Source organism: Strigops habroptila, chromosome 18 (genome assembly GCF_004027225.2).
Source record: "Strigops habroptila isolate Jane chromosome 18, bStrHab1.2.pri, whole genome shotgun sequence".
Taxonomy (NCBI): Eukaryota; Metazoa; Chordata; class Aves; order Psittaciformes; family Psittacidae; genus Strigops; species Strigops habroptila.
Window position 1 is genome coordinate 5,343,908 of NC_044294.2, and position 113,148 is coordinate 5,457,055.

At 58.9% G+C, this 113,148-nt stretch overlaps 5 protein-coding genes across 7 annotated transcripts; 1 reads left to right on the top strand and 4 right to left on the bottom strand.

Moving 5' to 3' along the window:
- Positions 1–29,736: 29,736 nt before the first annotated feature.
- Positions 29,737–43,105, bottom strand: STRIP1 (striatin interacting protein 1). Its single transcript, XM_030473223.1, is given in 22 exon segments — positions 29,737–33,467; positions 33,749–33,953; positions 34,397–34,501; positions 34,744–34,810; positions 35,266–35,366; positions 35,459–35,585; positions 35,785–35,882; positions 36,041–36,115; positions 36,324–36,395; positions 36,708–36,771; positions 36,974–37,039; positions 37,939–38,002; positions 38,005–38,155; positions 38,243–38,425; positions 39,091–39,218; positions 39,471–39,577; positions 39,850–39,918; positions 40,671–40,791; positions 41,131–41,265; positions 41,691–41,765; positions 42,041–42,110; positions 42,965–43,105. Coding segments are annotated over 22 exon segments (2,442 nt in total). The 5' UTR covers positions 43,076–43,105; the 3' UTR covers positions 29,737–33,219.
- A 660-nt stretch (positions 43,106–43,765) lies between these two features.
- AHCYL1 (adenosylhomocysteinase like 1) lies at positions 43,766–69,692 on the bottom strand. 2 transcript variants are annotated; one of them, XM_030473224.1, is made up of 17 exons: positions 69,291–69,692; positions 55,247–55,358; positions 54,657–54,800; positions 53,489–53,589; positions 53,137–53,239; positions 52,785–52,879; positions 51,932–52,038; positions 51,733–51,849; positions 51,474–51,537; positions 50,079–50,167; positions 49,679–49,749; positions 49,152–49,246; positions 48,970–49,068; positions 48,333–48,401; positions 46,218–46,296; positions 45,647–45,767; positions 43,766–45,515 (listed from the first exon to the last, which is right to left on the bottom strand). In XM_030473224.1, the coding sequence occupies exons 1-17, from the start codon at positions 69,396–69,398 to the stop codon at positions 45,509–45,511; spliced, it is 1,581 nt and encodes a 526-aa protein (XP_030329084.1). In that variant the 5' UTR covers positions 69,399–69,692; the 3' UTR covers positions 43,766–45,508. The 2 variants fall into 2 exon arrangements, with proteins under 2 accessions (XP_030329084.1, XP_030329085.1); XM_030473225.1 differs by lacking the exon at positions 69,291–69,692 and adding an exon at positions 68,518–68,633.
- Positions 69,693–73,240: 3,548 nt separating this feature from the next.
- On the bottom strand, positions 73,241–80,492 carry CSF1 (colony stimulating factor 1). 2 transcript variants are annotated; one of them, XM_030473226.1, is made up of 9 exons: positions 80,349–80,492; positions 79,135–79,266; positions 77,721–77,783; positions 77,240–77,419; positions 76,733–76,910; positions 75,033–75,847; positions 74,729–74,784; positions 74,597–74,649; positions 73,241–74,283 (listed from the first exon to the last, which is right to left on the bottom strand). In XM_030473226.1, the coding sequence occupies exons 1-8, from the start codon at positions 80,367–80,369 to the stop codon at positions 74,598–74,600; spliced, it is 1,497 nt and encodes a 498-aa protein (XP_030329086.1). In that variant the 5' UTR covers positions 80,370–80,492; the 3' UTR covers positions 73,241–74,283; position 74,597. The 2 variants fall into 2 exon arrangements, with proteins under 2 accessions (XP_030329086.1, XP_030329088.1); XM_030473228.1 differs by having other exon boundaries at positions 75,033–75,160; positions 80,349–80,369.
- Positions 80,493–100,906: 20,414 nt separating this feature from the next.
- On the top strand, positions 100,907–106,501 carry EPS8L3 (EPS8 like 3). Its single transcript, XM_030473230.1, has 18 exons — positions 100,907–100,928; positions 101,129–101,212; positions 101,342–101,415; positions 101,491–101,555; positions 101,659–101,814; positions 102,501–102,644; positions 102,740–102,816; positions 103,257–103,366; positions 103,468–103,541; positions 103,635–103,761; positions 103,835–103,899; positions 104,056–104,130; positions 104,247–104,395; positions 104,497–104,709; positions 104,788–104,884; positions 104,991–105,265; positions 105,972–106,104; positions 106,189–106,501. The coding sequence occupies exons 2-18, from the start codon at positions 101,172–101,174 to the stop codon at positions 106,204–106,206; spliced, it is 1,893 nt and encodes a 630-aa protein (XP_030329090.1). The 5' UTR covers positions 100,907–100,928; positions 101,129–101,171; the 3' UTR covers positions 106,207–106,501.
- A 450-nt stretch (positions 106,502–106,951) lies between these two features.
- LOC115602272 (glutathione S-transferase Mu 1-like) lies at positions 106,952–109,396 on the bottom strand. The gene is made up of 8 exons (XM_030473229.1): positions 109,288–109,396; positions 108,383–108,458; positions 108,221–108,285; positions 108,054–108,135; positions 107,677–107,777; positions 107,480–107,575; positions 107,291–107,401; positions 106,952–107,166 (listed from the first exon to the last, which is right to left on the bottom strand). Exons 1-8 carry the CDS (start codon positions 109,318–109,320, stop codon positions 107,071–107,073), a joined length of 660 nt encoding a protein of 219 aa, XP_030329089.1. The 5' UTR covers positions 109,321–109,396; the 3' UTR covers positions 106,952–107,070.
- Between the last annotated feature and the right edge of the window lie 3,752 nt (positions 109,397–113,148).

Below are 113,148 nucleotides of genomic sequence, written 5' to 3' on the forward strand. Positions count from 1 at the left end.
TTGCTCCAAGCCCCTGTGTCCAACCTGGCCTTGAACACTGCCAGGGATGGGGCAGCCACAGCTTCTCTGGGCACCCTGTGCCAGCGCCTCAGCACCCTCACAGGGAAGAGCTTCTGCCTAAGAGCTCATCTCAATCTCCCCTCTGGCAGGTTAAAGCCATTTCCCCTTGGCCTGTCCCTACATCCCTTGTCCAAAGCCCCTCTCCAGGTTTCCTGGAGCCCCTTTAGGCACTGGAGCTGCTCTAAGGTCTCCCCTTCAGGAGCCTTCTCTTCTCCAGGCTGCCCCAGCCCAGCTCTCTCAGCCTGGCTCCAGAGCAGAGCTGCTCCAGTCCTCACAGCCCTCCAAGGATAACTTGATATAGAGGAGTCACTTTGTCTCAGACCACACAGGGACAAAGGGAAACAGTCAGGGCCCAAACTCTGCTCCCCATAACTCAAGTGTGGAACCTGCTTTTTGACCACAGTGATGCTTGGGGCTGGCCCCAAACCCAGTGAGACTCAGGGACCCCAGACCCAACACTGGGCTCAGAGGACACCGCATCTCCAGCCACACCAGTTCTTTCTCACACCAAAGCTGAGCCCAGGAGCAGCACAGACCAGAGCAAAGGTGAGCTGGGGGTGTAATCCAGCTTTGGAGGATGAGATATTTGCATTTATGAACCCACCTTTAATGCTGATGGTGAAATTCTGCAGGTAAAAGTGTCCCATTCCCCATCCCAACACAACAGGATATGGTGACACCAAGTCAAAAATACACCTTCTTTCAGCACAAACAGCTCTTCAGAGCAAGCAAAACCCAAATGCAGCTTCTGAGGCTTAATTTATCACTCACTTAGGGTGCTGTGGTGCAGTAGGTGTGGTGTGGCAAACAGAGAGCCAGGCACATCTGTAGAGACCAGCCCTCCCCTTCTAGTCAGTACCAGTGAGAGTCCTGCCCTCCAAAACCATCTCATGGGGTTAATCAGGGAAGCCAAAGGGTTCTTGGTTTTTGTTTACTGGTGGGGAAAGGCAGTTTTCAAGGGAATTCATGATGATTGAAATTATTAAGGTCTTTGGGTCCTGAAAACCAAAATTCAGCCCATTCAAACCCCAGCGGTGCAGCCTGGATACATCCTCCCAGCCAGTGTGTCGCTGGTGCTGGCGATACTGGTACCAGTATCCAGCTCCTAAGCCTGTGAGAAACCCTGATGGGAGGAAAAACACATTGGGAAGAGCCAAACCATGAGAGGATTCAGCCATCCAGCCCCAAACCAGGCTCCTCGATCTCAACATTTATGCACATTTCTGGCCTTCAGAGCTGTTTCCCTTTCCAGCCTATTAAACACAGAATGATCAATCCTCCCGGGTACCTGGGAGCTTGGCCAGCGACTGCTCCGAGATCCAGCACCCGGGTGATGCTTGCAAGTCTCCCTCCTGCCTGCCCGGGAGAAATGAGGCCACACTCCATTAAACCTGCACCTTTGCCCATCTCAGGCAGGGACAAGGCAGCTCAATGCGGCACTTGAAGGGGAAGAGGCTCATCACATCTGTGATTTATTGCCTGCCTTGGCTTGTTGCTGCCATGTCTCTGCACATCTCAATCCAGCCTGGAAGAGATGGGCTGTGGGTTAAAGCCTGCCTGAAGCTCCTCTGTTTGGCGTCGACCTATGTGAGCCCATCAAAGGCTTGATGCTGTCTGAGTTTTAAACACCTTGTTGTGCTCCTTCCCCTCCATGTGCTGGGCTGCACCCCCAGAGCTGTTGGAGAGAGTCCAGAGGAGGCCCCGGAGCTGCTGCGAGGGCTGGAGCAGCTCTGCTCTGGAGCCAGGCTGAGAGAGCTGGGCTGGGGCAGCCTGGAGAAGAGAAGGCTCCTGAAGGGGAGACCTTAGAGCAGCTCCAGTGCCTAAAGGGGCTCCAGGAAACCTGGAGAGGGGCTTTGGACAAGGGCCTGTAGGGACAGGACAAGGGGAATGGCTTTAACCTGCCAGAGGGGAGATTGAGATGAGCTCTTAGGCAGCAGCTCTTCCCTGTGAGGGTGCTGAGGCGCTGGCACAGGGTGCCCAGAGAAGCTGTGGCTGCCCCATCCCTGGCAGTGTTCAAGGCCAGGTTGGACACAGGGGCTTGGAGCAACCTGCTCTAGTGGAAGGTGTCCCTGCCCGTGGCAGGGGTTGGGACTGGAGGGGCTTGAAGGTCCCTTCAATCCAAACCACTCTGGGATTCTATGATTCTGTGATTCCTGCTTTCTGGTTGATAGGAGAAGCAGAAGTGGAGGGCAGGGACGCAATGCCCAGGCTGGGAAGGGAACACAAAACTTGGAGCCATTGGGACATCAATGAGGTCTCCTGCTTTTCCCTTTGGGGACAGGCAATGGCACGTATTAATGAACAGGGAGAGAGAAATGTGCGCTACATCATGTCACCTCCATGGGGACCAAGAGCCCTATATGGGGATGCTCCCTGCTCCGCTCCCGTGTGACTGCCCAGAGATCCGGATGCAGTCAGGGCTCTGGGACAAAGCCGAGGGGAAGAGAGGCCAGGAGACATCACAGGGTGTTGGAGACATTTCTCCATCCATGAAATTCAACCCCAAGCAGGGTTGGTGTGGGACGGACTCTCCTCTGGCTGCGAGGTGAAGCCACCCCTGTGCAGAGCAGCATCAGGCTTGTCACATGCACCGGGAAGAGCCCAGTGACGGGAGAACAGCTCTGATGTCTACAAAAACCTCCCCATTTCCAAAGATAGGGACATTTGTTGCATCCTGGCACTGTCTCCATGAAGAGATGGGTGTGAGCTTGGGAGTGCTGGGGAAGGGGAACTGCAGAGCCCACAGGCTGCAAATGCCAGCAGTGTAAAGCGCTCTGCACACCCAGAGATTAAACAGGAGATCCAGTGACCTTCTTAAGGGGGTCTTAAGCAAAGGGAAATCAAGCAACCTAATTAAGAGGGGCTGAACCAGGCATTCCACATCCCTGCACATATCAGCGGGGAGCAGGGATGAGCCCGCTCGAGGTGGGGTTGGGCACTTCCTGCATCACGGGGGACTCGATGACACCTTGAGGTGTCATAAATCCTCCCCTCTGGATTTAAATACCTCCCTTTGGCTGGTCACCCATCACCAGAGTGCGCTGCTTGGTGGTAAACTGAGGCACAGAGTGATCCCTGGGTGTAGCAGAGCTAAACCAAGACTGGACGAGCCCGGTACTTTTCCAACCCCAGCCAAAGCAGCAGGAACAGCGTGGATTAAGGCAGAGCATGAGTAATGTCTCTCCTGGAAGAGCAGTGCCCCGGAGAGCCAGCGAAGGGCTGGTACCACGCGCAGAGACAGACGCACTTCCAGAGCGCTGGAGCGGCAGCCTATAAATATCCACCTGAATTTCCTGCTGCTCTCATGTGACCCTGATCCCGCACTTCAGCTGCCATCTGTCACCATGGAAATGGCATCCCAGGGCCACCAACCATTCATTCATCCCTAGGACTGGTCCGAGGGAGGGGGCCCGGAGTGGGGGAGGCTTTTAACAGGATGGAAGCTGCTGTTCGGGGAGGGAAAAATCCAGTGGGAAGGTTTCAAGGTGAGGATGGAGCGAGTGAGGATGGAGCGAGTGAGGATGGAGCGGTGCTTCCCAGGAGGAATGCAGCACAGCCTGCGCTTCCAAACGCGCTGCAGCCACACCAGGGCAGAGCTATGGGAAGGGAGGGACAGCCAGACAAGCCTGGATGGATGGAGAACAGGGATGGATGGACATCTGCAGGGAGCACAGGGATGAATGAATCCCTCCCCTGATCAGTCTGGAGCATCATGAGGCTGCTGCCAGCATGGGGAGATGCATTTATCTGTCTCCCCCCCAAACCCCTCCTGGATGCAGGTCTTTGGGAGGAGGTGGCTGCCTCAGTAACTCACCTTAATGCCTCCTCTGCTAGTGAAAAGCCTCCTAAACCTGTTTTTTTCCCCCCAAAGCAGAGTGTGAACAGGGTAGGGATTAACAGGACAGTGAGCGTGGTGCTGTCAGTGCACCCAGAAGATGCTTTTCCACCTAAGCTGTCAAGCTGACCTACATTCAAGTGATAATAAGCAAAGGGGATAATGCCCTCTGGTTTCTAAGCATGTATTTGCCTGCAGAGCCAGGGCCCATCAGATGCTGCTGACAGAGAGGGAAAGCTGCAGAGCCTGGGAAAGAAGATCCCAGCCTGACTCAGAGGAGAGGAATTTCTGGCTCCTACAGAGCATTTTCCACCCAAGGCTCCTAAACTCCTTCTCTCATCCCATGGCACGTGCCCAAGGCTACAGGGAAGGTGGTGGCACAGCCAGGATCCCAACCAGGATTTGTCCTCCCCATCCCAGCAATGCTCAATCCTTGTCATCACAAGGGTTGGTGACTGTTGAGCCACTTCCAAGGGCTCCCAAACCTCCGCGATCACTCCAAGAGCAGGATGACAACCTCACAGGGTACCGTGTCCTCAAATGAGGGGTAAATGCCAGACAGCCCCAGCTGGAAACCTCAAGAATGATGGAGAAAATGACCTTTAGCAGAAACATCTCCCATATATTAGTGACCATAATGCAACCAGCCCCAGTGCCCTCCATGCACTCACCTGGTGGCTGGTTCTCTCCAGGGCTGCAAGGAGCAGGGACCAGCTATTTTTGGCTGGGAGATCATGTCTGGAAAACAAAAGGGTGGTTGGGAGGAGGCAACGAGCTGTGTCTGAGCGCAAGAAGAAAACCACACTGCTCCGTTCAGCCCTGGGGGATGAGCATGCAGGGAAGAAAGGAGACTCTGCACAATAGAAGGGAAAATAACAAAGCCCAGCACAGGCAGAGGAATGAGAACCATGTCACGTCGCCCTGGGCAAGGACTACTTAGCAGCAGGACAACTGGCTTGAAAGAGCTGCTGCTCCTGACTTCTGCTCTTAATTTTCTTCCCATCCCGAGTCTGTGCTGTGCAATGGGGTGGATTCAGCTCGGGCTCCATCTCCAGGTGCCTCTGGTAGCCTGGATGGTTCTTTTTGGAGGGGTTTTGAAGGCTTTCCATGTAGCTTGGCTCATATTGCTTCTTTTCCCCCTCCCCAAGTGCTGCCCCTCACTGCCTGTTTCATCTGAGCCATCTCCACCTCCCCAGAGGGTTTGCAGTGGGAGAGACCCCAAAAGCCCTCCCTGATGGGCACATCCAGCCCACCCTGCCCAGCACAAAGGGCCTGAGTGCGGGATGTGGGACAATCAGAGCCTGGACCTGCTCTGGGAAGCTGCAGAGTCCTTGGACGTTCTGTCCTTTGAAGTGAAAACAAGAAGCCTTCAGAGGGCTCAGCCTCAGATCTCATTGCATGGCCACTGCTGGCTGCACTGCTTATTGCTGCTGGAATACAGAGAGATCTCAGCCTGCCTCTGGGCCAACTTCTTTGAGTGGGGACGTGTCCCCTAGTCTCAAAGGGGGGACCAAGCCAAGCAGGGAGGGAGTTTGCTACAGCCTTGTCTGATGCTGCCCAAACCAGCACATGGCTTATTCCTCCAATGCTCATCCTGGCTGTGAAACCTGCCTGGCACATTCAACAGGGCTCAAAGTGCCAAAACCAGAGGATTTCACCCCAACCCTGGGGAGGAAAAAAGCATGTCCTGGGCTCTTGAGCATCTCTGGACCTGATCAAATGAGTCCAGAGGAGGCCCCGGAGCTGCTGCGAGGGCTGGAGCAGCTCTGCTCTGGAGCCAGGCTGAGAGAGCTGGGCTGGGGCAGCCTGGAGAAGAGAAGGCTCCTGAAGGGGAGACCTTAGAGCAGCTCCAGTGCCTAAAGGGGCTCCAGGAAACCTGGAGAGGGGCTTTGGACAAGGGCCTGTAGGGACAGGACAAGGGGAATGGCTTTAACCTGCCAGAGGGGAGATTGAGATGAGCTCTTTGGCAGAAGCTCTTCCCTGTGAGGGTGCTGAGGCGCTGGCACAGGGTGCCCAGAGAAGCTGTGGCTGCCCCATCCCTGGCAGTGTTCAAGGCCAGGTTGGACACAGGGGCTTGGAGCAACCTGCTCTAGTGGAAGGTGTCCCTGCCCGTGGCAGGGGTTGGAGCTGGAGGGGCTTGAAGGTCCCTTCAACACAAACCATTCCATGAGCTTAGCAGGGTTAGCTCATCATCCTCCCCTGGGGACGTAGCCCCCAGCAACTTGGCACCCGGCATCCTTCTGTAGCTCAGCTAATGAGAAGCAGCCAAACACCATCCAGCCAGTCTCCACCAGTAGCTGCTTTCAACAGAAGTCACCCAGAACCACCCCGGGGCCATGCAGATGGGAGCAGATGGGAACCAGCCAGCACTTCCCACTGTCCCCAGCCTGGCAACGCAGCTCCCGAGTCACAGCGAGGGCCAGGGAGCTGCTGGAATAAGGGAATGGAGAAATCAAAGCTGCCGGCTTCAGCCGGGGGATGCTTCCCACCGGATCCCCAAGGCTCCCTTGGGATTCAGTGCATGGAGCCCGTTGGCTCCTGTTTCACCAGCTGCCATGTGATTTTTGCCCTGGGTATATTTTAAGCACTGCCTTTGACGTCACACCTGCTTCCCCAGGATGCTGCTTTCCACACTTTTCCAGGCAAAACAGTTCCCAAATCTCCCCTTCAGCTTTCCCCCATCAGGCACTGAGCTCCCTTGTCCCCTGCAGTACCACCCCCCTGCAGCCAGGTCACCCTTTAGCAGCTGAACAGAGCTGAGGATGAGAGGGGTGATGTTTGATAATCCCTTTTGGCAGAACAAGGACAAGGTGGGAAAACCGCAGGCTGAGATTCCCGACTCACCCAGCAATTGGACTTGGGGCAGGACTAGTCCATCAGCCCCACAGGGCGGATGCAGGAAGCAAAGCATCAGATGGAGCCACTCAGGGTGGTGGGTTCAGCCTCCCCATGCCCCAACCGACCACCCTGACAAGCCCCATCGAGCATCCAACTGGGAGGCAGACCCCATCCCATCCCCAAATGAACTGCTGCATCCTGCCCCAGAGCAGGAGCGAGCCTCCAAACCCCAAACCTCCCAGGCCTGAGCACCTCCAGGAGCAGGATAGGGCCATCTGAGGAGAAGGATGTGGGCAGGGATGGGATTGCTCCAGCAGCTTTGCAGCACTGCAGCACAGACACGCACTGAGCTCTTCACTCATGTGTCTCAACACAGAAATAGCCACTGTCTGTCCCTTGAAACCTTCACCTGAGCCTCACTTCACCTCCCATCGAGCTGCTTGGGCTGACCCCGGGCTGGTGGAGAGCAACAGAGGGTAAAGACCTGACCCATCTTTTCCCTCCTCCCAGGAATTTTTACCTTCAGCTCGCTCTCAGCACTTCCCACTGGATCCCGGTGCCAGCACAAGCATCTCCATGTCCTTCCTCAGAGGTGCCCAAAGTCAGGCTGTCCATGGGGATGCTGTGGGGATACCCAGTGCCCTGTACACGGCACAAACCCACCCTTCGATGTGCTGTGAGCACTCCTGAAAGGAACCCAAAACATCTGGCTGAAGGTGCCTGTTTCCTTACCCTGGCCTCTGGAACAGCTGGATTTCTCTCTTTAAACCCTCTGGACATCACCCAGATGGGCATTTCCAGGGGCAATCCTGCATCTCACCCGCTGGTGGGATGGCTCCAGCTGTGGTCCAGCTTCCACTGGAGCTTTATCAGTGGAGGGGGAAGCCACAGGAGGTCTTGGGGCTGGGAGAGGCCACCGGCAGGATTAATGCTGATAACAAAAGCCCCATCCCAGCTGGAAATGATCATCATGTGAAGACAAGCGGGTTGGGACAAGCCACCTTCCCCTCCCTTGTGCCCCCAACCCTTGGAGCTCCCCACACGAAGGGGTTTCACTGTGCTCTAAGGACAGAGCAAGCCCTGAGGTATGTGAAACGCTGCTGGAGAGAAGAGCCTGGATGTTATCCCTCACCCTCCCCGCTGAGCTCCCATCCACCCAGCACCCATGGAGCTGCCTCTCCCTGCCTCCCTGTGGAGAAGCAGCTGATGCTCAGCCCCTCTAGAGCCCTTTCCCATCAGGAAGAGCCAGGCTGCCCCACTATAGCTGGCACTAATGAAGGCATCTGCTCCCCATTAGCCCTCTGGGGCTGATTCTTCTTCTCTCCCATCCAACAGCACAGACCCAGCCCAGCTGCAACGGGGCCAGGAGGAGGAAGCTTGGAAGAGGTCAGGATGCTTGGAAGAGCTTTGAGGAGTGTTTCTGCCTGGGTAGGATCTCCTGGGATGAGCTGTGTGGGTCCAACGTGTCCGCACTGCCCCATCCAACTCACACCACGGATGCAGGCACATGCCTTGAGCATCCTGCACTGAGGCAGGATTTGTTGCAGCTTTGCAAGATGTAGGGAAAGGGGATTTCTCAGCCAAGGCACAGATTGATGCAGCTTTGCAAGGAGCTGGGAAAGGGGCATATTCCTCCCCAGATCTCCTTACCTGGAAGGGGAAATATCCCAGCCATACAGCTTGACAGGGGGTACCCCCACACAGAGCAGGGCTGGCTGTGGGTTGGGCTCTGGCTTTGTACCTGTTCAATCCTCCCATGTTCCTGGTTTCTCCTCCTTTTCCCCAGTGCCCAGAGTCTTCTGTGCTGGCTGAGAAATTGGGGTTCCCCCCACTATGCCTCATCCCTTCCCCTGAGGCTCCGGCACTGCCTGGAGCCAAGGGAAGCTGGAAACAGCATTAAGACCAAGCAAGGCTTAATGAATCAGGGAAGGAATTACTGAGGCCTCATCAACCAGGACTTTCCTCCCTGTTCAACAATGCTCAGAGCTTCAGCCCCAGCACAGCATGATCCCAGCTCGAACCATCCCCTCATAAGAACACCTTGGAACCAGCCATTCCGGGACCTCCTGGGGCATCTTCCAGTGGAAACACCCACCCAGCTCAGCCTGTACATGGGAAACCATCCAACTGCCTGCTCATCCCCATCCTGCTCCCCTCCAGCATCCCCATGGCTGTCAGCACACGGAGCCGCTGCCAAGACAGCAACACTCTCCATTGTCCGGGTCAGGCTTCAGCCGCTGCCACCCGAGAGGAGATTTGGACACCCAACAAAACTGGCAAGGCCAAAGAGACCCCGGAGGAGGTGAAGAGACAAACAAGGAGAGAAACCAACTCCCCAAGAACACAATGGGTCTTTCTGAGGCCGGGATAAAGAGCAGGGTCCCCGCTGTAGGGCTCGACCTCTGCTGAGTGACACGGCCACCGCTGCTGAGAAAGGGAGCGTGGAGGAATGCGGCCGCGCAGGGGGTGCTCTGGGAAGGGGGGACACGGGGGGTGATCGTGATTGGGAGAGGAGAATGCAAAGCCCGTGGCCTTTCGAGCCACCCTCCCATCAGAGACCAGTGCTTGTGGCTCCATATCGGCTGCACCAGCTGGAAACTCAAAGCGGGGCAGAGGCGAGGGGGGCTGAGCACAACCTGGGGGCTGCAAAGCAAGGGGAGGGTTGGAGGATGCAGAAAGAGCCTGGATAAAACAAGAACCGTTGAACCAGGCTGATTCTGTGGGTGTTTTAACCTTCCCTTCTCTTTGTTAGCTACAACTTACAGCCCCTTCAAGAAGATAGTCAAAGCTGGAGCCAAAAACACACACCAGCATCCCTGCAGCTGGGGATGGGGAAGGTCAGGTGGAATCAGCAGATACTTGTCCCCATCCTGCCTCAGTTTCCCCATGTATGAAGGTGCCTCCTCACCCAAACATCTGAGCTCAGCAGATGAGGCTTTGGGTTTGCACTGTGCACCTCCATTCAGGGTGGAAATAGCAGTGGGAATAGAGGCTGAAAGTGCAGGGGAAAGGGGGGATCCCACTTTGGGGAAGGGTTGGGAAGTCCTGGGTGGGAGAAGTCAGTAAAAACAAGAATAAGAGGAGCTGGGAGCGAGGATAAGGAAAGGGAAGAGCGAGGAGGCGGCGAGACAGACTGCACCAACCATCTGCTGCCGGTGCTTTTAATTGCTTGGGCTCATTTCAGCTCCACTGCCTCGGCTCTGTTGCAAGAGCTGCCAGTGATGGGAGCTGCTCCCCAGCACCAGGACCACAGGGGACACTCAGGGATAGGGCAGGATGAGCCCCAGCCCCTGAGCAACCCAAGTGTGATGGAGGGGAAGAAATGAGCTGGGTTTTGCAGGGCTGAGCTGGGGAAAGCAGCATCAGTGCCAAGGCTGGGACCAGCCGGGCTCCATCACCAACCACCCGCTGGGGCCAGAAGCCTCTGGCAGAGCCACACTGGAGCAGGGGAAGGAAAAGCAGCCACAGATGCTTTACACAACCAGGCAGATGCCCCAATCCCTCGCAGCTTTTTGAAGCCACCTCAATTGAAGCACTTGAGCTTGAGAAGGTGACGTGCACCTGGGGCTGCTGAGCTCTGCTCCGAGCTATAATTATACCCCCTCTCCCCCAGCAGCTCCTTCTGCACCATCTGCACATCCTGACACCTCCTTCGCTCTTCCCATTGCTGCCATCCTGCTGGTCCCCCCCCAAAACCCCTCATTCTGGGGTCCCCATCCCCACAGCATTGCTTTCCCACACCCCAAAATCACCGATGCCAACTGCCTGGAATGGGCACAAAAATAGCCGGAATTCTGGGCATCCCCTACCCTCCTCAGCATGGGATCTCTCTTGCTGGACCAGGATCCCCTATCAGGGCACCAGCACCACGCTGGTGGCCAAGACCACCGGCCCCTGCCATGGTGGGGGTCCCCCCCGTCACAATGGCTATACCCCACAAGGTCTTTGTCTCAGCCCTACCATAACTCAAAGAACAACAAGGAGCCCCTGTGCTCCCCACAGCCCTTTTATCCCACATTTGGGGGCTCAGGGTGGGAGGGAAAACCCAGCTGTTAATTATTCCTTCATCAGAAATGCAAAACCTCAGCTGCCCATGGGCTACACTGCGCGAATCTGCTCACACAATGGAGCATCCATAATCCCACTGGTTTAGTGGCTGGCACTGATTTACAGGCTGGGCATCGCTTGCCCTTCGGGGGGTCCCCAGGCTCCTGAAAATTCCCAAATCCCTTGCTGATCCAGATCTGACCAACAGCACCATGGATCCCATTAACTGGGACAGCCCAGGGAACTGGAAGATACATCCAAAATGATCACTCACCAAGCAGCTTAAAGCAGTCAGCTTAGAGCACCAAGGAGAAAAAGGTGCATCTAGAGGAAGACAGATCCTTAATCCTGGAGCAAACCCTGCTCTGGGCCCTCCCATCCCTGCCTCATCCATCCTCTTGGGACTTCAACCTCCTTCCAGCACCCCAGAAGGGTTTATCCATGTAAATCACAGAGAACAGGGTCGGTTGGGGACGGGCCAAGCGTTGGGACATTTGCCTGGGAATACAGGAAGGAGAGAGGTGAAGAGAGCCCCTGGAGATGTTCTGACTCTCACAGGGAATGTGGCAGGTAAGGTATGAGTGGGGTTAGGGAGGGAGACTGGTAGGACAAGGGGGAATGGCTTTAACCTGCCAGAGGGGAGATTGAGATGAGCTCTGAGGCAGAAGCTCTTCCCTGTGAGGGTGCTGAGGTGCTGGCACAGGGTGCCCAGAGAAGCTGTGGCTGCCCCATCCCTGGCAGTGTTCAAGGCCAGGTTGGACACAGGGGCTTGGAGCAACCTGCTCTAGTGGAAGGTGTCCCTGCCCGTGGCAGGGGGTTGGAGCTGGAGGAGCTTGAAGGTTCCTTCCAACCCAGACTAGGTTGTGGTCTATGTAAAGGGTGATTAGGAAGAGGTGCCTTCACCTGCTGCATGAGCAGGGTGTGATCAAACACACAGGCCCCCTCTTTTGAGGGGCAGTGATCCTCCTCCTGATCTCCCCCAGGAGCAGCCGTGCTGGGAGCAGGATCCAGCCCCTCTTCCCATGTCATTTCACCAGGTAATTGCCTCTCTCAATTACACAATTACCATAAGCAAAGGTAATTACAGAACGGAGGCGAATAACCCTGCAGTGATTTCAGGTGGCAGCCTGAGGAGCGTGATGTGTTTGGGAAAACAGTGCTGGGAGGGAAACCACCTCCCAAAAGCAGGGAATGGGAATGACACAGCAGCTTCACACACCCCTTTACACACACGTGTACGCTGAGAGCCACTCTGGGCTCATTAACAGCTTGGTGGAAGGATGAATGATGGAGCTAAGCAGCCACTTAGCAATGTGGGATTGAGGTGGGTTGATGATATTAACACAAGCGGCTCCTCTGCCCTGTTTCTTCCTTTGCCTCCAGCACAGGGCTGGAGTTTGCAGTGTTTTCCTGCTTTATAATCACCCGGAGGGAGGCATTAGCAGCCGGGTGGAAGGATAAACTGCAGGGCCAGGCAGTGCTACCAGGTTGGGGTTGCAACGTGATAAAGGCACTAAATAATTTCACTGTATGAATGAGGGAAGGGAAGGAGGAGGCGGCACAGGAATGCTCCAGGAGGCCGTGGCACATCCAAGGCGCTGGAGGGAGTTGGGAATCGAAGGTGCACCTTGTTCCCATCAGCTCCTTTAGCAAAAGGCAGCGCTTATAATACAGCTCCTGGGGACCACCGACCTTCCCTCTCTGGGGTCCCCTTGTCACTAGGTGGCAGTGGAGCATCTCCGTGAGGCTCTGAGGGGGCCCGAGACTCCCCCGAGCCTCTCCATCCCCTCCGGATGCGATGCCCGGAGCCCTCGTTACCCCAGTGCTGGTCCAAAGGGAACGCAGATGGGAGCTTGGCAAACGCGAGGCGTCGGCGCTGCCCTGGATCCAGCCCATGTTCTGGCTGCGACTTTATTTGGGTGGAAAAGAAGGCAGATTTTGGCTGCTTTGCAGGGCTGGATTCACGTGCGCTACCCACGTTTCAAACCCAGGCGCAGGGATGATGCACATCCCAAATTCCCTGCTGCAAATAACCCCCAGAGCAACAGGGACAGGACCAAGCGCAGGGATCCCCTCTTAGACAAGCTACAAGCAGGGGAAGCAAGACAAAGCCGGGAGCTGGCATCCCTGTATCCTGAGCTACCATCTCCCTGGGGTAAAAACAACCTCTTTAACCCAAGCACGATCCCATGGGAAGAACCAGCCCCAAGGAATTAAACTGCCTGACTGGGCTGGCAGCAGAGCAGCCGATTCCAGGCCTCCCAAATGAGGAATCCCACATGAAAATCAGGTTAGTTCAATCGCTGCAGCGTTTGGCACGTGGCTACAACCCAATCTAGAAAGCAGCTCCGATAAATCAGTGTGATCTCTGGGTGTGCATCAGCTCTGGTTTCACAGCCCTTCAAGCAGGATGCTCTATCTACAGCGGAGGGGACTTTTGGGGATGTCTGGGTTTTCTGCCTCGGCATCCAACCTTCCCTTTGCCCTCCAGGACCAGCATCCGGGATGGGGCAGCCCCAGAGCTGGATCAATTCCTGCTTGGGAAAGAGATAGCGGAACCTGGAGATGATCTCTCTCTCCAAGGTGGTCAGGGCTGGGACATGCAGCTCCAGGCAGAGGCATCCAGTCAAAATGCACAGGAATACCTGGAAAGGGAGGACTTCACCCCAAATTCACTAGTTGGGAGGACAAAGCTCCCAGACCCAGCAGAGCAGAGATGACAGCACCAGGGTGCAGGGATGGGGGTGAGGTCAGGGAATGGATCTATCATAAGCTGGGTTGATAAAGATGGGAATAAAGAAGGCAGAATTTCTCAGCTCCTCTGGTCCACACTGTGCTGAGAGCATCGAAGTGCAGGGCTGGTGCGGCAGGAGACATCCCCTCCAAGCCCAGCAAAACCAGTATCCCACCAGGACCTTCCTCTGGCAAAACCCTAAGCACATGAGGGCTCCATGAGCAGTTTGGGAGAGAGATTTTAGGGTTTACTCCCTCCTTTTGGGCATTATCCCCAAATGAGGGGAAGAGGGATGGGAAAACAGATGGAACCTTGTTCTGCAATCCCTGACTCAAACCTTCCCAGGGAGCAGGTGGAATCCACGAGTCTCTGGGACTTCAACAGCCTGAAAGAGAGGGATGGCATTAAATCAGGCTGAACACCCAGCTATGTGCTGGGTGCAGTTGTGGCTGGCGGCTTTAACCACGCTGGACCCTGTGCTGCTGACAGGAGTCAGGGTGATGCAGTCCAGCCGCAACACCAGAGAGCGGCACTAAGACCACATCCATCCTCCACAGGGATTTCTTGCCTTGGCAGCCAGAAGGAGGGAAAGCAGCGAGATCTGCTCATTCTCAGCTGCATTTCCACAGGCCCCCAGGACCTGCGTTCCCTGACACCGGGGCATTGGGTTTCCATGGCTGAGGATCAGCCTCTTATCACCGGGGGCTGCAGGAAATTGGGGCTGATGGGAGGCCCTGGGAGCCAGGATGGGGTTTGATGCCTCCAGAGCGGCTGCTGCTGGGACAGACACGGAGCCCAGGTCCCTTCGGGGGCACCCACCCTATGGTCTGGGTAGAACATATCGGGGTGCATTTGGGATATACCCTGGGGATTGCTCCTCACCTCCTGCCTTCTTGCATCACCAAGCGGGTCCTGGGGTGAACACATGCAATAGGGTAGTGGGAAAACAGGGAGCCCTCCTCCTCCTCCTCTTCTACAGGCTGCTATGGCAGGAGAAGGGAGGAAAGATGTTTGCAGGGAGCCTCCAAGAGAAGAAACCCCAAGGGCCCAACCCCCTGAGCCCCTCCACCAGGATCTTCCCTGCTTTTCCTTCCTCCCAGCCCATCCAGCTCCTCGGAGGAGAGGCACAGCAGAGCCGTCTGCTCCCTATTAAAGCAACAAACAGGGGCTCTGCCTCCAGGTGCCCTCGAACATTCCTGAGGAGCCAGCAGGAGTCTTGGAATAAAATACCATCCCAAAAGCAGCTGCTTGGATGGGGGCTCCCTGTGGGAAGAGGGGTTGTCACAGCAGGTCCCATTGGGGTGGAAGTGTCCCAGCAAAGCGAAGGGGTGTTGGGATGATGGATCTTGCGTGATGCACGAACTCCTGCACCTGACTCCTGCAGAGCAGATGCATTTTACTCCCTATAGCAAATGGTCTTTCTGCCCCGTTCCCAGCCATGGAGCGTATTCCTGCTTCCCTTTCATCCCCTTTTGGGGCTGGATACAACCCCTCGCTCCCTCCTAGGATAAACCTTACTCGCTTCTCACCCAGAAGTGGTTGTGTTCATGGATAAAAGGAGGTGGGGGGAATGAATCCTCCTTGCACAGCCAAGGGGAAGGAGCTGGGCTGGGAGATGGCGCTGCTGGAATCAATGAAGGGATGGATCGCAGCCTGCAAGACGAGGCAGCCTCGATAGCGTCGGCATGTCCCACGCTGCTGGGCTCTGGCCTCCTTTGAATGAAACCAGTTAATGCAATTACTGCAAGTCAGAGGGACACAGAGAAGGCTCTGTGCCTTCCTGCATGGAAAAGCATTCCCACATTCACCAAATCGCCTTCGTGCCAGGGATAGGGGCATCCGTGGGGGATGCGACACAGGGCAGGAGCGAGGGAATGCTGCAAAAGCTCTCCCTGAGCACCCCGCTTCGGACCAACAGGCAGAGAAGATGCTGCTGTGCAGAGAGGGATGAAGAGCAGACCCCCAGGGCTGCAGCAAAACAGGGAACAAAAGATGCTGCAGCAATCTTATAGCTCCCTGCTGCCTTTTAACCTTCCCCGCACAATTCCATCCTCGGCCCAGCCCAGCAAGTCCGAGGTGTGGTTTGAATTGGGTTAAGAGGATGGAGCATCCCCTTCCCGGCTCCCTGGGGAGCAGGGGCACAGAGAGGGCTGTTCTGCCTCTGCTCCGCCCCGGGCTGGGCTAACAGCCGTGACTCCGGGTGCGGCAGGAAAGGGGGGTCAATGCCTGGGAAAGCCTCGTGCCCTGCTGAAGTTATTGGATCTACTTCGCCGCGTGGGGCACGTTGCGCCTGGGAGCCAGGTGGGACCCATTAAACTCCATCCTGGGGACGAGGTGGGTCCCACATGCCCCCAGGAGAAGGGTCAGGACGCTGTTTCCTCTCCCCCAAGCAGTGTCCTCCCAGAAGTGGGGCTGGGAGAAAAGCCCAAGAGCGGGGAAGGATGGAGGGATAGACAGAGATGCTGTTGGGAAGAAAGGAGAGGGGCAAAGGGTACAAGTCAGATCCTGCTCATGGGGTAACTGTATGCTGGGGGTAATGGGGTAATAATGCTGGGATCCGTATTTCCCAAATTAGCAGCTTTAGACCCAAATATGATGGTCACTCAAGCTGCTAACATTTAACCTGTGTGAGCATCTCTGTGCTCCAAGAACTTCTGTCCCGATGAAACCACCTCGTAGGGAGCGCCCCCCCCCAACAGCACAGGGTGCCCCAAGACCCCAGCACCCAGAAATCTGTGTCCCTCCCAAATGCCCAGCACATCCCTGGCTCCCTCTGCCACATGGGTCCCATCTCCAGCTCCTCACTCCAGCTTTTGAGGCTCTGCAGAGCCCAGCTGGGGTGAGGAACCTCTGTCAAAGATGCTCAGAAGAAGCAGCATGAAGAAAGACCATCACAAATCACTGCTTTTCCCCCAGAATGGCCTATTCTGCGCAGGGAATGTGGTGCCCAGAACCCATCATATTTTTTCCCCAACCCAACCCTCTGTAACACTCCCTTTCCCTTAAATTACCTGGATGTGATGACTTTCCTATAAGCTTCACACTCTGTGATCTCATTTCTCCAGGTGATCCCCTTTGGAGCATCCTCTCTACGGCACTGGACCACTGGGTCAGATGCTGAGCCCTTACCCCCTGCTCTAGGAGGCAACTTCCCCCTTTTACCCCCATCTCCATGCAGGAAGGGCTGATCCTCATCGTTTCTTCCTTCCTAACTACTCATGGCACAGAGGATTTAATGGGAAAATGCTGTGGGCTGCTTGGGGAGCAGGAGGAAAACATCTTTTACTCCAGTTTGGCAGAGGTCGCCTCCACTTATTGCGCTGACCTTCCCACCCTGCTGCTCCGAAGGCTTTGAACCTGCTCAGATCCCATTAATGGGGTTAAGCAACAGCAGGGAAAAGGGAGGGTAAATATCAGAGGAAATATAGGGAGCCTGCTGGTGTTTAAGGCCTGATTCTGTGTGATGCTCAGCTCCCCATCACCTGGGACAGCCCCGTGATTCATGCCATGGAGCTGTTCTCATTAACCACCCAATGCAGGGAGAAAACCCAGTGTGGAAAAGCTCAAGTAGGGATGTATCTGGGGCGAGTATCACTGCACACTGCTCCCGTCTCCCCTGTGGGCTCACTCGCAGCCAGATGCAGCCCACATCCACGCTGCAGTGAGGGGAACATGCTCCCAAGAGCCTTAATCCAGTTACCAGGGTCTGAACATCCACCAAGACACAGGAATTCTGCCTGATTCCCCCCCCCCCCCCGATCCCCTTTGCAAAGCAGCCCCGTCTCCCGCTGTTGTGCTTGTGCCAATTAACTTGCTCAAAGCAATTAATGAGCTCCAACACCTCCAGCCATCACCTGCCTGTAATAGCAGTGACCCAGAGGGTGTCAGCACACAGCTGTGGGTTGGGAAAGCAAGCAAGGATGGAGATTTGCTTCCATCGGCACATCCGTTATCCCAGAGGTTAAATCAGCCTTCCCCGTGTCATGCAAACTTGCACCATTACTTCTCTGTCCTGGTCCTCCTGGGGCTGGCAGAGGTAAATCAGGGTCTCTCATTCTAAGAGATGAGGAAACAAGGTACCAAAACCTTTGCACCCCATCAGTGGGTCTCTACTGAACGAGCCAAAAGGGAAGGGGAGAGCAGAAGACCCACGCTCCAAACAACCCAAGACCCCTCTTACACTTGCTGGTCTGGTTCCTCAGCAGGGCTAAAACCACCTGCTGCTTTTTTGGGGGTTTCTAAGGCTTTTGGGGGGCTGAAATTGCTTAAAAGGTCAATGGCACGGTTTTTGTTTCCTATCAAGGGACCTTTGAGAGAGGGAACAGTTCATGGCTCCTCACAGTTGAAAGGTCAAAGCTGTTTCTGGTTCTCCTTATCAGCAATGGCTGAGCAAGGAAACCTTTTGCCTTCTAGGTCGGGTAGGGGAGGTCATGCCGGGGACACAGCACCGGGGCACCGGAGATGAGATGCTGGTGGCAAAAGGTGGGAAGAAACCCAGGAGACGGGAATTATGCCCTATCTCCAGACCTACAGCAAGGCCATGGAGGGGGAGGCTGCCCTTCCCACCACACTGGCAGGCCCCATGGTACCATCTCCTGGAGAACTAAAGGCAGTGGGACATGATGGTTTGGGTTTTACCATTGCCCAAAGTAGATATGGCCACTGCAACAATGGGGCCTGCCCCACCGGTGGCCGCTCAGCTCCCTGGATCTGTTCCATGTCCCTCCCAGCACTGCTGGGTTTGGTTTGGCTCACACTGTTGACATGGATGAGGACCCATGTTGGGTTTGGGTGCTGGGACTCCTCCAGGCTCTGGGACCCCTCCAGAAACACAGTGGCGGCTGGGCACAAAATCCATCCATCCCTCCATCCATCCTTTCTTCCATCCATCCATCCATCCATCCATCCATCCATCCATCCATCCCTCCCTCCCTCCCTCCATCCATCCCAGACCATAACACCATGGTGCCCATCCAACCAGTGCTCCGAGTTGTTGGACATTTTGATCTGCCCTTTCCCTGCTCCTTCCCACTCCCTGCACGAGCTGGTCCTCACACACCCAAAACCAGCCGGACCCAGCCAGGCTGGATTTGCTTCCCAACAAAGTGGTGGGAAGCAAGAAGCCTTGACAGCCCATGCGGTTTTCACACAACTCCCGCTGTCCTCTGGGTGTTGTCACCTTTCATTCCTCCTGACAGGTACAGAGATCACCACCAGCCTGTTATGGAAACACAACAACTCCTGGGAAAGCAAAACGTTCTGCCAAGCTTTTGGCTGGGAAGAGTGGAAAGCACATGGCAAGGAGGGGAAAAAACACCCTCCTGAGATGCATGAAGGTGACTCCTTGGGGTCAAGCTCAGGTCCCCTGTCTTCCTCCAGTTGTAAAGGCAGCCAAAGCATCATCAACCCACCAACAGACCACCCAAGGAAGAGCTTGGGGAGGGATTTGCAACCCTCAGCACCCACGTCAATGCCACGTGCCTCAGTTTCCCCGTCTGACAGAGAAGCACTTCGACCCCTGGTGTTGTCTCCTTAATGGGACCAGGAAGGGAAGGACACATCCAGCACCCACCACCAAACCACAGCCTGAAACACCTATGAGCTGGAGCATCCCATGTACACTCCTGTACCACATCCACTTGGATGGGTGTATGGAGGGACGGAGGGATGTGGTACAAGAGCAACAGCAGTGAGAACACGCAGCTCTCCTCCCCGCAGAGCCCCCGGGCACGGCTCCTTCCCCCTCCTCCAGCCACCAAAAAAATCCCAATTACTTTCAGGTGTCGGCCAGTTCATAAAATAAATCTTTTCCTTAAGGGAAGAGGAGCTTTCAATGGGAAGTGGGTTTTTTTCCCAAAGGCTAAACACAAACCAGAAGGCAATGGGCTCTGGTGCGCGGGCTCCACTGCCCTTTCAGGACACACTTGGCTTTATTTTTTTCCCCTTGTTTCACTCTTCCCACTTCCATAAAAAAAAATCCCTCATTTTTCACTCTTCGTCCTTCCAGAACAAAATATTCCCTAATTTGTAAGGGCTGCTACAAATTTATCCCAGTGAGCACAAGGCGATGCCATCCCGCTGGCTCGGGGAGTTCCTTCCGTCGCTGTTTGTTACGGACTCTCCAGAGAAAACTTTTCCTTTCTCTGCCATAAATTTTCCACTTACTTTTTAAGAGAAGAAAATGTTTTCTGGTGCTTTTTTCTTGGCTCTCTGTCAGGAATGATTACTTCCAGATTTATTGGGACGTGCACAGGAGGCGGCGATACCTGGGATCTCCGGAGCTCGCCGGGATAATGATGCAGGCAGCACTTGTCAAGCCTCACATCTGATTTATGGAGCAAGATTTCATCTGTCCCGGTGCGTATAATTTACTGGGATCGGGAAGTGGCTCGTTAGGGAATGAGATGAATAAATCCATCAATCCCCTGAGGAGGGGAAGAGCTTTGTCCAGCTCCGTGTGCCGCTCGCAAATCCCAATGGAGGGCTTTGGGGTTTTTCTCAGACGGGGAGCAGGGCCCTCACCGGGATAATTCGGGATCGACAAGCCCCGGCTGGAGGGACAAAGGAGCCCCAAGGAGGGGAAAGCACCATGGGGTATCCCGGGGCATGGTGCGGGTTCTGCTCCCCCGTGATGGCTGAGTGGGAATTGGGGGGTGCTGAGACCCCGGTGCAGCTCAGGGACCCACTTCCCCGATCCCAAACAAGCAGGGAAAGCTGGAGCCAAACACGTTTGCTTTTACAAAGCTCATTCCTGGAAGGGCTTGGATCTATTCCTGGAAGCAGAGATCCTTTCTCACTGCAGAGAGAGGAGCTGGGCTTAACCCCCTGCCCAGCACCCCAAAAACATTCCCCACATCCCCTCCTTTTCTCCTTTTTTCCCCCATTTGCACCATTTTCCAGGCATTTTCCATACAAAGCCCAAAGTCAGCCCAAGGTCACGGGGAATAAACCCCCAGGGGAACAGATTCCCCCCGGCGGCAGAGCCGCACATCCCACAGGCAGCATCAATCTGCGTTAGCACCCAGCACCAACTTACTCTGATTTACACCCATTTATCCAGCTGCTGTGTTAATTCAGGGGCCGGATCCTGCTCCTGGTTCCGTACATATTAAATCCAAAGGGAATCCACTTATTTCGTGCAGTTAGATTTATGCCACATAACGGTGTTACTCTAAAAGAAACTCCAATTGACCCGAATCCTATGCTTCCCGACAGAGTGAAGCTGGAATTCCCTTTAATCCCTTGATGTATTCCTGATTTTGCAATTGCTATCAGATTTTTAGGAGTCAAAGACCCATTCAGCTCACAGTTCCATGTAATTTACTGGGATTCATGCCATAAATACACATCCAGCCCGGCATCTCCCCCAAATCCCAGCCACTGCCACTTCCAGGCTTCATTTCATCCCTTCATATATATATATATATATATAAATAAATACATATATTTGGAGAGCCGGAAGGAAAAACAAGCCTGAACTTGGCATCCTGAAGCACTTTCCAAAGCAGCCTGAAAATCCCGCACATGGATTTAGCACAAATCATTCCTTACTGAAGCAGAAAGCCGCTCGGCGGCTCGGCACAGCGTTAGAATCGCTGGGAGAAAGGATCCATCCCTCCATCCCCTCTGCTTCCCATTGGAAAACTCACTTTATAGAGACCAAATGAAGTGGTGGGAGAAATCCACCCCGTGTTCCCAACAGCAAGGATGGAGCTGGATCCTTGTTTAAAGCAGCCTGAGAGAATTAAGCTGATTTATTCCTTATAAACACTTGGGGGATTTATTCAGCAGCTGCAAAATAATATTAGTTTTTATGTTGGGTTGAATCAAGCCCAAATCACTTGGATTTATTGGGAGTTTTCTTTCCCCTTCATCTCGCTCCATGAAATGCAACGGAAAACAAAGCGATGGGCTCAGCTTTAATCCCACACTTTGCGTTCGCGGGTTTTCTTTCCTGCTTGGTCTTGCTACCAGTCCTTTACAGCACGCTCCGACATGGAATGCTGCTCTGGAAAACGGCACTGGGAGAAAAACTGGAACAGAGAGAGTTCAATAAGGCCCAAAATAACCCCCCCAAAAATGGAATTCCAACAAATCCACTCTTTTCCCCAGGAAAATCCCCCTCATTGGCAGCGCTGGGGTGTCCGTGTGCTTTTAGAGCTGACGTGTGTCCCTCCTCTCTACATCCGCAGGGCTCTAACCCAGCCCAGCAGCTCGGGATGTACAGACAACCCCATTGGAATATCGTTTTATACAAATTGAGCTCTTTTAGGCCATTTCCACTCTATCTCGATGCAACGGAGACACAAATCCACAGGAGTTTAGTGTCCACGTGGTAGAAAGAGGAAAGAATGCAGAAACACACCGTGTTTGTGTGCAGAATTACCATGTACCATTGCATGGGCTTGATTTATCAGTGTATCTATAAATGTGCATGAGTATATCCATATGGACGTGTATATAAATGTGCATATAAATGTGCATGTCTATATAGATGTGTATGTGCATATAAATGTGTATGTACATATAAATGTTCGTGTGCATATAAAGTGCATGTGTATATAGATGTGCAGGGCGTTGGAACTAGATGATTTTAAGGTCCTTTCCAACCCTAACTATTCTATGATTCTATGTGCATATAAATGCGTGTATATATATAAATATGCATGTATATATAAAAAGATGCGTGTGTATAGATATAAATATGCATGTATGTGGATATAAATATGCATGCAGGTCTATAAATACATGTGCAAACATGTGAAGCACGTGTGTGCCACAGGCTGTCCCCTGCCTTTGTGCACCATTAAGACACGTGGGGGAATATCTGTGGCTGTGATTTTGTGAGACCATTTTCTACCTCATTAAAGAACAAACCTGACCCTGTTGGGGTTCTGGTTGTGATCAGCAAAGGAGATTTCCCCAAACGGATTAATAAAGTCAGTTTTTCCTGCCATCCACGTGCACATTCCTAAGCGAGATCAAACTGTAGTTGGGCTGAAGCTCTACAGTGAGTCGGATATTAAGAATGGGAGGATTTTCTGGGATGTTTGGGAGGGAGAGAGGGATGTGCAGATGGGAGAGGGTTGGGATTGAACCCGGGATAGCTCTGCAGCAATAAGAAACAACCATAAGCAAGGGCACACGTTCCATTTGCTGCTCAGGGCTGAGATCATTGTCCCTGTGGGATGCAGGGATGTGCCCAAGACAAACTAGACCATGTTGGCACCCAACATGGGCGTAGACCAGACAGGGATGGGTGTCCCCTGGGGCTCAGGAGAAGGTCCTCACCATGGGACACAGAGTCTGGAGGAGGGGACGCAAGCAGGAAAGCAGCCATTGGTGGTCTTCGTCTACCCTATTTGACCTTGTCCTTGGAGAAGGAGAAGCCCATTCCCAGTCCGTGGCATTGCTCCGCACCTCACCAGCATTCCCAAGGCTCTGGATAACGCTGCAAAGCCTGTGCAGGGATGTTCATAGAAACCACAGAGCTATGCAAATCCTCCCGGCCTGCTGCCGAGCTCTTCAGTGACATCTCGTGATCCCAAGGGGGGAGAAGCAGCTTTCTGGGATGGTTGGAGGCAGTCGGGAAAGCCAATGGGATGCAAAGAGGGTGGGGGGAGTTATTTCTCCTTCCAGCAAGCAAGAGAGAAAGCAAACCCAGAAGATACGTGCCCACAGAGCATCCGATTGGAGTCCTCCCGCTGCACTTGGTGGCTCCATTGCCACGGGTTGGTGGCAGATGCAGTTAAAATGAGGCCACAAAAGGCCATTTCAAGCCAAGAGCCAATCCCAGCAGTGCTTCCCCCCACAGGGATGTGGGAGTCGGAGCCGTGACGTTGTGGAAAGTTTCTCCTGGAAGCTTTTCAGCCAAGGAGTTTGTTGGGATCGTCCTGGTCAGTCCCATCCTAGCACCCATCCGTAGTGCCCTAAGGAGAGGTACCCGCCTTGGGTGATCCCAAAGCACCCAACGGGAGGATGAGGCACCCTGGGCTGGCTCTACACGCAGGAAAACCCAGGGCAGAGGCTTGGTGGCAGGTTCAGGATCCCCCAGGAGTCCCCCACCAGTGCTCACAAACCCCATTCCCACCTTCCCAAGCGCTTTTCCACCTGCCCAGGAGGGTCCTGGTGATGGCTCCAGCCTGGAAAACCAGCTCATCCCAAAGCAACCCACCCGTCCCCCTCCACACCACCGGCACACATGGAGAGACTCATCTCTCTGCTATTAAAACCCCTTTAAATGCCAGCAGTAAACCAGGAGAGGGACGTTGAAGCCTTTACAGGAGTTCTGCTGTTTGATAACATTTAACGACCTGCTGCGTGCCACAGGACTCTCAGTCCCTATTTAGCCACAATTTACAGCACACAGCCAGCTGTGAACAGGGAAAAGTCTCGGCAGCTCCAGCTGCTGCCAAGGGAAGGCGTCGGGAATGCTGCGGGATGCAGAGGGAACCATCCATCTCCAGGATGGGCGAGGAGGGGTCACCGCACGCTCAGACCCCCCATTCCAGAGCCAGTCCCTCTCTGCCTGAAGAAGTCTGAGCCCACGAGCTCATCCCAAGCTCTATTCCTCCTGTCAATGCCATTTCCCAGACTAGGAGCTGGAAAATCCGGCTGTGATTTACACCCAACACGCCACAACCCCGGCGCTCCTGCGAGAACCGGGGCTTTCACTGCAACCACAACACATCGACTGCAGCCAAGACACGGGGCTTAGGTTCTACGTTCACCACAAGCTCTTTGGATTCCAGGTTTGTGATTCCAGGTTTGCTCCGTGCCTGGAGTAACGAAACACGGCCAAAACAAGCAGTATCGCGCTGCAAAATGGTGTTTAATGGTCAGTGTTATCCTGTTGTTCCGCTGTTCATCACCCGCCCGTGAGCAGCCGGGTCCTTCTCCGCCTCTTTGTGCTGCTCCCTTGTAGTTCCTCCCCTGCAGCCCTGGAACCTGCAGGTTATTTTTCCCTCTAGGGAAAGGAAGGATGCCCTGGGATGAGTTGGAAGTTACAAGCCATAATCTGTGCTGTGCAATGGGGAAAACGGCAACCAGAGGTGGAAACCGGCTCCCCACAGCCCCCATATCAGCTCCTTGCTCCGTGCCTGTTATTTAATCCCCTCTCTCCTTCACACCAAGCCTTGGAATCATCGAACATGCCACAGCATTTTGCACACAAGTCTGTGTACCCATCAGCCAAATACCCAGTGCCAGGAGCAGCCGAAGTGGCTCCGGGGTGGATGGATGCAGAGGAGCAAAAAGGGAGGCGAGAGGGTGAAGAAATCCAGGCAAGCTCTGATCCCTTCATCCCCATCCCCAGTGCCCACTGCAAAAGCCAAAGCCGGGCTGCTGGAATGGGGGGACCCAGCAGCAGGGACACATAGGGAGCAGGATAGGACCTCCTCGGTGCTGAGAGCAACCAAAACCCAACCAGCAGAGCCCAGCGCCTGCTCCAAGGGCAGACACAGCACCATAGGATCCCAGATCCCATGTCCTAGGGTCATGATCATCCCTGAACTGATCTGCCCAGGCCTCAACCCTGGCCTTGGTGGGAGGAAAAGGCTACAGATGGGTTCGAGAAAACTTGGGAAGGGGAAAAGTAAACCCAGAGGGTGACTAAAACATGGAAGTTTCTCTCCCGGACTGGGATTTTGGGCTGCTCGGAGTGGTTGGGATGAAGCTCTAAACGAAGGAGAGGCCTTGGGCATTTCCTGTAGTTGGGAGACACTGGGAGCGCTGGGAGGGGAGGAGGGGGCTCCCTCCACAGCCCCTGTATAGGGATAGAGGGGGGGGCTGCTGCTCGGCTCGGACCCCCTCGGGGGAAGGGACCTGGGGGCTATTTGGGGGGGTGGAATTTGGGTTTAGAGGGTTAACGAAGAGGCTGTGGTTGGACGCACGTGACTGGCGGGGAAGTGGGCTGGGGGTGGGGGTGTGCATGGGGGGGGGCTCAGCGATCCCTCCCCCCCCCCCACCTCCTCCTCCTCCTCCCCGGTCCCCCGCACAAAATCCGCTCCCCTCCGGCCGCCCCCCCCCGGTCCCTCCAACCTGCGCCATGGAGGCACCGGGCTGCCCGGCCTTCCTCCCGCCTCGCCGGGCCGGGCCCCCCCCGGGGCTGCCCCGGGCTCCCACCGCTTTCCCCCCGGGACCCCCCCGGCGCCCGCCGCCGCTCAGTCCCCGCCTGGCCCGTTGTCCGCCGGAGCGGGCAGAGCCCCGGTACCGGGGGATCTCCAGCCCGGGCCCCCTCGCCATGGCCGTCAATGGGAAGCCATTCTACCCGGCCGGGGCTGCAGGTACCGGGGAGAGAGGCGGGTGGATGGATGGGGGACACCGGGGCCGCCGACCCCCTCCCCGGCCCCTTCTGCTTCTCTTTCCTCCCTCTCTGCCCCTGCCCGCCTGCCCGATCCTGCCGCTGCGCTCTGTGGCTGCCGGGACCCGCAGCCCTGAGCCCTTCCCGAGCGGCCCCGGCTTCACCGATGCGGCCGCTGTCGCGATGTGGCCCCGTCGGATCGCGGATGGCATCCCCCGACGGGAGCGGGGAGCCGGCAAGGGTCGGGCCGGTGCGCTCGTGTGTCGGGCAGCCGGGACCGTGTCACGACAGAGACTCAGGTCTCCGGGGTTGTTCCCACCGCCCAGGACGGAGGGGGAAAGAGGCGGTGGGGGAGACCCCAGTCCCGCTGCCGCGACGGCGGGTCCCGTTACCGGGACCGGAGAACGACCCTGTCCCTTGGAGGAGGCTGGAAAGGCCTCACCGGGCAGGACCGGCTGCAGCAACCGGGACGGGCCCGGGGATCCCGGGTCTCGCAGAGCACGGAGCAACCCGGTGCAGGACTCTGGAGCTCCACTGTTCCCGGTTCCCCGGTGCACAGCCCCGGGGGCTCCCGGTTCTCGGGACTCCACACTCGATTGCGGCAGGACGAGCCGCTTCCCCGGGGCTTTCCCATTGCTTCCACCGGCCGAACAGCTCCCGCCGCTCCCTCGCACTTTCCCTCCCGGCCGGGACCGTCGGGGGCTCCCCCGTTCCGCGGGCCTTTTGCCCCCCCTTTCGCTTTAATATAAGACCAAGGCAGCGCCGCGGGTGTAATGGGAACCGGGTGGGGCCCAGCAAAGCCCCCTTCCGGCTCCTAACCGGGGGGAACAGGTAGAAAACACCCCGGGGAGACCGGGGGCACCGGGCCGGTCCCCTCGGCCGCGCTTACCTGCTCCCGGCACAGCGGCGGGGACGCTGCTGGGTCCAAGGAGGGGCCTTTTGCTGGTTTCTGGAGTGTCTCGCCCGGTTCCAGGGAGCCCTTTCCATGCCCCATCCCGTCGCTAATGATCCCTTTGAGTTCTCCTTTTCCCCGGGAATGGGGCAGCTGTTTTCCAGTTGCGAGATCCCCAGCGCCGCCGAATCTTTTAGGGGGGAAACCAGCACAATCTTCGCTTTTCTCATCCTCTTTGTCCCCCTGCGCCGCCGTGTTTATTTAGCTACGAGCCCGTATCCTGCTCCCTTCCTGCCTTCTCCTTCTTTCGGGCCATTTATTTATCTGTCTCCGATGCCGAAGCCCGCGGGTCGCTCGGGAATTGCCTTGGAAAACAGGGAGAAACCCCAAACCCGACGCCTCGTGCAGCGGGATTTGCTTTATTTCGGTCCGTTTTCCTAAGTTTTTAGTCCTATTTGGGGGTTTTCCCTTCATTTGGCTCCTTTGGGACTTGGTTTGTGTCATTAAACCCCTCGGCCCAGCGCTTCGGAGGACAAAGCGGGCAGGAAACGGCGATTCGGCCTCATCCCTTCGCCGTTACCCACCGCCGGGCACTGGGCAGGTCGGTACCGAGGGGATGGGGAGCAATTCCCGCCCCCCCCCTCAGAATTCCCCCCAAAGAACGTTTTCCCATTAATCCGAAGCAGCTGGAGCCGGGCTCTCGGCTGCTTCCGGAACCCCCAAATTGCCTTCATTAGGAAACAGCCAAAAATCAAAACCAAAAGTCCGGAAAAGGCCTCGGCAGGGGCTGGAGCCTCGGCTGGGTCCATAGGGATGGGGACCCCATTCCCCCGCTCCACTGAGATGTGATGGTTAATGGGCCGGGAAGGAGGATCCATCCCCAAGGAATCGATTTCCCCCTCTCACCCTCCCCAGGCCCAGCCGTGGGCCCGATCCTGCCCCTCCGAGGGGGCCAGGGGGTCTCCCCCTGCCCAAGTCGCTGGAGCTGGCGCTTGGGGGTGAGACCAGGGTAACCCCCAGCTTTGCCAGGTTGTCTCCTTCCCAGGTGACCCCCCTGTGTCCCCTCAGCGCGGGGGGACCCCAAATCATCCCCTCATCTGCTAAGTCCCCCCCTCCTCTGGTTCATCTCCCTGGGGTGCCAGCAGCACCCAGCATGGGCCATGGTATCCGTGTGCATCCAAGTGTCCCCACACGGGGACAAACAACCCTCCCAGGGGACAAAGGTGACCTCCAAAACTTGTGGCAGTGACTTATCTCCATGAACCTCATTTCATTGGGCACCCCTGAGCTGCAGCAGCAGCGAGGGGAAGGGGGGAACCCCCAGATCTCTTGCTCCGGCTCTGCAGGGGGGTGCGAAGGGGAGTTCTCCAGCAAAAGGGGGGGGTCAGGGGGGGTGTTTTTCACTCCTTTCTAGCTGGTTTCCCAACTTTCAGCTATAAGGAAATGCCAGGGGCAAGGAGATGCTCCATGGGACAGATCCCGTGTGGGGGGGGGGGTCTGGACCAGCACCCACACATGCTGGGGGGGGCACTGCCGGAGCCGATGCCTTGCCCCGGGTGGAGGCATCAGGCGGTGCTGGAATGGAGCAGGGTGGGAAGGGTTGAGTAAAGCCCCGTCTGCAAGCCCCTGCCCTCGCCTCCTCTACCCCCCATTCACCCGCAGCTTAAAAGCAGCATCCAAGAGGCTCCCCAAGTCGGCCCCCGAGAACCCGCTGTCCCCCGACCCTGGGACATTGCCTGTCCCCAGCTCCCCCCGTGAGCAGGGATTGTGCCGCCCCCAGTGATGGATTTGACCCGCTGTGTGCCTGTCCTGAGCCCCTTTCCCCTGGGACCATACCCCAACACCCTCCTGGGGTGATGGGGACCGTGCAGGAGGGTTGGGGCTGTCTTGGCTTCATCAGCACCATTAACACCCCCACCCTGTGCCTCTCCCCTGCCAGGCAGCGAGAAGGGATGCAAAGGTGGGTACCAGGCGGTGCCCGCACCCTGCCGGGGCCCCCCCAAAGCGCTGGGGGAACTGGGGTGTCCCATGGGAGCCCCCCTGGGCAGCCTACACCGGGTGCCCGAGTTCCCCGAGCCCCTGGGCAAGAGCAAGAAGCGGAGGAACAGGACGACCTTCAGCACGTTCCAGCTGGAGGAGCTGGAGAAGGTTTTCCAGAAGACGCATTATCCCGACGTCTATGCCCGGGAGCAGTTGGCGCTACAGACGGACCTGACCGAAGCCAGGGTGCAGGTACCGGCTCCCCGAGGGATGGGCATGGATGTTTTCCCTCATAGAAGGTGGTTTTCCCAGCAGGATGATGCTAAATCCCAGCCCAGGCACTGGCTTCACCCGCCGGTGCCGAGCTCTCCCCCCTTGTCCCCTTCTTTGCAGCACCCGGGGGGTGGGAATCTGCCCCTCCCAGCATCCCCTAATGGGATCCCACCCTGCGCATCCATCAATCCCAGCTCCTTTTCCCACCTCAACCCCCAATTCAGCTGCCTCCAGGCCAGGGACGGAGCTGCTCAGCACCTCCCAGGATGCGGGGCAGGATGAGGACCTCCTTCACCCCCCCCGCGCCAGGCCAGCGAGCTCCTTCCAGAGGCATCTCCATGTGGTTTGAGGCTCCCAGTGGGAAGAGGCGGCTGGGGGGTGGCTCCCACCAGGGAGGAAAGGGAAGGCAGGCGGGACACGAAGTGAGCAGGGAGCACCCATCGGGTGCTGGGTGCTGCCCTCCCCATGGGGCAGGGGCTGGGGACAAGGCACCCACTCCGAGCCCTGATTTGGGGTGGATTTAGATGCAATTACCTATAACCCTGGGGTGAGCATCCTGGTCCTGCATCCCCCATCCCATTCCTGCATCCCACATCCCGTTCCTGCACCCAGCACCGATCCCCAGCCCCATCCAGCAGCACAGGGGGGACATGCAGGTGGGTCACAGTGACCACACAGGGCTCCAAGAGCCTCATTCTGCATCAAAACCTGGGGTAAAGAGGGTCCAGAAGGACAAAAAGAAGCGAAAAGGCGCATCCACGGAGCAGGAGCACTGGTTTTCCAAGAGGGATATTTTCCATATATTATACGGATAAAGCCATATATTATATGGCCGGTGAGCTCAAGCAGGGCTGTGCACTTCCTCCATTCACCTCCAGCGTACCAGGATGCTGGGATATGGAATTAGGGCTCTTTTCCTGCCGGGAAGATGAGCATGGACCAGGGCAGGGGCTGCCCATCTCCCCCCCCGGAGGTGCCTGAGCTCAGCCCCCTCCTCCGTCCCCAGGTCTGGTTCCAGAACCGAAGAGCCAAGTGGCGGAAACGGGAACGTTACGGGAAAATCCAGGAGGTGAGAGCCGGCACCAGGGCTGCCCCTTCCCCCCCTGCCCCCCATCACCCATCCCGGGCAGGGATCCCATCCCATCGCTCCCTGTGGGATGAACCCCATCACCCGTGTTTGCCCCTTCTCTCCATGTGGGTCCATCCATCCTTGGCAAAAACACATGGTCCCGGATGGAAAAGGGGGGGTATTCCAGCAGCATCCCATTTTGCCACATTCAGGACGATGCTGCTTTACATCCCCCTCCATTTCTCATGGGAACATGCCCTTTGGGGCAGGTTTTGGGGTGTCCACCCCCCCAAGAAACCCCTTTAGCTGTCCCACATCCACCCATCAGCATTTCCTGCTCCCTTTTCCTGCCAAACTGCCTTTTTTCCCCTCCTTCCAACATCGAAAAGCACAAAAATCATTTAAATCTCAGCTTCAGGCACTCCCCCGATGCCAAAATCTCTGCAGGGGGAAGGGAGGGAAGATTCCAACCGGGATTCAACCCCCCCGAGGCAATTAGAGCAAAGCAAAGGCATCCCTCGCAGTGCGCCCTGTGGATGCAGGCGATCCAAGGGGTGTGGATGGGCTCCCAGAGCGGGTTATGGGGTCCTATGGGGGGAAACGGGGTCCTATGGGGGAAATGGGGTCCTATGGGGGGAAATGGGGTCCCCTCCCTCACCTGCCCCCCCCATCTCACTTTGGGCTTTCATCTCTCTTGGTTTCTGTCCTGTCTTTCAGCTCCAGAGCAACCTATGGCCCAGCTCCGGCGCCAGGAGCCCCCCAGGGCTGCTGCCCCCCGAGAGCCTCCCGGCCCCTGGCTTGTCTCCGTATCCCCACAGCAACATCACCGGCTTCATGGGCACTCCCACCTCTCCCGGCCCCCATCCCGGCATCAACAGCCTCTGCTCCCTGCACGGCCTCCCCCCCCCCGCCCCTGGGCACCCACCCCTTCGAGCCCGCACCCGAACATGACTACAAGTCCCCCGCCTTGGTGCCGCTGAGGGTGAAGAGCAAAGAGGCCACCAGCGGCCTGTTGAACTGGGCTACATGATCCCATGGGATCCCATGGACCAGCTGCCCCCCCCCCAGTGTGTGTTCCCCCCCCCCCCCAGCACCAGGGATTGGGAGCAGGTCACCCTTACCCCCTCCCTGCGCATCCCGATCTCCATGAGCTTTCCCGCATCCCAACCCACTGTTGGATAGCCCTGGCTGATGAGGGGGGCACAAGGGTCACCCCCAAACCCAGACTGCCCCAACAGGGCTGGAACTGGAGCTTGGGACCCCAAAAGTGGCTCCCAAGAACCCTGAGCCCGCCCCTTCCCAAGCACCTTCAGACCATGGGAGTTGATGGAGATACTGGTGGTTCGCAGCAGGGTCCCCCCTGCCCGGCCCTGGGAAGGGGCACCAGGTTGGTTTGGGGGTGCACCCCCCTCCCCAGCCCGGATTTGGCCGCTGCACCCCCCCACTGCAACCAGCACTGGCAGACATTGGGCTCTTCATGTCCCAGAGTGGGGAGACCCACACACAAGATGCTGGTGCTCAGGGGGGTTATTGGGGCTCCTTGTGTTCAAAGAGCCCCCCCAAGTCACCGGCTGCGCTTTATGCCCCCCCTTGGAATGGGGATCAGGTGTGGGACAAGGGACAACCCCCCTGGCACAGCCACCAGCTCTGAGAGCCCCCCGGGATGGGAGATAAACCAGGATGGGGAGGGATGAAGACACCTCCACTGAAGCCCTGTGGGGTCACCCATAGCCCACAGCAGAGGCACCCCACAGGCCTGCTGTGCACCCAGTGGGTGCCCCCCTGGCCCGGGGCACCCCGTGCTCTGGCTCCGGGCCACTGGAGGGGGGTATGTTATCCGTTAGGAACAATAAAGCACAGGTTCAATAAGCTCTTCCCGGCTCCAACAGCTGCGGGCTGGGAATGGTTTGGAGCGAGGTGTGATGCTCACACCTCATCCACAGCATCCCGCGCTGGCTCCCACACCGGGACCAGGTTTTGAGGGCTGGGGGGCACCCAGATGGAAGGAATCCCCCCCCAGTGTGGCTTCTCTGATGGCTATTAAGGGCTGTTTGCTGCCTCCTGCCTTTAGAGCGCATGGGAGCATGGCCAGGATGAGGGGTGAGCATCCCCCCCAGACTGGGCTCACTCCTGGAGGACCATGGGGGGGTCAACTGGGGCTGCTCCAGCCTCCCTCTGCCTGCAAACACCAAGCAGGGAAGCAAAGGGCTTCCTCCTGCCTCTCCCCACTCCAACCAGGGGGGAATATCCCATTGGAGCTGCTGCTCCTCTGCCAGGGAAACTGAGGCACGACAGGTAAGGGTGAGCTATGGCAAAGCCAGGCTTTGGGGTTGGATGTTCAGCCCCTCTGAGAGGGTCAGAAAGCACAGTGACACCACCACACCGGGATCAGAAACCCCAGGACAGAACTGGGAATGTTCAGGGAATGGGATCAGCAAACCCCTGTGTGAGCAGCTCCTGCCCGCTCCCCCCCCGGAGGCCCCCAGCTCCCATTGCAAGCCAGAAATGAAATCTTCCAGCGACAAGTGATCCACCCGCAGTGGGACAGGAGGAGGGAGCAGGGGCAAGGACACAACCATCGCTGGGTGCCCCCGTGGGGCGGGAATTGGGGGGGGGACAGACGGAGCCCACGCTGGGGTCAGACATCGGGACTGGATGTATGTGCACAGCTCACCCGCGCCCCCCAGCGGGGCGAGGGGACACTGCAGCCTCCAGCGCCTTGATCCCCCAGCAGCGCCCCCCCCTGCAGCCCGAACCCCGGCAGGGCCCCCCCGTTCTCCTGCCACACACCAGCCTCTGCTCCCCGTGTCCCCCAGCGGCACCAAAGGGACCCTCACCCCGCTGCCTGCTCCCCCCTTCTCAACCCCGGCTGGTGGGGGGGCAGGAGGAGGGTGCTGGTGGTGCTGTCTCCAGGGGTGCACACAGGTCCCCCCCAGCCCCATAGGGAACAACCTCCACCAAACCTTCACCCTCAGCTCAGGGTTGAGCCGGCACAGCCTGGAAGAAGGCAGAGGGGCAGGATGGTGTCCTGGTGAGGAACCCCACAGCTCCAGCCTCTATCCCAAGCCCACCACAGGGAGGGGTCCAGGCACCCATAGACCCCCCCCCCAAAGCTTCAATCCTCCTGCCCCTCAGCAGCGGCCTTGAGCTCTCCCCAAAGCAAGCCCCTCCTGCCTCCCTGGTGTGTCCATCACTGCAGCAGCTCCTCCCAGGAGATGGGTCGGGAGAAGACCTCCCGCTCCAGCCACAGGTCGTAGTTGACCTGGAAGTCCTCGGGCAGGTCCACGCGCTGGCCCAGCACGCTCTGCAGGCAGTTGTCCACCGGCAGGAAATCGGGGTTGCTGTGGGCCCGGTCGTAGCGGCGCGAGTTGAAACGCTCGATGCTGGCACGAAGGGCACATTCCTCTGCCTGGAAATCCCAGGGCCGGGCATCCAGGTCTGGGAAAAGGGGTGTTAAGAGGGGAATTGGGGCTCAAATCCCTCCGGAAAGGTCTTTGCGGGTCCTTACAAAGAGCAACACGTGGGGCACGGAGGAGGCAGAGACCAACACCAGCCGCTCTTCCGCGTGATGCCACCACCCCAAATCCCTCCCCACAGCCCAGCCTAAGGGCTGCACAAGCCCTAAAGGCAGCAAAGGGACAGCTCTGGGTGCAGACACGTCCCTGCCTGGAGCAGGACAGTGCCTGAGGGGTGCTCTGCAGGCACTGCAGTTCACGTACCGTTGCCATAAGCCCAGTCGTCGTTGAGACGGTGCCGGACCTTCTGGTAGATGGCTGACATGGTCTTCATGTTGCTCTTCCTCCACTGCCGGCCCAGGTACTTGGTCTGCACCTTGAGCAGCTTCAGCACATAGAGCTGCATCATGGCCTGCTTCACCTTCAGCGCCCGCTTCAGGATGGGGGCTGATTTGAACACCACCAGCATCTGCAGGGACAGGGGGGCACAGCGGGTGACATAGAATCATGGAATGGTTTGGGTTGGAAGGGACCTTCAAGCTCCTCCAGCTCCAACCCCCTGCCACGGGCAGGGACACCTTCCACTAGAGCAGGTTGCTCCAAGCCCCTGTGTCCAACCTGGCCTTGAACACTGCCAGGGATGGGGCAGCCACAGCTTCTCTGGGCACCCTGTGCCAGCGCCTCAGCACCCTCACAGGGAAGAGCTTCTGCCTCACAGCTCATCTCATCCATTGCACAAGTGGCACCTCTCACTGGAGTGAGCACCCTCCCTCTCCCCTTCCACCACCCCGTCTCGCCTCCCGCTCCCTGAGGCAGCCCAGGGGCACCCTGAGGTATCCCCAGCCCCACACCCAGTCCAGGCACCCTGGGGAGCCCAGTCTGGCTGGGCCCCGGGGGGCTCCCCCCCCTCACCATGGTGCGGGAGTGCTTCCACTTTGTCAGCTTGTTCAGGATGCGCAGGAGGTTGATGCAGGAGAAGAGGTTCCTCCAGCAGAACTGGTTGTTGTCTCCAGCTTCCTGCGGGAAAGCAGAGGCAGGGGTGAGGCAGGAGCTGGGAACAGGGATGAGGAGAGGCTGTTCTGGTCTGAAGACCCACACTCAAAGGGGTACAGCTCAACATGCCAGCCCCACACCACCCCTAAGCCCCAGGGGGTGAGTGCAGAAATGGGTGCTGGAGCCCTGCTGCCTCCCTGCACCCATGTTCGCCCGCAGGAAGCACCCAAGGGTGCCAGGAGCTAGCAGAGAAGGGAGCGACTCACCAGGCTCTCTGCTGTCAGCTCGGGCAGCTCGTGCACCACACAGTAGGGGTAGTCCAGGACAGAAATGCTGCAGGAAGGAGAGGGGGTGTTGTGCTGCTCCCCCAGATCCTACTTGGCCTGGGGGTAACACAGCCCCACACCTCCCACCCACTGGAGGTCATGGAATGGTTTGGAAGGGACCTTAAAGCTCATCCAGTTCCAACTGCCTGCCACGGGCAGGGACACCTTCCACTAGAGCAGGTTGCTCCAAGCCCCTGTGTCCAACCTGGCCTTGAACACTGCCAGGGATGGGGCAGCCACAGCTTCTCTGGGAAAAGTCTGTGCCAGCGCCTCAGCACCCTCACAGGGAAGAGCTTCTGCCTCAGAGCTCATCTCAGTCTCCCCTCTGTTAGTTTAAAACCATCCCCTCTTGTCCTACAGGCTGTGGTGGGCACTTCCCCAGCCCTACTGCACCCACAGCCAAGGAGGGACCACGAGGGGGCAAAGCAAGCAGGGACACGGGTGAGCAGCTTCCTTCGTTACCTGTTCTTGGCAGTGATGTAGGACATGATGTTCTGGTTGAAGAACTTCAGGATGAGCGGGATGCAGTTGGCAAAGACGAGGTGCTGAGCCATGTACTCAAACTGGGGAGAAAGGTGAGTGAATGGGGACCCGGTTTGGGTGCTGCCTATCCCCAAAGCCCCGGGCAGGGTGGCTGGACCCTGCCCCACCTCACCTGGTAGATGTGGTTCAGCTTGAAGTGCTTGAGCAGGAGGAGCAGCACAGCAGAAATGGCTTTGACAATGATCTCCTTGTGCCGATTGACATCCACCCCCAGCTTCATGCTCTGCAGCACCGTGGTCCTGAGCGACACAGAGGGGCTGGGGCACTGTCTGCAGACAGCCCTGCCATTCCCTACGGCACCCCACTGAGCAGAAGGTGATGAGATCACCCAGGAGGACCTCAAGAGGGCCCCAGCCCAAACGACACCACCCTGCCTGGCTCCTCCTCGTCCCCCCTTCCCTTCCCTTCCCCTCTCCCCAGCACCCCAAGGTCACTCACGGCATCTCCTCTGGCAAGACATCTGCCAGGATGTTGATGGAGTCTGTCTTGGCTTTGGAAGTGGGGGCTGCAGCGAGGAGTATCTTCAGCAGAGCAATCTGGGGAGAAGGGAGAGATGGGGCAATGGGATGGGAGCCCCACTGCAGCAGGGAGTCACAGGGGTGTGTATGGGGGGGAACGTGGGGGCACCCCTGGAAAGGGATGGAGCAGTGGAGGGAAGCCACCTCCACCCAGCCCAGGAACCCCCCCAGCTCACCATGTACTGGGGCAGGCTTGGCAGCAGCCCCTGGTACAGGATCTCTGCAGGGACTTGCTCCACTTCTTCTTCTCCCTGGCGCCACAGAAGACCAGGAGCTGCCACTGGTGCCATGGGCCTGGCTCAGCCCCAGGTCCCTGACCCCCAGGGCAGGATACCCCCAGCTCCCACCCCAAGCCTCCCCACACAACCCACCCTCCCCAGTGCACCAAATCCCCCCTCCCTGACAGGACCAAATGCCCCCAGGCCAGGATCTCCATCCCCTCCTCATCCCCACACTCACTCCAGAGAGCGGGGAGCGCAGGAACTCATCTTCCATGTGCACTTGGACCTCTGCAATGGACGTGTACTTGTGCTGCACACAGAGAGAGCAGGGGGTCACCCCATGGCACCCTCTCGATGTCACCAGCCCCAGCCTGCTCCCATCAGCCTTTTAAGTCCCTCCCTGTTACTCCTGACTGATGCTGATGGGCAGGGTGAGACGATTCCAGTAAGAAAGGGGTGAAACCAGTAAGGAAAGGTGCTCATCCAGTCTGGGAGACCAGGGATCCCACCCCAGGGCTGAGGAAAATGCCCCTCGTGGTGCCAAGCTGTGACTGATGGAGAAGGATGGGGAAGGGGCACCCACCCAACAGCAGGGCCTGGAGGAATTCCTCAATGGACTCACCAGCTTCAGGGTTCGGATGCTCTCATGGATGGGCCTGGGCAAACCCACCACGGTGTTGGTGTCACTAGAGGGAAAGGAAAGAGCCAGGTTGGAGCAAAGCTGGTGGGTCAGAGACCATCACCCAGCACCCCAAGAAGGAGCCACTGAGCTCAGGACCTCCCTGCCGCCAAGCAAAGGGCAATGGGAGCTCCCACATAAGCACATTCCACCACAACCCCACCTCCCAAAATCAGCCCCCCCCCCCGGTTGGCTCTGCAGGAACCCACCTGCCAAGGGTGTAACCGATGAACTTGCTGCGGCTGGACTCCAGGAACATCTCAATGTCCTTCTCTCTGCAGCAAAGGGGAAAGGGGAAGAGTCACGTCTCCCTGTGCCCCTGGGTCCAGCACAGCCCCAGGAGAAGCCTCATGGCCACATAAAGGAATCATGGAACCAACCAGGTTGGAAAAGACCTTTAAGCTCATCAAGTCCAACCCTTCCCCAGCACTGCCAAGGCCACCACTAACCCATGGCACTGAGGCCTCGGCTACACGGTGTGTGAACACTTGCAGGGCCGGTGACTCCAGCACTGCCCTGGGCAGCCTGTTCCAATGCCTGAGCACCCTCTGGGGAAGGAATTGTTCCTCAGCTCCATCTAAACCTCCCCTGGTGCAGCTTGAGGCCGTTTCCTCTTGTCCCATCCCTTGTTCCTTGGGAGCAGAGACCAGCCCCCTCCTGGCTCCATCCTCCTGTCAGGCAGTTGCAGAGAGCAAGAAGGTCCCCCCTGAGCCTTCTCTTCTCCAGACTAAACCCCCCCCAGGTCCCTCAGTCGTTCCTCATCACACTTGTGCTCCAGGCCCTGCACCAGCTCCGGTGCCCTTCTCTGGCCCCGCTCCAGCACCTCAATGTCTCTCTTGCAGTGAGGGGCCCAGAACTGACACAGGATTCGAGGTGCAGCCTCACCAGTGCCCAGCACAGGGGGATGATCCCTGCCCTGGCCCTGCTGCCACACTGGTGCTGGTACAGGCCAGGATGCTGGTGGCCTCTTGGCTGCCTGGGCACAAGCTGCTCATGTTCAGCTCCATCCATCAGCACCCCCATGAAATGGTGCTGAGCCAACTCCCCCAAAAGAACAGCCACCAAAGTGACCACCCCATCCCCAGCACCTTCCCCCCAGCCCTGCTGACACCCTCAGTATCTAACAGGCTCTTTGCGCTCCAGCTCTCCCTGCAGGGCAGCCCCAGGGACTCACCGGACCTTGGGGGCCCAGGGCAGCCCTTTGGGGCAGGTGATGCGGTCGCTGGGGGGGTGCTGGGTGGGGGGGGCATCACTTCATCCCGTTCCAGGGGGAAGGTCTCTCCCTCCAGGCTGTTGTCATCATCGTTCTCCTCCTCTTCCTCACGGGAGTCATCAGCTTTGTAGGGATCCCGCTCATTGAAGGCGTCGAGGTTATCCTGCTTGATGAGGGCCTGGAAAGAGAAGAGGAGGAGGAGGGAGGTGAATAAGTTGCTCCAATGCCCAGAGCACTGTCCCCTCCTTTCTGGCACTGTCCCCACCTTGTGCTCGCGCCGGCCCCGCTTCTGCTGCTGCTCGATGAGGTCGGAGGCGGAGGCAGGGGGGGAGGCAGCTCTCATGTTCCGGATCACCTTGATGCTGTCCTCCGGCAGCGGCGGCAGCCCCAGCAGCTCCCTCTTCTCTGCCTTCATGCTCTGCAGCTCCTCAAAGCCGCCCAGGGTGCACTGCAAGCACCAGGGGCTCCTTAACGCCAGGCTAGCTCCGCCTGCCCTTCCCAAAGCCACTCTCCAGAAGCCCCAAATCCTTCCCCGGGGTGTGAAACTGTCCCTGTGCTGCTCTGGTCGCTGGGAAGGGCACAAGGGACAGGAGGGTGTTCAGGCACCCACAACTCAAGTGTCCGGACCTCTTCCTTCTTAAGGACCTTTCCTTCTTAAGGAAGAAGCTCTTCCCTGTGAGGGTGCTGAGGTGCTGGCACAGGGTGCCCAGAGAAGCTGTGGCTGCCCCATCCCTGGCAGTGTTCAAGGCCAGGTTGAACAGAGCCTTGGGAGACATGGTCTAGTGTGAGGTGACCCTGTCCATGGCAGAGGGTTGGAACTGCATGATCTTAAGGTCCTTTCCAATCCAAACCACCTCTGTCATTGATTCTATGGTTCTCTGCTTCTTTCATGCAGATCCCCCAGCGGGGACTTTGCTTTAGGTCTATCCCTGGTATCCAGCTCCACACACCAATATCCAATGCTCCCCTCCGAGGTGAAACCTGGGGCTGGGTTTAACTACTCGGCTGAAGAGGCTGGAGCAATTGCAGCCACCTCTGAGGGCAGAACTTCCTTCCTCTGGCGACTGGCAAACCACAAGGCATGTACCAGCACATTCCACAGCTGCTCCTTACCAGCACAGTCTTCCAGAGCAGGAGCAGCACCTTCTTCATAGGGAAGTGAGGAGCGTGGCCGCTGCAGAACTTGGTCACCATCCCAAAGAGCATGACGGAGAAAGGCTCGTTGTTGTACAGGGGGGCTCCTGGAACCACAGGGCAGCAATAGGCTCATCCCTGGCCTCATCCCAGCCACCAGCACGCTCCCCATCTTCATTAACCTCATCTCACCCCACACAGCTCTTCCAGACCACTGCCTTCCTCTGCTCACCCCCCCAGCAAGGTTCAGCCCAGCAGAAACCAACCCAGTGCTGCCAGTCCCCAGCACCAGAGGCCTGGAGCCGAACCCCATCTCTCCAGCCCTGGCTCCTGCCCTCCATCACCCCCAAGGCCCTCACCCAGCTCTGCTCGGAAGGTCTGTCTCATGCTCTTCCACTCGGGCTTGTCGCCCTCAGCCTCCTGCCGCACAGTCTCCACGATGAGGTACATGATGTTCAGCAGCACCCTGCAAGCAGCAGCAGGTCAGGATGGAGCCACCACCAGCACCCAGAGCTCGGCGGGGGGGAGACGGCTCAGTGCTCAAGCACTGGGGAAAGGCTCTCACTTCCCCTTGCTTTATTGCTTCCATGCCTCCAACCATGAGGCTGAGCACAGTGATGATGCCCAGGGAGGTGGGACCACCCTGGGACACCCCCTGGTGCCTGCTGGGCTGTCCCAGCGTGCCAAGGAAAGCAGCAGAGAGCAGAGCCCCTCCTCACACCCATCCCTGCCCCATACCTCAGGTCTGTGCTGTCGGCCAGGGAGATGGCTGGTTTCCTGACGGCGCTGCTGCAGGCTGCACTGTTGCTGTGGAGGGAAAACAGCCTCAGAGGGGCCTCTGGACACGTCTGAACTCTGCCCCGAGCAAAACACACACCAGAGGAATAGATCTTACTGGAATGAGCCCCCTGTTCACAGTGCAGACAAGGGAGGGGGAACAGAGTGGTCTCTGCAGCACAGCTCAGAGCATTTCTGGATAAATCAGGTGTAACCCTTCACTATGCATCCACTGGGAGCAACAGGAATCATCCCAGTAGCTGCAGAGAGCAGGTTAGGGATAACCTATGGAGCCAGGCTGGGGCAGCCTGGAGAAGAGAAGGCTCCTGAAGGGGAGACCTTAGAGCAGCTCCAGTGCCTGAAGGGGCTCCAGGAAACCTGGAGAGGGGCTTTGGACAAGGGCCTGTAGGGACAGGCCAAGGGGAATGGCTTTAACCTGCCAGAGGGGAGACTGAGATGAGCTCTGAGGCAGAAGCTCTTCCCTGTGAGGGTGCTGAGGCGCTGGCACAGGGTGCCCAGAGAAGCTGTGGCTGCCCCATCCCTGGCAGTGTTCAAGGCCAGGTTGGACACAGGGGCTTGGAGCAACCTGCTCTAGTGGAAGGTGTCCCTGCCCGTGGCAGGGGGGTGGAACTGGAGGAGCTTTAAGGTCCCTTCAACACAAACCAGTCTGGGATTCTGTGACAGACAGACCAGGAATGGAACTGCAACCGGCTGGAAAAACTCCAGCCAAGGAGTTTTGAACTCCTTGGGCTGGTTCTGAAGCGCTTTCCCCCAGTACTCACTCTATCTCCATGTTCAGCAGCTCCACCAAAGCATTGAACGTCCCCACTTCCAGCAAGAGGAAGATGTTGTACCTCATCCAAGCCTGCACCTCGGCCTCAGAGCCACACTCCCCAAACGTGCCTGCAACAACACCCTCTCTGGATCCCGGCCAGCTCCACAGGGATCCCTCCACCCCACCACAGCACTTTGCAGGGGGAGAGAACACCACAGCCTTAAGGCAAAGAGTCAGATGTAGAGCATGGAGCTGCTCCCTTGGTCTGGCAGAGCCAGGACAGCATGGGGAAGTCAGTCAGACTTTGGACCAAACTCTTCTAAACTGACTTCCATAAGAACCAGTTTCATTCCAAACATCCCAAGCGAAATCAGGAACACAAGGAACAGGAATGACTTGAAATTCCTCATCCCCAGTCCCTGAGCTGGATTTAGCAATGGGGAGAAGGGGCCGAGGCCCAGCATCACCTTGGGCAACATAAAGGATGGCTCGAGCAACCCTGAGCCTCTTCTCCCTGGCAGTGACCTCCAGCCCGTCGAGCAGGCGCATGGCGTGCGTGCGGTGCTGGTTCCTGTCCAGCTCCGTCCACTTCTTGTCCCGCACTGCAAAGGCAAAGCGAGCAGGATGAGGGCACGGGGACACCCCACAGCACAAGAGGCTTCAGCAGGATGGAGCTGGGTGCTCCTGGGAGGAATGCTGGGGAGGGAGCAGAGCGGGGCTGATGCCTCCTGCTTCCCATCGGACACCAGCTGAATCACATCCATCTGAACTGGAGCTGATGGGAAGGAGGTGGATGCTCTTGCTGGTGCCACCCTGGTGCTGATGAAGCACCTCAGACACCAACACCAGAGGCAGCCTGAGCTCTGCGATGAGCCCATGCCCACTAATGATGTCTCCAGTACAAACCACATGAAGATCATCAGTGTGTGGCCTGAGCTGATGCACATTAACATGTCGATCCCTGCCTCTCCTCTGGGAGATCCTTGCTCTCCCCCGAGGGGTCAGAGGTCCAAGAGAAGGGTCTTACTGTGGATCCTGAAGTCCTCCTCGAAGCACTTGCGGTTGAGCAGGAACTCTGGTCCTTCTGTGTAGCTGTACAGCTCTGCAGGAGGAGCACAGGGGAAAACCTCCTGAGCTGGCCGAGAGAGCTGCACCTCAGCCCCCCTAAACACAGCGTTACCCAAGAGGAGAGAAAAGCACAACCCACACCCAGCATAAGGCTAAAGCCACTCACGACAGCCATCAGCTCCCTTTTAACAGGAACAAGGTGTTGAAAGGCACTACCAGAGCGAGGCTGGAGCTGACAGAGCTCCTTAAATCCCTACCAGGAAAGGAAATCATGGCTGATTCATTGAGGCATCAAGATGAGTTCCTCACCCGAGAGCTCTGCTGCCCATTTGTCTGTATCTGCATATTCAAACTCCAGGTCTGGGGACTCCGAGTAGCCCTGGAAGCACAAGAAGTCATCAGTTCAATGACAACAGTACCCAGGAAGCCCCAAATCCCTACAGGACCTCATCCGCCCGCGAATCCCGGCTGGAAGCTTGTGTTTGAGCCCCAAACCTGCACCCGCAGCAGCGTCAATGTCTCCAAGGCAACTCCTACCCTCCTCCTCCTGCACCTCCAGCCGCATTGAGCTGCCCCGGTGCGCAGCCCCCGGTGCTGCAGCCCCTCTGGGCGCTCCCAAAAGGCGCAGGAAATCAAAGCAGGAGGCGGGATGTGCTTAATCCCAGCGTTCTGCAGGACCGGGAGGTGTCCGGGGTGGGATAAACCGGGTTATCCCCCCCCCGTGCTGAGCAGAGGGATGTCAAGAGATGTAGACAGTGAGAACGGAACAACTCCTGAGAGGGCTTTTAGGGTGGAAAAAGATCCAGGAGAAGCCTTGGAGCACAAAATCGCTGCTCCCTTAAAGTCATCGAAGTGGATCCGAATGATTCCTGAATCTCAGGGCACCCACTCGTGGGCAAGGGGCAGATCCAACGCGGCAGCGTGGGAGCCATTCCCCGCATCCAGGGCTCAGGAATCTCCTCACGGAGCATTCCCAACCCCGCCGAGGACACCCATGGACGCGGGCGGATCTGAAGCCACCCCAGCAGGGAAACCGGCTGGAAAAGCCTTGGGATCAATGAGCTTCACCCCTCCACACACATCCCTCCGGTCCCCCCCCCACGACCTCGGTGTCTCCATGGGACCGACCCGTACCGGCACCCCGGCGGGCCCGCACCCGGGAAAGGCCGCTCGTTCCCGCCCCCCCCCGCCCTCAACGGAGTCGGAGCCGGGCCCGGCGGCGGCGGCGCTGACCTCGGAGTCCTTCCGCGGCGGCCGGCCCAGCTCCCGGCCCTTGGCGGGCGGCGCGGCCCCGCCGCGGGCCTTGTTGTTCCCCGGGAGCGGCCCCGCGCCCCCCGGCTCCATGGCGGCCGCCCACACCGCGCCGAGCTCTCGCGAGGACTCACCCCCCCCTCTCGCGGGAGCGGCAGGGAGAGCCGGGGTAGCGCCGCCGCCGCCGCCATGTTGGGAGTGGCACCGGCGGAGCTCCCTCTCCCCGCCGAACGGCTGCGACTTGGCTCCTCCCGCCGGTCTCCCACCGCCCCGCAGCGGCGGCCGCGGCCCCGCCCAGCACCGCCCGCCCGCCCCCCGGCGGACACGGGCGACCGGCCGGCGGAGAGCTCCGCCCCTGCGCCGCCATATTAGGTGTGGCGCAGCGCTGGGCGCGGCCATGTTGGGAGCGGCGCTTCCGCCCTCCCCTGGGGCCGCCATGTTGGGAGTGGCAGGAAGGGGATGGAGGGGTCGGACCCCAAAGAGAAGGGGGTGAAGCCTCAAATGAAGGGGTTTTGGGGGGCTCAGACCCCAAACCAAGGGCTGTAGAACAAGTGAACCCTCAAATGAAGAGGGTTTGGGGTCTCAGACCCCCAAACCAAGGGCTGTAGAACAAGCGAACCCTCAAATGAAGGGGGTTTGGCAGCTTAGACCCCTCAGAGAGGGGTTTAAACCCCAAGTAAAAGGGTGGAGAGGGGGGTCAGACCCCAAAAAGCAGGAGCCTGGAGATGCTCAGAGGGTGCTGAGGGTCCTCTTCCAAATAAACCTCCCATAAGCCAAAAGTGCTTCGTTTTTCCTAATAGTTTAATTAGACTTTAATGATTTATTGCTCATCTGCAAGGATTAATATTGCATTCATTAAAAATCATTCATATACAAAATAAACCTCTCCCGGCCCGACGCTGCCACCGCCAGCCCCAGGCTCCCCCTGTGACATGGCTTATAGAGATGGAGCCCTTACGGAGCCAAGGTTCGACCCTAACGTGGAGGGGGAAACGGGGGGCTGTGCCCCCCCCAGGTGCAGGGATCCCCACACAGGGAAAGGGGGAATGATCCCAGTCCCTCCCTGCAGGAATCCATCCCAGCGGGAAGGCTGCGGGATGGTGGAAGGGACCCTTTGAGGCAAGTGAAGCCCAAGTCCAGGAAGAGAAGAGGGAGGCTGAGAAAGAATAATCAAAGGACAAGGAGGTGGAGAGGAAAAGAAGAGGGTGATCCGAGCCATGAGCATCCCTCCCCTTTTCCTCCCATCCCCACAAAGGAGCGTTGCACCCCAAAACCTGCAAAGCCCCAAGGAGGGACCCAGCACCGGGGTGGCTGGAGGCGAAGGAGCAGCATCTCCATTATCCATGTACCGGGAGATGCCGGCAGCCGGGATCCTCCTTCCCTCCGTGGCTGGGGGGAAACCCACAAAAGAGGATAAAAAAAAGCCAAGAGAAACCTCACCGGGGCTGCAAGGAGCTTCCTCCCCCCTCCCCGGGACAAGCTGCAAGAGATGGAGAAGAGAGAGATGTCACCGGAGAGGATGAGGAAGGGGATGAAGGAGAGCGGGGGAAACGCACTGCGCGAGGGCAGGGGCAGCGATGGGGAGCAGAGGGCTCAGTCTGTGGCCAGCTCAAACCAGAAACACCCCCCAATAAACCCCACCAGCCACCCTTCAACCCCCCCCCATGCTTCTTGGGGCCGCATCCCTGATGCTTTCCCTCCTCCCTCCAAACCATCTCTGTAATAAGGATCCGAAAGGAAAAGCGGAAGAAAAACCAAACCAAACCCTGGGTTTAACTCAATTAAGGTGCAGTTTGGCTAAAAACCACCATGAAAAACCCTAGGAGAGATGAGGGTAATGCTGGCTAAAGCAACCCCCCATCCGAATTCAGATTAGCACCCTGAAACGGTGACCTCCCCCCCTCACCAAAGCCACCTCGGCACAAAGGACAGGCTTTGGAGCCAGGCACCCAGCCTGGAGGTGGCCAGCAGGCGCCACTCTGCTCCCAAGCAGCGCTCGGAGCATTGATCTAGCAGCTAAAACTGGGCTCTTTAAGGCAATTTAGAAGTTGCAGATAATCCACACAAAGAAAGGAACAAAAGGTAACAGGTAAAAGAGCATCTCCGGATCTGCAGGGCCCCCGCTGAGAGTAACACGGGCTGGAAAGGTGACAAATACCCCCCCCCCCCCAAAACTCAGAACCATCGCTGCAGGAATGAGCAGGAAAGGGAAAAACCCTCCCCAGGAGCCACCAAGTGGCTTCAGCCACATGAAAGCAAGAAGCAAATCCCAGGTTATCTGCTAAGATCAGAGATGTGAGCACATAAAAGGGCAAAACTGGTGGAGGGAAGGAGGGAGGGAAGAAAAAGTGACCTTAAAAATCACATTGGTAAATGTAAAACCAGGTTCTTTTGTTGGTTAAAAAAACAAAACCAGAACGAAAAGGGAAGAAAAAAAAAAAGAAAAGTCAACCCAAATAAAAATGATCTTTAAAAATAATCTCTCTAATGTTGCCTTGTGTGGTCTGGTCCTTCATGTATGGTCCGTCAGTATCTAGGAGAGAAGAGAGGCGATGGTGAGGCCACGGGCGCTTGGGGACACGGCTCTTGGGAGCAAGGGGACAGCCCTGATGTGACGCCCATGAGGTGGGGACACAGCAGCTCCCTGCCCTGGCCACCACTGACCTGTAGTAATTGGGTTTGAAAGGCCCATTCTTGTTGAGTCCCAGGTATTTGGCCTGATCGTCCGTCAGCTCTGTGAGGTGGGCATCAAAGGAAGGCAGATGCAAGCTGGCCACGTACTCATCTGGCCGAGGGGGGAAAGAGGGGATCAGGGGGTGCACGTCACCCACTGCACACCGCTGGGGTGAGGGATGCACTGTAGGGACTCACTGCATGGCACCACACTGGGGCTAACTGGGTGGTTTGGGCCACGAGCACCATGGATTCACTTTCATGTAAACCTATGGCAGAGCTGAGCCCAAGCCCTGGTGCTGAGCAGGGCTGGATGTGCACCAAAAGGCAGCAGGGTGGCATGAGAAACCTGGGAGCTGCAGGCTAAGGGGTGCCTGCCATGCTGCAGAACACCGAGGAACACCAACCTGCACCTATCATAAGGCTGCAGCTTCTGATGCCTTCCCCTGAACTCATCCTCCCTCCCGAAGCCTTTCCCAGCCCAAGGTTTGAGTTTCTCCCTCCATCCAATCCTGCCCGCAGCGACCCCGGGGATGGTGCAGCCCCGCTTCCCTTCACTCACCCATCTTCTTGGGCAGCAGGTACACGTCCTGCTTGTAACGGCCCTCGGGAGCGTTGTAGAGCTCAATGAGAGCCAGAGCCTGCAGAGAGCACAGGGGACCGTGAGCGACGGCCACGCTCAGCACCCACAGGGGCACGGAGCTCTTGGCAGCACAGAGAAGGGTTTGGGAGCCTGAGGGAGTCAAAAGCCATTTCCAAAATGCTTTGAGGGAAAGGCTTCCCCCTAAGGGTACATCCCTCTCTGGGTTCTACCGCCAAAGAGGGAGGACAGAGAGATCAGAGTCACAGAACGGTTTGTGTTGAAGGGACCTTCAAGCTCATCCAGCTCCAACCCCTGCCACGGGCAGGGACACCTTCCACTAGAGCAGGTTGCTCCAAGCCCCTGTGTCCAACCTGGCCTTGAACACTGCCAGGGATGGGGCAGCCACAGCTTCTCTGGGCACCCTGTGCCAGCGCCTCAGCACCCTCACAGGGAAGAGCTTCTGCCTCAGAGCTCATCTCAGTCTCCCCTCTGGCAGGTTAAAGCCATTCCCCTTGGCCTGTCCCTACAGGCCCTTGTCCAAAGCCCCTCTCCAGGTTTCCTGGAGCCCCTTCAGGCACTGGAGCTGCTCTAAGGGCTCCCCTTAAGGAGCCTTCTCTTCTCCATGTCCCTCTTGTGCTGCTGCCCCAGAGCTGAACACACTGAACATGGCTCCCACAGCCTGTCTGCAGCATCTGGGCTTAACCCCACGGCTGCCACTGCTGGTTTGAGGCTGGTGGTGGTGCTCCAAACCCCAAGGCCACCCAGCAGCAGAAGCAGAACTGCATCTCCCCGAGTGCAGGTCCACAGCCAAGAGGCAGGTCTGAAACACAGCCCTGCTTCCCAGCAGTTCAGACCCACAAGTGTGAGGATAATGCAATTCCCACCATCAGCATGGGGGTCCTCCCCCACTGCAGTCCCCAGCCATCGCTCCCCTCCCTGTTTCCAGCCATGGGGGCCTCTCCCATCGTCTTCCATTCAACCATCATTTTCCTTGGAAAGGCAGAGTCACACCAGGGCAAGGCACAGGCTGTGCCCACCCAGCCAACCTCCAGAGCCCCAAAATCAGCCGGGAGGGGAAGTTGTGCTGTAGAAATCCAAGAGTCCAAAGACAAAGCAAAGCCCTGCTTTGAGGTAAGCTTAAACCTGGCCTAGGGGAGCTCTCCAGGGGCTTGCAGAGCTCTGCCATGAAGCCTGGCTCTTTCCATAGACTCATAGCATGTTTAGGGTTGGAAGGGAGCTTAAAGATCATCTAGTGATGATCTTCTTTAAAAGCTTGGAAATATATATATATATCTCATCTGTATTTCAGCTCCAGTGTGGCAGCAGGGCCAGGGCAGTGACTGTCCCCCTGTGCTGGGCACTGGTGAGGCTGCACCTTGAATCCTGTGTCGGTTCTGGGCCCCTCACTCCGAGAGAGACATTGAGGTGCTGGAGCGGGGCCAGAGAAGGGCACCGGAGCTGGTGCAGGGCCTGGAGCACAAGTGTGATGAGGAACAGCTGAGGGACCTGGGGGGGGTTTAGTCTGGAGAAGAGAAGGCTCAGGGGGGACCTTATTGCTCTCTGCAACTGCCTGACAGGAGGATGGAGCCAGGAGGGGGCTGGTCTCTGCTCCCAAGGAACAAGGGATGGGACAAGAGGAAACAGCCTCAAGCTGCACCAGGGGAGGTTTAGATGGAGCTGAGGAACAATTCCTTCCCCAGAGGGTGCTCAGGCATTGGAACAGGCTGCCCAGGGCAGTGCTGGAGTCACCGTCCCTGCAAGTGTTCACACCCCGTGTAGCCGAGGCCTCAGTGCCATGGGTTAGTGGTGGCCTTGGCAGTGCTGGGGCAGGGTTGGACTGGATGAGCTTAAAGGTCTTTTCCAACCTGGTTGATTCCATGATTTAAAAGCTCTCTCCCAGCTGTAACCAGAGCAGCAGGTTCACACCATCACTAACCACATCCCAGCCAAGAGGTGGCAGCTATGGTACCTCTGGCACCGGTGCCATCCCAAGGACCCATCCAACTGCATGTTCCCAGCTTCTTCCACCCCAATGCTCATACCAGGCCCTAGAGCACCCTCCGCCCCTCACGCCCCAGCCCTGCAGGTACAGACCTGAGTGGTGGCCGTGATGGAGAGCACAAAGGTGGGAACCGTGGAGCAGCTCAGGTTGAGAAGCCGGCCCTAGGAGACAGCAAGAGGAGTTTGCCAAGAGCTGAACTTGCCCCCAAAAGCCAAACCAACCCGAGTCTCAAGGCAGGATTCACCTTTACCCCCCTCCTGAGCCAGGGGACAACCACAGCCCAGTGATTCCAGGGCCAGCAGCGTGACCAGAGCATTCAAACTGTGCCTCAGTTTCCATCCTAACCCTTAGCTTTAAGGCAGGAGGGACATTCTGTGGTCCTAGAAAGAACCAGTCCCTCCGACTGCCACAAGAGCTCCAGTGGGAAGAGGGAACACCGAGGCAGTTTGCTGCATGGGAAACCCTGCCACAGGCAGGAGCAGATGGCATTTGGCTGCTAGGGATGGCTCCAGGCTTGGAAGAACAGAGCCAGATGGTACCTTGTGGTACATGTGGTACCTCCCATGCCTCAAGAAAAGGAGGCAAAAAGTAGTCAAGAAAGCCTTTGCTGATCTCTGAACCTCCTCCTGGCACCTTTCGCCCCCGGTTAAATCCCTGTTCCAAACTGTGGCGCGCAGGGATCCCCGCCTGGAGAGCCAAAGCAACGTCGTGGCGCAGCTCTCAGCACACCTCAGCCAGCAGCACCACCCGCTTCCCGTCCGGCCAGATGACGTGATCCACTTGGGAACGGACCCGCTCCCAGGTGAGCTCCGGGGTCCGCAGGCTGGTCTGCAAGAGCAGGAGGAGAGGCTGGGGTCAGGGCTGGGGGGGGACACGGGGGTGGCTGCAGGGGAGGTTGGGGGCAGGCTCACCACGTCGATCTCTGTGTTGGAGTGGCCCATGTTGCACACAATGCAACTGTTCTTCATGCGATCCAGGTGCTCCCTGGTCACAACGTTCTTGTTTCCTGCAGGCACAGAGGGCACACGTGAAGCCAAGGCTGGGGAATATCAACCCTTGGATTTCTCCTTCCATGCACTCGAGTCGGAGAAGCTCAGCTCAAGGCAACAGCACATGAACTTCCACCAGGGGGAAAGCCACATGGGCTCAGTGCTGATCTTTGGTCCCATGAATTAACCAGGAGAGCCCAAAATGCCTTTGGGACACACGGCTCTGGTGCTGCTCCTCCCAGGGGCTGAGGAGGACTGTGGCCAAAGAGCAGATTGGGATGGGATGGGATGGGATGGGATGGGATGAGCAGCTCTTGCCAGAGCAGAGCTATTGCTCTAAGCAGCAGATGACAGTGAGCTCCATCCCCACCTCCTGAGACACCCACTTGGGAACGTCTGCTCCTCCTCAGCCTGCTCCAAGGCTCCCCCATCACCTTCCCCATCCCTACCTGTGCAGGTGATGACAACATCCACCTGACGGATCACTTCACTCAGCTTCACCACCCGAAATCCATCCATGCTGGCAAAAAAGGGGGAGAGGGACCACGATGAGGAGGAGAAGCCTGATCCCTCTCTGCTCCCCCAGCAGCCAGGCCACCCTTCCACACCCACACGAATGCATGGAATCACAGAATGGGTTGGAAGGGAGCTTAAAGCCCATGGCAGGGACACCTTCCACTAGAGCAGGTTGCTCCAAGCCTCTGTGTCCAACCTGGCCTTGAACACAAGGTGTCTATTCCCTGAGATGGAGCCACAGATCCTCGTGGCTCTGCCTCGGCCTCCCCCAGGCTGTGAGGGAGGGCAGAGAGCGGCCGAGGAGCTGCTCACCAGCAGCATGTCCCATCTTACCAGGCTTGGAGGGCGCAGATGGGGTCGATCTCCGTGACGTAGACGATGGCTCCCAGGGCTTTCAGAGCAGCACAGCAGCCTTTGCCGACCTGCGAGGCAGAGCTTCCGTGGGGAGCAGAACATGGGCCCAGCCCCACTGCGGCCCAAGCTGGGAAAAGCCCATCCCGACCATGTGCCTGATGCCTCAGCTCCCCCTCCGAGGCCACCAGCCCTGCAGGAGCTTCCCCAAACCGCTGTGCTCAAAGCCTGTGGAGCCCCAGCACCACGGGAGCCCCCCTAAACCCTCCTGCAAGAGCAGATCAAAGCCAGGCAGGACCAGCACACACTTCCCCAGCCAAAGGGTTCCTGTGGTGTTCAGAGCCACCCGGCACTGATGGGGGGCAGATCCTCCATCCCATGCTCACCATGGGGAGAGCAGAGCTCCTGTAACAGCAAATCTGACTCTTGTCCTTCTCCTCACTACAAAACTAAGCTGAAGTCAGGCTCTCCACACCACTTACCCACACTAACACCGGGTTAACCTGCACATAACAGTGGCTCAGCCCCATCTTCTGACCAGCCAGAACCATCTCCATCCTCACTTCTCACCCAGCTCCAACCTCAGGTCTACTGACAAGAGCCACCAGGGCAAACTGGGGCTGCAACCCACACGCAGAGGGGACCCTGGGGAGGGTGGAAGCACGCCCTTGGTTCTGAAGGTGTCCAGGAAAAGTGGGGACAGGCCCTGGACACTACAGCTCCCAGCACAGCTCATGGCTGGAGCCTCACACACCACCCCGGGGTGCTGGGTGAGGGCCAGGGCAGCCTCTTGGTGCAGCAGAGCTGGGCTCCATGGGGGTCTGAAGAGATCAGTGAGCATATTCCTGCTGGGAAGAGCATCTGCAGCTCCTGCCAGGCCCTGTGCAGCACGGGAAGGTGATGAACACCCCCCAGACAGATGGAGGGAAGGTGGCAGCTCCCAGCTCCATGCTCTTCCAGGGCAGCATCACTTATAAGATGAGGATACAATTCCCCTCTGCCAGAGTGTTACTCCCAGTGAGCTGCAGCCTGACCCCCCCACCTCCTGTGTGCCAGGCTCGGTGACACAGGGTGCTGAACCCAGTGCAGAGCCAGCAGATGGGAGCACCCCTGGGTACTTAGAATTCAAGGTCAGTAAACCCCACAGTTCCCAATAACTGTGGGGTTTCAGCCCAGCTCATCTGCAGGCAAAGTGGGACACAGGAGGCTTTTCTCCAGGCTCACAGCAGGATCTAACCAAGATTTCCCTGGTAACTGCTCATCAGGTTTGATCTACTCCTATATCAAGGGCAAGTGGCCTTTGCAGAGGGAAGCAGGAGGCTGCTGAGCTGAGGGAAAGGCTGACTCACAGCCCCGGCTGCTGCTTGCGAAACTCACCTCCCCATAACCACAAACCACCACTTGCTTCCCTCCAAACATCACATCCGTGGTCCTCTTCAGGCTGGGGGACAGAGAGAGACCTGTGTTGGGATTAGTCAAGCGCACACCGCTGATGGCACAAGCCCCCAAACCCCAAGGTCCTGCAAGCAAACAGCGAGACCAAAGCAGCAAAGAGCCACATCTGTGCTCGAGAGGAGCCAGAGCCCAGCCCAAGGGGGGGAGTGAGAGCAGGGATGGGGAGAAGGGCTGCACTCACCCGTCCAGGATGGATTCCCGGCAGCAATACAGGTTGTCAAACTTCTGTTTGGTGACAGAGTCGTTCACATTCATGGCTGGGACACACAACTTCCCAGCCTTGGAGAGCTGGTACAGCCTGCAAGAGAGCAGAGGCAGGTCAGAGCAGCCAGCAGCAAGCCAAGAAGCCACCTCCAGATGCTCCTTCCCAAAGCTCCTACCTGTGCACGCCGGTCACGCTCTCCTCCACGATCCCTCGGATCTTCTTGAAGACACTGGGGTATTTCTTATAAACCCAATGGGTCAGGTCGCCACCATCATCCAGGATCTAGAGAAGAACACGGAGCAGTCAGGCCTTCCACTGGGAAACACACTTACTGGAGACAGGACAAGGGAAAAGAGATGGAGAACATCTTCAGGCTGGGGGGGCAGTGAAGTGGGGCCAGCACTCCTGGGTTCCCCTCGTTGCCAACAACGTGGAGTGTCCTCCAAAGCAGAGAGGATTTCTTACCCCCTGTGAGGAGCTCATGGATCCTAACAGGGTCTTCTGCCTCTGCTGTTGCTCTGCAGCCTGGAAACGTGCCCAGGGGCAGCACTAACTAAACAGGCTGAGGGCAGAAGGATGCCACAACATTCATGCCCTGAAAGCAAAGAGCCAAGAGGAAAGGCTGCAGGAGCTGTCACAGCCCATTGAACATGTGCTACTGCACCATTAGTGCTCATGGCCCATGCACTGAGGGGTCATCTGCTTCCAGCAAGGGGAAGAGCCCCTGCAGAGACCCCCCCTTCTTTTGGGGACGAGCAGTTGGGGCAGCTCCCATAGGGCAGACCATGGGGCAGAAAGAGGTCTTGTGCTTTCTCAGCTCTTCTTCCACAGCACCGGGCTGTGAGACATCACCTCTGCAGCTCCTGCAACCCCCAAGCCACCTCTGGCTGCCACTCTCCAGGACCCCCACTTTGATGGGGTCCAGAAGCCTTTGTAAAGGCCAGGAACAGCCCCAGCGAGGGAAGGGTGAGGAGCACCCAGTGAGCACCCCGCAGAGGGAGAGCAAGGGCTGTGAGGAGGCGCATTACCATGTTGGCCTGCCAGCCATCTATGTTAACACAGCGGTCAATGCACCACCAGAAGTCATCCTCCGACTCCCCCTTCCAGGCAAACACAGCAACACCTAGAAGAAGAGGAGCATCCTTGGCACCAGCTTGGCAGAGCTCTCTCCTGCTTGGCCAACTCCAAGCAAGGCCCAGACAGCAGAGCCAAGGGGCCACGCAGAGCTCGAACCACAGCCCACACCAGCCTCAGACCTGATTTCACCTTCCCTGCAAGGTATTTGGGCCAAACCACCCCTCAGAGCAGCCAGCAGGGACACGGCTGTGGGGCCAGGAGGAGCTGGAAGGGTTCTGCACCCCCAGGCTCTGCTGCACTCACCAGCTTCTGCCAAGGCGGCCGCCACTTCGTTCTGGGTGGAATAGATGTTACAGGCAGACCAGCGGCACTGGGCACCCAGGGCACACAGCGTCTCGATCAGCACCTGCAGGACAAGGAGGGGAGCAGCAGGCCTGAGGGAGCGGTGATGGCCACAGCACCCCAGGAACATGATGTGACCCGAGGAAGCCAGCAGAGACTCCAGCAAACATCAGCCTGAGGCCACATCGGTGTCAGAACCTGCCCAAGGTGCTTGTAGAGACGTGAAGGTGCCACCTCGGGGCTGGGAAGCTTAAGGGAGTTTCTTCCCTAAGGAAAAGCTGGCCTCGCCCACCCCAAAGCAGCAGCCACTCACCGCAGTCTGGGCTGTGATGTGCGTGCAGCCGACGATTTTAGCTCCAGCCAAAGGCTTCTCCCCTTGAGCTCGTTTCCTGAGGGAGATCAGAGCAGACATGTCTGCAAGAGGAAGAGAGGGGTTAATGGGGGCTTAGTCCAGACCTGCTGCTCGTTCTGGGGGCTCAAAGCTACACCCACCCCACAGCTTTTGCTTTAGTTGTTACAGAGCCAGCAATAAAGCTCCTCATCCCTGTCCAAAACGGGACCAAACCACCAGTGTCATTTGTCACTTCACCACATAATGGCACAGGCACTGCCAAGGACAGTCACCAGCCCTGTGGCAGGGCAGCACCAAGGAGAGGCACCTACAGAAGATGAGAACAGTGCTGGCACATGGAATGCTTTGGGTTGAAGGGACCTTAAAGCTCATCCAGCTCCAACCCCTGCCACGGGCAGGGACACCTTCCAGTAGAGCAGGTTGCTCCAAGCCCCTGTGTCCAACCTGGCCTTGAACACTGCCAGGGATGGGGCAGTCACAGCTTCTCTGGGCACCCTGTGCCAGCGCCTCAGCACCCTCACAGGGAAGAGCTTCTGCCTCAGAGCTCATCTCAATCTCCCCTCTGGCAGGTTAAAGCCATTCCCCTTGTCCTGTCCCTGCAGGCCCTTGTCCAAAGCCCCTCTCCAGGTTTCCTGGAGCCCCTTTAGGCACTGGAGCTGCTCTAAGGTCTCCCCTTCAGGAGCCTTCTCTTCTCAGAAGAGCTGCTCTAAATGTGCCTGGATCATCTTCCCCTTCTAAGGCTTTGGCAGCTTGTGTCTAAAAGCAGCCCACAGCAAAGTTACCCAATCACCCCCTGGAAATGGTAACTCAGCTCCCCACAAGCCCCAGGGGAAGGCCTCGGGACTGTTGGTTTTCATGTCCCAGAAGGTGTTGCAAGATCTTTGCCCGTTGAGGTTTCTCATCCAAAGCCACCAGAACATTAAACCCTGCCAGAGCTCTGCTGCTGTTAGGAAACGGATGCCACCCATCGCTCATATTGTCCCATTCAGCTCTTCCCCACATATCTGCTGATGTGGGGGGGGGAAAGGCAGGAGAGCTGAGGCCGTAGCATGAGTTGTGGGAATGGCCATGGCTCAGCCCCTGCTCCCCACAGAGCACAGCACCCAAACCCCATAACCTCCACTTGTACCTTGCTCAGCGATCTCGATCTCCCGGCGCCCAAACTCGGCCTGTTTGATGTTCTTCACACAGAAGTTGCTGCTGCCTTTGGAGTTGGTTTGTTGCTTCTCTCGGGGGGACACCTCATCATCAGAGCTGTCCGTGTAGGACGCAGCTAAAGGCAGGAGAGGAACAGTGTTACCCCAGCTGTCAGGAGGCTGGGGACCTCCTACCCTCCACGGTTCTGCTCTTTCACTTCCCAGCTTTCACACACATGCACTCATGGCTCAAACTCCACATCTCCTCAACGTCCAGAAGGAATTTTGCACTCTGGTTCTCTAAAACAACCCAGAGATAAGAGGGTTATCCTAGAATCATGGAACGGTTTGGGTTGGAAGGGACCTTAAAGCTTGTCCAGTTCCAACCTTCCACTAGACAAGCTTGCTCCAAGCCCCATCCAACCTGGCCTTGTAGTCACCTGCTAATCAATGCCTGAGCTTCACGAAGCTCCAGAATGATCCCCTCACATCCCAGTACAACCCAACAGCACGGAGCATCCTGACACAGCACCAACACTGGATTTGGGAGAGGACCAACACGGACCAGGAGCCTGGCACCTACCGGAGCTGTAGCTGTCAGTGGAAGACTGGGAGATGGAGCGGGACAGGGAGCGACGGCCCGTCTTGGTTGGGAACTTGGTGAACTCCTGCATGTCATCTGCAAACTGGATTTGCTGTGAGGGGCAGAAGAAGAGAAGAGCTCAATCAATAGGTGCTCCTTGTGGCACATCCTCTTGCCAGGCTACATGGACTCACGGGTCCATTTAATCCACCCCGACTGCTGGAGTCACAGCAATGAGCATCACCAAACGCATCAAGGGATGGATCTGTGGCTACAGATGCCAAAACTGAAGCCCCTTCCTCTGTCTGATCATTTGTCACCCAAAGTTTGACACCTGCAGATACAAAGAGCACCCAGCAAAGCTTCAAACACCCTTTTAACCCACCTCTGCCTCCCCGAGGCTCCTCCAAGGAGACACAAACACGCTGCAGCCTCCGGGCCAGCCCTGTGCAGGCAGAGCCCCTGCTCCACCTGATCCTGATGGATCCCTGCCCGGAGCTGCAGCAGCAGGAAAGCTGGGGTGTTCCCAGCAGAACCTCCCATTCCCGATGCTTCCAGGCTCTGGCCCCGGAGCATCCCACAGGTTAAAAACACGCTGCAGCCTTCCAAAAGGGACACTAAAAGCAGGGAGGGGAAACAAAAACTGGGCAAGAGAGAACATTCCAAGGAGCAGCAGTTGACATTGCATTGGCTTTCAGGCTCCTCTGCATTACAGATGTTTCCATTGGAAGAGAAGGCCTAAAGCAGCCCCAGCTCCCTCCTCCCTCAGCCAGAGGCAACTCAAGGCTCAGCACCTACCACCAGCTCATCAAATCCAAGTGCATTAAGCTGAAAAGAAAGGGGAAAAAATAGCCCCAAACTGCTCAACTGCTGCCTCAAACCCTGTGACCAGCCCAGCAAAAAGCCTCGTTGCTGCTTCTGCAAGAGAAGGAGGCCGGAGATGAAAGGGAATTGGGAAAAGCACCAGGGAATCCAGGCTGATGCCCCCCTCCCCATCACGCTGCTCCATGGGAGAGCCCCACAAAGGGCCCCAATGTGGCCTCTCCCCTCTGAGCACGTCGCTGCAGGATTTAACCCTGCCCCTTACCAGGGGTGAGACATCATTCCAGGGAGTGGGATTAACAAAGCCCCCCACCCCGGGAGCCGGGAGACCTTGGGAAGGCCGGGGGAAACCAAGCTGATGGAAAGAGACAGGCCCCAGCGGCCTCCAGGAGGGGTTTTCCCTGCCACGAGCAGCCCAAAAAGCTGTGATGTGGGAGCAGCCTTCAAGGGGAGAAGAATGAAACTATTTAGTTGAGATGATGCAGGCCAGAAAGGAGGGATGTGCACAGGCCGGGGCGGCTGCAGCACTTGTGTGGCTGTTGGGGCTGCAAATGGAGCCGTGGCTCCTGGAGAAACACAAGTGATCGGCTAAAAGCAGCGTTGGTGCTGCTCAGGAGGGGAAACGGGGACATGAAACCCACTGCTCAGTCCAAAGAGGACACGGGGGGTGATGGCAGTGATTCCAGCATCCCCTCCAGGAATGAGAAGCAGCAGTTCAAATCCATCATCTCACCCAAACATCCCAGATGTTTCTGTGGGTGATGCTGATGAAAGGTTTTTAGCCATCTCCTCCATACTGGATTCTTTACAGCAGGATATCTGCTTCCCAAACCAGGCTGCCCAGCAGACATCCCTGCGATTCTCATGCAAATCCATTGATTCCCAGCCTGGTTTGGGTTGGAAGGGACCTTAAAGCTCCTCCAGTCCCAACCCCTGCCACGGGCAGGGACACCTTCCACTAGAGCAGGTTGCTCCAAGCCCCTGTGTCCAACCTGGCCTTGAACACTGCCAGGGATGGGGCAGCCACAGCTTCTCTGGGCACCCTGTGCCAGCGCCTCAGCACCCTCACAGGGAAGAGCTTCTGCCTCAGAGCTCATCTCAATCTCCCCTCTGGCAGGTTAAAGCCATTCCCCTTGGCCTGTCCCTACAGGCCCTTGTCCAAAGCCCCTCTCCAGGTTTCCTGGAGCCCCTTTAGGCACTGGAGCTGCTCTAAGGTCTCCCCTTCAGGAGCCTTCTCTTCTCCAGGCTGCCCCAGCCCAGCTCTCTCAGCCTGGCTCCAGAGCAGAGCTGCTCCAGCCCTCGCAGCAGCTCCAGGGCCTCCTCTGGCCTCGCTCCAACAGCCCCACATCTCTCTTGTGCTGTTGCCCCAGAGCTGGATCAGGGCTGCAGGGGGGGTCTCCCCAGAGCGCAGCAGAGGGGCAGGATCCCCCCCATGACCTGCTGCTCACTCTGGGGGTGCAGCCCAGCACACGGGGGGGGAGTCTGGGCCAGGCTATGGGGAGCTTGAATCCCACTACCGCATTAATGGAAGGAATGGGAGCGCTAAATGGAGTTTGCAAGTTTGATTTTACAGGTGGTTGGGTGCAGAAGGAGGAACCAGAGGGCACCAAGAGGTGCAGAAGCAGCTCTAGGAAGCAGGCAGGGAGCAGCAGCATCCTCAGGGTGCTGGCTCAGAGGCACCGCTGCAGAGGGGGAAATAAAGAGCAGCCACTTCAGCACCCAAGATTCCCAACCCTTTGCACCCACCTCTCCCTCTGGCAGCCCTTCAAAGCAGAGGGTATCATAAACAGGCCCCATAAACCAGCTACTGGCATTAAACCAGCTTCAAGCGTTAGCTGAGGAATTGTCTCCATGCCAGGGAAAGGTTTCCAAGGAAGAGGTGAATCCAAGAGGTTTCACTGCTCCAGCCCAGGGGGCTCTGTCCTGGCTTACAGCATCTATCCAGATGGCCTCATGGAGCAAAGCTGGTTTGGGATGTGATGGGAAGGAGAGGCTGGGAATGGAGAGCTGCTGCATCCACACCATCAAGACAAGCAAGATACAGCAGCCACCATCATCCCCTTCAGGGAATGTCCATGAGCCAGCCCCAAAGCTCCACTTTTTAGGAGAAAGAGCAGTTCTAGAAAGGGGGAATTTGAATCCAAGGAGAGGGGGAATAAAATCACCACTAAAGAAACCAAGTGCTGAATTAACCACAGTAATCCCCAGCGTGGCTTTACCAGAGCTCAGCTGAACTCCAGAGCTTAGCACAAGCTGCCCTGTCTAAAATTATCACCAACCACTGTGAGCAGCTTCCAAATCCAAGGAATTCTTCACCCATCAAACCCCCTCCAAGCCTGGAAAAGGAACAGAGCATCCAGGAAGCAGCCGAGAGGAAGATGAGGGAGGATGCGGGTGCGAAGCGGCCGACGGGGGTGACCATGGGCCGTGTTCCCATCCACGTGCTGGGCTCCGGAGCTGCATTAAGGCAAGGGAGAAAATCCCCCGGGATTAGGGGGATTTCAGCTTGTCATGGGAATCAAGGAACGGGATCCCCATGCGGGTGAGGCGGTTGCAGCGAGGGGGAACTGGGAGCGGGACTGTCCCATCGCGAACACATCCCAACCTTTTATCCCGCTGGAAGCAGCTTTTCCAACCGGGTGGAGCACAAGGGTTTGAGAGCAAGGAAAATATTTTTCCAGCCCAGCAATTCCTGAGCGAGGAGGTAAAAGGCGGCAGCAGGCAGTGCTGTGCAGAGGAACAGGGCTGTTTGCCAGCACCAGCAGCCCCTTCCAGGCGGAGACGGGGCCGGGGTCCTGGGACCAGCCCTGTGTCAAACAAGCAGCTCCTTGCTTGGCACAGAATGGGTTTTCCGGGAGAAATCCTATAGGAAAACACCCGGATCCGACATCTCCTGCCAAGTTCTCACCCGCAGCACTGCTCCCTGCCCGCTCCCCACCACACCTGCCAAGCCAGAAGGACATTTTCTCCCCTTGCGAAAGCCGGTGTGTCCGTACCCATTCCCGTGTGGATACCACATTTCCCAACAGTGAGGCTCAAATCACCCTTCCCAGTGCTGGGGCTGGGCGGGCAGGATGGGAGCGAGCATCATCCTTGCTGATACATCCTTGCTTGCAGGGCCACGCACTGACCCAGTCCATGGGGCTCCATGGGGGAACGGACACCGGGAGCAGCTCCAGGCTCCCGTTTCCCACCACCAGCTTTGCCTTCTAAACCCTTTGTGATGCTTATTTCCCATTAGGGAATGGAATTCCTGTGCCAGGAATGATGGCACAGCCACAACAGTGACAAAGAAGTGCCCTTACAGCCCTTTCCGGCCTGGAATGGGCTGGGAATGGGGTCCCAAAGCAGGCTCTGCGCGTCACCCAAGGTAAAAGGGCACTGCCACGCTGCTGGGGCAGCCCTCACGTGTCCTGTCTTTTAGGTTTATCCTTTCCTTGTCATTCCTGGAAGTTCAGCCAGATTTCCAGCCCAAACCAGCTCGGATTGTGGAGGGTTTGGAGGCTGTTCTGCAGACCTGGAGCCAGGCTCTTTCAAACACAAAGCGATCATTACCTGCACAAGGACTGATCCTCCCAGGTAGCTCTGGCTGGTTCCTCGCAGCGACCTGGGTCCTGCCCCACTGAATTTGGCTGTTCCACAAGCAGCCGGGGCCTGGAGGGCTCCCTGACCTCCCCACAGCCTCCTGCCACGCTGAATCCCTCAGGATGAGGGGCTGAAGCCACCCCAATCCTGCTCCCCACAGGTTCCCAGCGCCTGTGCCCTGGACTGGCCCCAGTCCCACTGTGACCAGGGCACTGCTTTGTTTAGAGGACTTGGTGTCCTCAGACCCCCCCTTCCCTGCTGCCAGGCTGGGAAAGCCAAGCCCCATTCCCACAGGACAGTGTCTAGACATGGCAGGGATGCCATCGCAGCCCCCAGCCCGCCAGGGGACACGGCTCCTGCTCCATGACCCGACGGGACACAGGGATTTTGGGGTGGGAAGCAGCAAAGGGATGTTTTTAAGCTTCCTCTCCCTGTGAGGTTACCCAGCCCTGGAGGGCTCTTTCTGGACCACAGCATTCCATAAGGACTGAAGGAAAGGTAAAATCAAGTACTCAGAGCATGGGGATTCCTAAGGCTCCCACCCTGAGCACTCACCATCCTCACCCTTGAACCACCAGCAAAGGGAAGGGGCTTGAGGTGGATTTGGTGACGTGATTCCTAAACCAATCCCATTTTCCCCCCTCCAAAGGAAGCCAGCACACACCTAGATGACAAGTGGCTGCAGGAAGCCACATTCAAGCTCCCAGGCCACCAGAGAGCCAATTCAAATCAGCTCAGCACCAAAAGAGACCCCAGGCAGGGCACAAGGCAGGGGGGAGGCAGCAATGCCCACGGCCTCAGGCCCAGCACACTGCAGGGGTGCCAGAGGAGCGGGTGGCAGTGGCTGGAAGTGGCACAATCCTGGTTAGAGAAGTTCCATGGAAGAGCAGGGACCTGCTTCTGCTCCAGGGGTGGCCTTTGCGACAGGAGGACTTTCTCCTGATGGATCCCCCAACCCAAGCCTTTAGAACCCCAGCCTGGTTTGGGTTGGAAAGGACCTTAAAGCTCCTCCAGTCCCAACCCCCTGCCACGGGCAGGGACACCTTCCACTAGAGCAGGTTGCTCCAAGCCCCTGTGTCCAACCTGGCCTTGAACACTGCCAGGGATGGGGCAGCCACAGCTTCTCTGGGCACCCTGTGCCAGCGCCTCAGCACCCTCACAGGGAAGAGCTTCTGCCTCAGAGCTCATCTCAATCTCCCCTCTGGCAGGTTAAAGCCATTCCCCTTGGCCTGTCCCTACAGGCCCTTGTCCAAAGCCCCTCTCCAGGTTTCCTGGAGCCCCTTTAGGCACTGGAGCTGCTCTAAGGTGTCCCCTTCAGGAGCCTTCTCTTCTCCAGGCTGCCCCAGCCCAGCTCTCTCAGCCTGGCTCCAGAGCAGAGCTGCTCCAGCCCTCGCAGCAGCTCCGGGGCCTCCTCTGGCCTCGCTCCAGCAGCTCCACGTCCCTCTTGTGCTGTTGCCCCAGAGCTGGATCAGGACTGCGGGGGGGGGGGGGGCTCCCCAGAGCGCAGCAGAGGGGCAGGATCCCCCCCCCATGACCTGCTGCTCACTCTGGGGGTGCAGCCCAGCACATGAGGCCGCTGCTCTGCTTTGTGGGTTGGAACCCAAGGTCTGTGCCTGCAGCTCCCAGGGGGTTCCCAGGGCAGGTTTTTCCCCCTGGAGACGCAGGGACCTGCCTGGCTCTTTCCCCGACACCTCCCTGAGCAGGAACCTCAGCAACTCCGGCCTGGAAAGCTTTACCCTGCTCCTGACAAGGAAATAGAGGCACTGAATGTCCTGGCAAAGCAAAGCAGCCAAGCCCTGATCGCAGCCTCCATCCTCCACAGAAGGGCTGCTTGGGTGAAGCACTGAGGAAATAACCCAAACCAAAGCCTCTGGGAGTCCAGGAGGTGAATCCCAAAGCTCGGCACAAAAGCAGCAGCAGGAGAGAAACAGGCCCATTCCCATTCCAAGCGTGAACAGGCTGGAAAACCTCAGCAAGAGTTCAGTCATTGTAGGAATCGCTGTAAATGCCAGTCATAGGAAAAACAAACGGGAGGCGGGATTAAGGGAAATAAACGGGATTTGGAGTGCCCGGCTGTTAAACAGTAACTGGGAATAACGCCTGCCTTAGGAACACCTTGAGGCCAAAGGTGTGCGGCCTCCAGCAGGAGCGGGGGAAAGCTCCCTGCCAGCAGATAAGGAATCTTGTCCTTGGACTGCAGGAATTGAGGCAAAGGCTCACTCCTGCTTTAACACAGAGGGATATCTCCTTCCTAGCAGGAACAGCAGAAGTCCAGTCCCCGGGATCACCTGGGATCCTTAATGGTGGTGAATTCCCATTGTGCTTCCCAGGATAACCCCCCGAGGCCGGCACGGGCAAACATCACATCCCACCCTCAAACCAGCCGGTTTAAAGACATCCCAGACTTCCCACCTCTGGATTCATGGGAATAGGATAATTAGGATTAACTGGAGTTACCTTGCTGGGAGTGTTGCAGGGGCAGGACTGGGGGTTAAACCATTGGCAGTGGCTTGTGGGCAAACCGAGGGCTTCAGCTGGAGCTGGAAGCCCAATGGAATGTGGTGGTGTCACAGCTGAGGGGGAATCATCCTGACTTAGCAGGGATTTTGACTTCCTTGGAAAGCTGCTCTCCAAGCACAGCTCTCCAAGACGCTCAGAAGAGCTGTCGGAGCTTGTTCAGCTCCACCACATGGGCCTGGGTTAGCCACAGAAAACCCCAATTTGAAACCCCCAAGCCTGATCCTGAAGCAGTTTGGGGGCAGGAATCCACCTACCTGGCACCCTGGGTACCCCTTTTTGCCTCCTTTTCCCCCCAGACCTGACTTGCACAACCACAGCAAGACCAATCTTTTGGCCTTTCAAGAGGCCCACGCAGCAACCACCACCCAGGCACAGCTCCAGCTACGCAGCAGAACATCCCAATGCTCCAGCTCTAAGAGAAGATGCTCAGCAGGATCAGCGCCTAAACAGGAGCCAGCCCGTTTGCAACGCAGCCCCGGGAGTCAGGAAACACAGCTCTGCAATAGGAAAAGTGGAATTACATCCTCCCCATGCCCCCTGCCCTGCCTGACCCCCCCAAACCCCTCGCAATGGTCACCTAGAGCTGCCCATTTCTCATTCCCCACCAGTTTGCAGCCCTGGAAAACACTTTGATTTTGCTGTGTCTGGTTATAAGTAAGGGAGGAGAGAAAGCCCAGGCTCCAGTTTAGGCTCTTCCCTGCTCAGGACTCAGAGGAATCACTATTGGGATGGACAAACATCATCCTCCTGGACACCAACTCCTCACATCAGAGCAAAGCCGACCACTTCCTACAAAGAGGGCTGAGCCAGTTCAGCCCCTGTCTTTCAAATGGAGCAGGAGGGATAAGAAGCGATATCCCTGTGGGAATGTTTGGAGAAGAGGTTGGCTAATGCAGGGAGACATGGGCTGTGCTGCCCACAAGAGGCTGACAGCTCCAAGGTCAACAGGGATGGCCCAGATGGTCTCACTCCAGGTTGGACACAAGCCTCTCCCCACGGTGCGAGAATGTGCCACATCCTGCAGGGAGCTGAAAGGAGGAGAGGCACAAACCAGCAGGCACAGGTTGAACCTCAGCCTGGGTCAGGGAGAGGAACCCAAACCCTGCCCGTCAGCAAGGCAAAGCCCTGAGGAACCTCCTTTCCAGGCTGCTCCCTCCCGTCTCCGGGCAGGAGGCTGGAAGGAGCAACTCCCTATGCCCACGCCTTGTAGATAAACCAGGTTCCTACAACCCCCACCCGAAGGAGGGCTCTGGAATCAAGGCAGCTCCTCTGGCAGGTCCTGCCAGAGAACTCCAGGTCCAAAGGAAGCAGCCAAAGGGAAGCTGGACCCACCTCCGAGCTCACCCCAATTACAACGCCGCCTCTTTGACGAGCTGGAACATCGTGTCCTCGGCCACCTCAGTTCTTTTGGCTGTCACCAACCTGAAGTAAACAGATTCTGCAGCAGCAAGAAGGCTGTTACCAAGGCCACCGTATTGATCCCAAAGTGTAATTAAAATGCACAGTTCAAGCAGCTCAATGTGACACAGGGCACCCGGGGCAGCCTCCCGAAGGCATGAATAGCCTCAGCGCCTGCATCCTGCTTTCCCATGGGCTCCAAAACACACCCCGAGTGGCAGCTTTCTCTCTGCACCATCAACCAGGATACCCCAGGGCTTTGCTAAGAGACTCCAGCAGCCCCTGCTGAGATGGTAACAAGCTGCTCCTCCTTGGTGGGACACTCCAATGCTCCTACAGCAGCTCCCAGCCCCACAGCTAGAGTAAGAGAAGGCTCCAGGGAGACCTTAGAGCAGCTCCAGTGCCTAAAGGGGCTCCAGGAAACCTGGAGAGGGGCTTTGGACAAGGGCCTGGAGGGACAGGACAAGGGGAATGGCTTTAACCTGCCAGAGGGGAGATGGAGATGAGCTCTGAGGCAGAAGCTCTTCCCTGTGAGGGTGCTGAGGCGCTGGCACAGGGTGCCCAGAGGAGCTGTGGCTGCCCCATCCCTGGCAGTGTTCAAGGCCAGGTTGGACACAGGGGCTTGGAGCAACCTGCTCTAGTGGAAGGTGTCCCTGCCCGTGGCAGGGGGTTGGAACTGGATGAGCTTTAAGGTCCCTTCAACCCAAAGGGATTCTGTGATTGATCCAACCCATGGTCCTGCTCTGCAGAAGTGTTATCACAAGGTCCTTTGCTCCCTGCAGCTCCCTGGAGGCAGCAGCAGGTCCTGGGGCAGTCACCTCGAATGTCAGCACCATCTGGTGAGCGCAGGTGGGTCAGAGTGCCCAGATAAGCAGCCCTGATCAAAGGGCTCAGCAGGAAACACACCAACCCCTCTGCAAACGGCGCCGGCAGGAAACTCCCCATGATAAAAGACCCAACGAGGCACCAGCAAACCCCAAACACCCCGGGACGAGGCACTCACCCTCTCCTCAGAGGAACCCCATGGGCAGGATGCTCACCTGCACAGCCCTGCGTGAAGCCAGTTGGTTATCCAGAAGGATCAACCCCAACCTGCCCTTGAAGAGCTGCTTTGCAGAGCAAAACTACCCCAACCTCGAGCGGGGAGCACGGGAACGTTTGCACCCCTTGGAAAGCGGGGTGAAACCCCTTCAGGTCCCAAAGGAAGCATTGGGGATAGGCTGAAGCAGCAGAAGAGGAGCTGCATTTTGGGAAAGGCCTAAAGCAAACACCCGTGCTGCCAGCACACTTCCCACGCTCCAGAGCCGGCTCCTCACGTGGGAAGGAGGCAGCACCCAGCACCATGGGGCTCACGGGAGGAGCAGCGCTGCTCAGATGGGTGCCCCCACCTCCCCCCCATCCCAAGATGACAGGAGATGCTTCTGAAGGCTGAGCAGAATGAAGAGCCAACTCCTCTCCCACCTCCAAAGCAGAGTGGAAAGCCAGCCTAGCTCACGGGACTGCAGGAGGAGGAGAATGGAGATGCAAAAGCCACACGCCCCAGCACAGATGAGGATGAAGATGGAGTGTGTCAGAGCCCTAAAATCTCCTTTCTTCTGCTCTCCACTTCAGCAACTTAATGAAGCATCTTCTGGCCTTGCAGCAGTGCTGGGTCCCAAGTCAAGCCTCCCTCTGGACAGTCATGAGACCCTCCAGAAAGCCACAGTGATGGGAAGGACCCAAAAGTGACTTGTAACAGAAATCAGTGCTGTTAACACAGCCCCAGCAGTGTCCCATCTGCTCATCTCTGCCCAAAACACCCCCTGGTTTGCTCTCACCATGGGGCAGGGTATGACCAGCTCAGCTTGTGAGCATCTAACCACAATGTGGTCACGACTTAGGGTTTTCCTGCACCCCAAGGGAGGCCAGACCCATCCCAGGTAGTCCATATGGAGCGGGATGAGCCGTTCAGCTCATCCCAGCCCGAGCATCTCATCATGAGGAGGGAAAACCACAGTGAGAGGAGAGGGAGAAAGCAAAAGAACAGAGGATTTGGGTAAGGAAGCAAAGAGTTGAGTGTAGGGCAGCTGGTTAAACAAGCAGGGGAGGAGGTGGTTGGTGGCCCCTGCCCTGCACAGAGGCAGAAGGAGGATTTATGGGCAAAGGGATGAGTTTAAAGAGAGGAGGAAACCGAGGAGCTCTGTCAGTACAAGCAAGGACAGCGTCAGCTCCCTGCCAGACCCAGGTGGTAGCACCCAGCCTGGCAGAGCTGCAGGGACCCGAGATGACTTGGGATGGAGGAAAACAGGGCAGAACAGCGGGCTCTGGGAAGAGGCTGTGGCAGGGCAGGGAAGCAGCGGGATGCAGCAAGGTCAGGGCTGCAGGAGAGCAGCTCTGCAGGCGACTGCACCAGCCAGCGGCAGCAATGATGCTCTGGCAAAGGCAGCCAGCCCCCCCCCGGGCTCCATCCCCCTCTTCTCCCATCTCCTGCCACCCCCATGCCAACAGCACACAGCTCCTACCCCTGCAGAGCTGCAGCGCCGTGCATTAGCATTCCCTGCCACACAGCCTCAGCGGGATCCCTCCGGAGCCGGCATCCGCAGGGACACAGCACCAACCCAAACACACCCCCCGCGGCCTCCAGGCTCCTTGGGGCACGGAGGTGCTGAGGAGGGCTCAGCACCCCCCGAAAGCAAGGCTTCAGCCCGTTTCGTGCTCCAGGCAGGCTGCATGAGTAAGCAGATCTGTGTGCAGGGCGGCTGTGTGGCTGTGTGCCTGCACCCAGGAGCCCACCACACGCCTCCCGAGCCCCAGGAGACAAGGGCACAACAGGGATCAGGTGAAGTGACAGACAGGGACAGCGCTTGCCAAACCCCCCCCACACACACTTTAGGTCCTTTCCCACTCAAGGGCACCCACGGCTCGGCTCCGAGTTTAAGGCTCCAGCACGGACATGGATTGGGAAAGCAACTGCTGTCAAGGGCACCCAGTCTCCAAGGAGGCAGAAGGATGCGCCGATGCAGAGGTGAGGAGCTGGAAGAGCACAATCTGCCCTTGAGCTCTGCCATCAGCCCCTCACCCCTATTCACTTAACCCGGCCAAGCCTCTTTCCAGCCCCCGCCAGCCCCACCAAGGCACCCACTGGAGAAAGGAGAAAGCATCACCCACCTCTGCCCTCACCCCACTCCCTGCCAAAGAACAGCCTTGCTCAGACCAAAGCTGGTGGGGTTTTGCTGACAGCCCCACTTCCCATGATCTGCACTGAAAAGGGGCTTGGGCAGAGCCAGGCAACCCCGGCTCCTCAGGGAGAATCCACCCCATTCCTGCAGACAGGCTCCAGCTCCATCAACTCCATCTACAGCGGCTCCTGCTTAAACCCAGAGTTGATCATACTTGATCTCTTCATCTCTTACCTCCTGCTGTCTCACTTTTCCACCTTACCCAAGCCCCTGACAAGAGAGGAAACAAAGATGTCAGCAATCCCTTGGGACGGCTGCGCAGCTCCGGGTGCTCCCGCTGCACCAACGTGCCTCCAGCTCCATCCAAAGATACTCCCCGAGGTCTGAACAGGACACGGGACACGGTGGCTGTGGCCCTGCACGCTGGCACTGTCCCCAAGCACCAGCACGAGTGAAGGCTCCTCTTTGAAAAGCCATTGAGCAGCAGGTCACAGAGAGGAGCTGGAGCCTGCCCTAAGCTTGGCCACATTCCCACCCTCCCCATCTCCAAATGCAAACCGCAGCAGGAACGGTCAAGGAGCCTAAAAAGCCAGGGAAGGAGCTGCTGCTGCTACCGGGATGGTGGTAAATCATCATCCCTCTCAAGCATCTTCTCCACCGGCCTCTGACCACGCTGAGAGCTCCAGGGCCAGAGAGCACAAAAGTCCCTTTGACTTGCATCAAAACAGGAGTTTTAAGGGTTTAATTGGGATCCTGCTTTGAAGGGATCCGAGCTGCGGGCACTCAACGTCTTATCTCAGGAGGGTAATTCTCCCTTCCTCCTCCTTTTACTCTCCTGCCAACGCCTCTGCTATTACCCAGCCTATTCACAGGAACTAGCCAGGCAAGAACAGTAGCCACAAGCACTTTGTCCTTGACCTCAACCACATCACAGCTCCCCAAGCATCTTCCTGCTCCTGATGTTCGCAGCCTCAAGCCTGGTGTGTCGCTTGGGGCACCTTTAACATCATCGCCCAGCCAGGAACGGCTGCGGAGTCCGACTGAGGCTCTGTGCAACCAGCCTGTGTTTACAGCCCCAAAATCAAGGTGATAAAACATCCAATACCCCCCCAAAACACGAGGAAACTTTGCCTCTGAGGGTGCTGGATTGATTCCCGCCTAGAAATACATCACATTTGGGTTCAGGATGCATATTTGGGCCCTATAAGATACTGCAAGGTGGGTAGTTTGCTCTCCTCAGTCAACTCCGGCTGCAGCCTCGCATTGGGAGCTCTGAGGAAGACACCAGTAATGAAAAGGTAAAACCAGCCCCTGAGTTTGAAGTGTGCTGAGTACGACTGGATGAGGCAGATCCCGGCTCCACATTCCTCTGCTCCTTCCTCCAGGCTATGTCCAGAGCCTGGATAAACAGGGCAGGGGCACAGGGAGAACATCCAACTCCTGCTCCATGGCAGCAGCCATGAGCCTGCCCGAGGAATGATGCCCCAAACACAACCATGGGGGTCAGACGCTCCCTTCACCCCACACAAGAGGGATGTTCCCTTAGGGAAGGGAACGTTCACATCCCCTTTGCCTCCCCAAGGAGGCAGCGGCTGCAGCCCCGCAGGGAACACGCTGTTCAGCACAGCGGAACCTCCGGCCGCAGCAGGATCTGGGCAGCCCAAATCTCACCTCAGTGCCAGGCCCAGGTCAGCAGCACCAGTGCCAAGCAGTTACCAAGCCCAGCAGGTCCCCAGCGAGCCAGGAGCACAGGTCTCTGGGTGCTCACCCACCTTAAAAGACAGTTCCCCAAGTGAGTGGGGGTCCTGCACCCTGCCGCAGCCAGCGCTCACCCATTGCACCCCACAAGGGTTACACAAGCACCAGGGGGTGCAGCACTGGGAGATCTTTGGAGCTCCTGGGAGGACTTCAAGGATGAAAGGGGTGCAGAGGAGCCTCAGGAGAGCTCAGCACCAGCAGCCTCATGCCCGAGCCCAAACATGCTCCCACCCGCATCACCCATAGAGTTTGGGGCACCCTCTGCCCCAAAATGAGTTCACAGCTCCCGGTTTCCTCCTGCTGCCCTTCAGAGTCACCTCCAGCAGCATCTCCAGGTCACCGCTGCCCTATTTAACAGGTCCCTCCACCATCCCCACCGCAGAGCACTGTCACCCCCTCACGGTCCCACCACGAAGGGACCCCCGACCTCAGCTACCTGTGCCCTTGCTCGGGTCCCCCGGGGACCCCCACACCGGGTCCCACCGTGCCGGTGCCAGCCCCCCATCAGCACCCCTATTGCCAAGGGGCCCAGCACAGCCCGCTCTGTCCGCAGCACCCAATTCCAACCCATCCCACCCCAAACCGGGCCAGCATCCCCCGTCGGGCACCTCCACCCTCGACGCTCGGTACCAGCCGCCGGTACCGACCCCTTTGCCCTCCACTGAACGGGGACAACCCCCCCCCGTCCCCGGTCACCCCCAAACCCGACCAGCTCCCGCTTTCCCATCCCCATGGGGCTGCTCTCCCCAGCGCCGCTCCAACCCCAAACCGGGGGCTGCTCCCGCCGGTACCGGTGCCGGTACCTTCTTGGGGGCCTTGGTGACGGTGGCCATGAAGGAATACTTCTCGGCGTCCTCCACCTCCTTGGCCTGCTTCACCTCCTCGCCGCCGGCGGGCTCCAGCACCGACATCGTGAGGGGAAGGAGGAGGAAGCGGCGGCGGAGCGGGCCGCGGCCGCCCGCGGTACCGGGCGAAGCGGGGCACGGCGGGCAGGCGGAGCGCTCCGCTTCGGCTCGCTTCGGCTCACTTCGGCTCGGCTGCGTTCGGCTCGGCTCGGCTCGGTTCGGTTCTGTTCGGCTGGCTTCGGCTCGGCTCGGCTCGGCTCGGCTCGGCTCGGCTCGGCTCGGCTCGGCTCGGCTACCGCGCTGCGGCGGGGACTGCGGCCGCCGCTGCTCTCGGTTTCAGGGGCGTGACGCCGTGACGTCAGCGCGCGCCTCCCGCCCCCCTGACGTCAGCACGCGCCCGCCGGGCAAGTGAGGCCACACGGCGGCGCCGGGAGGAGCGGGCGCGGCGCTGTGGCGCCCCCTGGCGGCGGGAGGCACCGGGGGAGGTCCGGGGTGGGGGGAAGGAGGAGCCGTGGGAAAAGCAGGGAATAAATCAGTGCCAAATGAGGGAGAGGACGAGGGTTTCCCGGAAAATCAGGGGAAAGGAATTCTGAGGAAAGAAAGGGAAAATAACTGTGGGGAAAAAAAATATAAATTTAAAATAATACAGGGAAGGAAAAGTAAATCCTGGGGAAAAAGAAAGTGAAAATTGCAGAAGATGGAGAAATCGGCAGGAAAAATCACCCCGGGAGGGATGGCTCCAGCAATCACCCAGCCCCGCCGCGGGGGCTTGCAGCGCTGGGCATGGGCAGAGCGGCCTTCCTCCCCCCCTCCTCCTCCTCAGCATCATCACTGGGGTGCTCCACCGTGGGGTCCACGCCCGCCCCTTCGATTGAGGCAGGGACTCCCCCACTGTCCGTGGGGCCGGGGATGCTGCACCCAGCCGGGAGCCTCAGAACACCCGCACCCCTCCAGCAGCATGAGGGTGCGGGCAGGGAGCAGGCAGGGTGCAGGCAGGGTGCTGGGGGCAGGCAGGGGGCAGACAGGGAGCTGGGTGCAGGCAGGGAGCAGGCAGGGAGCAGGCAGGAAGCAGGCAGGGTGCTGGGTGCAGGCAGGGAGCAGGCAGGGAGCTGGGTGCAGGCAGGGAGCAGGCAGGGAGCAGGCAGGGTGCTGGGTGCAGGCAGGGTGCTGGGTGCAGGCAGGGTGCTGGGTGCAGGCAGGGAGCAGGCAGGGAGCAGGCAGGGTGCAGGCACAGCTCCTGACACCAATGGGTGTCCGTCTGCCCAGCCCATGCCTCTGTCCCCACTGAGACGCATCCATCTGTCCCCTCCGAGCATCACCCCCATGTCCCCAGTGGGCTTTGGGATGGGCTTGTGTCCCCATCCCAGGACAGGCAGGAGGCAGCAATCCTGCCCGCAGGGCGCCCTGACCCCGTCCTGCTCCCCAAACCCCTAAAGGACACCCAGGGATGCTCCGTACTCTGCTTGGCCTTTGCTTTCCCAATGGTATTCCCTTCAAACACCAGCTGGGAAAACATCAGCGTTTGGGTTAAACCCCGGAGGGAAGGGGGAGGGGGGGCACAGATAACGGGTTTTAACCAAAATCACTACGTCTGGCCGCAAAACAGCCTCTGGCCACCAACCTCCTCCAGCCAAACCCCTGTCCCTGCCCCGCCGTGCCCCGGGAACCGCGGCCCTGGGGCCCTTTCCGGGCGCTTCTGCCCCGTCAGCAGCTCTGCGGTGCCCGGGGGGGCCGTTTCCCAGGGTGGGCTGAGCCCTCTTGGGGCTTATGGGGGGATCTTGGGGTGCTTGGGGGGGGGGTTCAGGGCAATGGGATGAAGCTGCGAGGTCCCGGCCCCTCGATGCTGCAAGCACTGGGGATGGGGGGGACCCCCTGGCTTTGGTGCTGGGGTGCTCAGGGAGGGTGCTGGGGCAGGGTGCCCCCCATCTGTGCCACCCCATGCTGCACACTGCTACTCCCAGCAGGTCCCAGCAGCCGCTCACTGATGTCCTCCCCCCAAAATCACCTTTTTTCACCCCATCCGGGCAGATTTGAAGGCACAAACACCCCATTTTGGAGCCCAGGGTGCCACCACCCTCTGCGCCCCACACAGCTCCAGTGGAGGGGCAGGATATGGCGCCGTGTGTTCCCCTGGCTATGTGGGGGGCTGAGAGCAGGTTTTGACCCCCCAGAATTGAAGGGGGGCTGCTTAGGGCAGGGAATCACCTCTCTGCCCCCCCTTCCCCATAATAGGAATGGGGAAGAGGCCACCATGTGGGGACATGAGCAGCAGAGGGACCTTCCCGGCCTGAACCTTGGGGCAGCAGGATGGGTTTTTGCTCTTTTCCTCCATTTTCCATGTTCTTTGACAGGTTCGAGCTGTTTGAAGCCTCCAAAGGGGGGCAGGGATGAGGGTTTGTGGGGTACAATTGGAAGGGATGGGAATTCCGGCTCCTCATATCCCAGGGACATTCCCAGCTCTGCTCCACTGGGCGCTGCCATCATTCAGCTCCAGAGTTAACACCCTCCCCTGTGCTTCCACCTGGAGCTGCCCCCAAGCCCACCCTTAAAAGCAGCCTCTGACCTTAAATACCCCCCCCCCCCAAATTCAACCATAATGATTGTGGCCTGAATCCAGTGGGATATATATAGGTCCCACTTCCCTGGGAAGGGGATGTGGAGCTGGGAAACCCCCGGCTGGGGAGAGGAAGGGCTGGGCTGAGTCAGCTCCCCTCGAGGAATCCTGTTTGTCAGCAAACACAGCAGCAGGCTCAGCCCCAGCACCCACAAAACACTCCCGGGTCCCATCCTGCCCTTCCCATCCATCCCATGGGAGCGATGCGGGGGGTTAACCCTGCACCTCAACGCTGTGGTAGGGGCTGAGGGTGGTGTTGAAACCCCCTCGTTGCATGGGTATCCCCCCCCACCCCGGAGATGCTGGGTGCACGTGGGGGGAGCGGGATGCGGGGCTCCCCCTTTCCCTGCGGAAATGCCTCTTCCAGCGCTGCCTCTCGAGTGAAGTGCTCGCAGGAAGCTTTGCTGAGGGTGTGTTTGCTTTAAGCAGCTGCTTCCCAACTGCCCACACGAGGTTTTGGGGGGCCCCAGCGCTGGGAAGGGGAGCCCACGGCAGGAGGGATGCGGGTGGGCCGGATGCATCCCTCTTGCCCTGATGAACTCCCGCCTGCATCAACAGGAAAGCAGGAGCTTGACCCCAAGCCCTTGTCCCGGTGCTGGCCACATCCAGCCCTTTACTCCAGGAGCTTTCCCAGACCTTTCCCTATGGATTCCCCATTGCAAGACACCAAAGCACCCCTGGGTGCAGAGCACAAGAGGAGACACAACCTTGGATGCTGGATCAAGCCCAGGAGCATCCTGGAGTGAGGATGAAGGGTCTCTATCCCCTCTTCCCACACATTCCAAGGCATGAGGACCCCCTCATCCCCCCTTTAGTGCCATCCCCCCATCAGGGACCCCAAAAGTGACCCCAAGCTGCCCCATATCAGCTCCCCCCACTCACACAGTGCTCCACGTCACTTTTTATTATTAATAATATTAAATATACAAGCTGCTTCTCTATGATTTTCTTTAAATAAAACTTCTTTAAATGACTTTGTAGAAAATATTCCGACATTTCCTCGTATCAAAAAAAAAAAAAAGAAGGGAGAAAAACAAAAAGGCAAAATAAATCCAACAACAGCTTAAAGGCGAGATCCCCCCTTCCCCATGGTGCAAATCAGCGCTTCCACCAGCAGCCTCCTTGCTGCAGTCAGGGCTTTGCTCCTGATTTACACCAAGTCCCTTGCCCTGGAACCCCCTCCTTCTGGCAGTCATAAATACACATATATATATATATATAAACCACAATTAATAGTAATGCTTTCTTTAAAAACAGTTTGGTTTTGTCCACGTTTTCGTCCATCATATAAAAATAATACTTCAAAACCCAAGAGCAGCGCGGGCCACGCTTCACATTTGGGGCCAGAGGGATGCAGGATGCGGCCCGAAGCCACTGGGTTGGGTATCACCAGCGTTGGTGCATCCCAAACCGGGCTCTTCCCAAAGCCGGGAAGTGGGGCTGAGCCAAAAAGCCCCCCAGTACCCAACTGGGCATCTCCATCTCATGCACCCCCAGCGACCCGAGTCATTCCCAAGCCCCGTTTCCCTTCTCTAAAGCGCAGTCACAAGAAGAAATCCAGTCGGAGGCGAGGCCAGCTCGCAGCAAGAACCCTGCGAGGGGGCAGGAGGGCTCCCCCTACCCCCCAAATATTCCTGTGGGATAAAAGACTTCCATTTGCTCTATTAAAAATAACCCCCTAACAGCACGGCAAGGCCAGCTCGGGACCAGGACCGGAGCCAGAGCTCCGGCGGCAGGAGGATGAGGAGCAGGACGGTGCCAACATCACCCCCAAACCCATCCCCACGCAGGGACACGGGCACTGGTGGGCTTTAAATATTCACAGTGTGAGGGTTTAAGTTGCAAGTGGGGGTTGTGCAGCTTGGGGGGGGTCCAGGTGACTGACACCCCCCATCCCCGGCATCCAGGATGCTCCAGATGAAGCCTTGGGAAAGGCAGGATGAAGTGATGGATGCCGCTCCAAACCCCACCCTGCTGGGGTGGCAGATGGTCCCCTCCATCTTCAGCCAGTGCTGGCCATGTCCAAGCAGGATCCATCCTCATCATCATCATCATCCCACATCCAGCATCTCCAGCGTCCTGCTCAGCACCGCGGCGTCACACCAGCCACTGCCACCATCCTGAATCCCTTCGGAGCCTGGGGGTCCCACTCAGGGCACTTCCCCCCCATCCTTTTGTCCCTGCCAGGGAGGTTTGTGCAGTCTCTGGGGCGAGGGAAGAGGGAGTGTCAGCATCACGGCAGGACCGCAGCGGGGTCGGTGCGTGCCGACCCTTCCTTCACACAGCCAGGAGCATCCGGATCCAGCCCCTGAGCAGCTTCACATCCCGCCTCGGGCCCTGGGGGAAGGAAGGGAATGATGAGTGGGAGCCAGGGAAGGCGGCGTGGGGAGAAACACATCAAAACCACAGGAAGAAATACACTCTATATATTAAGGAAGTGCTGGTAATGGATTAATGGGCTGCAAAACCACATGCTGGCAGCACTGGGGCGCAGACCTGTGACTCTCCGGCTCTTCCCACCCCTGTCCATCCCCTGCCAGCAGCCGAAATTCCTTGCCCGTGGCTGAGATTGGGGATGATCCAGGGACTCAACACCATCCCCATGGGCTTGGAGCGGAGCCCAGCAAGGTCCCATCCAGCCCCTGCTCACCTCAGAGGTCCTGAGTCTCCAGGTCTGGACATTCCCTTGCTCCCTGTAGTGCCCTGCAAGGGAAAGACAAGGGGTTTAGAGCAGGGTGGGGGTCCCCAAAGCCCCCCCCGAGCAGGATGGTGTCGCACCCACCTCCTCTCTGGCTCCTCGGGGTCACAGCCTCCATCTTCCAGTGGCTGCTCCAGAACCTGGATGAAGGGGAATGGGGAGATGAGCCATGGGGAAAGGGCTGCAATAGGGGGGCTCTCACCAATGCAATGAGGAGGGAATCTCCTACATAACACCCTCCCTCCCCACTGAGCACCACTTGCGTGTCCCCGCCTTGAAACGATGAGGAAAGCGGGGTTCAACCCACACGGAACAAGAGCCAAAAGTGGGGAAACTGAGGCAGGAGAGGCTGCTGGTGCGCAGGGAGGAGGCGAAGGGTGGTCCTTACCCGGGATTTATACTTGTAGAAGAGCAGCCCTCCCATGGCCAGCAGGACGGCCACCACGCTGGCCACCGCGATGTAGATGAGGGGCTCCTGACGGCCCTCCCTGGCCGGCGGCTCCTTCCTGCGCTGCTCTGTGCTCAGAACAAAGCCAGAGTCAAAGCTGGGCCCGGCGCCGCCGTCCTGGGGCTCCCGCCGCCGGCTCAGCCCCCAGCCTGGCGCCCCGGGGCCCCCCGCCGCTCGGTCCCGCAGCCCCGGGGCCATCCTGGTGAAGCGGAGCTGGGTGATGGGCTCCGCTGCCCCGGCGGGACGCATCCTGGCTCCGCCGCTGCTGGGGGATGCTGCCGGGGTGCTGGTCCCGAGCCCGCCGGGATGGTCCGGGAGGATGGAGGCTCCCTGGTGCTGGGCTGGATGCGGCAGTGGGTGACCGGCCGCTGTCCCAGTGCCACCTTCCACCAGTGCTCTGTCCCCACGCGGGATGGGGACGTCCAACGCTGCCAGGCCAAGGGTCCCGGCTGCATCCAGGATGGTTTCGGTGCTGTCGGCTGGAGCTGGCTGCTGCATCCCAATGGATGGCACCGACGCAGTGTCACCTACCCCGGCAGCCAGGACCTCCTCGGCCCCCGAGCCGCCGTCCGTGTTACTGAGGGGCTGTGATGGGGCGTCTAAGTCAGTGAGGGTGGCATGGAGGAGGCTGTAAGGGACCCGGGTGCTAGCGGGTGCCACCTCGCTGCTGGCATGGGTGGCAGCGGAGAGGGAGGGCTGGGTGGCAGGAGGGAGGGCAGGGGACAGGCAATTGCAGTCAGGATCTGTCCCCACACCTGAAAGAAGCAGAGAGAAGAGACGGCCGTGGGGTCACCAGCCTCCAAGAGGTGCCCAGCCAGCAGATCCAAGGTCGGGGGCAGTGTCCTCATCCCTCCCCATGGGGAATCAGGTCAAACAGCCACCCAAAGCAGAGCCAGGAGAGCAAAGGTGAAGCAGAGAGCAGGCAGGGAGTGATGTGGCAGCACAAAGATGACAAGCAACAGGCAGGAGGAAGCAAACCCGAATCTCCGGGTCCCCTGAGCCAATGGCAGCGGGTTATCCACGACTGACAGTGACAGCCATGTTTAATGTCCCCCCGGCACAGGGACATGGCACAGCTCCAACACACAGCAAGACATCTCCTCCACGGGCATGCAGACACAGGACGGCAACACGGGGCTCTTCCACCCCAAAATGCTCTCTCCAAAGGCTTGGTGAGGGGAAACTGAGGCACGGGGCAGTTGAAGTGACACAGCCGAGGTCATGCAGCACGTCGGTGGCAGAGGGGTCCCAACGCCTCCGTTCTCCGTGTTAACGCTCAACCCATGCACTGGGGCTTTGAGACAGAGCCAAGCCTGATGCCTCCAGCCAAGCTTGATGGAGATACCTCCTTACTCCCCCTCGGCATCTCTCTCTCTGGCCTTGTTTCCAGCAGGATTCGGCCCAAATCTCACCTCCAAAGGGTGGCCAACCCCTTCTCCCAACCCTGGCTCGACACAGACACACCAAGGCCACCCCTTGGGGACGGTGACAGAGACAGGACCAACGCAGACACGTGCCCACGGCGCCCGCGTGTGCCCATGGATGGGACACGCGGCTGTGAAGCTGCCCCATGCAGGCGAGCCCGAGCCCCCCCAACCCAGCACGGGTTCACCAGGCAGAGGCAAAGCCTCACATCTCACCTGGGGAGGCTCCAGCTTTCCTGGGTCCCAAGCAGGTCCTGCGGTAGACCTGGCTGCAATCCCTCTCGAAGGTCTCCTGGTTCTGCAGCAGTTGGTTGATGTCCTGGAAGAACTGCTTGACCAGCACCAGCATCTCATATGGGGAGGTGGTGAACTCCTCAAAGCACATCTGCGAGAGCTGGAGGAAGAGCCGGGCTCAGCATCGGCCCCACAACCATGCAGAGCACCCGGTGTCACCACCACGGGGTTCCACACTGCACCCAGGGCAGGGTTTGACCCTCCCCATGGCTCCCTGTGCCCATGCACCCACCCCAGGATGCTCTGGACACCCCATTTATAGACTCATTGGATGGTTTGGGTTGGAAACGACCTTAAGATCATCCATTTCCAAGCCCTACCATGGGCAGGGACACCTCACACTAGACCATATCACCCCAGGCTCTGTCCCTTCACCAAAGGATGAGGGCTCAGAGCATTCCCCCATGGATCTGGCATGGGACACCGCACCTTTCTCTCCTCTTCATCCTCCTCCCTGATGCAGGGGTCGAAGCTCTCGTCGATGCGGCTGTACATCCTGCGCACCATCTGCATCTTCTTGGCGTTGGAGGAGTTCTCCTTGAACTCCGTGCGCTCCAGGATCTTGCCCAGCAGAGGAAAAGCTGCTTTCACGTAGCAAACAGAGTCGTTCTGTGAGGACACAGACCCCCCCCCCCAAAGTGAGACTGGTTCAGGGATGGGCAGAGCAGCACCTCCCATCCTGCTCTGCCTTGGGGAAACTGAGGCACAGACGCACAAAGCGCCTTTACATGGCCCTGAGGCTGCCCAAGCTGGGACTCAATAGCTGTCTACGGGCAGGATGGGTCCCTCCTGTGCTGCCACCCATGAAAGGGGAGAGGAGAGGGGAGATTGGGGACCCAGGGACCCCCCCTCCATGCACCAGCCAGCCCTGGTCCCTGTCCCCTTCTGTCCCCAGCAAGGAGCCACTCACCAACTGCATCTTGTTGATGAACTTGAAGGAGACTCTGCCCGGGTGCTGCATCTGGGTGTCAGCCTGGAAGGACAGAGCAGGATGTCACCCTATGGGGTGCTTATCCCTGCACCAGGGACGCCGGTCTCCTCCCACCCTGCTTCTCTTCCTCCTCCTCTTCCTCCCAGCACCACAGCAGAGCCCAGCCCTGCTTCATTCTCCCCCCCGCTGCAGAAGAGCATCCCACCAGGCAGGAGGTGGCTGTGGCACTGAGGTCACACATCCCATGGGAATCACACCACGCTGGGGACCGCCTATGCCACAACCCTTCCCAATGAGGGGGGTGTCCAAAACAAGCCCCCTATCTCCGGGCTGGTATTCCAAGCTGGAATACTGGCCCGGAAACAATTGCTCCATTATCCTGTAGGGGCTGAAGCAAGGGGATGGCTCCTCCACCAGCGGGAAGAGGAGAGGGCTGCAATCCCCAGCAGCGAAACCACCGCTTCCATTCAAACCTGCTCCATCCCCTTTTTCCCTGCAACCACGCATCCACTTTCAAATCCCATGGGATTCCAAAGCAAAAGCTCCCCCGGGACAAGTCTGGTAGAGGAAGCCGTTATCTGCCATCTCCTGGCACTACAGCTCAGTGTTTGAAGAGGAAGAGGTAAACCCGAGCCCGGACACAGCGGTTACAGCACCCTGCTCGCTGCACGGTGGAATTTAATCTGCGACAACCAGTTAAATCCCTGCGTGCCCCCAATTCCCGGCTCTCCCCTGAACAGCCGCATGATTCCCACACTCGGAGGTGAGCCAAGGGCCAGCACAAGATACGGCCCCAACAGCCGGGATGGGGCCAGGACGAGTCGTGTCCCTGTGGGATGGGTGTGAGCATCCAGCGCTGCCCCTATGGACCACGCAGGGTGGAAGGCACCCATCGCCAAAGGCACCCATGGCTACAGCCTGGCTGGCTCCATCCATCGCCTGGCCAGCGGCCCCCCTCGCTGCCTGCCACCCACCCGCAGCCCTGTTGCCAGCCCAGCTTCCAGGCAAGCAGCTGGACTCAGGAATGCAGCCGGATTCCTCCGCTTAACCCCTGCGCAGCCGCCTGGATAACACCCGTCCCCTCCGCTGCTTCCCCACCGCTCCTGCCTCATCCAGCCCCTTTCCCAGCCACGTTCCTGCTCCCCCTTCATCTTCCATTTATCCCAACCAGCACTTTTCCACAGCCAGCCATGCTAAAGGCATGACAGCGCATCACCCCGCCCCCACCAGCACCCGCTTATCCCTCGTGCCCATGGATGCTCAGCTCCTGGGTACCATCATTTTAATGCTGGAGCTGAAAACAAGCAGATTTGCCCAAAACAAGGGCTGGTTTGTGCCTCCCTGGCCCCCCAACGAGCCCCATCCCGTGGCAGGGTGCAGAGAGGACACTCACCAGCTCCTCCAGCTCGGCCAGGTGCCTCTCAGTGATGATCTGCTGGCAGTATCTGTTCTGCTCTGTCTCATGGATGCTGCAGACCAGGAGGATGAGGAGGGAGGAGAGCAGGGTGCAGCGGAACAGGCACACCTGAGCATGACAGAGCAAAGGCTTGGAGCAGCATGAATCCCCCCCTTTCCCACCCGCCACCCCCCTGCTTCGTGATGGACAAGGCTTGACCCCGATCCGGCAGGATAACCCCACCATGAACCTCCAACCCCATTCCCATCCCTATCCTGCTATTTTTAGGAACGTCAGATCAGCAGGGAATTTCCCAGTGCCCAGCGCAGGGGCTGCGTGGCCGGAGCCTGGCGAGGACAAGCCCGGTTGTGGCTCTCAGCCACTTCCACATTCCCCATCCAGCCCTCATCCCGCTCTCCCACACCATTTCTCCAGCTCCCCTGCACATCTTCTCCTCCACCCCGGCTCCGGGGAGCCGTCTGACGCACTGACCCACCCATCCCCAAAAATCCTCTTCCCACCCTCCGGACCCCCCCCAGCTTCCAGAGCCTGCACCCGCCGGGCTCTTTCCATGCAGCAGCTCTGGCGTCGCCCCAAATTCCCCTCCCAATCCCCCTGCAGTGAAGCGGGGAGGCCCCAAGTCGTGGCGGGATCCCGGTGGGGCTTGTCCCGGGACTAAGACCCCCGAGGTGGGGATGGAGCAGACCCCCGGGGGTGGGAAGGGGGATGATGTGTGCTCCCCCCCGCTCCGGTGCACCGGCACTGAGAGGGTGCCTGGGTGATGGAGGGGGGGAATTTCCCTTGGAAGATGTCCAGAAATCCTCCCCTCTTGTGAAACTGCCAGATGCCACCGCCGAGACACGGCCACGGCAGGCCGGAGCCTCACCCCGCCGGGACGGGACGGGCTGGAGCCGGGGCCTCTCCCCGCCAGCTCCGGGAAGCGAGACAGGGCTGGAACCGAGAACCCGGGGCTTCACCCTTCGGCTCCGGGAGCCCCAGTGCTGGAACCGAGCATCGGGAGGGGGGCTGGAGCCTCATCCCGCGGGTCCAACAACCGAGCTGGGGCTGGAGCATCACCCCGCCGGGAGCCGGGACTCCCGACACGGAGCTCTGCCCTGTCCCGCTGCCTGCCCCGGGGGAGCGGGTTACGAGGGGACCCCGCACCGGTGGCAGCGGGCGCCGCGCCGGGCTAACGGGAGGGGCCGCCGTACCTTGGCTCCGAGGCGGGGCATGGGGGCTGCCGTGGGGCCGGGGCTGCGGCGGGGCCGGGCGGAGCGGGCGAGGCGGCGGCGGGGCCGAGCGGGGCCGGGCTGAGCCACCACCGCCGCCGCGCTCCCCTTTATAGCGCCGCGGCAGCATGTGGTTTATGAGAATGGGCTGGCGCTCGGCCCCGCTCGGCCCCGCTCGGCTCCGCTCGGATCGGATCGGCCCCTCCTCGGATCGGATCGGCCCCTCCTCGAATCAGTTCGTCTCCCTCTCGGGTCGGATCGGTCCCTACTCGGATCGGGTCGGCCCCGCTCGGATCGGATCGGCCTCTCTTCGGATTAGTTCGTGTCCTCCTCGGATCGGGTCGGCCCCTTCTCGGATCAGTTCGGCCCCTCTTCGGATCGAGTCGATCGCAATCGGATCGCGCCGCCTCGGCTCGGTTCGGTTCGGTTCGGCTCGGCTCGACAGTGCGCCCCCCCCCCACCGTCCCCTGCACCATGCCATGTACACACACATGCACATGGGGCTTGCACGTATTCGTATGTATATGGTCACCCCTGGACATGTGCACCCATGTGCACACACACACATGTCCTGGGGCTTGAACATGTGTGTGCTCACCGCTGGGCACAGGTACCCATGCACACACACATCACACACGAACACACACAGCCCTGGGTCTTGCACATATGTGTATGTGTATGTGTATGTGTATGTGTATGTGTATGTGTATGTGTATGTGTATGTGTATGTGTATGGTCACCCCTGGGCACATGTACCCATGTGCACATACACACAGCCCTGGGGCTTGCACACATGTGTGTGTGTGCATGCCCTGGGCACACGCACATGTGACACTCCATGTGCATGCACGCAGACCCCACACACGCATGCACACCCGTGCAGGCACACCCGTGTCCATGTGCACACACACACCACACGCATACTCACTGTGTGTGTGCACGCAAACACCCTCCCAGTGTGCACACATGTGTAAACTACATGCATGTCCTGCATGAGTTTGCATGGGTGTGCACAAAGGGATCCATGTGTGCATGGACAGATCCATGTGTGCATGAATAGATCCATGCATGCACAAGCAGCTCCGTCTGCGTGGGTGTGCATGAACAGATCTGTGTGCACACACATATGCATGGATGGATCCACGTGTGCATGGATGGATCCACGTGTGCATGGATGGATTCACATGGGCATGGATGGATTCACATGGGCATGGATGGATCTGCGTGTGCATGGATGGATCCACATGTGCATGGATGGATCCATGTGTGCATGGATGGATCCACATGTGCATGGATGGATCCACATGTGCATGAATGGATCCACGTGTGCGTGGATGGATTCACATGTGCACAAGCAGCTCCATTTGCATGGGTGTGCATGAACAGATCTGTGTGCACACACATATGCATGGATGGATCCACGTATGCATGGATGGATCCACATGTGCATGGATGGATCCATGTGGGCATGGATGGATTCACATGGGCATGGATGGATCTGTGTGTGCATGGATGGATCTGCGTGTGCATGGATGGATTCACGTGTGCATGGATGGATCCACATGTGCATAGATGGATCACGTGTGCATGGATGAAACCACATGTGCACAAGCAGCTCCATTTGCATGGGTGTGCATGAACAGATCTGTGCACACACATATGCATGGATGGATCCACGTGTGCATGGATGGATCCACATGTGCATGGACGGATCCACATGTGCACAAGCATCTCCATTTGCACAGCTGTGCACGAAGGGCTCCCCAAGTGCGCAGACGGATCCATGTGCAAGGAAGTGCATGGCTGGATCCACTGCCTTGGGGGTTTCCCCGCTTGCTGCCCCTGCTCGCAGGCAACTGGGACCAGTCAGTGGCCACGAGGTGACAAAGTGTTTGTCACCCTGACAGCAAAACACGCTGCAACCGCCCCACTGGCTGTGGTGAGGGGACAGGGACACGGGGCCGCGTGGCGGTGGCAGCCACCACATCCGAGCTTCGAGGAAGCAGCAGCATCAGCTCCCCAGGGCCGGAAACTCTGACGGGGCTCGGAAGCTGCTGAGGGTTCTCCTTGGAGCTGAGCTAAAGCTGCAGCTGAGCAGAGTCATTGGGGAGCAAGTGCAGGAATGATGGAGATTTGGGGGTTGGGAAGAGCTGGGAGCCGTGCGGAGATGGGGACAGCAGTGACAGCCGCGAAAGAGCATCGAATCCGCGCCAACACATGGGTGCCCCACGTCCTTATCACCCATGGGCAGCTGCACGCAGATAAACATCTATGTAGGGGATGATGGCGACAGCGGGGAGGAAGGATGCTGGGGTTAAAAATGAGATGTGCTCACAAAATAACCCCTTTTCCCCCTCCAATTCCAAGAGATTATCTTCATGTTCCACAATGCTCCATCCCGGGAGCCTTGGCAGTGGGAGGACCCCGGGGTGGGCACCCAAGGGACACAGCGGGTGACGCCAGCCTTAGGGGTGACTCACGGGCACCCCGTGCCAGCGCGTGGGGCCCTTTGGCTCCGGCTGAGGACCACGCTCCTTCTTATCTCCTGCTCACTCATCATCCTCCTCCTCCTCCTTGTAAGTGACCGGAAAAGTGTCACGTCCCAAGTCATGGGACACTCGAAGGGGGACAGAGGGATGCCGGGACACGGGACGCTGTCCTGCCCGCGTTAATAATTCACCCCCTGTGTGACAAGCAGCAGCTGCCTCTGTTTCTTTTTGGCAGGGAAGTGGCTTTTGCCCCTCCTCCCGCCCCAAACCTGCCCAAATCCCTGAGTCACGGGGCACAAGTAGAGACATGGAGTGGTGGCGGGTGACGGTGGTGGCAGAGCCGCCCCCCCGTGCCCGCACCACAGCCAGGGGAACCTGCGGAGGCAACATTTGGAGTGGGACAACCTGGCTGTGCCTCTCCCAGTTACAAACCGGGACCAGTGGCAGCCCCGGTACTGCATGGGAGCTGCTGTCCCCATGTCCCCCACGACCATCTCCAAGCCCTGCGGCTGTCACCCAGAGAGGAAAAGGCAGGATGAGGCCATAGGAGCTCCTGGGCATCCTGCTGGGGGGTGTCTCCATGTCTCCTGGCCCCATGCAGGGATGCGGGTGGGGGGATGCAGGATGCTCTTGGCTCTGAAGGGCCTGGACCAGTCACCGGGACCATCCCGCTTGCAGCCGCATCTCCTCCTTGTCCGAGGTTAGAGCACCCTGGATGAGGGCAGAGCATCCCTGGAGGAGGGTAGAGCATCCCTAGAGGTAGGCAGAGCGTCCCTGGACGAGGTTAGAACATCCCTGGAGGAGGTTAGAGCATCCTTAGATAAGGTTAGAGCATCCCGGGATGATGTTAGAGCATCCCTGGATAAGGTTAGAGTATCCCAAGACGAGGTTAGAGCATCCGTGGACCTCGACCCTCCTGCTCAGAGATCTGGAGGTGCCACTGGTCCGTTATCTCCAGCGATCCCACTTCTTCCCACCCCCAGTGGGAGCACAGGCACATTCCAACCCAATGCCTCATTTCGGGGGCGTTTTTTCAGGCCACTGAGTACCAAAGAGGGGGGAGAACCCGCAGCACACGCAGATCCCTCCCGGCTGCGCGGCGAGACCGGCCTCGGGCTGCGAACGGCCTCTTGGAGAAAGTTCTTCGCAGCAGAAAGTGCTGCGAGCTCTGAATCAGCTCCTTCAGCTCCTTCCCGGTGATTCACCGCGGGGCCGGGATGTGCCTCCCCGAGCACTGCGGCAGAGCCGGGACTGCGGCTCCCCCCCCCGCCGGCAGCACGATGCGGTGTGTGCCCGGGCTGGAAATCCCCGTGGGAATGTCCCGAGCCGGTCCCTTGAGGAGCAGCGGAATGCGGGTGGCGGGCGCTGCCCCGGCCCGCTGCCAGCGCCGCGACTCGGCGACACGAGCAGGCGGCAGGATGAGGCTGGAGCCTTCATCCCGCAGTGACACCCCCCACCCCCCCCCGCCGCTTCCTCCTCTCCATCACTCCCGTGCTGCCGGCTCCAGAGCGGGAGCCTGTGTCCTGCTCCGGACCCTCATGTTTGGGGTCCCCCATGGGGTGGGTACCCATGGAAAGAGGAGCACTGGCCGGATCCGGGTGCAGGGACTCAGTGCCTGTTGGCTGGGATGGGGGAACCACAGGGTCAGGATGCGTCCGGTGTCCACAAAGTCCCATTTTAGGGTTATCCTAACCCAGAATCCGGCCATCCTCGACCACCAGCGAACAGGTCACCCCCCCGGCTCACACTGAGGGGTCCCTGGGCAGGGACAAAGCTCACCCCTTGGCTCAAGGAGGGGTCACCCATGCCAGGGACAGGGGGACAGAGGACGGGTTGTGGGTCACCGCTGTGTCCCCAGCCATGTGGCCGGGGCTGAGTCATGCCAGGCTCCAGCTCCACTCCTCCCTCCACTGAGGAATGCGGCCGGAGCTGGAGCCGGAGCCAAAATCCTTCCCAGTCGCCTGCCCGACGGCACCCACCGAGGCTGGGGCGAGCAGGGGCGTGCCACCGGCAGTGGGTTCAGGGTGGCAGCAGTAGCTGCTGCTCTCCATGTGCCCACACCGCAGGGCACTGCACCCATGGGTGCCCAGGGCACCCCAGCACCCACTGTATGCCCTGAACCAGGGTGATGGGGGAGATTTACAGCCCTCAGTGTGCCCCGTCCCATGCTCAGCCCCACACAGGGAGCTCAGCATCACCCGGTGCTCGTGGCACAGTGCTTCATGGTGCAACCCCAGCACCCTCCAGCACAGCCTGGATGGAGCCAAGTGGGTGCTGATCCATGGAAGAGTCCAGGGGCTGTGCCGGGAGCAGCCTGACACTAGTGGGGATAGGAACCAGGATCGGGGGCAGGATGGGTAAGAGGCTTGGGAGTGCTCCAGGGAAGCCTGGCCTCAGTGCCATGGGATGGGGACACCGGTGACACCTGCCTGGGGAGGGCTGGGGGGTCCCTCGCTGTCACCAGGGCTGGGCACAAGCTCCTGCCAACCCCTTGCTCTTGCCAAACCCTCCCCATGGCCCTGGGGTTGTGCGATGGACGGAGCCAGCATCATCTCTGACCTCAGCACGCCTCCAGGTGCCAAATCCCCTCTTTAACCCCCTTAAATTGGGTGCCCACACCGCACACAGCTCCATCCCCAGGCTGCCGGGGTGGCACCCACAAACATGGGGCTGGAGGGGGCTGTTTTGAGCCCCCAACCCCCAGTGATGGAGATGCTCCGGGTTGGGCCCAGAGCCGCCCCGCTCGGGAACAGAGGAGCCGTTTGTCCTCCCCCCGGGGGCTGGTTGTTTATCTGCAGCAGAGGGTTTACATCAGCGACTGGCCCCGCTCTCCACTGCGGACACACACGTGTCCCCGGCTGCATCCCGGGTCCCCACGTGCCACCAGGGAAGGAGGGGCCCAGCAGCAGCTCACCCCAGTGCAGGATCCAACCCCGGTGCTGCTGAGCTCCCTCTTTGCATCCCCCCAGCCCCAAGGGGCAGCCCAAGTGACACCCGCTTGACAGTGGGGGTCCCTGGGTGCTGCAGGCGCAATGGGGCTCAACCTCCATCATCTTCCTCACTGCAGGTGGAGGGAGACCAAGACAAACGCCTATGGGATGAGCTGGATGGACACATGGACAAACCATCACCCACCCCTGCAGCGTGTAGAGCTCCATAATTCTATTCCCTGAGGCCAGGTCCCATGCCCAAGGAGCAGTGAGGGGATAACTGGTCCCAAAGTGGGGCTTGGGGGGACGCAAGGGCCCCACTGGCCGGGGAAGGAGCCCTCGCCTCCCGAAAGGAAGCAGCTCCTGCCAGGAATTCGAGGCATTACTCAGCTCCACGGCCACGGATCAGCTGTTTGGCTGCACAGAACCTGTTTTTCATTAGCGGCGGAGGGTTTAGCACCATAAAGCTGCTTCTCCCTCCAGCTCATGGCTCTGGGAGCATCCTTCATCCAGGGATAATGGGATGCCGATGGCAGGTTGAGGGAAGCTGGCAGCGGTTTAGCCCTAAAGGGCCTTGGCCACGAGAGCTCCCTGTGGCTCCATGCCTGAATCCATCCCATTCCCATCACAGGGATGCATTTCAGTTTGGAGCTGAAAACTCCAGGCTGTGCTGGTAGCGTGGTGCTGGGGGCAGAGCGGCTCATTTGGGGCTGAAAACAGGAGGTTTGGACCCGCTGCAATGGCTGGTGGGGGCGAGGAGGAGATAAGGGGCTGAAGGGGATTTGGAGGTGTTGCAACAAGCTCTGCAGCCTCACTCTCACTCCTCCAGCCAAGCTCCGCACTTGGGAACACTCTGGAATCTACTCGGGTTTATTAAAAGCATCTTTTGGGCTCTGGGCAACCAAATAAATGAGTTACAAACACTGAGTGCAGCAGCAGCCCGGGTCCGGCAGCGCGAGAGGGGACACGCCAGGACCGAGCAGAGCCAGAATGAACTGCCAGAGGGGAGATGGAGATGGGATCCGAGGCAGCAGCTCTTCCCTGTGAGGGTGCTGAGGCGCTGGCACAGGGTGCCCAGAGAAGCTGTGGCTGCCCCATCCCTGGCAGTGTTCAAGGCCAGGTTGGACACAGGGGCTTGGAGCAACCTGCTCTAGTGAAAGGTGTCCCTGCCCGTGGCAGGGGGTTGGAGCTGGATGAGCTTTAAGGTCCCTTCCAACCCAAACCAGTCCATGATTCCATGACTCTATCATGCTGGCATCTCCCGGTGAGCACAGCCCGCTCCCGTCTCTCCCACGCTCCCTTCCCAATGCTAATGCTAAATCCGGCCTTTCCCATGTCCCTCGCAGCTGGATGAGGTGCTCCAACAGCCTCAGCTTCCCACCGAGGGGACATTTCCCATCCTGACACCTTCACCCTCTTCCCCATCCATTGCAACCTCCATCCCAGAGCAGAGCCGAGCAGCCCCCAGCAATGGGGTGAACTGTCTCCAGCTGATTGCACGTGTTGGAGACTCCAATTTTAATGCATTTGCTGCTTTTCCCAAGAAAACCAATGGTCCTTTCAGCAGGTGAACCCATTCCCTGCTCAACCAGGGACCAAACACCCCATCCTGCTCTAGAGAGCATCATCCGTGCTGCGGATGCAAGGGGAGGGTGTTGAGCAGAGCTGGAAAGTGGGGCGCTCATGCAGGCATGCAGCAAAACTGGTCAGAAATAGGGTTCTACAGCAGTAAAACTGGTCAAAATAGGGTCCTACAGCAGCAAAACTGGTCAGAAATAGGGTCCTACAGCAGCAAAACTGGTCAAAATAGGGTCCTACAGCAGCAAACTGGTCAGAAATAGGGTCCCGTAGCAGCAAACCGGCCAGAAATAGGGTCCCACAGCAGCAAAACTGGTCAAAATAGGGTCCTACAGCAGCAAAACTGGTCAAAATAGGGTCCTACAGCAGCAGACTCGTCAGAAATAGGGTCCTACAGCAGCAGACTGGTCAGAAATAGGGTCCCACAGCAGCAAAACTGGTCAAAATAGGGTCCCACAGCAGCAAAACTGGTCAAAATAAGGTCCTACAGCAGCAAACTGGTCAAAATAAGGTCCTACAGCAGCAAACTGGTCAAGATAGAGTCCCACAGCAGCAAAACTGGTCAGAAATAGGGTCCTGCAGCAGCAAAGCCAGTCAAAACCGAGTTCCTACAGCAGTTTGGGGGCTGTAGCTCCTGCTTGGAGAAGAAGATGCTTCGGGGTACCCTGGTGCACCCTCCTCCAGGCCGACAGCACCGCGTGTGCCCGGGCGCCGGGTCACACACCTCCGCCAAGAGCATTGTATCATCGCCGGGACAGCACAAACAGCCTTCATCCCCCGGCAGGAAAACAGAGGCTGATGCATCTTGGCATGAGCTGCTGCATCTCCACCCATCGTCCCTCCGGCCTGCGGGAAAACCGGCCCCGTGGCCCCGGCAGAACCCTGTGGAGCAACACGGTGTCACAACGGCGCGGGTGGAAACGGTGCCCGGGGAGGCTGGGGAGCAGGAAACCACGATAAGGAACCTCCAAGGCTGGTTGTGGCCACGGAGAGTGGGTGATGTTATGGGGCACCCTCACCTGGCCCTTAGGTTTGGGTCATCTTCCATGTCTTTGCATGGGGAGGATGCAGGATAAGGGTCGAGATGCTGAGGGCCTGCCAGACGTGGAGTGAGCTGGTGTGATTCCTCCCACCTCAAGCACTGGGATAGACCAAGGATCCCCAAGGAAAGGCTTAAATTTAGGGGCTGGGATGAGCCAGGCAAGTCCCAGCTCAACAACGATACCTGAGCATGAGCTTTGGGTTGATCCATCCCCAAACCCCATCTGATCCATGGGGAAGGGGCTCCACACTGCTCCCCCAGCCTGACAATGCCACGGATGCAGCCTGCTGCTGTCACCCCCTGCATCAGTGCTCCTAATTAAGTCTAATCCGGTGGAATTCCATCCCGCAGCCACTGCTGTCGCATCTGGGGGCTGGTGTGGTCTGCTCCTAGCCAGCCTTCAATTCCAGGCGACCACAAGAGTTTTTCCATCCTCTTTTCATTAGTGTGTGGTTCCTGCCCCAGATCCCTCCACCAAACAGGGGCCAGGTCCAGGGACCTTGGCCACGGTGTCCCCAGGGGTCCCCAAGCATCCCACATCTGTTAAAATCCATGCTGACCCCCTGGTATGGCTGTGCCATCAGCAGGGGACAGGGCACAGCTCCTGGTGGCAATGCCACAGTGATGGGGACCTTCATCCTGCTGGCAAGTGATCCCGCTTCCCAGGAAACAACCCCAGGATGGGAATCAGCAGCAGATCTGCCCCACGGCCACCCAAGCCAAAGGCTGCAGGGCCAAGCCAGGCTCTTACACACAGCCCCAGCGCCAGGGCTTTGCTCACCCTGGTGCTGGTGGCATCCTCCATGGTTCAGCGACAGTCCCCAAGGGTGAAGGAGCCCCTGGGTGCCCCCATCACCCACCCCTGGGGAGCACCCGGCTGCAGAGAGGGTGCTGTCACCCCAATGGGTGGGATAAACCCCTCTGGCTCGCATGTCCTGGACACCCAACGGGTCCCATCTGCTGTCCCCGTGTCCCCAAGCCCTCCCTGGGCCCCCCATCCCCGCTCATGGCAGCAGCAGCTCAGCCACATCTGGGGCTGATTTTCCATGCAAAGCCACAGTGGCCTCCGGGATGCCAAAGCCGCTCCGGGAAAGCCGGCGGGAGCGACGGAAACAGCCCGAGGGCTGGCTCAGGATGTGGTGGCTTGACCAGGAGGAAAGTGGAGCTGGAGGGGGGCAGAGGCAGGAGAAACCTCCCCCATCGCTCGCCCAGAGCCCGCCAGGAACAGCCCGGCCGTGGCTCTGGGGATGGGATTACGCGGAGCTGGAAGCATGTCCTGCGGGATCCAGGCGCTCCATGACCTCACCCCCACGTGCCTCCGACGAGGAAGGAAAAGAGGAAATTTATCCGTTTCTATTTTCTCTTCAAGAATAACCTTTCCCCGAGCTTTTCCTGGGGACCCACAGCACCACTGACCCTCAGCACCACAGCGAGGGGGTGAAGCCACCCAATCCATGCGCTGCTCCTGCATCCCAAGCCATGGGGATGGACACCCCCCCCATGTTGAAGCTGCTCCCCAAACCCACCTCTGCCTCAGCCTAGGGGCACAGCCACCTCCTCAAGGCCACCCTAAGGACTTCATGGGGTCATCACCCTGCACCTATGGGTGCTGCATCCCCCCCACCAGCACCCATTGCACAGCCTGGGTGCATGTGGAGGCAAACTGGAGCTGGTGTTGGGAAATGAGGGCAGGGGAAGTGGGGCCTGAGGTAATAAACACATCAAAACCGTTTGTGGTTTCTGCATGGGCCGCATTGTCCCGCTCCCATCCCTGTGGTGATGTCCCCAAGGGCTCGGCACAAGGAGGGTTGGATCCTCATCCCAGGGCTGATGCTGGAGCCATTGGAAGATGCAGGAAGGGGAATGTCAATTGAAAAGGAGAGAGGTGCACAGCGCTGGGATGGAGCCCACCTCCATCCCCAGGGATGCCAAAACTCCACTGGGACCTCTCGGTTACCCCGAGCAGCTGGAAACGCTGTGGAAAAGCAGGACATGACCTGGGATCGGCTCCCTGGGAAAAGCCCAAACCACTTGGAGCTGTAATTCCTCCTGCTCAGCGCCAGGTCTCTTGGCTGGGAGGCCCTGGGGTGGTTTGGAATCACCTCAGCCCTTCCCCTCGCAGATAAAGCTCCATGTCCCTACGAGGTACCTGACCCCCAAAGCAGCATCTTTGCTTCAGGGCAGGGGAAAATAGAGCCAGATCCCAGGAAAGCAGCCAGAGCCATGGCTGCCTCGTGCCCCCTGCCATGGAAAGGGGAATCTGGAGCCGCTCATGGGCTGAAATCCCCTTTTTGGGGGTGAAGGTTTACAGCATGTGCCCCATCCCCACCCCAGTGCCACCACACTGCCCTTGTCCCTGTCCCCAGACCCACCCCCTGTGCAATTCCCAAGGATTCCCTGTGTCAGGTCAGGAGCATCAGCACCAGGATCACCTCCAGGAGGTGAATTTAAGAAGAGATAAAGCTCAACCCCTACCCGCTCCTGGCACCTCTTCGTACAGTGCCTTGCACAGGGAGCGAACAGGACCCAAGCTGCTATTGCAATAGAGGATGGATCGGGATTGGGATAAGAGGCAAACAAGCTTCCTCCATCCCTCCAAAACCTTTCTGCTAAGCCAGGGAGGCAATTTTATCCTCCCTGGTATCAGGACCAACACTTGGCATCTGGTTTCTATCAGCTCTCAGGGCTCACTGGGTGCAGACAGCCAAGCAGGATGCAGCCGAGCATCAGCCGAGCATCAGCCAAGCATCAGCCGAGCATCAGCCGAGTGGTTTTCCCCTTGGAAAGGGAAAAGCGGATCCGGGTTTGCTGCAGGGCTGAGCAGGGGGATGAACTCAGCCTCCCCAGTGGGCTGGATGACGGGGCTGCTGGAGGCACAGCTCACCCCCACACATCCCCAGGGTGCTGCTCTTGGGATGTTTTCCCCCTGATCTTCACACATTCCAGCCGGGATCAGGTGCTGAGTCATTCTCGGCTGATGGAGGGACAAGGGACCTGCCAGGGGACAAGGGACCATCCCATTTCCTGACCCACTGTGCGAGGAGAGACTCATCAGAACCTCTTCTTCAGGAAGAAAAGCACCCGGAGCCCTCATCTCCAGGGCACCCTCATTAATGGGACACCCTCATTAATGAGGCACCTTCATTAATGGGGCACCCTCATTAATGGGGCACCCTCATTAATGGGACACCCTCATCTCCAAGGCACCCTTAATGGGGCACCCCCATCTCTCGAGCACCCTCATTTCCAGGGCATCCTTTATCTATGTCACCCTTAGCAATGGGGCACCCACATTAATAGGGCACCATCATTAATGGGGCACCCTGATTAATGGGGCAGCCACATTAACAGGGGACATTCACCTCTGGGGTGCCTTCATCTTCAAGGCACCCTTAATGGGGCACCCTCATCTCTTGAGCACCCTCATCTTCAGGGCATCCCTCCTCCCATGGTACCCTTAGTAATGGGGCACCCACAACAACAGCGCAACCTCACCTCTGGGGCACCCTCACCTCAAGGCACCCTCATTTCAGGTGCTGCAGCATCTCTGGGGCACCCTTTGGAACCGGGCACCCATATTAATAGGACAACCTCATCTCTCAAGCACCAGTATTAACTGGGTATCCTCATTATGTGACACCCTCCCCTCCAGGACACCCATCCCTTCCAGAGCATCCCCCCCATGCCCTGTTTTGGCATTCCCATGGGTGCTGCATCCCTATGGAGCACCCCATGGGCATCAGAGCCAGAAACCTGCTGTGGTTTGGGAAAAAAGAGGAATATTTGAGTTTCCCTCCTCCATAGGAATGGGATGGGGGGAAGGAGACGTGGCTCTGGGTCCAGAGCCCTGCAGAGCTGCTGCTTCCCTTCCCTCCCTGAGCATTCGGGGCAGGGTTTGGTTTAGCTGATACAGATGCTATCTGGGGCACTTTGTCTCCCGGTTTCCTCCCGGCAACGGAGCGGGATGAGTCAGAAATCCAAAATAAAGGCAAATAGATTTAAAAACGAAGGGAAGCAAAGGCGAAACTCGCCCCCTCCTTGTAAATAATGAGAGTGCGGCTTGTGCCAGAGCCGCTGGATGCAGCTGCGGAGCTGCAGCCAGGGATGGGTGCTATTCCAGGCCAGATCCTGCAGGATTTTGGGGTGCTGGCACCACCAGCTCAAGGCCAGGTTCTGCTGGGATGCATTCCCTGCTCCATGCCCCTGCAGTGGGTGCATTAGGCATCGAGCATCGCTCCAGAGGCGGAACAACCTCGCGCTGGCCTTCAGCAGGCTCTTGGCAGGGTGATGGGCTTACTCAGGCTGGAAAAGAGCCGGCTCTTTCCAGGAGGAATTTAACCCCTCCATCCCTCCTCTCCGTGCCCATCCCATGTGGAGGTGATGCCAGCATCCCTCTCCCCTCCGGAGCAATGCAACCGGCTGCTCTCCATGTCCCCAGAGCTGTGGGGCCGGCGGGTGGCCCAACACAAGCATCTCCTGCTGCCCACCATGGTTTGGCCAGACACGCTGCCCGGCGCTGCCGCGGTGTTCCTGGTCCTCACCACAGCCACAGATCCCAGCATCCCACCCCGGGGCTCTGCCAACCCTGACCCCAAAGCAGCACCGGGGCCGCTGGTGCCTCCTCCGTGGCTGGGGCCAGTATCTGGGTAGAGCTTCCCCCACCTCTTGGTTAATGAACGTTATCAAAGCTCTGGGTTGAGCGTGGTGTCAGCCCCGTGGGTCGTGCGAAGCTGTTTACAGCCCCCAAACCCCCCCTCAATGGCCTTTGGTGACGGGATTTGGCAGGAGCTGGGGCTTACTCAGGCTGGAAAGGAGCCGGCTCTTCCCGGGAGCTGAGCTTTAACCCCTCCAGCACCCCAGGCTCCAGCTCAAACGCATCTTCCCAAGCCCCTTCCTCTTGTGCGGGGTCCAACGTGGGTGCTGGTGGGTGCAGAGCCCCAGCTGAGCACCCCAGGAAGTCCCCCGGGACCCTTAATCCCATTCCTGCTGTTCCACATGCCGGGGCTGGGTGTATCCTGGTCTTTTCTGAGCAACAAGATGCTCCTTGGAAGTGAAAACAAAAGGGGAAAGTTATAAATAACCAAAGGAAATAGCCCCAAACCCCCCGAGGGGTGATTGACGGTGATGGTGATGGTGAGGATGGGGCCCTGGGGAGTGTCCTTTTGGGGGCTGAGCCACCATGGAGCAGGACTTTCCCCCTTGATGTTCCTGGGAAGGCAGAATCCAGCTGCTTTGTTGTTTGGCTTCATGGAAATGGAAGCTGATGTTTCCAAGCAGAGATTCCAGCCCTTGCTGGCAGGAAGAAGAACCTCCTCCATTGACATCCCCATCTGCCAGAAGCTGAGGTGGCTCAGAGACACTCTGCTCCCTCTTATCCCACACACCAGCCTTGGCCAAGGAGTCTCCAACCAGACCAGTGAAGACCACAGAGGTCTAAACATGCACCAGCTCAGACCCATCACATCCCTCCAGGGCCATCAGCGTCCCATTGAGCAATGACATGATTCACTCTGTGCCTCCAGGGAGCTGCTGGAGGCATCTCAGGAGGCATCGGCCATCTCCCAGCTTCATGGATCTCGGCCTTTGTCTCTTGCCCATCCCTTAGAAGCCACTTTGGAGGCTGAACTGAGCACTGGGAGATGCTCAGATGGCAAAGATCACCCTCTGGGGACACAGCTCCTCGCCCCGGACCCATTGGCATCTCCAGCCCTTGCTGAGGAGGGACCTGGGCACCTGTAGGGATGAGTTCATACCAAAACCATCAGTGAATCAACTGGCTTTGCTATCCCTTTACCTTTGCCATGTCCCTTGGTGGCACGGCCAGCAGACACCTTCCAAAGGCACCAGCTTTGGGTTGGATTCACCCTGAAGGTGCTGCCTGGAGCTTGCAGATAGGAAGGGACCATAAACATGCCAAAGAGGTTTGGATGCTCCTCTCCAAAAGCTTACACAGCAATTTTAGGAGCTGATCTACCTCTTGCTGGCCAACAAAGGGTCTTGGACACCCCCATATCACCCAGGCACGCATCCTTCCTGGTGTCCAGCAGAACTGGGTTGAATAGGGTGCAGAAGGAGGTTGAATGGGATGGGCAAGGCAATGGTTTCTCCTCCCTGAGCAGCTTCCTACAGGAGCCAAACAACAGGGAAGGGCAAACGTTTTCCATTCGAGTATTTATTGATGGAAAGGGATTTCCTGGCATGAAACAGTTGTCTTTTGGGGCAAAACCCACTGTTTGTGTCCCAGTAAGCCCCGACTGTGGAGTGGAAGCGGTGATGGGGGACTTGGGGCACCCGCACCCCCATTCCATGTCTACCGTGGGATCGGGGACCATGGGGAGATGCCACCTGATGGCAGGAGCGAGCAGGAGGTGGGATTTCGCTTCAAGAACCTCATAACCCTGCCCCAGTTCTCCCTTTTCAACCACCTTTCACCCAGTTCCCACCCCAGGGTAGGAAGAACCCACAACACACCACTGAGGACGCATCCGGTGACGTGAGGAGGAACCCACCTCGTGCAGCGCCCGCGGAACCTCCTGCCATGGGCTTTCCCAGCCAGCCCATGACACGTGTCCCACCGCCCCACTCATCTGCTCGCCCTTTCACAACTTCCTCCGGAGGTTTTCCATCAAGCAACACACCAGGAGCTCGTGCCCAGCAGCACGTCCTGTCCCCACCACCGGCCACCTCAGGTCATAGACAGGTTTGGGTTGGAAGGGACCGTAAAGCTCCTCCAGCTCCAACCCCCTGCCATGGGCAGGGACACCTTCCACTAGAGGCAGGTTTGCTCCAAAGCCCCTGTGTCCAACCTGGCCTTGAACACTGCCAGGGATGGGGCAGCCACAGCTTCTCTGGGCACCCTGTGGTGGTCCCTCATGTCTCATCCCGGCAGCAGAGCCCGGCCACATCCTGGGGAATTCCAGAGGTGGTGAGAGCTGGAAGGGCCCCGGGAGTACATGGGTTTAATTAGAGGTGACAGGAGCAGGCAAAGAGCAGGTTGCAGCCTGTGTGGGGTGGTACATCCCTGGAGGCTCTGGAGCTGCTTCTTGGGGTTTCCCATGCTCCGGGTGCCAGGAGATGTGGCTGGGGATGGGACAGGGCAGGGAAGTGGTCAGGGACCTCCAAAGTCATCCCTGCCTGTGGATGTGTCCCTATCCAGGATGGGGAATTCATCCCTGGTGTGTAGTGCAGGGAAGCATGAGCAGCCTGGGGACCCCAAGGAGAGCTTGGAATGGGGTTTATCCTGCTCCACTTTGGGCATTTGGGATGAGTTCCCCCACGGGAAGACCTGGAATCTCCATTGCCCCGGTGCTGCTCCTCCACCCTGCTTCCCACCCCTTCCCTCCTCATCATCACTGCCCAAACCATGGGTGAACCTAACCCGAAAGCTTCCCACCTTGCGCTGCCAGAGCAGCACCCTCTCTAGCAACAGGATCTGGCCCTTGGAACATCTCTTCATCCCTAAAACCCCACAAATCCAGGGGTGAGCAGAGCTCAGCCACCAAATCCCTCATGCTGGGAGGCTGAGGGGCCCAAGTGGGGCTTGGCACGGCAGCAAAGGGAGCTTGGCAAAGCCCAGGAGCCCAAACTCTTCCCTTGAGGAAAAGGAGGTGAGCTTCTTGCCTGGATGGAGCTGGTTTGGGACCAAACCCATCACTGCCAATGATGCTGAGGTTTGCCTTTAGATATGGAGCTTGGGGCTGTGATGTGGAAGAGGAAAAGGGAAGCGGACGGGATCAAGTGGCTCAATCCATGGTGTTTCCAGGGATGTTCACCCTCATCTGTGCAGGGAGGGGGCCATGGGGTGATGGCAGCACATGATGCTGAGCTGGGGCAGATGTGGAGGCTGTAGCCAAAAAAGGCAGCGAGAGGGTGATGGAGGGTTGTGGTGAGAGGTTCCTTCTGGGTGATGAGTCAATGCCCAAGGAGATCTCGTGGGTGCTGGGACTGATCTGCTCTGGGGACACCCCACTTGCAGCACTGGGTGCAGCTCTGGGGTCCCAGCATAAGGACATGGAGCTGTTGGAGCAAGTCCAGAGGAGGCCACGAGGATGATCAGGGACTGGAGCACCTCCCATATGGAGACAGGCTGAGAACATTGGGGCTGTTCAGCCTGGAGAAGAGAAGCTGCGTGGAGACCTCAGAGCAGCTTCCAGTGTCTGAAGGGGGCTACAAGGATGCTGGAGAGGGACCTTCATCAGGGACTGGAGCGATAGGACAAGGGTTGATGGGTTTAAACTGAAAGAGGGGAGATTTAGGCTGAATATAAGGCAGAAGCTCTTCCCTGTGAGGGTGCTGAGGCGCTGGCACAGGGTGCCCAGAGAAGCTGTGGCTGCCCCATCCCTGGCAGTGTTCAAGGCCAGGTTGGACACAGGGGCTTGGAGCAACCTGCTCTAGTGGAAGGTGTCCCTGCCCGTGGCAGGGGGTTGGAACTGGATGAGCTTTAAGGTCCCGTCCAACCCAAACCATTCCATGATTCCATGAGATGTGCCATCATGGGGCTCCTGCCCTGTCTGTGGATGGGGTGACAGCTCAGGGCCCTCCAGCAATGAGAGGGGAGCAGGTTAAAGAGCCAAGGAGGAAGCTTCTGGGGTGCTGCTTCTGGGAATCCTCCACGGATTTCACTGGAGGGGTTTTGGGAAACCATCGGGCTCAGAAAGCCCCTGAGATTTCTTCCTGTTCCTCTGAAGGGATTCAGCAGTCCTGAAACCACGATAAGCTGGAACAACAAGGACCAGGATGTGCCATAGGGCTGCTGGCACCAGGCTCGGGATGGGACCCTGAGGGGTGTCTCTCTTGGGGTGACTCCAAGGAAATTCCCAGGGAAGGGAGAGGTTTGGTGGCAGCACCAAGCCAGGACCTCTGGGAATGGTGAAGGGAGAGACGCAGCCCCTGCAGCAAAGGGACCCAGCAGGGTGACAGGGACACAGCGGTGGCCCTGGGCATGGCTCTGTGATGTCCCCTGCGGTGGCCATGCCAGGATGTGACCCAGGCCCAGCACCCACAGGAGCATCCCCCAGGCACCCACCTCGTTTGGTGGAGAGGGATCTAAAACCACAGGCAGGGATGGGATACACCAGGCCAGGGTGACCATGGACCAGGGCCAGACCAAGGGGCACATGGGCAGGCAGGTGACAGCAGGACATCACCGAGCATCCCTCCATCTCTTCCCATGTGTCACCCCAAAACCGCAGCTGCGATAGATGGGACATCAGCTTGTCACCATCACTACTAAGGAGACCCTGTGGTGGGCTTGTAGATTTGGGCATCATCCCAGCATCCCAACCCTGGTGCTGCGCTGTGCCATTCCATTCCATGTCATTCCATGTCATTCCATGCCATTTCTCCAGCCCAGGGAGACTGATCCCACACTCTCCCAGCCCCGAGGGGTTAATCCATCCCCAGCAGTGAGGAGGCAGGTCCGGGTGCACCGCGGTGACGTGGGGTGGTTTGTGCCCTTGGCCGGCTCCCAGCACCCGGAGCCACAAGTGCTCTGAGCAGCACCACGGCCCCGCCGGCACCTCACCGGGAGCCGGGGGTCACACCTGATGCCAGGAACCGGTGGCCCCATGGCCCCCTTGTGCCGGGTACCCCCAGCTCAGCACCAAGCCCACCATGGCCCTGGGGTAGGAGCTGGTCCTGCATCCCCAGTGCAGGGATGGATGGAAGGAGGGAGGGATGGATGAAGGGATGGATGGAGGAAGGGAGGGAAGGATGGAGGGATGGATGGATGGATGGATGGATGGATGGATGGATGGATGGATGGATGGATGGATGGATGGGTGGATGGATGGGTGGATGGATGGATAGATGAGTGGACGGATGGATGGATGGATAGATGGATGGATGGATGGTGGAGGGCATCCGTGTTGTCCCCCCCCAGGAGCACCGAAGGGGGTGCAGAATGGGGCCATTTCCCTCCCCAGCACAGCTGCATTTTGAGGTCAATTCACTGATTTAGCACAGTTCGATGCTGGGGGTGTCTAAACCTGGAAAGGCTCCAGCATCACTCCGGGGCTGGAGGGATGGGAAAAGGCTCCAAGATCCTTCCCAGCTCTTCCCAAGGGTTGGTGGCCCCTGGGGACTTCCAGAGCCTGGAGAAGGGTGAGGAGACACCCGGGGCTGGGGGGAGAGGGGGCACAGGGATGTGTCACCTCTGTCTGGGAATCAAACGGGAAAGAAATCCAGCTGGGTTTCTATATAACATCCCTGCAGCCGGCGCCATTCCCAGCGTACCCAGTGGGGTGACTGGGAGGAGCTGGGAAGGGGGGGGCTGAGCCCCCCTGTCCCTGCGCAATGGTGCCCATGGGTGTGGGTGCTGCCGGGGGTGGGATCCAGCCCACCCACCCCCGTGGGTGCCGTAAAGAGCCGGGAAGGAGCCGGATTCCTGGGGCCTGACGTAGCCCCAGCGCCGCGGCCACGCCTGGAGAGGCGGCGGGATGCGGGTGGGGAAACTGAGGCACGGCCCAGCCGGTGCAATCGGCGCCGGGGTGCCCTTGGTTTGGGTGCTGGGGGCACCCCGGGGTGCACGGTTTGGGGCTCACTTGTGTTAAAGGGGGTCACAGGGACTTTGCTTCCTCCTCGCAGCTCCTTCAAGGCCACCCCAGCGCTGGGGACTGTCACCAGGAAGGATCCAGGCATCCGGAGTGCCACAGAGCTGGGGATGCTGTAGCACCCCGGTTCCCTGCCCCATGGCTCCCCATGTGGTGCTGTGAGGGCACTGCACCCCATGGTGGTGAGGTGGTACTGGGTGAACTGGGAAGCAACACCCTCCAGCCACCCAGCACCCTAAATGGATGCTAAATGCCATTTAAATCCCCTCCAGAGCAGGATGGGGACCTTGGGGTCCACAAGCCTCTCCCCCCCAGGCAGGGTGCCGTATCCCTAAGGAGGAAGGGACAGGGAACCATGCCAGGGGACCCCCCCAATTCGCTTCACCGGCGTATCTACTGAGGGGTGCTGAGCTGTTGGAGAGCTGTAACCCCAAACCTCCCATGGGGACCACGATGCCACAAAGCAGCAGCCACTTGTGTGTCCGTCCCGTTGTCACCCAAACGTCCCCAGCGCCAGGACCTGGGGTGGCACTGGGCACATTTGCGACCCTGCACATCTGGGGCCTTATACGGAGCGGGGGGGAGGCTGAACATCTGGGGACAGAGGCGACGTGTGGCCCTATTGCCCCCTGGTGGCCACAGCTGGGCACTGCACCCTGTTCCTCCGTGCAATGGGGAAACTGAGGCACTACTCCAACCCTTACACACCCCTCCCCGTTCATGGGGGGGACACATTCCCATTGCTCCCCCCCCCTTATGTCCTCGGTTCTGCTCGTACCTGGTCACCGATGGTCCCCAAACACCCCCAAAGGCGCAGGATGATGGGGTCCCTCCATGGTGGAGCCAGTTTGTCTGGGAAGAACACGGAGACGTGGGTCAGCCCGGGTGTAGTGGCCTGTGGGGCCCGGGGGGGGCACAGACAGGACCTTACATCCCCCTTGGGGACATGGTGGTCACAGCTCAGAAAAGCCAAAAGGCTCCAAATGAACCCAAAAGCCACCTCGCTGTGCTGGGGGAGGATGGACAGTGGGTCAGCCCAGACCCATGGACATGACCCCAAGCCAGTGGCAACCACAATGTGGCCATCTCATGTCCCCCAGCGGGGACAGACCAGGGCCAGAAAGGTCCCTGATTCTCATGGGGGTGTTGAGGGATGGAGCCTGCAGAGGGATGGAGAAGGGCCGGACACCCAGGGGTGGGAGTGACTCTGCTGCCACCAGCCTAACCCAAGTCAGGGATGGATCCAGCCCCTTCCCTGGCACAATCCAGGGAAAAAGCAACTCTAGAGGAGACCCCGGCGCTGCTGCGAGGGCTGGAGCAGCTCTGCTCTGGAGCCAGGCTGAGAGAGCTGGGCTGGGGCAGCCTGGAGAAGAGAAGGCTCCTGAAGGGGAGCCCTTAGAGCAGCTCCAGTGCCTAAAGGGGCTCCAGGAAACCTGGAGAGGGGCTTTGGACAAGGGACAGGACAAGGGGGAATGTCCCTGCCCGCGGCAGGGGGTTGGAACTGGGTGGTCTCAAGATCCTTTCCAACACAAACCCCTCTGGGAATCTGATCAACCGCATGGAATGATTTTGCCAGCGGCACCCGAGTTTCGGGGCGAGCCCGGGGTTACCCGCCGGGCACAGGCACAGAGGTCTATAGGACAGGGTTGGGTGCTGCCATCCAGGACGTCACCAAGGCTCATCCTCAGGGTGGGGGGGGCCCAGCCTGGCTCTGGGGTGGGGGCACCCTGCCTGATGCCATCCCCTCCATGGGTGCTCCCCAGGCTGGAAACCCCGTGGCCGGGCAGAGGGCTCATGGGGACCGGGGTGGGGGCGGCTGTACCCGTCCGTTGTGTCCCCCCCTTTGTCCCCTCCCTTTGCCTTGAAGCGGATGCCACAGGGCAAAGAGCAGGCGGGTGCGGTGCCGACGTCAGGCCCGTGCCGTCCCCCGTAGCACACTTCCCAGTGCTGATCCCGGCGGCACCGGGATCGGGGTGAGCGCGGGCACCCCGAAACTGGGACCCTACCGAGGGGCATGGCGGGGGGTGGCCCCGGGTGCTGGGTGAACCCCCTGCGACTGGGAACGGGGCCATAGATGGGGCCTGGTGGGGATTGGGGTGACGCCACCGTCCTAAAGGGGGTGCAGGTGGTTGGCGGCACACTCGGGGTGACATGTGGACCATGCCCCGCTCAGGACCCCGCAGCAGGATCGAGCCGCCCTCGCTGCCCCCCACAAGATGGGAGACCCCTTTGGCGGCTGGAGCACCCCCTCGATGCGGTGAGTACCCAGAGGGTGGAGGTACCCCCGCCTTGGGGACCCCCCCTGGGGGCTGTGGGGCAGAGGAGGCCACTCTGTGGGGCAGAGGGGACCGCGATGTGGGGCACAAATGTCCATCGGTCCATCTAGGAGTGACCGCGACGAGAGCTCCCTCCTCTACCGCTCCAATAGCTTCGCCCGCCCCACGGGGAAAAGCATCTACAGTGAGTGCGGGCAGCACCCCAAACCCCCCCCCGTCCCCAGCCTGTCCCCATCGCTCACCCCACACCTCCCTCCAGACCAGCGCAAGGACTATGGCGAGACATTGCTCAAGCCCCAGAGAGATTTCCAGCACCACGTGGAGGTGGGAGCCCCCCAAACACCCCCAAAACCGCGCCTGGGCGCCCCGGGGGGGTGTTGGCGGGTGCCCCCCCGCTGACCCCCGGTGCCATGTCCCCCCCCCCCAGCACCTACTGACGGTGCGGCTGGACGGGGACCTGCGCAGCGCCGGGGACTGCGTTGCGCGGCTGCGGGCGCTGGAGGCGCAGGGCAGGATCTGGGGGCAGGATCTCATCCTGCAGGTCAAGGACGAGCAGCTGGTGCTGAGGGATGTGGAGAGCAAGGTACCCCCTGAACAGGGCACTCCCGAAGATGGGACCCCCCAAAGCCTTGTACCCCTTGGACAGGGGACCCCAAAAGCCTGGTACCCCCCGACCAGGGTCCCCAGCTTGGCCACAGCACCCACCTGTACCCAGCCCCCCCATAAATCCAGTTGTCTCCCAGCTGTGCCCCCCCCCCCCGCAGCTCTGACACCCCCATAACCCCAGCACCCCCCAATGGCCCTTTGCACCCGCCTTGGCCCCAACACCCGCTGCAGCCATCGCACCCCATTAACCCTGGTACCCCCCTTCACCCCAGCACCCACATCAGCCTTTCAACACCCCCCTGAACCCCCAACCTAGCACCCCCCTTGGGTGGGCCTTAACACCCCCTCCTAAATCCAATGTTCCCCCAGCTCTGGCACCCCCATAACTCTGGTACCCCCATATTTGCCCCCCCTACATCCCTGACACCAACCTCAACCCTCACACCCCATAACCTTGCCACCCCCCTCCAACCCGCCCCCCACCCTTCGCACCCCCCCAACACTCAGCACCCCAAAAGCCTCCTATCCCCCCAGCTACGCCCCCCCATAACCCTGCCACCCCCATTAACCCTTATCCCCCATTGCACACTTATAGCCCTTGCACCCCCTCGGCTCCAGTAGCCGTTGTGGGGGGGCTGAGCACCCCGTTTCCCCCCCCGGCAGGAGGAGCTGGATGTCTATGCACTGAGCAGCGTTCTGGGCTGCTCGGCCACGTCGGACATCGGCAGCTACAGCTCAGTGTTGACCATCACCGTGCAGAGCCCCCCCGGCACCAGTGTCCTGCTCTTCCAGTGCGACCAAACGGGGGTGAGCCCTGGGACGCCCCCCCCCATAGGGTGGGGGTTAATGGGGGGGCAGCCCCCCGGGGTGTGTTGGGGTTGATGGCGCTGGGTCTGTGCCAGGCAGAGACGCTGAAGAACAACCTGGAGAAGCTGGTGAAGCAGTGGAAGGAGGAGCAGAGGAGCCACTATGGGCAGAGGTAGGGGGGGCACGGGGGTGTTCACCCCCTCTCTGTGCCCCCAAAGCTGACCCTCCACATGGGGGGCTCCATGGGGAGGGGGGATAAGCCCATCTGCACCCATGCACCCCAAAGGGTCCCTCCTTGTGGGTGCTGACCCCTTCCTGCCTCTTGATCCCCCCATCATCCTCCTGGAGGTGGAACCCCCCTTTTGCCTTGGTACCCCAGCTCCTGGCTCATATCCCCTCTCCTCATCCCTCTCCCATGGACTCAACCCCCTTCCCAACCCATCCCCATGGACACAGGCCCCCCTGTGGCCCCCATACCCCGTCTCATGGACACAGACCCCCTATGACCCCCATACCCCATCCCATGGGCACAGCCCCACTTCCTCCACCCCGTGCCCTATCCCTGTGCTCAGCCCCCCCTCAGCTCCCCCTTTCCCATCCCTCCTTGCCCAGGAGCAGCCGCCCCCCCTCGTATGTGCAGAGTCCCTCCATAGCCTCAGAGCAATGGGAAGAGCCCCCCGAGCCCGATGTCCGCGTATCCCGCCAGCCAGGGCTGGACCACAGTGAGTCTGGGGTGCAGGGGGGGCTCTGCAGTGCCTCAGTTTCCCCATGGGGGGAATGGGGGTGATGTGGGGCAGAGCTGGGACCCTCTGCTCTCACCCAGGCCCGATGGACACCCAGAACACCCCATGGACCAACTCCTCAGGACAGGTCATGTCCGAAGTGGACCGAGATGTTGTGAGTCCCATCTCCCACATCCACCCCCATGTCCGATGGGGACACCCCAGTGTTTCCCCACTGCACCCACTGGGTCCCATCCTGCTCCCATAGGAGGTTCTCAACCATGTGCTGAGCGACCTGGAGCTCTTTGTGGACAGGCTGAAGGCAGCCCTGGGCATGGCCAGCATCACAGACCCCAAGAAGAAGAAGAAGAAGATGATGAAGAAGAAGAAGAAAGGTGATGAGGAAGGGCTGGGGGGAGGCCGGGGGGGGTCCATCCTGGTGCCAGCCCCCCTCTCTACCTCCTCCAGCCCTGCCCTCCAGGGATGAATACACGGACTTCTTCCAGAAGGTGAAATACGCCCTTAACCTCTTGGTAGGTCCCATAGGGCTGGATGTGATCCCCATGGCTTGTGGGCATCTCTGGTGTGTCCTTAATGGGCTGGGGGGCCTCTATCGGGTTGGGAGGGCTGTGTGGGGCTGTGTGGGGCTGGGAGGGCTGCCTGGGGACACCCTTTCCCCCTCCACACAGGGAAGGACCCACCAGCACGTGCGGGAGCCGGACCCCCGGGAGCTGCTCCAGCTCATCTTCACAGCCCTCTCCTTTGTGAGTGCCTCCCCAAAACGGGTCCCAAACCTCCCCCCCCCGGGGCTGAGCAGGGTGGGGATCGGTGTGTGGTCCCCCCCCATCCTGGGGGTGCTGCTCCAGCCCCATCCCCGCAGGTCCTGGCCCATTGCTCCGACCCCAGCCTGGCCCCCTCGGTGGAGGCGCCGCTGCTGGTGGCTGAAGCGCTGGAGCTGCTGGAGAAGAACCTGGACCAGGACAACTACCACACATGGAAGAGCCTCGGCATAGCCTGGACCAGGACAAGGTGGGGTCCAGCCCCACCAGCACCGACGTTTGGGGGGGGTCCAAGCCTTGGTTTTGGGGGGGCACAGCACCCACTTTGGCTTCCCCCTGTGCCCGCTGCAGGGCAAAGTACCCGGACAGTGAGCTGGTGCCCCGCTACATCCCCATCTTCTCGGATGGGTGGTTGCCCCCCGCTATGGAGCAGGTACAGCGAGGAGGGGACCAGGACATCCCATCGCCCGCATCAGCGTCCCTGTCTCACATCCCGCACCCGTCCCTCTCCCTGCACCACGCAGAGTCACTGGGCACCGGCCGCAGGGACAATCCTGGCCAAGCGTGAGTGGTCCTGAGGGTGCTGAGGGCATCAGCCGACCCCTGGATGGATGCTCATGGTCCCCCCCCATCCATCTGCAGGGCCCCCTCTGCAGGGCAGGGCTTGGTTCGAGTCCTTTATGAGTTCCAGAGCAGGAACCCGCAGGAGCTGAGCGTCAGGATGGGGGACACGCTGCAGGTAGAAACCAGGGGGGGGTCCCACCATGGGTGCTGCTGGGAAGGGTGGAGTGGGGACCCCCACCCTGCATGATGGGTGCTGGAAGGGCTCCCCATTGTCACCCCAGGTCCTGGACCAGCAGAGGAGGTGGTGGCTGGTGCAGGACGACCAGGGGGACAAGGGCTTCGTCCCCAGCAACATCCTGGAGCCCCTTTGGGGGGGGGCACAGCCAGGTGGGTGCCCCCCATTCCCCTCCCAGCGCCAGGAGGGGGCGCAGGGGTCTCACCCCATGTGTCCCCCCCCCCCGTGTCCCCCGCTCCAGACCAGCCCCCCCAGCCTGCACCCTGACTCCCCCCCCGCCGAGGTGACGGCCTGGCTGCAGGACAAGGGCTTCTCCAGGATGTAGGTGGAGCCTTGACCCCCCCCAACCAACAACGAACCTGGGGGGCTCCATTCTGGGGTGCCAAGCTCTGCTCACCCCTTCACTGTGCATCCCTCATCCCTCTGTCTGTCCATCCATCCATCCCTCCCTCCATCCATCCCTCCATCCATCCTTCCCTCCATCCCTCCCTCCATCCATCCCTCCATCCATCCTTCCCTCCATCCATCCCTCCCTCCATCCATCTCTCCCACCATCCATCCTTCCCTCCCTCATTCCCTCCATCCCTCCCTCCATCCCTCCATCCATCCTTCCCTCCATCCATCCCTCCATCCATCCTTCCCTCCCTGCTTCCATCCCTCCATCCATCCTTCCCTCCATCCATCCATCCCTCCCTCCCTCCATCCATCCTTCCCTCCATCCATCCCTCCCTCCCTCCTTCCCTGCATCCCTCCCTCCATCTCTTCATCCCTCCGTCCCTCTATCCCTCTGTCCTTCCATCCCTCCCTCCATCTCTCCATCCCTCCGTCCTTCCCTCCATCCCTCTTTTCACCCACCCTCCTTCCATTCATCCCTCCATTCCTTGCTCCCTCCCTTCATCCCTCCTTTCACCCACCCTCCGTCCATTCACCCATCCCTCCCTCTATTCCTTGCTCCCTCCCTCCATCCTTCCTTCCTTCGCTCCGTCCCTCCCTCCCCGTGTCCCCGCCTCTCCCCGTGTCTCCGCAGCACGGTTCGGTGCCTGGGGGCGCTGCGGGGGGAGCAGTTGCTGCAGATGAGCGCGGCCGAGCTCCGCGCCGTGTGCCCCGAGGAGTGGCGGCGCCTGCTCTTCAAGCTGTCCTCGGCCCGGGCAGCGCTGGGGGTGAGAGACCCCCCCTGACCCCCCCCCGGACCCCCGGAGCCCCCCCCGGCACACACCGACCTTCCGCCTTCCCCTTCCCTGCAGATAGGCCCCAGGGACTGACCCCCCGACGGACCCCGAGCACCCCCCAGGATGGAGCCCCCCGGGCACTGCAGGAATGGGGGGACTCGAGGGGGGCACCCCAAACCCCCCCACACCCAGAAGTGTGTGTGTCCCCCCCCCCAGGACAAGATCCACTCTTTGGGGCATAGGTCCCCCCCATGGCACAAAGCTGGTGGGACCCCCCAACTGTGCCATTGGGCTCTCGGGGACACCCCCACCAAGGGAAGTGGGGGGCAAGGGGGGGCACCCCACAAAGTGTAAAGTGACTCCTATGGGAAATAAAGAGGTGATGGCAGTGGGGTGTGCTGGGGGGCACCGTCTGAGGCAGGGATGGGGTGGGGGGGACACAGGGACCCCCATCGCCCCCCCTCCAGTAGCAGAAAGAACCCCAGAGCCCCCCTCTTAAGAGCATGAGGACCCCCACAGTCCCCCCCCCCAAGTGCATAGGAGCCCCTCTGCAAGACCCAAGGGACCCCCTGCAGCCCTCCAAGTGCATGAGGAACCCCAGAGCCTCCCCCAAAACCAGGGGGAGGGCCCCAGAGCCCCCCACTCAGTACATGAGGGCCCCCAGAACCCCATGGGACAGCACAGGGCTGAGCTTGTGCCCCCCCTAACCCACCCATGCCAAGGGGGGTGACAATGCCCATGGGGCAGGGATGTCCCCGCTCACCCCCACGATGGGGGGTCAAGCTCGGTGCCCCCCACGGCCACCCCATCCTGACACCACAGCACTGAGGGGGCTCAGTGTACCACAGCTAAAGCACTTTATTATGTTGGGGGGCCTCATTGTTAGCAGTGCCCCCCCTACGCCATGTTGGGGTCAGGGCAGGTGTGGATCCCCCCTCCCAGCCCCATACTAAGCCCCTACTCCTTCTTGTTGCCCCACTTGGCCATCTTGTTGTTGATGGCCATCTTCAGGAAGCGGCTGGACTTCATGTAGGCAGCCACCTTCTCCAGGGCCTAGAGAGGGGGGGCAAAGAGAGCATCAGGGACATGGTCCCAATGGGGCACCCCCCACCCATTGGGGTGCCCTCAGGGTCCTTCCCCAGGGGGGAAAGGTGATGCCCGGGGTGTCCCCGCTCACCCCAAAGCGGTCCATGAAGTCCTTAAGGTTCTTGAAGGGCTCCAGGCACTTGGGCTCGAAGATGCGGTTCTGATCCAGCACGTCGAACATGAGGAAGTCCACGAAGGTGAGCTGGGGACAATGGGGACACAGTGAGGACAGACCCCCCCCCCCAGCACCCATGGCCACCCTCCGGGGTCCCAGCGGTACCTTCTCGCCCACAAACCACTTTCTGTCCCCCAAGAAGTTGGAGAAGAGCTTCAGCTTCCCTGGCAGCTGCTCCAGGTAGCCCGGCTTGAGCTTCTCCTGCAGGAGACAGGGGTGGAGAGGAGACCCCAGGGGACACACAGCACCTGCCCCACACGGGGACCCTGCGGTGGGTCACCCGGGCCCCACGGGACACTCACAAAGTCGGGGTTGTAGCAGACCATGACCAGGCTCATGCGGAAATCCATGATGTGGTTCTCCAGCATGTCCAGCCGCAGCATCTCCTCCTCCGTCTCACCGCCTGTGGGGGTGGGACATGAGCGCTGCAGGGGGGGGCCCAACCCAACCCCAACCCAACCCCAACCCAACCCCAACCCAACCTCAAGCCCAACCCAAACCCAACCCAAAGCCAGCCCTAAACCTAACCCCAAGGCCAAGGCCGAGCCCAACCCAAGCCCAAGTCAATCTCACTCTAAACCCAAGCCAAGCTCCTAATCCAAGCCCAACCCAAGCCAAGCCCAGCCCAATCCCAATCCCATTCCAAGTCCAACCCCCCCCCCCCCATCCCTGCACTCACACATGTTGTGCTTGCGGGCAATATAGCGCAGGATGGCGTTACTCTGCGTCAGCTTCACGTTCCCATCAATGAAGTAAGGGAGCTGGGGGGGGCGGGAACCAGGACATGAGGGCACCAGGAGACACCCCCCCCCCCAAAACCACCCCCCCCAGCTCCACACCACCTACATTGGGGAAGTCCAGGCCCAGTTTCTCCTTCTCGTTGATCCATTGGCTCTTGTCGTAGTCGGGAGCTGGAAGGACATGGGGGGGGGGTTTGGGGGTGTTGGGTGATGTGTACCCCCAAAACCTTGAGGGTAACATGGGGTCCCCCCCGGCCCCCCCCCTCACCTTCCCCGCAGCTGTAGAGCTTGTCCTCATAGGGAGTCTCTGTGTACTCCAGCAGCAGGCGGATGGCATGGGCCAGCTGGGGGGGGGGCAGCGATTAGTGAGACCCCCCCCAAATACACCACACCCGCCCCCCCCCCCGGCATGGGGAAACTGAGGCACGGATGGGGGTGAGCTGCAACCCCCCCAGAGCCCCACACACAGAGCAGGGAGAGCCCCAGAGTCCCCCCCAAGTGCATGGAACCCCCCACCCAAAAAACCCAGGGGACCCCCAGAGCCCCCCCGCACGATCAGGGAGAACCTCAGAGCCCCCCCCGCAAGAGCAGGGGGACCCCTAGACCCCCATTCAAGTGCATGAGGACCCCCACAGCCCCCCTGAAACACCCAGCGGCCCCCCCCCAATCCCCTCCGAGAGGAGCCGGAACCTCAGAGCCCCCCCTAAGTGCATGGGAACCCCCCCAAAAGAAGGCGGAACCACAGAGCCCCCCCCCCGCAAAACCAGGGGGACCCCCACAGCCCCCTCCAAGAGCAGCGGGACCCCCCCCAATCCCCCCCAGGAGCAGAAGGAACCCCAGAGCCCCCTCCAAGTGCATGGGGACCCCCTTGTAAGACTCAGGAAACCCTTGCAGCGCCCCCCACAAGTGCAAAGGTCCCACCGTAGCCCCCCTCCAAAAGCAGGGGGACCCCCAGAGCCCCCCACTAAGTACACGAAGAGCCCCACAGCCCCACTGCAAGAGCATAGGGACCCCCCAGGACCCCCCCAGAAGCAGGAGGAACCCCCAAAGCCCCCCTCTAAGTGCATGAAGACCCCCCCCTTTAAGACTCAGTGGACCCCCAGACCCCCCCCAGAAACAGGGGGACCCCCAGAGCCCCCCCCACCCCCGGGACCCCCCCCCCATCGCGCTCACCCCGCGGATGTCCCAATACCCCAACACCGCCATGTCCGCGCAACCGCCGCGCCCCTGCCCCCCCCCACCGCGGGAAAACACCCCCTCCCGCGCCCCGCTGGCCACGCCCCTTCCGCGGAGGCCGGGTCCTGGGTGGTCTTAAAAGGGCAACGGTCGATGAGGGGCCCCACAAGGGCTCCGCTGACTTATCTGAGGGGGGGCTGCGACGCCTCCCAAGTTCCATAGGGATCACCCGTATCCTGGCGGGGAACACCCAGCCTGTATTAGGGTCCCCCACGCCTGGGAAGGGCATAGTCCACCGCCTTAACCCCCCCAGTCTGCATTGGGTCCCCCCTTGACCCCCCCATGTCTCTATGCGGCCCCACCTTGACACCCCCCTCTCTGTATTAGGGACCCCCTTGACGCCCCAGCCTGCATTGGGTCCCCCCTTGAACCTCCATGTCTCTATGGGGCCCCACCTTGACCCCCCCACTCTGTATTAGGGACCCCCTTGATGCCCCCACTCTGCATTGGGTCCCCCCTTCACCCCCCGATGTCTCTATGGGGCCACCCCCTGACCCCCCCACTCTGTATTAGGGACCCCCTTGATGCCCCCACTCTGCATTGGGTCCCCCCTTCACCCCCCGATGTCTCTATGGGGCCACCCCCTGACCCCCCCACTCTGTATTAGGGACCCCCTTGATGCCCCCACTCTGCATTGGGTCCCCCCTTCACCCCCCCATGTCTCTGTGGGGCCCCACCTTGACCCCCCCACTCTGTATTACGGACCCTCTTGACGCCCCATTCTGCATTGGGTCCCCCCTTGACCCCCCCACTCTGTATTAGGGACCCACTTGACGCCCCCCCAGCCTGTATTGGGCCCCCCCAGCCTTCACTGGGGCCCCCCTTCACCCTTCTGCGCACTGTGCTCCGGCATGGCCGCGAACGGGCGCCGGAGAGGCAGCGCGCAGATGGAATTTGAGGTGGGAACGCGAGGAGCGAGAACAACGCGGGTGGCACCGTTGCGGGGCTTTGTTCAGAGCATTACGTACCCAGGGAGACCTCCGTGTCGGTGCCACCAACACGGCAACGAGCCCTTGTTTGCCACCTAAAACTCCCTCTGCTGAACGCACATGGGTGTCCTGGAGCGCGGCTCCGCAGTGCAAACATCCAACTCTACTTCCCACGCCCATAGTGCTGGTGCTGAGCATCAGCTACACGCGGAGACCTCTGGAACAGTGCCACCAGCACGGCAACCCGCCCTTCTCTGCCACCCAAACCAAAGTCTATGTTCTGCCCCTCTGTTGAGCGTAATACACTGGCCTGGAGCACGGCTGCAGCGTGCAAACATCCAGCCGCTGATCGCATGCCCGATGTGCCAGGGCTGAAAACTGTTGCTGGGCATCAACAACGCAGTGTGAGCTCCGCAACAGTGCCACCAACACGGCAATGTGCCCTTGTTTTCCCAGCTAAAATTCCATCTGAGTACTGCCTCTCTGGTGCCTGCTCTTGGGAGTCCTGGAGCTCGGCTCACAGAGTGTGAACGTCCGGCCCCTGCCCCACGGCTGAAGAGCCAGGGCAGAAAGGGTGAGATTTCCTCTCTCCTGGGCGCAGTCTGTGTGCTTAGAGAATGATTATGATTTCCCAGCGTGGTATTAGAAACATTCCTGGTCCCCAGTAGCATTGTGCTTCCTAACCCTAACCCTAGTCCGAAAATTAAGCCTAACCCTGACCTCATCCATAAACCCAAAACCTAATCTTAAACCTAACGCTGACCTCAAACCCTAACATTAAACACTAACCATAACTCTCTACCCTAAATCTAACTTCTAACCCTCAGACTAAATTTAACCCTAATCCTAACAAAAATTTACCCTAATATCTAATAACCCCAAACCTACCCCTAAACACTAACCCCTAATCCTAATCCTAACCCTAACCCAGCCATTAACCACCAACCCTAACCCTAAAACTAAGGCATAAACCTAACCCTACCCCTAACCCCTACCTATATCCCTAACCCTAACATTAAGCCCCAACCCTAACCTCTAACCCTAACCCTAAAACTAAAGCATAACCCTAACCCTACCCCTAACCCCTAGCCACATCTCTAAACCTAACCCTAACCCTTAACCCTAACCCTAACCCTAAACCTAGTCCTAATCCCTAACCCTAGCCTTTAGGGTTAGTTACCCTACTCCCTAACTCCTAACTTTAACCCTACCCATATCTAACCTATCTAACCTAACTCTAATCCTTAACCCTAACCAGAACCCTCCATCGCACAGATGGAGTTTTGGGTGGCTAAGCAAGGGTGGATTGCCCTGTTCATGGGGCTGTGCTGGTGCTCACTATTTGTAGGTGATGCCCAGCAACAGCTTTCTCTTTGCATCTTAGACTTCCTAATTTCCCAGGACTAAGCGGTCAATCCCGCACGATGCTGAGCACCCATTTTGTTGCTGTATCCACCAGCACGTTAGGGGGCTTTGAGGCTTTTGTCACCTTCAGAGGGACGGATTTGGGTGCTGCGGCACAGGAGAGGGGTTCTTTGAAGGGAGGAGTGACTGGGATCCTATATCTCTGTGTGTGTGTATGTCTTAGTATCCTTGTGGGTTGGTATTTCCCACGCAAGAGAGCACTTCTCATGTGTTTATCTGGTTTAGCTACCTCACGGTGCAAGCTTATCACTGCGTTTCATGCTGCAGATGGTGTGGGAGTGTGTGCTGATAGTTTTTTCTTCTCTTGTTATAGTTATGGTTTTCCCACTTGAATTCGTCCTGGGAACATGTATCCTCACCTGCAACTCGCTGTGTGTCTGAGCCACCCCTTGTGCACTGTGCTGTGCCTCCTCCTGGGCAGTGCAGCGGGACCAGCATCCTGCTATCCCAGCTTTCACTTTTGCAGCGGGATCCTCCAGCTGTGATTTTGCTCCCGTTGCTGGTGGGATGCTTGGATTGAGGCTTGGCATTTTGGGCATTAGTTATGGAGTTGAGTTGCAGCCTGGAAGTGGTTCATCTCATCCCTTTGAAGGGTGGAAAGGGACCTCTGAAAGGCTCTCACAGAGTTGAATCTAAATCTTGTTTCAGACACTGAACATAAACCAGGGTAACCCTGGAGCCCCCCGATTACCCCTTACTCAGGGCTGGGAAGCTGACACAGGGTTGTGTCCTGCTTTCCTGGCATGATGGGGTTTGGAAAGGGGCTCAGAGCTCTGAGCCACACTCTGAGCCAGTTTAGGGGGGGCAGGTTCCCCCAAACACTAAAGCACAAGGTCCCAACATGCAGCAGGGGTGGCCCCTGGGACTCTGGTCCTTCACAGCTCAGAGTGGGGCCATGGGCTTAGACAGCCAAGGTGGAGATGGGCTCAGGTGAGGGCTGTTTGCCTGCTGGAGGAAGCGGGTGAGCTGTGTCATCCTTTGCACTGTGCTGGGGAGCTCCTCTGGGGCTCAGGACTTGAACAGCTTAAGCACCATCTTGTGGCCTCTGAATCCCTCTGTCATTGCAGGGACAGTTTCGAGCTGCCTTTGCACCATGCACCTCGTTTTGCTTTGCCCTTGGGTGCATTGGTCTGATACCTGCAGTCCAGGGAGGTCCTTCCCTTCCTCAAATCACTGGGTGCTGCTTTTGTCCCCAGGGCCTGACTCTTGCCCCGTGGGTCTCCCCACTCCAGCACACAGGGGCCAGCTCCTGCCTCTGCTGAGGGTGTAGTGCTGGCCCAGAGCTTTGCACACAAGGCTCCCCAAACTGCCCTGAGCCCACCAGGAAGCCTGGGCACTGTCCCACCCCTGGCACTCGCAGCTCCTGTGGCACAAAAGGACAGGCTGGTGCTGCAGCTCCCAGTCTGGCCAGATGTGAGGAGCTGGGCACTAGGGTCCTGTCCCC

Coding starts and splice junctions, on each gene's coding strand:
- AHCYL1 (XM_030473224.1), bottom strand. CDS start 69,398: ATGTCGGTGCTGGAGCCCGCCGGCGGCGAGGAGGTGAAGCAGGCCAAG. Junction 53,590..54,656: donor GATCGAGATCGCTGAGCAAG/GTACAAGTGGAG, acceptor TTCCTCTTGCAG/ACATGTCTGCTCTGATCTCC. Junction 51,538..51,732: donor CGGGAATCCATCCTGGACGG/GTGAGTGCAGCC, acceptor TCTGTCCCCCAG/CCTGAAGAGGACCACGGATG.
- CSF1 (XM_030473226.1), bottom strand. CDS start 80,369: ATGCCCCGCCTCGGAGCCAAG. Junction 79,267..80,348: donor TGCCCCGCCTCGGAGCCAAG/GTACGGCGGCCC, acceptor TGTCATGCTCAG/GTGTGCCTGTTCCGCTGCAC. Junction 77,420..77,720: donor TCATCAACAAGATGCAGTTG/GTGAGTGGCTCC, acceptor GTGTCCTCACAG/AACGACTCTGTTTGCTACGT.
- EPS8L3 (XM_030473230.1), top strand. CDS start 101,172: ATGGGAGACCCCTTTGGCGGCTGGAGCACCCCCTCGATGCG. Junction 101,815..102,500: donor TGAGGGATGTGGAGAGCAAG/GTACCCCCTGAA, acceptor CCCCCCCGGCAG/GAGGAGCTGGATGTCTATGC. Junction 103,900..104,055: donor AATACGCCCTTAACCTCTTG/GTAGGTCCCATA, acceptor CCCTCCACACAG/GGAAGGACCCACCAGCACGT.
- LOC115602272 (XM_030473229.1), bottom strand. CDS start 109,320: ATGGCGGTGTTGGGGTATTGGGACATCCGCGGG. Junction 108,136..108,220: donor TGGGCCTGGACTTCCCCAAT/GTAGGTGGTGTG, acceptor CGCCCCCCCCAG/CTCCCTTACTTCATTGATGG. Junction 107,576..107,676: donor TCTGCTACAACCCCGACTTT/GTGAGTGTCCCG, acceptor TGTCTCCTGCAG/GAGAAGCTCAAGCCGGGCTA.